Genomic DNA, 144179 nt, shown 5'->3' with positions numbered 1-144179 from the left:
AGGGGTTTCTTGCCATACAGTATGGAAATGGAGAGCAAGCATGAACTTTTGGCACAAGCCAGAAAGGTCAGGAGAAAGTTCAGTCTGCCCAAGTCTTTCACAGAACAGCTATCACTTTTGATAAATTCTTTTATTGGAGAAAATATGGCACATTTATTATACTTCTGGGGTTTATGATACTGTATTATTTTATTGTTTTATATTAGTACTTTATACTGTAATGTTTTGACATATTGAAACAAATTATTATTTTCTTGCTGGAGAGAACGACTACTGAAATAATATGTTCTGAGAGCCCAAAAATAATTTTTTATTCAGCTTTGGCATTTCATGGAAAATCTGAGTGCTGCTTTTCAGAAAAAAATATCACATTTCATCTATTGGAATTCCTGACCAGAGCTGCTGTAACATTGTACTACATTAACCCTCAAAGGATTAACAAGCATTTAAATCAAAGCTGACTGACTAAATTGTAATGAATAATTTATTCAATTAATTTCTCTTCTGTTTTCTCTTTACCAGTTTGTCTATTAATACATTGTGGTTAATTTAGTTGTTGTTTGAAATATTTTACTAATAATTTCTGTAAATTATCCGATCAGGGGAAAAATATTAAATTTAATAGAATGTGTTATTATAATGGAGAATTTGAAAGGGAGTTTTATAGTACCATAAGATATAGATATTCTTGCAAAAAAAAGAATATTATCTGCAACTCACAGGTGCTTGAAATAATTTCTATTTTGACATTTGTTGTTTTCATTGCTATTTGTACATATGAGAAAAATAATATGTAAGAGAGTCTCGAGCTATCAGTGGGTGTTCAGAAACAAGTCATAGGATGCATTTGAAATTCAAATTTTCTTGAATTTTATTTGCAATCATAAGATACATAACCTCTGTTTATTCTCTGATTGGATGATCTCAACCTTCCAGATTATTTTCTTATGTGACTATTAAATTACATTTAAAGTCTCAATGTCCAAGAACATCCTAGAATGTTTCAAGGAAAGTTTCTGCCCTAAAGCCACTCACAGGTGTTTTTGCTGTCAGTAAAAATTGATGGAGAAAAGGTGGGGTTTTTTCAACATATCAGGTCTGAGAAGATTTCATATTTCGCTTTTCTAGTTATGATTCCTCAACAAGTCAAAGGTGTTTTTTCTGGAAAGGCACACAGTAGCATTTTTCAATGGTTAAACTGACTTTGCCCAAGCCAGTCTCTGCACATCTGTCCACTAGGCTCTTGGCTATGCTTTGAAGCCTGGGGTGGTTTTTTTTGGAGAGATGTCCCTGCTCCCTTCCTCCTTTGCACTGGAAAACCTCCTTTAAGCTTGTCCCTCACAGCAGGGGAGAAGTCACCCAAGCAGGGTGAGCCCAGATGTGCCACCAGCAATGCTGGTAAGGAGCATTCCCAGTCCTCAGTCTCCAGTCACAGCCCATAGCACTGCTGGGCTATGCTCCACTGAGGAGGGAGTCACATGGTAAAATCATATATATGTACATATACACGTACATATACATATGCATGTGTATCTAAATTATACATATATGTGTATGTGTGTGTGTGTGTGTGTATACATATATACATGTATTTACATATATGTGTATACTCATACACACACACACACACACACACACACACACACATATATATATATATATATATATATATATATATACACATACACAGGAAAAAGAAAGAAAACTTGCTTTCTGTGTGTCTCAGTGGTGAATTGGAGGTGTGGCACTTTTCTTGCTGGGCCTTGTGGAGGGTTAGCAGGCAGTGGGAGGGTGGCAGTGAAGGAAAGTGCTTCCTACATGGTGGTCGTCAGCATCTGACAAATGAACGTGAAGGTTTCTAAGGTTTTGTCTTGTTTCCATTTGGTTGCATGAAATGAGATTGCATTTTTACTATCTACATGAATTTTTGGGTAATTAACAACTCGACATTAGTTTAAAATCTAATTTTAATGGGAACTTTTCTAGAAGCTAAAATAATTTTTCTCCTATTTTTCCCCATCTTTCCATCACTGATGTGAGTAGAAACTCCTCTGTATAATGCTGTGCCCTATTCCCACAGCTGAAAATGGTAGCATGACTCACTGGAGAGCAGGGATAAGCTGCAGTATCCTCCCTGAGAGTCACTCCATTGCTCCTATGCCTGGAATACTTTTGTATCACTTGGTGTCTTGCCTCTGTTGGAGCTTGACTCCAGCCCCTGAAATAGAAATGTTTTCCCTCCTAAGACAACTTGTTCCATTTGAAATCAAAGTTTAACTGCAGCAGTGATGGGATTGTGTCCAGAGAAGACTCCTCCTCTCAGGCAGGTCAGGAGCAAGGGCCAGAGCCAGCACATGGACAGAAAGAAGCCTTCACAGAGTGCTCTAAATACCAAGTGTGAGGTGCTCACCAGAGCAGCTGCTGCAGCAATAACATTTCTTCCTTGGGAATGCTGAGATTTTCAAACATAAGCTAAAACTGGGCGACACAGTGCCTAAGAAGCAGCTTTGCATCTCACCTACAGCACTCAGACCCAGGGGAGATTCAGCTATGTATATATAATATCTTTAAGGGCAAAATATTTGCCTTGGGAAAGGCTCTCTTTTTTCCACCACGTTTGATAGCGGATAAATATAGCTTCCAGCTGTAGCCTTCTTGAGCAAAAGACCATCCTGAGCACACAGATGCCTGTGCAGGTGTTTCAATTGATTTTGAAGGGCCATGGCTTTCCCCCTTTCCCTGTTTAATTTGTCTGGGCAGGACTCCATGCACCCTTGGCACTAATTCAATGAGAAAGAGCAGTGTGCTTTAGTAAAAAGAGACTTTAGGAGGGTTTTGTCAATGCCAATGTAACACGATTTAAGCAATTTTGACTCAAGAAATGGCTAACAACCTTTTCACATACCAGTATGATGGTTTGGGAAAAGTCAGCAGTTTCAGAGTGATTAATAAAAACTCACCTCTGATTTGGATCTTAATTAATTCTTCTGTTACAGGAGCTGCAGCTTTTGCTGTTAACTGAAAGTGGCTTGACCTTCAAATACAATGGCATGCACCTTGGAAGGAGAAATATTCCAGAAACTGTTGGTGTGGTGGCACCATCTCTATGTGCTTTGCGGGTGTTTGCACATTTCTCTACTGCCAGATCTGATCAAGACCTTACTCTGAGCAAAATCTGGTCCTTAACAGCTCTGGGTTATTCAGCAGTTGTGTTCTGTATGAATGATGTAGCCCGTAACAGTGGACATTGACTCTGCTCTGGTCATTTTAAATTACATTTTGTTTGTGAAGAGTTTGGCTTACTCCTGATAATCTTTTCCAGTTTGGGATTGAAAGGCATTTCTTCAAAGATTTTCAGTTCCCTAGAAATCTTTGCTTTATTAATGTAGCATAACAAATAAAGAAATTCAGGACATTCCTTCTAACACCATCAAAGCATTTAATAAGGAATGAAAGAGGATTTCTTTTGTTTCTACAATTATGACTACTGAAGCAAGCTGTGGTACTGAACATTATTTGGTTTTTGATAATTTTGTTACTTGAGAGCAGCTTAGACTACTGTGCATACGGCTACAACCCGTTATCGCAGGAGAACATAAGGCAGCGAATGCCACATGAGCAGCAGTCTCATGCAGGCGGGGAGGAAACTGATTTTTTTGGCTAAAGCATTCAATTAGGACATTAAAAATATCTGGCTTATGTATGCCCCCCAGCTATATGTTTTTTTGGGTCCTTGGAGCTGTTGTGTAGGGGTGAATCTTCAAAGACATTTAGGTATTCAGCTCTCATGTGATTAAAAGGGACATTGCTGACTTGGTGAGCTTTGTCTTTCTGAGGCTGGTTTCCACCAGGTCATGATGCTTCCTTCATATCCTGTGTATTGCAATTGCAGCCTTTGGACAAAAAGCACTTCCTTTCAGTGTGTGCCATTTCATCAATTGCCAAAGTAGAGCCAGGGACCAAATATATGGAGCCTGAGCAAAGATTATACTGTACTGCACAGGTGGGTCTGTGTGTGCAGGTATTCATGTGCACACTGTCTCTCCAGTAACCTTTTCTGTGCCTTTCTAGCTTTGTTAGTTTCAAGGTAAAAATGCTTTTCTATCTTTCCTGTCTTCTTAAATGGCTTTCCTGACTTCCCGTTCTTCATTTTTTATCTGATTTGAATCGAAGCTATGAAGGAAGATGAACATCTGACTTGCTGGAGAACATCACTCCTGTGAATAAGAACTATGTTGAAAGATGTTTCAATTATCCACAGAAACAAGTGCTTTTAAAGCAGTTAGATCTGTTTCCTTCCAGATTTGACTTCTAGTTTTGCATTATATTGCACTGAATAATGTGCAAAACATACAAAGGGCAAATTGGAGTGCTATGAATATGCCTATGACTATGTGCAAGCTACTATATTATACAACATGAAATTTGTTAAAATGTTAAGACAAAAAATTATTTCAAATCAGGATGATGGAAATGTCATATGACTATATGGAAAGGCTATGTCTGCATATTTTAATCACAGCTTTTCCCCAGCTTGCTTTTAAAAGGAAATTCTGGAAAATTTTAGGCAATTCCACACAGCCCTTTGGTTTTGATAGAACCGCGCTAACAGAATCTGGCTCCATAAATCTTTTCTCAATGAAGTCTTTATAAAACCTTAATTAAAACACACTGTCTCTACTAGTGCAACAGGAAATCAGATAACAAAGCAATGGCACCCAATATGCTCCTCTAGATGAAATAATTTCCTATTTCATTTACAGCCTTAACGAATGCTTCACTTTCTCTTCATTAAGTCCACATGCATCTCTTTTTGTCCTGGAGATAATATAACTGCTGGCACCACAGGCTGTGCTTATGCAATTGTTATTTGTAAGACCATAAAGCACATGACACAGTGTTATAGGAGCTGCCGTAATGAAATCAACGGCACTGTCACTGTGCTCACAATCATTTACACCACAGACTGATCCAACTGCCGGCAACAACCAACATCTGCTTTGAAATTCAGAGGCAAGGCCATAAAATTCTTCCAGAATTTCACATCATGAAAGAAGAAGTCAGTAGCCCCAATTACTTTATTTCTCCTGTACGTAATCTCAGTATTTTAATTACCAGTGGAAGGAGAAAGTATGTCTAGCCCACCTAAAGTCTCAGAAGCCACTGTACCATGGGAAAAACAAAATGAAAGAAAATGCAGACAAAGTTCATTAATCTGAAAAATTGTCAGTCTTATTTCTCTTTGTGTCCTGATCCAGTTTACACTCATTGTGTTGACATATGAGTGAAAAGGAGATTTCAGTCAACAGTTTATGCAGCATGTCCAGTTTTCATGCATTCATGTGTGACCTTTTTTACTCTGCAGGTACAATTGGTCTCAGTGACATATACTTTTTTAACTTTTTCGTGCTGAGATTGCAGTGAAGTGATGCTGCTTTTGCCCCCAGGAGCCACATCAGGTGACAGGCTCTCGAACTGCAATTTACAGAAATGGTCTCCTGCAGATGTCCTGAGGAGGATAAGGATCTCTTAGAGAGTGGAGAAACCGTCCCTGCCACTTAGAGAGGTGGTGTCTTATGCTTCATGAGCAATATCAATCTCGTGGGCCCTTTAAAGCAATTTCCATTCTTATACATTCTTCACCATTCTCATCTTTATTGTACTTTTCAGCAGCTCTGCAGGGCTGTGAAGACCCGGGGATTTCTTTCTCAGTAGCAGCCATTTCAGCTTCACTGCTCTTCTGTAAAACTTTGTCTCTCCTCCTGGGAGTCAGCAAAAAGAGCATTTAGCAGCCAGGAAGAGCAGCAGAGAAAATGGAGAGGTGAAGTAAAAGGCAGAATGACCAGCCAAGCCAAGGAGCCAGAGTTTCTGTCCAGGCTGGAGGGAGGGCCAACTCTGAGATGAGTGACAAAGGCAGAGGTTGATCAGCCTACGGTGAAAAAGAACTAAATAGCAGCAACACAATTTTCATTAACTGGGGATCTGCTCAAAAGCCTGCCTAGTTCAGTGGAAAAAGGCTTCCACTGAGATCTGTAGATTTTAGATCTGTCCTGAAAATGTGTTCCATCTTTGGTAATTAAAATATCTTTTGCCGCTTCCTATTCATCTTAGCATCATAGATCCCATGATTCTGTTACAGAAGAAGTGGACTTGGTCATGACTAATAGGTGGAATGGTGACAAGGAAGCTTCTACTCCAGAATCTGGCCTTTAAAACTTCTATTTCTAGTAAAGGTATGAGGGGAAGAAAAAATCCCGAGTGGTTCCAAATCTCTTGGTGAGCTTCCAGAACAGCATGACACAGCAAGTTCCCAGCTTAGTGGCTGCAAAAGAAATGCTGTTCATTTGGAAACACCACGAAACAGGAGCCCAGAGCTTTATCATTGCCACTCTGGAAGACAAAATGATGAAAGGAACTGATGGCTTTCATTGCATTCCTGCAACAGCCTTTGTTAAAGAAATGGAAATTGAGCATCCACGTTCTCTTCTGGCATCTCCTGAAATATTGTGTGCACTAAGAAAAAGGATTGCAGAATTGCAGCTATTCACTGATGTTTCTTCTGTCCTAACATCACTAGGAATATTATTTTCAAGAGGGATAATTTGAGACACAAGGTTTACATCTGACTCTAGGCTTCAGTGAGTAGGACCAAACATCAAAGCCCAGATCTGAGTCTCTCCACTGGCTGTTGCAGCATCCCAGACCGTGCTCACCCAGGGCTGGAGCTGTGCTCTTGAATCTTGCCCACCAACATCCAGCTCATTTTGAATGTTGCTGTGGTTATGAGCACTAACAATGCTCCCAATTACTAACAATAAAAGAAAGGGTCAAGAGTACCTATTTTGGTGCTCTGTCCACATGTTTTAATGTATCCAGAATTATTATGCAGATACTGGCAGAGAGCTGAAGGAAACCCACAGGTCTTTTTCTACAAAGTGAGAAATTACAGAGAATAAGTCTAGGGAGTACATTAAAAGAACACAAAACAGAACAAAACCCTATTACCAACAAAATACTGTGCATCTTTGTCCTGACCATAGAGAAGTGAAGCAGTTCTCTCTCTTTTCTTCCAGCTATAGATGTTTTCATCATGATCAACAGCTAACACTTTACAATGCTCAAAGACATAGCTGGGCATGGAACAGCTGGAGAAACCAAGGGGGAAATAGCTGGAGAAACCAGGACTGTATTGCCATATCCCTGCAGGAGATTCCTATTGCATTAAATATTCCAGTGATCAAGCAGCAATTGCCAACCTGTCGGCCTGAGGGAGAGCTCTGAGAGTGAAAGGCAAGCCCTGCTCTCCTGGAAGCAAAGCTGCAGGTAAATAGGCACTGCTGATCTGCCACCTGTGGCATTGCTGGACTTGGTGTGATGCTGAACACAATGAGGTCATGCTTTTAGCTATTCATGGGCACTTTTACCCATATTTTAACATGTTTTTTCTTCCATTCTCCTACTTGTCTAGCCCTCCCTCACAGTAAACTACTGCTGCTTGGTGTATGCCAGAGGGAGCAGTCTGTTTCAATTACCATGGCAGCACTACACCTCTGCTCATAACAAATAGCCACTGTGCTCCTGGCCCCAGGAAAAGGCACTGTAGGGAATTGTGCCTCTGGTTTGCAGGCAACAGTTCAATTTCCTAATTTACTTTCATTATTTAAAATTTCCTCTATGCCCTCTCAGTTTTCTCTGCCATCTACAGTCTCAAAGAAGAAGGTGTTGATCCTACATTTTTAAGGATCCCAGCTTTTCAGGGGATAAAATGGGGTTCCACATGGTCCAAGATGAATAAGAGCACCAACATTTGGCCCACCTTCATATTAGTCACACATGCTGGCAGTTCACTGGAAGATTGTCTTCAGTGCAAGATGAGTGAAGCCTCACCATAACCTAGGAAGGAGAGAGATCTCCTGACTCCTCTGTAAGAGGTGAGGTGACCTGCCCAGGGCAGCAGGCAGCAGGGCCAGAAATTGAAAGCCATCTCCTGACTGCCAGGCCCACATCTTTCTGCATGTAGGTCTTCCTTCTGTCATCTCAGATTAAATGGTTGAGCACGACAGGTGAGCACGAGCAGAGGTATAAAATAACACAAGCAAATGTCTGTGTTAGGTTTACTGGCTTGTGCTCAAAGTCACAGTTACCAGATACCCTGTGTTAGGATTTCCCTGGATCACTGGCCATAATTTTCCATGTGCCAGCCTGTAATTTCTAAAAACACTACTTTTCCTTCTATTTATAAGTCCTCTCTCCTATCATTTTCTTCATGGTTATCAGGGCTGGGTAGTTCTGTAAGAGCAAAGTCAGAGTGAGAGAAAACAGCAGCATAGGAGAAAAATGGCAGTGATGGCAAACTTCAAAAGGTTTGGAGGCTCAGACAGAGGTTTAAGCTTCTCTGAACCTCTTTGGTGTGGAAATTGATACGGAATTTCATGAAAAAATTCGACTTGCTTGTAAGACATCTGGCAGATCAGAGCTTCAGCTGGGTTTGAAATAACTTGAGAATGACCTTTCCTGCACTGTTTCTACATTTTGTCTTCCTGTCCACAGCAAATGAGAAGTGGCAGAAGCGCATGATGGGTGTTGGTATGTAGGGGCAGGCTCTCAGTCTCCCCATCCTCTGGCCTTTGTCATCATCATGTTTAAGGGCCCAGCCTGCAAACAACAAAACTCCTAGCCAGCCAAAGTTTCCTTTTTAAGCTTTACAAGAATGTGTTTGGAGGTTGGGAGAGGAAGAATGCAAAGGTGAATAGTTATTTTATGTGAGCAGGCTGATTTGGACGGGGGCCACGGGATCTACTGGAAGTCTCACAATGCAGAGGTGATATCAGGATAAAAACTAATGTGAAACTGTGAAGCACAAATTCCCCCCGACATACATCCCTTGCCACTTCAGAGGAATTGATAGCTTGCATGGGTTGTAAAATGAGTACACATTTTGGGGTTTTGTTTTTATGCATGCCTACAAATTCCTGACACCGTGATTGTTGCCCTTGATATGAAAGTTACATGTTATGATTCAGTGGTTTTAGCTCTCCTAGAAAAAGCTCATTAATCACTGATTTTATATGAGTATAATTATTCTGCTGGAAATCTCAATCCATTTCTTTTAATGTGAGAGTCAATAGTTAGAGGGCTGTCAAGTCTATTCATTATAAAACGCTGTTGTCAAGAGTACATAACCAGGCTGAAAACACTTGTTCTAATCTAAAAAATTTGCAGAGTGTGATAAAGGAGGACAATTTCAATAATGGGAAAAAAAGAAGAGAAAAATCCGTATAGTTGTTTTTAGTTACATGTCCCTTACTGAAGGAAGTATGAGGCACCCAGCTCTGAAGGCTCAGGATGAGCACAAAGCCACAGTGCTCCTCTCCTTTCTGCCAGCAGAGGGAAAGAAAAGGCTGCTATTATTCCCTCCTTCTTCAGACACTGCAGATGGTTTTCTGTCCCAGGCAAACAGCAGTGCAGTTCCTGATGCCAAAGTCTGCACTCCAGGCAAAGGTTTCTGTGCCACCAATGCTTATCCAGCTGGTGTCTTTAATCAAATCCAGGTCTCCTCTCTATTTTGTACAAAAGGTGTAATTTTGCTACATGAGAGGTTCCATTAAACAATGTCAGAGTTCCTTCTGCTCTGAAACTTTGCAGTAAGGTAACCCAAACCAAGCCCTGTACTGGGTTCTGGCAGGGAGACAGCTGCAGCAGGGAAAGCCATGAGTCTGTGCCAGAGCTGGCACTGGAGCCTTCCCCGCTGTCACCACCGTTCCTTGTGGATGGTTTGGTTGGAGGAGCCCAGTGTACTTCCCAGATCACTGTCCTCAGCTGTCTGGGGAGGCAGCCTGTGGCTGCATGCACAGATAAAACAGGAGCATGAGCTTGGATGGGGAGAGTGCCTGTTTAAAACATATTGGTATGTGCATGGATCTGCCTACAATCTGGGGGAATTTTTGAAGTCCTCAGGACTGTCTCCACAGCTCTGGGATTTACATTAATTTTCTAGCAGAGGGTTGTGTGTTACTACATGGAGAAACTGTTGCTTGGATGGATAAGGAGGCCAGGATGATAAAATATTTGAGTGCCATCCAGCAGTGGGAATATGGAAGAGCTCAGTCCCTAAGCCCTGAACACCTCCACCTCCACTGCCGTGTATGGCAGAGACTAGTCATGCTGAAAATAACTTTCCCAATTTAGACAGAAAAGTCTCTGGTGTGTCCCCCTTACTTTCAGAAAGTAGGCACAAGAGGAACAAGTCAAGTGAGAGGATAACTCTGGCTTCTCAGCATGCTGTTTCTGACAGGTGTGGGGCTGTGTGTGCCTGCTCAGTAACCACAAAAATGGTTTTGTGCAAATCATTAGACATGTCAATACTGTGTTGAGAAGCAGCTTTTGCAGAACTGCAATTGCATGAGCAGTTAATAATAGTATTCTTAAGTGGGCAATGGTTCCAAGCAGAGCAATAAAGCACATCAACAAATAGTCAGGGAAACAGCTGTATTTGTGAGCCACAGCTGCACATCCCCGTGGCACACTGTGCTCCAGGAGCTGCGCAAATGGAAAGCAGGACAAGGCAGCCTTCAGTAGAAAGACACTGGATTAAAATCTCCCTGAAAGTTTCCTGCTTCTTTCTGTAGATGTTTCTGCTTTATGGAATAGAATGCGAGGACCAAAATAATTCAGAGTCATCCAGGATATCTAAAGGATTGGCTTGAATGCAGTGTCAGTACATTAAGTCATGAACACTATGGGCCATAGTAATGCTCCAGAGCTTGAAGGCATAGTTTCTTGGAACTCCCAGATGTGCAGCAAAAGAGGATGGAGGCCTTCAATGCCTCCCCCCAATCCTTGAGCTCCACCAAGATAATCAGTGTATAAAGTCACCACAGCCTGTGTCCACAATGTGGATCAATTTGTAGAGTTTGTAATGTGCAGTGCCTGGAGAGCTGCAGAACCACACAGTCTGGAGGGAAGGGCTTTAGGGAGATCACACCTGCAAGCAGAGCCTGCTGGAGCCAGAGCTGGCTTCTCTGGGTTTATCCAGTCAGGCACTGGAAACCCTCAAGGATAGAGCCTGCACAACCTTTGGATAATCTGCCCCAAAGTCTGACTTTCTCATTGGGGAAAAGTTTCTCCTTACATCCTGTCTGGGTACACCCTTATTCATTTTATGGCCACAGTCCTGCTCTGTGATCACACATCTCAGTGAAGAGCCTGCTCCCATCTTCTCAATAACCTCTTTGTAAGTACTGGCAGACTGCTGGTAGATTGTTGGGTTTTTTTCCTCTAGCATGACAGAGCCTTGTTTCCTCAGCCTTATAGCACACAGCACAAAGGATCTTGGTGGCCCTCTGCTTAGTTTACTCTGTTGGTCAACTTCCTTGTGTCTGGGGACACAAAGCTGGACAGAATAATTACCGTGTAGCCTGACCAGTGCCAACTAAAGAGGAGTGAAATTGCAATGTTACTCACCATCCTAAATTTAAAGAAAGCCTAGTAGGAAATATTTTTAGTCCTTTGTGATTTAACATTTAGCTCAACCCCAAAATCAGAGCGAAGCCCAAAAGAATCCGTGAACTACTTTTTTTTTTTTCTTTTTTTTTTTTAATGTTCCTCAAAGCGATGCTAACAAAAAATTGCTGAAGATGTAAAAAGGATTCAAAATCCTGGTAGTTCATCGACTGCAATTAAAAAATTCTTATCTTTCACTTCAGCACTGCTGGTTCGTTTGTGCATCAGAGACCGTGGGGCTGAGCAAGCATTGCAGGTAAAGATGTCAGCTCTGAGCTATTTTGGGGAGCAGGCATTCTTGCCTCAGGACGTCTGAGGGAAGGGAGCAGCCAGCTCAGAAAGGCATGAAGAGATAGGATGGCCTAGGGATTTCCAGACTAGGGCTCTGAAGGGGTTCCTGAGTGCTATATTGCTAACAGAATTGTGCCTTTCCAAGGGGGATATTAAACACAGTGCTGCTAGGCTTCTAATTCACCATGATGAGTTGGAAGGCTTCCTTGTGTAGCTGCTGAAGCTTGTCACTGGCACCTGAGACTGCTTCCTCAGGAATGGCTGAGACTGTGGCAGAGTCAGTAATACTTCACAGGCCAGCAGAAATATTAATATATTTTAATACATGGGTATTTGAAAAATGCCACCGGTGAATGTCCAAAGCTGAAAGACTCTGACTTTATTACCTGACTTTCAGTGAGGTTTTTTTCTTTTAATCCTCCAGGCAATAATTCCCCCATTTCTTTGCTCCTAAAATCAGATTTAATTTTAATTTTTTTGAGAATAAATTGCTGTAAATCTTTGGAGAGCCCTCAGAAATGTGATAGCTGCTGTGTCAGGTATTTTGGTTGAAGAAATTCTTCAGATGAGTTGATGGAAAATAACCTATTGCTTGCTTTTATTAACCATTGCCTGATTTTTTTTTTTCCCTAAGAGGCTGGAACTATAACTGGTCACAAGTTAGTGTTTCATCTAGGCAGAGATTAAGCCAAAAAAGTGTCAAAAGTAAATAGGTAACCCCCAGGGATAGTGCTACCTCAATATTGCTGAAGGATTTGAATGTATTATTTTGTGAGATGGCGTTTTTGTATTTCTTCCCATTCTCACTCCTTTGTTTTGAATGCAGATAGGTTATGCCAGCATTTCTGTAACTCACATCAGTTTTCTGAATCTAAAATGAAGCATTTCAAAATTAAAAAAAAAAAGGCAAAGTCAGAAAGACTGAGACAGCAAGCAGCCCTCTCAGAGAATGTTGTTTGGAAGTTGTATTATTAGAGATGCTGGAGCTGAGAGAGGAGAGCGTGTAAAAAATTCCCTGCGTCACTAAATATGACTTTCAAAACCTCATCATGCCTTCTGTAAAAGCTACCATCCTGTCAAACATTTTTGCAGTTGATCTCTTTGTGGCTGAAACTATAAAGAAAGCTCAAATGAAGTCTCAACTATTTTTGCTATAAAAAAAGCCATATTCTTTTTCTTTTGTCTCCTTGTTCTAAACCCCTGGCTGTACAGCATTTGATCAAGCCTTCAAAAAGACAAAACAAAATTTTCCCTCAGGCGTAGAGCAGTCTTGGGAAGTTTTGGCTCAAGATACAGATATTTCTGCAAAAATGAAAATAAGATCTTGGAAACAAAATCCTACAGCATCCATAACTGTGTGTGGCTATGGTGGTTTTAGTTATATCTAGAAAAGCTGGGGGGTTGATAATATTACTGGAAGACTGAAATGGGGCTGGGAGTTGTGATAAAGACAGGGGACCCTAAAGGGGACAGCTGCTTTTCCACCTCCATGTCAGGATACAGCCATGCAGCAGCACACAGGCAAAAGGAGGTGCTTTTGAGTCTTTTGTAGCCTCCCTGGTTAAGCCTCTTGCAAAGGGAAATGCCAGAGAGTGAATGCAGCTAGAGAGCTCTTTCTCAACACCATTCAGGCACAGCTCTCAGTCCTGAATTCTGAGCTGATGTGTAGCCATCAAAAAGATATTTCATACCCATCTTGACCTGTTTAGCAGTAGGCAATCAGGCAGCCCAGGTAATCAGCTGCTCTGGGTGTGCACGTGAGCCCACACCTCTTTTGGACAGTTACCTGCTAACAATCAGACCTGAGCTGACAGCACGAGATCATTAATGGTTATTAAGTTTTTTGTCAACTCTGGCCTGCCTGATTTAAATCAGGGGTTTAGAAATGATAGCTGACCACCTACACGACCTTCTGCCAAGCAGTTATATCAGTATTTAATATATCAGATTTTTTCCAGCCACGTATGTTCCCTCATTTCTGTGTTATTCTGACATTGTTTTCTCACCATTGTCTACCTATAATTTTCTTCAATAAACTGGCAGAATTACTGTTGCTCTTTTTCAAGGCCTGAGTGTGCATTCTTCAAACAGGTATTAAGCTTTAAAAATAGCACGGAGTAATGATAAATAATTGGGATGATCTGAATGAGAGATGGCAAGAAATAAAGGAAATTATATAAGGGGGAAAAAAATCTATTACCATCAGTAAGAAAAAGTAAATTTTGAAAATAATTGCAGAACCTGTGCTTAATATTCTTGAGGGACTCCCATCCTGAACCCTGATACCAGGGATACATCTGATGTGCTGTTAACATCTATCTCATGTAGGTAAGGCTGTAGAGATTATGCAGTCCACAGGGCAATCTCAGAGGTAATTTTGTCTTATGTGTAGAAAATTTTGGAGTCATTAGGGTCTAGAAGCAGGAATACATGCCTCAAATCCGTGTCACTCCCCTTTTCTCTAAGCTATGACATCTGACCTTTGCTTTTGCAAGAAGTATAACAAAATCTCACTCTTTACCTTTCCATTTTGTGTGGAGGTATTTGGGTTGTAGTAAACTCATAATTTTTGTCTTTGTGCCAGAAATGGAGCTACAGACATCAGAAAAAGTGATTGTGTGTGAGCAGCTCTCAGACACCATTCTGCAATTTTCTCTGTATAGGACATGCAGTGGATGGCATGATTGAAGTCTTGTAACACAGCAAAGCTGTATAATGAAACTTTAATGTCATATTCTCTCCCCAAACGCTGTACCTTGACACCTTATTCATTTTTGCCTTTTTTCCTTTGGACCCTCTACAGTTTTTCTAATTAGGTTTTCTGCTACGTAACGAGGGTTCTCTCTGTGAGTTCTCCTTCCCCAGCACGGAGTAGGTGAGAAAGTCCATCACCTCTCTTCATTATGATCCACTGGCTTTATCCATAATTTTAAGCAGTGAACAATTTACTGGCCCATTTTGTTCTTCCTGAGCGCCTGACATTGTTTATTTTGGGTTTCTCCTGCTTGAAGCACCTTGCTTTGTATCGTATTAGCAGGGGTTAGTGCAGGTTTTGTTTTACGTTGGATTTCCTTTTGTTACTTCTCACTTGTAATTCTCTAGATACATATGTATTGCTGTATTTTTGCCCTTTCCCCTCTGTTCCTGAGTGTGCACTTTGCAATATCTTTTGCATTTCTAATGAAGGTATTACTCAGAGTCAGAACTGGAAGGAACCCCGTGAACATCTTGCTCCTGCTACCTCATCAGTCTCTCTGCTGCAGTTCTGTGCAGGGCTCCTTATCACTCTCCCTTCTGCTGTTGCTCTTCCTGTAGGTCTTTATTAAGCAAATTGTTTATGCTCCTTGGTGAACTTTGTGAATGCAAACAAGCCTGTCCTTTCATGACATGCTTGCTCAAAACTGACTTGGAAAGATTTAAGCATGTGCTTAAGTGTTGCTGAAGGGAGGCTTCTGTTCTGATTTAATTACTTTTATCCCTTACCTTTTGATTCTAATCTTCTATGTATAAAACATCGATAACTCCCTCTAGAATGGATTCTTTCTTTATCCCACAGCACTTGTTGCTCATGTTTCCAATGCCCTCTTGAAGTTTTCTAATAGCTCTTTTTGTACTGCTGGGTCGATTATTTTACTGGAGATTGAAGATAAAAGTGCTGGGCAGTAATTGCCAAGATCATTCTTCCTTCTGTGTAAATCAATACTATATTTGCTTTATTTCCAGCCTTTGGGACTTCCATAGTTCTCCATGACTTTCAAAAATAATTGCCAATGGTTCAGTAACTTAATTGGCTAATTCCCTCATCACCTGAGGATGAGTGCAACCAGACCAGTTGATCTGTATGGTGGATATTCAAAATTTCCAACTGTTCCTGCAATCTGCACTACAATAATGGCTGTTTAGATAGGATTTTCATTACTTCCTAATTGTTAGATCCTTTTTTTTTTTTTACTGTTTTATTTGGAAAAAAAAATAGGGGGTGATTTGTTCCCGAAAGAAATACTGGTTTTTTTTTATCTTCCTCTCACTTATAAAGGAAACTGCTTTCTGGCTGGCTTTCCTTTCCCCTACAGGACATTTGTTAAAGCCATTCTTATTCCCCAGTACTGCTTGGGATAGCATAAATTCAGCAAGGTTTCTCCTGTCCTTGTCATTTCTCTTTTCTCCTATTTTCTACAATTTCTTCTCTATTTGCTGCTGCTCATTTCTGGGTTGTGTTACCTCTGAGTGAAGCAGCTGGCACTGCTGTCACTGACCTATTCCTGCAAATAATTGGAAACATAGCTGGGCCAGAAGGATCCAATCCATTACCAAACTCTCCCCCATTTCTCCCTCACTGACCTGGTATCCTCTCTTACCTAGAATTTTTCACTGTCTTTTATTTATCAGCAATGAAAAAGGAATAGCTTTAGGGAGATATTTATGATTGTCTTTCCAAGAGACTTCTCTTCCCAAGAGAGATGTAATAGGCAGGTGTCAAGATTAAGCAAGCCCTGTGTTTCTGGTTCCCCTGAAGTCACAGCAGAGCCCCTCCCTGGAGGTGGCTGGCCATTTTCTCTGTAATTTGTCACTTCACCCTCAGCCAGTGTGTGATGTTGGAGCCCAGAGCGCTTTTGTTGTTGTGTCTCTCTCTCCTGCACTTGTAAGGGCACTGACTTACATGACCTAGCAAGACTTTTCCATCTTTAACTTTTTAAAATGGTTTACCTTTCACAGCAGTGCTCTCTGACTCTTTATTTCTTGGTCTTTTCTTTTCCCACAGGCTCAGTTTTATATCTCCCAGGTCTCAAAATGTCCTCACTGTAATAAATGATGGCAGTTTACAAGCTGTGCTTTGGACACTATTCTTGTGGTGCTTGAAGTATTTCTGAATAGATAATTGTCAAAAACTCTTCCCAGATTTAGGGCAGTTTTTTTTCTCCTGTCATTGTGGTACCAGCTCTCAAACTCATCTCTGCAGCTTTTAGAGTGGGTCATCATGCTGTCCTCAGAGTAATGTAATGTAATGTGGTATGTCAGGCAGCTCACACAACCTGTTTCTCATTTGAAGCTGCTGCTACCCTAAAATTGAACTGATTTTTAGGAGGAAAATTGTTTATTCTCTTCTTTGATGTTGTTTCATGTTCATATGCCTCTATTTTACTCATTTTTCTCATGGTGGACTGACTTTTTTGCTCCATTGACCAGATACTTGCACATGAAAACATGCTACCACCTATTGCCTTAGAGAGAGTGCAGGAAAAAGGTCTGGGGGAGACCACTATTATTTTCTTTCTTAGCTTTTCTACCAGAGGAATTTATTGTCATGTTCCTGGCTTCCCACTGTTTGTCTATGATACAGTCTTCTGAAAACATATGGTTAAGACCTTAGAAACATATTACAGGAAGTATTAAAAATACTATCTTGCTACTAAGTTCATAATTATCCTACTTTTGAGAGTACCTTATAAAGACCAAACATGATACCACAGATGGTGGGGCTGGAAACAAGGTGGTTAATTAAAATTAAAAAAAAAAAAAAAAGGGAAAAAAAGGGGGAAAAAAAAGTGAAAAAGGAAAATAACCCCTCACCATTTAATTTGTACACTGTCTAGATTTTTCTGCATAACCACTATCACCCTGCTGCTCCAGGAGCCTCATGCTTTTCTCACTATATTTTTGCATAATGCAGGTTGTTCATCTTGCTCTGGCAGAAGCTGTTCATGTCCCCAGCTTTTCCATGCTCACTCACAGATGTTTCACTTCAGATTGTTGAAATTCCATCATTACTCGAAAGAGGAAGCTGAGTGTTTCAGGACCCTGGTAAAGAGGTGGCAGTGACTGTCCCTGATCACACTCCCCTCTCTCTGCTCTTCAGCTCTTTTGTGAGCATTCCCATTACATGGGCATTTTTGTTGCCCAGAAAAAAATAGTGGATGAAGTTGACCTCTTCTTCCTTACATGATTGAAAATATTTTTATGTGTGGAGGAAATTCACACTAAACCCTAAAAACATTAATGAAAGTCCATCTTGTTAACACAGTAGGTGACTTGCTGTAGTCAGTGGCAGCATCTTTTTCTTCCAGACAATTTGCTAGCTGTGACTTTGTTCTTTATTCCCTGCTGTCTTTTAGCATATCAAGAACAGAGTCCCAATTAATATTTGCCATGTTGCCTCACACTCAGCCATCAGTTAGGCTTGAAAACTCCCCATTCTTTAGGCACTCCCACTTGAAATGCATAAGATGTTGTGGAGGATGGCCAAGGGAAAGGAAGGTCCTCAAAAGCTAATAGCAAAGAGAGAACAAGCAAACACTGGTTTTGGGTAAACACCTAGGAGGATGCACACCATTGCCATGGAGACTGAGGTTCACCTCCATGTGCAGAGCTGTTGAAGATCCCCTTGCATTTGTCTCTAGCACTGGTGACTTTGATGCTAGGATGATGAAAGGATGATGAAAAGATGCAAAGAAATTTTAAAAACAAGCCAAAAACAAAGGACAATATGAACACAAAGGACATCATCCTTTAGGAGTTCAGTTATCCAAGAGAAGGTTAGGAGGTGGCTTGAACATGTTCCCTCAATAACCATTTGAGGAGAAGGCTGATAGCAGAGGACTCTTAAATTCAGCACACGGTGTGGTTAAGCTGTCCCCTCAGACATGGGAAGTGATGGCTGGAGCCTGTCTCAGTCTTGGCCAGACTGATGGTTCACAGGAGGGCAGGGAAGGCCCCAGGGACTGCTCCTGGTTACACTGCTCCTGACAGGCAGGTGTGCCCCTTCCTGTAGCTCACGGCAGCAGAGGAGGTGGATGTGTTCTGCCAGCCCCAGGCTGGTTATTGGCTCTTTTCCCTTAGATGTTGCCATCCATTTGAAAGTCCCTCCGCAACCAAGCAAGTCTGCAGCTCAGAGGGACACATTCATTCAACATTTACTCACTGGTGCTGGCTCTGTTTGCCTCTCAGTGTATAACACACAGAAGTGTGTCATATTCAATTTTGTCACATTTATGTCCACATCCCCAAATCTTGTAGCTATGGGCTGCCTGAAAGATAACAATTTTACACCAGATGTAGGTGTTTTGCAAAGTTTAATGATGAGACAAAGGGTATAAAATTGAAGAAAAGCAGGCAAGCCCTGTTTGTTCAGACTTTGCTCTAGTACTGTTATTTAATGAGAAGGTTCCTCTTTATCTGCTCAAAAATTAATTTCTGCTGCAACACTGTTCAGAAAATAATTTCTTACACTTTCTCTCTCACAGCAGGTTATATGGCTGCATTTGTTTTCAGTCTCAGTCTGATTGCAAATCTAAAATATGGTTCTTTGTTCTTTTCAGACAAAGAAAATCCCCTCTGAGCAGAATTTGAAGAAAGAGGTCTGTCTTCTTTTAAAGGTACTTTTGAAAGGTTTTTCAGGTTTTGAACTGTATAGGAAATGTTAACTGGAAAGTTCCTTTTGTACTGGCTCTAGAACCTTGGCAGGAGCTTGGGGCTCCCATTAGTCTAGGTAATGAACAGTAATAATAGTGATAATGATACTTTTGGATGTTTAAAATAGATTCTGTGACAATGTGCTGGTCAAATGTGACATAATCAAGTCTAATACAGTCTTAATTTTCAAGCTGTATAAAAATACTTTTTTGAGATGACGTGCCAGCCTGAGATAATCTTCTTGCATAATGAGTTAAGAAATTTAGGCTTTTCTAAATGCCAGTTACTGAATTTATAATTTTATCTTGGAATTTAGACACATCAGAAGAGTAACAAATAAGAGCATGATCCCCCAGAGCATGGGACCTGCTAACATGTAATTTTAGGTGCTTAAAACACCAGACATTAGAGACAGAGCTTGCCATATTTGAAATTTAATATTTTCTATTTTATCAAAAGCAGATGTTTGGGATCCTACCTAAACAACCAGGAGATGTAGACCTCTGCAGAAACTCTGTCTCCCAGGCCTGGGACAAGCTGTGTGTTTTTGTTCAAACAGCATGGCAATTTCTGGCATGCCCTTGACAACAAACCTAATCCACAAAAAGTCCCAGTTATTTTATTTCTTGGCCTAGCAGTTTCATATACACCCAGCAGAGAGCTCTTTGTCTCTAAAACTCTCTATTTCTAAGGAATATGCCCCACAAGACTTTAGCATGAAGAAAGTGTTCATGAGATAGGAAAGGCAAACTGTGATGTAGCAATGTGCCAGCTCTGGCTAAAGCCAGCAAAGAGGGTCTCACTGAGTTAGCATGCTCTCACTCTGATCTAGGCTCCATGCTGTGGCAATCAGAACTTTAGATAGACAGGGGCCACTGAAATCTGGAGTTTCAAGGATAATAAAGGACATTTACTGAAGTCAGCTGAAAGCTGCAACTCTGTCTAATAAATTCTCTATTACTAAATTTTCCTTTTCTTGTTTTTTTCTTTTTTAATATCACCACAGGGCTCATGTCTTGGTAATTTCACATTATATATATATATAATATATTATATATATATATATTATATATATATATATATATTTATTTATTTATTTATTTATTTATTTATTTATTTATTTATTTATTTATTTATATTTATATATTCTAATTTTATTTATGGAACACGTTCTGAGGAACACATTCTGAGGAATATCTTGGAAGTTTGCTGCAGCGATTCCTTCCTGGCTGTCAATACAAAGCTTCAGGTAATGAAAAGTTCCTGGCCAAACTTTCTATAAAAATGAAATGAAAGAAAAATGTTCAAGTTGTGGAACTTTACATTTAAAGTACAACTCTAATCTTAAATATTTCTCCCAATCTCCTCATAATTCCTGGATTTAATTTGCTTAGCTTGCAAAAAAAAAAAGGATTAGATGTTTCCCTGCAAATAAAGATGAATTATTCACTTCTCTTCTTGCTTATAAGTTGTTCACAGACCAATATTTATGAAGTAATTTGTAGTCTCTGGCAATCTCTTTGGTGAGAAGCCCAACCCAATATTACTCAGCAGATTTTCTGCAGACTTCATTGATCCACTCTTCATGCTGAGCAGGCCACAAGTGGTCACCCAAATTTCCATGTGTGATCTCAGATCGCTGAATGGGTAATGGCTGGTTTTGATCGTGTGATAAAAGGAAACTCTTAGGGAAATACATTTCTCATGTGCAAACATTTTGGCTCCTACACAAATGCAGGATTTGTAATAAACAGCTCAAACCTCTCTTAGCATCCATATGCCAAAGCCCAGTCATTCAGGGGCTACTGTAGAGTCGACAGAAAGCTGCAGGTAGTTTATGAATTCCCTGAGTTCACTCCTATTGTCCTCTAGTTCTGTTCTCCATCTCTGGACAAGGAAGAAATCCAGGAGAGAAAATGGAGGCTCAGTCTCTTTCTGCTTGCTTGCTCCAGAGCTTGTTGGGAAGTGGTTCAGCTGAATGCTGCCATGACAATGCTCATTATCAACTTTACACAGTACACTAGCAAGTGAGTTTTCTTATGGAAAACCTTACTTCACCACTTTTTATCCGTCTCACCCACGGTCTCCGCCTGAAGGCTGTGATTCTCTCTGAAACATATCAGTTTGGTTCCCTGGCCAACTGAGAAAGTTAATTAGCTGTTTTCTGCTTTTCTGTGCTTATGTCTTTTTCTGTGGCAGAGTGAACAAATCTGCAGCCAGAATTGGGATGCCTAAAAGATAACATGAGCATCACCGTGCTGCCAGCCATCCCTGTGACAATGCTTCTCCACACAAAAGCAGGTTGGCCACTGAAACTTTGTCTTATTGCCCCCTTGATCCCACCCAAACCTTAAGAGCTGCAAAAGACCCTGGAAAACATCTCTCCACAGTTTGGAGTCATGCAGAGCTCCCTGTGCATATCCCTGGTGGTGATACACTTGCTCTTCCAGCCTGGGCATGCACGGGGTTTGCTCCTTATTCCAGGAATGCTGCAGCCAGGAAGGCTGAGGAGCAGGATAAGCAGAGAGCAGGTGAGAACAGGAAGGGACTACTAGTCTGATGTGAGAGTTCCATAGTCTGCTGAGGAGGAGCATGAGGAACACATATTTTTCCCAGCTGCAGAATTCTGGCAATTTCCAGTGAATTTGTGAAGTTACTAAGAAAAAAACAGTAGTTAGCAAAGAGCTGAATAGTTTTTCAAGCCTCTGAATTTGCTCAGAATCTGAATTTGATCCCTGCTAACAAAGGTAAAATCTACCTGGTTTTAGTGTGGGATACCATTAATATCTGAGGAGAGTTTAATAACACCAGAACATATTCATAAACTGATCCTTAGAGATTTGTGCTGGCATATCTCTATCTGTCTAACATATCCTTCTGCCTTTCCATTCTAGGCAGGCTCTTCCTCTGTGATTTGTGAACACATCTTGCAGGGGGCCAGCAGACCCCTTTTTCAGTGGCACTGAGCAGTCATGGTACCCAGAAGGAAAAACTACACTTGGAAAGGTTCATATTCCAGTTCCCAATTTCACAGATTATTCTGAAAGTTGTATTATCTATTCTGCCTGAGTGGCAGCTGTTTATAAGCCTTGAGGGAGAAATATTAAATACCACTTTCTCTTTCATAAGAAAGATGATCTTACTTATCTGATCTGGATTTTATTCTGTGCTTTTTATGTGTCCTGAAGCACCAAACATAACCAGTGCTCCAGAAGTGTTCTGCCCCTTGCCTTGGAATCAGCCTACCCTGCCAGGCTTGCCACACGTCTGACATTCCAAGAGCATTTTGTTCTTACATGGTAATTGAGATCTCCAAAGTTCCCCAACAGAACATGGCCCACTTTCATCCCCTGTAAAAATTATTGACTTTCCCAGTGATACTCTAGCTGCTCTTCACAACATTCCTGTAGGATATGTTGTATTCCCATGGAGCAGGTCAGAAAACACAAGATTTAAAGCACAAATATCCAAAATGTTTTCATACCAGGCATTCAAGCTGACCTGAATTTTTCAGTTCCAAACTTGTTGCATGTGTTCTCTCCATTTTTCTCAAACACATGATAGAATAGAGAGAATGGTGTCACTAATTTTTTCACAGTCATGAACTTATTTGGTTACAATTTACAGTCAAAACAATCTCCCAGAGAAGAGCATAGGCCATAAGAGAGCTGAAAGTAAAAAAAAAAGGGTTTGATCTATGTTTTAAAGGTGGGCCACTTGTCCTTGGTGTGCAAATACACTTGGTTTATTCTGGCTCCTGGTCCTGCCATCAGCTGAGAGAAGTAAGAGTAAGAGATGTCAGCAAGCCCCAGGCTACCCAGCACATCAATATCTGAGTCCAGATGAGAACACAGCTCTTACCTCCTGGGGCTGTGGCTGGACACAACTGCCTCTTCTGTGTTATCAGATAAGCCCATTAACAGCAACTCCTTATACCAGGACACACAGATTTAATTCCTTCTTTCTTTTAAGTCCTTTCCAGTTCTCTGCCACCAAACATTGATTTAAAAATGGGCATTTATCTTCCTTGGGCAGAACACTCTCAGGTATTTGCAACCCTCTGAACTTGCTCTCTAACACTGGAAAATGATAATGCTGGTGAATTGAAGCCAGTGATAGACTTTTTAATAGGCAAATATTACCACCAGATTTACCTGCTGACAGTGAAGTCGATGTTAATGGCCAGTGGTATGAACTAGGAGAACTTTGGGGTCTTTTAATGCTAAAAGCCTGAAGCATGTAGGTTTTTAATTTACAAGCTCCACTTACCATCTACTTATCAGAAGCCTGAGGCTTGCAAATGGGCAAAAATGGATAAAGCAGTCTAAAGAGGTGCTGAAGTATTATTAGGTGTGAAGCTCTGAGTGCAAATGCTGTGTGCAATTGCTGCACTGGCTGGGCTCAGAGGTGGAGGCAGTCACTGCTAGCTGGTGACAATGTGCTTAGTGGGACACCCACACCTACTTGAGCGTGTGTTATCGGGGAATAGAGGATGGCAGCCTTTGGTTTAGAAGCCGGGAGAACCCAGCAGCAATCAGAAAGCCACTCTTAATAAGATTGGGCTTATGTATATTTTACATTTTGTCACAGGTTCCTCTCAGGAAGGCAAACTCAGAGCAGACACACTAGAAACACTGCTGGGCTGCACGAAATGGCTGAAGCCTTCACCAGTGCTGTGAAAGGAACTGTGCTCCCCTTTTTCTGCCTGCAAACAGCAGGAAAATTCACTGGCTCTCTCTTACTGGGGGTTGGCACCATGTGCAATGAGGGGCAGATCTGTGCTCCAGATAGAACAGGTTTTGTTGTTCTTTGGTTTTGATTTTCCTGAGAGATGTGAAAGAAAAGGGGAGGTGATAGTACTTGTTTAATTTAACAGAAACTATTTGGCTTCTTACATGAAAGACACTGCTGAAAACAGGAACATCAGTGTAAGGTGGGGGGGCAACTTGACAAGAGGGGAGCACTTAAAGTAATGTGATTGCTTCACAGTGAGCAGTGAGGTCAGGGTTATGAAGAAGCCCAAACTGTGTCAGGGCTCCTCATTTCAAACTAATGAACCCCTTGATGGCAGGAGCTGGAGTTCTTTGACAAAGGGGATGGACTGTTTGCAGCAAAGTGATGTCAGTGTCAGTAGTAGCAGCAAGAGGTTAAAGACAGCAATTTAATTCACATGGGCAAGCGTGTGTCACCTTTCTGGTCAGGAGGGTCTACAGAAATTCCTCTTCTAGGTTCAAGTTCAACACTTTATCTTCAAACTATCAAGGCCAAACAGAGTTCAGTTTTACATGCTCACGTAGAAGTTCACCTTTTATTCACCAGAAATACCTTGTTTCATGGCTCATAAATATTAAACTAATATAAATGTAACCTCTGTGGTCTCTGGGCTGATCAAGAGTGAATGAGTTTAAGAACTAACATTTCCAAGCTGCAGTCCCTTTCCCTGTTGTTAGCACTCTGATGGAGGCTGAAGAAAAGCACTGTGGCCAGCTCAAATGCAGAAAGGACTCTCGCCTTCATTCCTACCTCCTCCCACCCTGACTACCCACTCAACAGTCACAAATACTCCAGCCTGACTTTGTGAGCTTTGAAAACAACAGTAAAACCACAAATGTTTCCAATGGGCCATTCACAAATCCGTGTCCCATAGAGTGTGAGGGTATGTGGGTTTCTGTGGCACTGTGGTCATATCAGTGCTGCTGTGTCCTTCTTCTCTTATTTGTTGTTGAGCCAGCACAGCCTAGAAGTCACCAGTAACAGAAATATCCAAGGGATTTTCTGCTGTAACTTCTGAGATTAAAAACTTGGCTGGGAAAAAAACAGAAGTCATAAGTCTATTTGCCTCACCTACTTACTGTGTGATTATCTGGAACAGCTTGTGAAATTATTTGGAACCCTAACATATTTAGCAGGTAGGGACGAAGACTCTCTGTAAGCTCGCCAAAAACAAACTTTAATTCTTGGTTTTGGTATCAGGGGAGAGCTATACTTCAAGTGGTCTGATGTAAGGCTTTTCTGACATTTATATGGTGAAATACAACTCAGTCTCATATTTAAAGGAAGAATAAAACAGTCAGAATAAGAAAATCTCTTAGAAAAGCCTCAAGGCCAATGGCCAAAATTCAAAAGTTACCCTGACCACCATCATTTCTCCTTTGAGTCTCTGAGAAAGGTTCTTGGATTGTGCAAAGAAAAAAAAATATATATATATATAGTTGACTTTGAATCTCAAAAGATCAAATATTTTTGGATGCTTGGATGCTTAATGCCCTCAGCTCCTGCTGTTTCTGTCTGACATTATACAGCACCTAAGATATGGTAGACGTGCCTCTGAGTATTTCTGCCACCACATATTCAGACTAGAATAGCTGTGTTAGCTCTAAGGCTACTCTTACTCCTCTCACTTCCTTCTTTCCTTGCCTCTTGTGCCAAGTCTCTTCCTCAGTCTTGCCTGCTCTTTGCAGAGACAGGACACAGAGCCTGCTTCTGCTTCAGTTTTCAAATAGGATGCTCATCTCATGCCGAGAGAAGGCCAAAAAGATGGTCTGAGTAGATGAGCAGAGTGATACAAAGTGATATTAGCAATAAAAAATGACTAAAAGTCCATTCTGTAAATCTGCAGTGGCACTAAAAAAAAGTCCTGGCAGGGGTTGATGATGTCCTTTGCTGGAAGTGGTGTCTGGGGCATTATTAGGCTCTCACACTGACGATGACAGATGTAGAAACCAGACAGAGATGGGAGTATGAGGCAGCTTTGGTCTGTCCTCCAGCCAAGCCACCAAACCTGTCCAGCTGGAAAAAACCTTGTGCCATAGTTGTGTCTCACAGAGGTTGCTATCTCCTGTCAAAGAAGGTGAGTGAGGTTGAGTATCTTTCTGAAGCAGGTCAGCTGCTGTGGGTGGCACAGAAATGGGGTGAGAAGTAAAAGTGGGTGAGAAGGAAAAGTGGGTGTCCCAGAAAAAGTGTAGGTGAATGTCTTGATACGCCAGTCACAGTCTTCACACAGGGAGTAATCCTGAAGTCTGTGGGAATACTCAGGCTATCAGAAGATTGGAGCCTCTCCCTGTGCTTTCCTGATGGCTTTTAAGCCCTCCTGGATGAGAACCAGAAGTCTGACATGGCTGGAGAGTCTATTTTTCTTGTAAAGCAGAAGGTGGAGTCCTGAGTGCCTGTACTTATTCAAGAGCTGATGGCACTTTCTGCACAGAGAGAGCAAAGGACTTTTGCCCTGAACACATAATGTCCCACTTCAGTTTCCATGGCCCTTTACTGTTCTTGGCCCAAAGAATTGTTCAGTTCTTGTACCGAATAGCAAATGGTTTCAGTTCAGACACGGTGGCATGACAAGGCCTGTGACAAAACGTAGCTTGGTGCTGACTTGACAAAGTGCTTGTGTCTCTGAGGAGCCACCATGGCTGTGGTTTGTGTCCAAAACCTCGCAGCATGCTGAGAAAAGCTCCATCAGGCTAGACCTGAGAAGGTACCAGTATGTCTGGAACTCAGAGGCTGCATCACTTGATGATGAAATGAGCAATCAGAACCTGGAGCCCTGCACTGCACACCCGTGAGCCTGGGCAGTCCCCTGATTCTGACCCGGGCTTCCCAGCCAGCACGCTGAGCATGTGGCCAATGCTAACCAGAGGTGTAACCTGGGCTAGGGATGCGCTTGGGAGGCAGTAGGAGGGTACTTTCATCCTTCAGGAATGACAGAGTTCTTGGGCCAGAATCTGCTTCCCTGTGTTTTCCTTGAAAACGATGAGCAGGGGTCCTGGAAGCAAAGGCTAGAGCTGTTTCCCCAAGAGGCAAGAAGGTAAGATTTCGTTTCCTCATTTGTCTTGAAAGAACCAAACCCACACTAATTAGGAGGTGCAGACTAGAGGTGAGATGTTGTCTGTGTGGGCCTGCCTGTCCCTCAGCTGAGGTTCCCTCCTTCCCAGGGCAGGGCTGAGGGGAAGATGGGCTTTGGCCGCCTGCTGTCCCTGTCTTCCTCTTGTGGCTTGGTTTGAAAAGAGAGTGATGTCTGAGGGTGTGACATGAGTTAAGGGTGTTCTGGAACCACCTCTCAGATCGGTTATTTTGTGGATCACAGCTAAATGTCCAGTTCCCATGAGCCAGCAATGTGCACTTACAGCCAGAAAGCCAATGGAATCCTGGGTTGCATCCAAAGCAGCGTGGCCAGCAGAGGAGGGAGGGGATTCTGCCCCTCTGCTCTGCTCTGGTGAGGCCCCACCTGCAGTGCTGCACCCAGCTCTGGGGTCCCCAGCACAGGAAGGACATGGACCTGATGGAGCAGGTGCAGAGAAGGTCACCAAAATTATTAGAGGGATGAAGCACCTCTCCTATGAGGGAAGGCTGAGAGAATTGTGATTGTTCAGCCAGGAAAAGAGAAGGCTTCAGAGTGACCTAATTCTGGCCTCCCAGTACTTGAAGGGACCCTCCAAGAAAGGGAGAGAGAGACTCTTTGTAAGAGCTTCTAGTGACTGGACAAAGGTGAAAGGACTCAGACTAAAAGAGAGCAAGTTTAGGTTAGACATTAGGGAAAAAATTCTTTACTGTGAGGGTCATGAGGCACTGGAACAGGTTGCCCAGAGACTCTGTGGATGCCTCATCCCTAAAAGTGCTTACAGCCAGGTTGGATGGGGCTTTGAGCACCCTGGTCTAGTGGAAGGTGCCCCTGCTCATGGCAGGGGTTTGGAACTGGATGATCTTTCAGGTCCCTTCCAATTGAAACCATTCCATGATTCTATGATCCCATTTGGACACGGAACAAGAATTAAGCTCAAGGAAGGAGTATTTGCAAAAACTCAGCTCTGGACACCTGAAACATCTGAGTGAGAAAGAAATCATGCCTCGCAAGTCAGCAGTCTGGCAGTGCCCTGCTCAGATGAGGATTTTTCTAATGGCACCTTTAGATGCAATGCCGTGCAGAGAACTCGTGCTTATCCAGACTTTCAGGGTTACTTGCTGTGGAGCTTTCTGATGTCTTTTGAAGCATTTGCCTTTTCTTTATCACAGAAATTGATATTTGATGAAAGTGACAGTCCACATGATCCTTTCGATCAAAGCAGCATGCATTACTGTTTAACGAAGCTTGTGACTTGAGGTTCTATAAAATATGCTAAGAGCCTGCATTACAAGATCCAGTAATAGAGGAATTAGCTTATAGTGTACACAGGAGAAAAGCTTTGCTCTGAGACAATTTACAGAGGTTCTGGGAAAGAATTGGCTATAATTTTGTTCTGAAACAATGCTGCTGCTTTTATAGCAATTTTTATTGGCAAGTTCAACCTCAAATGTGTTGTTTTATCATTACTTTTCTATTATTCACAGTGAAAAAATATCACCATAAAAATATTACTTGCTCCAGTACAAAACTTGGTTACTAAGGTTACTAGATGAGCTCTGTTTGGAATGATTTACAGCTCCTAAACACACTTTCCTCCCCAACGAGCTGACTGAGAAGAAGAATCTGCCCTAATAAATTAACCATGGTAAATGCAGACTGACCTACAAATTAAGAAATACAAGGTTAAATACAAACATCGATCAAAGGCAAGAACTATAAATAGATAATGAACTGAAGAAACAATGCCTGCAAAGCAAAAGGCTCCAGGAGTTTTCACGTTTGCTGGCAAATGCTACTTAAGTACCCTGCTCAGCAGAAGAGGAGGATACTGCTTACATGCATTCAGAGGAAATGTTGTGCAGCAGGAAACCTCGTCACATCTACCTAGAATAATTCAAGAAAAAATAAAAAACATCCCCCGTGAAACTCTGCAGGGAAGTTCTGCATAACTTCTCCAGGGCCAAGGCTGTGTCCTGGCACACAGTATCACTGCCTTTACACAGATGAGAAATTGTTGCTTAGGTTGTGCGTTTTCTATTCCTTGTTTTGCAGCTGGTGAACTCCAAAGCCATATTTTACAGGGGGGGCTACCTTTTGTCTTTCAACTTGTGGGTAGAACTGAAATCTGTGAAAGCAAGTGCAGTCACTAACAATGAGACATGGATCATACAGGCAAACAAGCACAGGTCTATTGCCTTCAGTGCAGTCACACAGACATTCAGTGAGTGAGGACCCAGAGTCACAGGAATGGGGCTCTTCTAGGCACATGTTTGGTTTTTGCACTGTTGGCATCCCTGTTCTGAAAGGCAAGGTCCTAACCAAAAGCTCTCACCTGAAGTGGGAATATTTCTCTGGAGCCCTATAATACACCATCAAAGGTTTTGGGAACACCCTGCTTCATTGAAAACATGATCCTTGCTGGAGGTCCCTGAGCCTTTGGGGTGGTAAATAATGGATAGACAGATGCCCTTAGAGACACAGGACAGGCCCTAGGGAGGTGAGGAGACTAGGAAAAGTTTTCTGCTAATTAAAGTCCTGTTTTCATGTAGCTGCCTCTGGCAACAGGGAATATTGTACATAGCACTGGAAGGGATGTAGGAGCATATTTAGGACTAGAATGGTACTACTCAGATGAGAACATTGTCTTTGAAAACCTGGGAGGAAAAACCAAGATGGAAGGGCTATGGTTTAATTAGGCCACCAGTGTAATAACTCAGCTGGGAGTGCCACTTGGAAGTATGCTGTAGCAAACAAGCACCTTTTTTTACCCTTAAGCCCCTCTTCTTTGGAAGGCTCTGTCAGCTTTCCCACTGTCAAGGCCCTGAGAAAACAGGAGCAGCATGGTTGAGGCTGGAAGAAGCCCCTGGAGATTGTCTAGTCCCCATGCTCAGTGCAGCATGTGCTAGACAGGTTGCTCAGGATCAGGACTGTTAGCAGGCTGCTCAAGACTGTGTCCAGTCAGATTTGAACACCTCCAAGAACACAGACTTCTTCACAGACTTCTTTGGGGAAGTTGTCCCAATGTTTCACCAACTTAACAGTAAAAATTATTTTATTTCTTATGTTTCAATTGATTTTTTTAAAATTTCAGTTAGTCCTCATTGCTTCTTAACTATCACCAGGCACCATTAAGAGCTTGTCTCCATCTTCTTTACTGCCTCCAATCAGGCACTTAAACACAGTGACAAAATCTCCCTGGCCATCTCTTCTCCAAGCTGAACAGTCCCTCCTCTCTCAGCCTCTCCTCAGGCCCCACATGCGCTTGCCACAGATTTTACTTTCAGTTCCTAGCAACTAAATGTATTTATGAAAGAACAGATTTTGCCCTAGAAGTTTCCCACAAGGTGATGCTGCTAGTCAAATCTATTTCTCCTACACCCCACCTCTCAGTCCCAGATCTTAGAGATTTCATTTCCTCACTGTTATCAGCTAAAGGCACATCTGCTTTCCGATTCACTTTGGATGATTTTTAAATCAAGCTGGTGCTGCGCTTGGTATTTTCTAATTGGTACACTCTGACTTATCACCTTGGAGAAGTCCTAGCCATGCCCTAAATCCTGATGATTAAGTCAGCCTTTTAATAATATCCCAAATAATTTCTGTGCCGGTGTACAATAATAATTTTATGAGGCAGTTTCTCAGCTGTAGAAAGGTGTAGGAGAGCCTGTCTCAGAGCATATTGCTCTTTTTGATGCCAGCCAAGAGCCATCTTGTCACTGAGGCATTGCTGTGTGTGGTCTGCCTTCCTATCCCTCCTCTGCCAGCTGCTAATATTTCTTTCTTCTTGTCACTCCATTCCAACCAGTTTAGTGACCTTCCTTGGGAAATCAGCTGTCTGGCTGTGTCCTGGGCACACCATGTTATGGTCGTGTACCTGGGCACTGCTCCCTTGGCTTGTTCACTCCCATCTTGGAGTGGGATTTGGAAAACCACTGAATGTGCCACAGTTCCTGTGTGTGCATAGAGGCAATGGCATCTCACCTTTCCTTGACTTGACACTGTTCTGGATGGCAGAACTGAGAAGGGAGGATTTTTTCCTTTTATCCAGGGAGCAGAGTGAGCTCTCTCTTGTGTGCTGCCACAACAGAGTTCATCTCCGAGATAATGTTCTGACCCGTGAGGAGAAGCTAGTGACCAGGTCAGGCATGAGAAATGTCTCCCTGGGGCATTGTCCATCCAATGCTTCTCTTTTCTGTTATCCATCACCCCAGTGTGGAGCTTTCTATCAGCTGGGGAGGAGCACAGAGGAAGGGGGTGAAGGGACAGGTAAAGATATTCTGACTGCTCTTTGGTCTTCCCTGTTGTGAGTGCTGTGGGCTGAGGTTCCATGTAAATCCCTTCTTGCTGAACCCAACCCTCCCTGCCACTGGTCAACACAAGTGGCAGGTAGGGTTGGGTTCAGCAGGAAGGGATTTGCACAAAGAAACAACAATACACCACGAGCCAGCAGGGAAAACAGTAGTTCTACATACTGGCAACCTAAATGCTGTGAAATGTTCATCCTCTTCTACTCGCAGTCCCAAAATGGCAGTTTGGGGGGAGCAAATTGAAGACTGCACATGATAAATGCCCATACACACACACAGACAGCTGAGCTTGGGGCTGGCTGTCGGGATGTGCTTGTTGCTGGCTTGCAGCCTAGGAAAAGCTGGAGGAAACAGTGACAGCTAACAGGAAGCCGTGCTTTCAGATCAGGCAATTTGGATGCTGCTGTGGTGCCCTCTCACAAAGGCTTTACTTTCTGCTAATGAAAGATATTCTGAAGGGGGTAAATCCCTTTCTTAACCTACTCCCACATGCTCATAAATTCATGACAGCTGATGGGCATAATTTGTTTTAATTACTTTGGTCCTTAGATGACATCTCTACCCACGTGTCCTTTGAATTTAAACTACATTAATCAGCAGTGTTACTTGCCTGCATATCAGTCAGCTATCATGTGTTTTAGCTAAGGAATAGCACAGCTGAGGTCACATATTTGTTGAATGAGTTAGGAAATTTATAAACAGGTGTTCAGATAACCTTAATGAATTGTATTATCACAGCACTAATAATCCAGAGCTTTGACTAAAAGAGACAATTCCTCTAGGCATCGTCAACCTAATTTCTCTTTGGTCATGGGACAGAGTTCAACAGCCTGCTCATGCCTCACCTTGAGGAGGGAAAGGAAACCATGGTTGGACAGGTGCATCACCCTTGTGTGGAAACACATGCCCATATCTCAGTTTGGCTCGGCTGGCAGTGGCTTTCTCATCAGCCTAGGTCTATGTAATGGGTCAGCCAAGGAATTTCTACCTACCTCCACCTCTCTGTTTTACTTAGTAAGTGGGGGTTTTGTGCAGAGTTTCTTTTTTCCTGGTCAACAAACATTCATCAGCAAAGAGAAGGTCATGTACCTCTGACAGTGCAGCCTTGCTTCTGTAGAGCAGAGTCCAGCCTTGTTTCTCTCTAAGGGCAAGGTCAGCACAGTAAGAGTGCAGGCTGTCAGGAGTCCTGGGCTGAGTTCACTTCCACATCTGGTTTCTTTGTCCTGGCTCATCATGACACAAACATGGTCATATCATCTGATCTCTGATAAAAACATTTCAAAATGAGCAGGTGGGAAGATGTCCACCTCTATTTTCAGGGTGAACCTGAAATGCTGAAAGTGTAACAAATACAATGGTGAGGGGATATTTAAAACATGAAAGTTCTGAGGCAACCAGATATAAAGTCTGGGACCTGACCAGATATGATGTAAGCAGCACAGGAAGACTCTGTATTAAAAGCAAACCCTTTTTAGCTGAATGATCAGAGAGTACTCATCTTCTGTAGTCTATAAAAGTAAATTTATATACAGGGAAAGCCTCTGTAAAGTATAAACAAGATCAAAATGCAGCCTCATTACCGGTTACCCTGGTAAGTGCTGTGCTGCACAGAGCTCTACAGGAGAGAGTTTCTGAGGAGAAGAAATGAGCCAGCCAAAATATTATCTTCTAGGCTCATAGCCCACTGCTTCCTGTCAGTCACTAGATAAATTCTTCCTCAGGATGATTTTCTTTGCCAAAGGGAGCACAGCGCTGCTGTCTGTGATACACAGTCTCAAAAACATAGGTTTCTGTTTATCGGCTCAAGCTGTACTTGGGCTTCTGTCCCTTCACTTGGGTTATCATGTCTAGTTGCTGGCTTGCAGCTGCAAATCAGGTGCCAGAGGAGAGTCAAATTCGATTTGATGCTGTAATTAATTCTGTAGGAATAAAAATGCTTGCAGGAATATGACAGCTCCTTCCGTCTGCAAGCAGTGATGTTAGGTTCCAGCCGGGCTAAAAATACATCATATTTACTCAAATGTAAAGCATTGGATTAATTTTCAAGCATATTTGTTAACAGCCAAAAGTCTCTGCCTATCACAGTGGAAAAACACAGCCTATATCTGAATGCCCAGGTCCTGCTGAATTCCTTCAAGCCCTGTGAAGCAGCATCAAAGGAGGAAATTGGCAGCCACTATTTGGGGTTTTGTGTCCTTTCTCCAGCTAATGCAGAGGTTCTTTTATCAATGAGCCTAGAGGAACCCAGCAGGATTTGCATTCTCATGATGTGGTGAAGGACCAAGGCATGATATCAGGGTGCAGTGGACTTGAAAAATGGAAAGCATTGAATGGGAATGTCATAGGAAGGGCTGTGGTTTGGAAATACAGGATGATGTGGAAAGAGGAAAAAGAAGGCATAGAAGTGGCATATAGGCAAATTATAGCTTATTATTGTAGCTCATTAATTTATCTATGTTGGATAATTAGCAAAAATTCCTAACCTTACCCAAATTTTAGGTAAGCTGTCTTTGTATGTACAATATATGTCTCAGAAGAAGAAATTTGTGCTGTTCCCATTCATGGACAGGCTGTGGGATTCTGTTTCTTCAGTTGCTCTTCCAATCATAAGGCAAGGACTAAGGACTGCTTGTCCCTTATACATAAAATGTTGCCATTGGGTCTGCTCTGCTGCTGATTTCACTCTGCTCATATGAGTTAAACAAAGCTGACATGGAGCAGGGCATAGAGAGTTTCTTTGTGGGCCTGCCCTAAATCCTGGATTTCCATGCCCAGTGAAACTGGTCTTGTTCACACACTTGAGAAAAGTTCAGTACCACGGAGAGCCCCTTTTCTCCCAGCCCTCAGCTGCCCATCGTCTGCAGGTCACCCTGCTGAGCCTTGAAAGCAGCAGAGATGCTATGGGCACATTGATGTGGCTGTGATATGTGCCATCCACCGAGGGTGAGGAATACACTGCTCTCCACATGAAGTTTTTAAAGGAAAAATGCTCAGTGTTGATAAGTAAAACAAATAGTAACTGTGTTATCTCAGTCACCCACTGTGTGGAGAATTGCTTGTGATGGTGTCCCATCACTCCACCACTCAGCTTCACCATGCTTTTCAAGATAACCTTGTTTTTTAAAAAACTAAAAATACTTTTCCTTTAATCTAGTTTGTTTTTTCAACAGTGTAATGTAATCCATGGGTCACTGTATTAGCTTTGAAATGAAAAATTCGTGGCTGCTATGCGTTCCTCAAGAAAGAGGATAATGTTCACATTTGTCACTGTGAAGGTACTTACATACTAATGGTTTTGATTTAAAATGGTGATATTTCAAACACCTCATGTGTTTGAAAAAGAGCAGAGAACCAGTGTAGGAAGGAAGCTGCTCTTCATGAAGAATTGGATGTTTGGCAGGAAAAGCTCCTTTGACTTTAGCAATTTCAGTGCTTACAACAGCTAAAATTTAGCCATGTGCAATCTAATTATTTTTCCTGGGGTCTATGGCTTAGTGACATGCTTAAGATTTGAAGAAAGACAGTAGAGGGAAAAAAACACACTTTGTTGAGCCATCCCATGATAAAGATTTGCTAAAAAATTAAGTTTTTTCTCACTTGTTGCATATAGACTTCATTGCCCTTTCAGCTTGGAAAGTGCAGTCATTAAACATCACCTTGTTCCATTTTTCTTCTTCACTTTGTTGTTTCAGTTTGTCTTACCTGTACCTGTTATGTGTTGTTTGTACTGCTTTTCTACTTCCCTGCATCCCTTCTCTTCCTTGGATTTTGTCTCTACTCCTGAAGGGCTCCTCATAAAACTGGAAATTCAGCATGGACTCATTCAGGTCACTCATTGAACTTGTTTTCCTCTGTAACTTCTTGCCCCTTTCCCCTCAGCATGTCCTGATAAAGACAAGAGCTGTGTGACAAAGGCATGCCAGTCTGTTTCATCCTGTTCCAGTCCTGTCCCCCAGCCCTGACCTCCTCTGTGCACCCCTCCTGCTCTGCCCTACCTCAGTGCTCCTTTCCAGGCTGTCTCTCGCTCCCTTGGGGGATCTAGCACCCGCTGATGGCTGCAGCACACCATGCCTTCCCTCTTTGGAAGGCAGTTTTAGAGACCAAAGCCCCTGTAGCTTTTGTGCCCCTGCAGCTCCCCAGTGGCACAGCCAACAGCCCACTGCCAAGGACCTGTGCCAGACAGGACTGGGAGAGGCTGGAGTGGGGGTCCCCTTTTCTTGTCATCTCACCTTTGAAAAGAACTGCCTTTGGTTAAGACTAGACTTTGCCAAGAGAAACAGGGACTGTAAATAACAGCACTCATTGGTGATTTTCCTTGACACGTCCAGGTGCAAGGGCCACCTGGATGACCAATATGGATGCAACTTTATTGGGGCTGTTAGTGCCCAGCAGCAGGGAGGCTCAGGTTTCTCTAGGAAGGTTTCTCCTGTTGTGTTTCAGCAAAGTTGTGTTTGGCACTCATTTTGGGTTTGTTTTTTGGTTTTTTTTTTTCAGGAAAAGTGTAAAAAAAGTACATTGGTGTATTTTCCTGTGAAGTGCATCTATCCAGCACAGAACAGAATGTCTTCCTATCATTAGGATGTGCCTGGTATCCCCTCCTTCTCAGGGGGTTGTAATGTCAGTGTGGAACGGGAGCAAAAGAGCAGTAATGTTTTATTTTAGTCAAAGCACTCTGCAAGCTTCTGCCACTGCAGGGTCTTACCTCCAACCTGCCTCATCCTGAGTGCTCCTGGAGTCACACTCCTTGAGTTGTACCCAGCCCTAGGTCTCTCTGCCCCCTGCATCCTTATTCTTCTTGAACAGAAGTATATTCTGTTCAGGCACCTTGCCTTCCTGTGCTGTCTCACCTCTCTTCTCCTACAATAACTTCAGCTCTTCCCACGCTCTCTTCCTCCTCTGTGCTATTTATCTACATCTGTCGATTCTCATGTGCCCTGCTTCATTCTTCCTCTTTATGTTATAATTAGGATGTCCAGCACAGCTTTAGTTCATTTAACTTAATAATCTTTAATCTTGCTCTTCATTCCTCTTTCTCAGAACCTCACTTCTCGCTGTATTAAGTTAATTCTTCTTGTTGGTTAGTCAACTGTTAGTGAAATGAAATATAATGGCCATCTATCAAGATCCACTCTCCATTTACCCATGAAAGTGTTATGATCACTTTTGTTTGAAATACAGATGGAGCTGAATGGATCTGAGCAAAAACTAAAAAGAAAGAAAACTCACCTCAAGGCTTGTTTAAAACTTCATCTGATTCCAAATCTGTATTTCTGTAACTTCACCCCAGGTCTACATTCTGTGCTGTCTTATAATACATAATTTCTTTGGTGTTAGGAGTTCACAGCTCATTTGTCTTGCATTACCTGTAGTGCTAGCACAGAGCTGAACTATTTAAGCCTCCATTTACCTCCCTAAACCTGAAAACTAGTCACCTGTAAGCAGTCAGTCATGCTGATCACTAAGCCAGCCACATTCTTATTTTACTTGCTCTGTTTAAGGACTGGAAATGGTTGCATCAACTTCATTTCTGCTGCATGTTCCTACTCTCTGTCTCTCTGCCTTTTTTCCTTCTAATTCAAATTTATTTTGAACTGAAAATGAAGCATCACAAATTATCTATAAAATTCAGCCACTAAATATAAGGTACAGACCTTAGGGAAACAACAGCTGGCTGAACACAAACAGTTTCTCCTCTCTGGGTTTCGGTTAGAGTACCCTAACCAAAGAGATTCATTTTAACTCCTGGATTAAAAGGTTTGTATCCTCCTCTTTGTGCTCATTTTCCTTCTGATTATTTTCCCCACCCCAGATGCAACACAATCCATCCATTGCATCCTGGGCATATCATCATCTTTTAAGGATGACTCCTCTACTACACTTAATGACAGGTGGAGTCATTTCCTTACACCTACACATCTGAGAGGTGGAGGAATAAGAGAGATTGGACTGAGGGCTCCAAACTGCAGGAGTTTCTCTTTTATGTCAGATATTGTAGATATGTGCCACACTCACTGACTCCCAACATTTGTGCCAGCATTGATACTCTTTGGAAATTTCATATTAAATTGCTTGTCAAATGTATAATAGAGAGCTGGTAACTTGTTTCTGAAAGGGCAAGGTTTCTTTATACTGCCTGCTCTGCCCTGTAGAATCCATGTAATACCATTACAAATTCCCTTCCTCTAAACTCTGAACAAGAAGAAGCCAGACATATTTAACACATCCTTCCTTCATTGGCTCTCAATTTTCAGAGCAAAAATATATCTTTTGCCTTATTTAAACTGCAGCTGCTAGTGTGTATCAGATCACTGGAACCAAGGGACCCATGATCCCAGTATTCCCATGTCTCCATTTGATTCTGGCTGTCAAAGCTGCTAAGCATGAATGCTATTGAGCTGTCCAGGTTTGCAGGTAAGCTTTGCCTCTGGCTTTCTTCACTTGAGCTTCTGCAAATCCTCTCTGCTTGTAGACCTGTGCCATAAGGAATCTGATTTCTATCATCTGCTCAAAATGAAATTTTTTCTTTTCTTTCCTACATAGCTTTATGTAGAATATCTCCTCAAAAATCACATTCCTCTCTAAGTGTTTTTCCTTGTATTTTACCTAGATATTTATTGATTGTTCCCTAGAAATCAGCTTACTGTGATGACAGAAACACTAGATAATTTGGAGTGTGTCTGCTGAGCACTGGGAATTGTGGCACCTTTTCCGTGTCTGTAGGTTCATGGAGGGTTTCTCCCCAGTTCATCTGGCTGATGATGTTTGTCAGATAACTTGTGGATATACTTGTCAGGTAAAACCTGAGCTCTTAGGTCTGGATGCTGCAATTCATTCCCAAAGATCCTGACTGCTGTAGGCTATAGAGAAACTTTTGTTAGGAGGTGCTGCAGCCTTGAGATATGAGAAAGACTTGGGAACTGTAAAACTGAAGGACTGGATGTCTGAGCTCTGCTCTGATGTTTGTGGCACAAATATGGCCAGACACAGATATGAAGCATGGGTTTCTCTCCAGTAAGAGGGTGTCTGCGTGGAGGGAGGACAGAGAATTGGCTAAGGCTTGCCTCAGGAGCCGTGCTGCCCTTGCCTGCCCCAGCATGTAGGCAGGGTGTGTGCAGGCAGCCCAGCTTCGTCCATGTCAAAGGTCCCTGCCCGGTCTGGCAGCGTGTGGCACCTTCTCCTGGGGGTGTGCTGCAGGGAGCACTGCTGCAGCTGGCCTGGCAGGCAGCCCTCGCCCTGCTCTGCAGGAGCTGGACAGGTTTCCAGCAGCTGGCTGAGCCCACGGCTGTCCCAGCATCCCTCACCATCCTCCTTGTAGTGCAGGGGAGGTCCCAGCTCTGCTGTTGGGGAATGCAATTCCCTGATTCTTTCTGTGCTCATCAGGGCATGGATTATTTCTGCCTGCAGCTTTAATGAAGAAACAGTGTCAAGAGACAGCAGTAGCAAAGCCAAACTAGCAGCATTACCTTGCAGGTAATGGCTAAACCAGCTGTACTGCCACGGAAGCATTTAGCTAAGCAGCGTCCATCCAGAGTGAATGCAGTGTGACTGAGCAGCAAGTTCACCATTTAAAGTGAAAATCAACACTTCCCAGCAGTGAGGCAGATCATTAAACATTTTGTTGCATGAGCCAGCATCACTTTTCTAAAAAAAGTGTCAGGGTGTTCAGCCAAATGAGCAATTCAGTTGGCTTAACTTTCCTGACCGCTTTCTAATTTGGTTTTAATGAAGATATAATTAAGAGGTAATGTCAGCAGAGCTGAACATTGTCACACAATAATGGTCTCCTGCTGCTGCATAAATGGTAAATGCAGTAAATAGAGAAGGGAAGCTGGGATGTTTATTTTCAAAGCAGGAGGCATTGATCCTGGGACACTCTTCTGTTTTGATACCTTTATTTCCATTTTGTTAGAAAAATGAGTGGCAGCAGATTTAATTCCTTTTGGCCTGCAGCCACTTCACAGGAGTAGGAGGACAACTTTCAAGGTGGCTCTGCTGCAGTTGGGACGTGCTGCTGCTGGATGGTGGCTCATGGGTTAGACTAAAAATTCCTCACTTTAACCTGATTGTCCAGTGGTATTCCTGCTGCCAGAGGGAACGCAATTGAGAGCCTCAGTCAGCCAGCACTACAGAATAACTCGGCCATTACAGTGCTGTTTATGAAAGAAAACCACCTTGAGAGACCAGTCCTTTTATTTTTTGACTGGCTGGACTTATGATCTTGGTCCCTTCTGGTGAATAACTTCTGCCTTCCGGCACTGCAATAGCAGAAATAAGGATTTTATGTTCTAGCCCATACCGTTCACCTCCACTGCAATTCAGGCTGCAAAATTATTTCCATTCTGAACTTCAGTTCCCATTTTTCTTTTAAGTTTTTGCAAAACTTCTTTGGGGAGAAATTCTCTTCCAAGGCATTTAAGCCAAGTAATGGCTTTAACAGTTCTTGCATTATGAAGGCTGACAAGATATACTATCTCCTAAAGCTAAGACTGTTTTTTCAAGCAGAAAACCGCATGAAATAACTGCAAATGAGACTTATGCTAAAATATGGATAAGTCTTGGAAGTTAAAACTTCCTGTGAAATTAGTACTTGCTGAAGAGCACTGCCTTTGTTCTGTCTGAAATATTTGGTGTTTTGAATATGCAAACTAATGACAATTTTAGAGCCCATGGAGTAAATCTTAAGTCTTCCAAGGCACTTGAGAAATAATACCTCTTAAATAGTGCTCTTAATCGATAACTCCCAAGGCATTTCATGCTGATCAGAATAAGGGCTAACCAGATATGGGTTCATTTAAAAAAAATCCAGGGTTTTTCCATTCTGAAGTAGAAGCAAATCCAGCCTTTCAAAAATGCTAATAAAAACCAGCACACCATATGTTAAGCACATCCAAGCTGAGGGGGATTTGCCTTCATGCCCAGAGTAGGCCTTGCATTTAAATGTGCCCTAACTACTCTGCTGCTGTGGTGGGAGATGTTCACACTGACAGGGATGAGCCAGGCTCCATGGGTGTGTGACTGAGCAGTTGGCTGGATGATGGAAACAGCCAAACTTCTGAATCCCTGTCTTGGTTCATGCCAGTTTGGTTTGGGTTTGCCACCTTCTGTAAGAGGAAATGCTGCCCCTTCTTCTGTTCCAGTGACATGGTAAAGGGCAGAGGCTCTTCACCTATTTCTCCTTTGTGAGCTGCAACTTGTGCCAGCTCCCTGTTGCCTGAGACGGAGCACTAAGATGCTGTTTTCCATTTACTCCTCCACAGCTGAGGTAGAGCACTCTCTCTGATGAAATGGGACATCTCCCCCTGGACCAAAGGAACTTGCCTGCCACACAGAAATTGTTATGACATATATATTCCTAGGGAAGACTTGTTTTGTCATATCACAGTTTTTCAGACAGAAAAAATTATTTTACCAACCAGCCAACCCCCAAGTCAGCATCGGAGCATCATCTTCTCAGAGAGGAAGGACAATATGTCATAATCATGAAACCTGTGGCAGAGCTGGATGTAAGACATAAGTTTCCAGTGTTTTGCGCGTTCAGCACTTTGCCTTAGACTTGGCTGTGGAGAGCAACTGCAGTATTATCAGCAGCGAGTGTTTTCCCATCCAATGCTGTGAATCTGGATATCTACATGATTTTAAGTGTCAGGGGGCTGCAATTACATCAGGGTAACCCAGTGAAAATTTGGTTAGCATCGTGGGGAGCAATTTTGTGTCTCTGTAGGCTGTGGCCAAATCACATGGAGGAGTTGTGTTTAGATAAAGTAATACTTGTGTAGGCAAAGCAAATATTAGAAAGTGAAAGGGATTCAGTGTAATAGGATCACTTTGCCCTGAGCCTGCTTCTGCTGAGACCTGTGAGACAGTAAGATTCCCCATGCTGAGCTACTCCTACAGCAGCTCAGTTTAAAAGCTCCTGGGGGCAGCAAGAGGCTATTGTCCAGCTGGAAGACTCTAGTGGGCTGCCTATCTTCTTCTAAAAAAATGGCCTTTACAGCTTACCTATGGTGTCAGGAGCTGAAGGAAATAATGTCGGACTTACCTAAGCTTTCATGCCTTGGATGCTGTTTGTACTCTTTGGTGAGGAAGTTGCCGCTCTTCCCAAAATATGTCCTCTGGCAGCAATCCAGAGGGCACCAGGAGCCAGGGCTCTGGGCCACCCTTTCAGAAGGACATGTGCATGCTTGCCCAGCTGAGAGAGGAGGATGGAGGATCCAGCAGGAGAAATCTCTGTCTGAGGCATGGTGCAAGCAGCAGGAGGACATCAGGGGCTGTAACACAAAGGGCACCTGAGACTCCTCTCCCACTTACTCAGGCCCAAGCAGAGAGGTGGCCATGGCATACTGGTGGCAGGGGAGGAGCAGCTGCCATGCCCTGGTGCTGGGTGCACCCCAAGAGATCCAGCAGCTCAGACAGCTGAGGAATTGGCCAGAGTAACTGCCTGGGGTGAACTCAGCCAACCTGGGGGAAAAACTTGAGACTATGGGAGGGACAGAGGAAGCCTGAACACCAAGGGGTAAGATCTCCCTGTCCCTAAACCACTGTGACTTGGGAATGTGCTCTCTGCTTCCCTACACCACCAAAGGGCTGTCACCAAAATGGATGCACTTGGCTGGCTGCTGGAAGTAAATCTGGGGAGGGAAGAGCAAGGAGCACCAATTCCCCCTTGAATAAGAAACTCTCGGGATTTCCCCTCACCCAGTGGGAACATTTCACTTTCCAGTAACCAGCACTATAAATTTCACCTGTTGGTAGAAATAAAGATGTTTTATGGTTGTCCAGACTAAGCTATGATTGACTTAAAGTCTAACAAATCATTCCTTTAAAGTCTAACAAATCAATCTCCTCCCACTATCCCTTTAACCACGCTACACAGAGTGCCAGCTCTTCTTTTAAAGATTACAGGAGAGGGAGGGAACAGCTGTCACCAGCACCTAATGAATGAATGAATGTTGAGTCATCCTATAATTTCCCTCTGCTTGGCTATAAGAACAGGGGGAAAACAAGCAGAGCAGAAATCCTCTGGCAAGAAGAAGTCAGAGCTCCTGAGCATCACATCACACCTGTGCTGTCATCAGCCTGAGCAGTCCTTCTGAAGCTCTGGAGCAGCTGCTGCCTCAGAAAGGTGTCAGGCGCTGAGGCAAGGATGAGGAGTCAGTGGGAGCCACGCCACAAAGGGATTTTTGTTGAAAGGTGCTGCACAACACTGCACATCATGGTGGAGGGGACAAGGTGGAATATTTCCAGTGGGAGATGGTGCATTTGTACAAATCAGAATGCATGCTCTTTCCTCTGTTGGAATATTGTCATTGTCCTTTATTACATTAAAGGGGAACATCTTTATCTCATGGTGATTTGGGTGGGATATGACATTGCCTAATGTAAAGGGGGACTGTAATATCAAGGAGACAACCGTGAAATAACACATTACACACTGAATTGAACAGCAGGCTCATTTACATTCCTTTAATTTGGAAATATGAACATTCAGAAAAGCTCTTCTCCGCTTGCATTCCCTTATTTGGGAAACATGTAAATTACATTTATGATAATTTAGTATTTAACTGGTACAAGCATCGTGAATTCCAGAAGCAAACATTTTAAAAAAGGCAGGAGCTGTGCCAGCCTTCTTTGGAAATGCGTGAGGTAAAAGCCACCTCTGTGGAGGGCTCAGAGCGCAGCAGTTCCAGTTTCTGGACCAGCACTTGCAAGTGCTTGTAAAGCAGATGGGACAGCGATGGTGAGGCTTGCAGGGCTGGGCCTTTTGTCCCAATCACTGTCCAGGCTTATCACATATGGCAGATGGATTTAATTAATGAAGCTCTTCTGTTGTGTGTGGAGTCATTTTTTTGCAGCCTATGAGATCCCAGAATGGCAAATGAAAACAGCAGCAGAGGAGCTTTTAGATCAGCCGTGCTCAGATGATGCTGAGAGGCCTCTTCTATGATAATCCCACTGCTACATTTTCCAGCCTCTCCTTGGAAACCTTCTGCCAATTGTGAGTCATGTTCAGCTGCTCATCACTCAGCTTATTCTATAGCGTGTGTAACAGCCCTTATTATGAAGTCATGTCTCTTGTATCTAAACGGGATTGTTCCACTCTTAATCCAAGACCCTTCTTCCATCTCTGCTGCAGGGAAGGTCCATCCTGCAGCACGCTAATGCAAGTGCTTATCCCAGAGCTAGCTGGGGCTCCCTCCTGCCCTGTGAATTGCTTTCTGCCACTCTCCCTACCACCTGTGGTTCCCTTCACCATTCCTGCTGCCCATCCTCAGGGTTTTTTTTGTGAAAGGACATTTTTCACTGTCCATTCTAGAAAGTGAGGCTTAAAAATATGTGCTGTGCTCCAGCCTTACCCAGACTGCATAATGCTGCACCCATCACTCCCTTTTTGTCACATGGCAGATCTCTCTTTATACCCCCTGGGACAGGCATTGCTTTCCTCACAATGGGAACTCTTTTCATTACCTACTATCACCCCACGGTATTTTCCCATAATAATATTTCCTAAATATTTGTGTTGATTATTGTTATTTCTCTCCAGGTGCAGTACTGTCACATTCATCAGTATTAAGTAAATTTTATTTTGTAAATCTCTCCATGACACAGAACACGCCAGGCAATTCTGCAATTGGGATTTGTTATCCCTTTTCACCTATCGATTTCATATTTTATTGCTTTAAGTGCTAGTAAGTTTAAACAGATCATTGCCTCATATAAATCAAATGACCTGAGTACAGAGGGGAATAAAAATATTTGGAAAAATAATTGGAAGCTGAAATAGAATTTTAAAAAAACAAACCAACAAGAAGAATACCTTTTTTTCTCATGAAATATAAGCATTGGATTTGGAAATTTTCCCCTTGCCCAAGATTGAATAAAAAGATAAAAGATGAAAAAAAATACAAAAAAGAAAAAACTTAATATTTTCTTTAAAAAAAAAGTTGAAAATTTCTTTCCAGACCTAAACTTCTGTGTAACATTTTCATCTGAGTTATGCATCCATTGGGAGCAAAGGTGTTCTGAGTAATTCTGACAGTAGCTGTGAGAAGGCAATGCCTGCTTTTTTTTCTGCCTGTTTCACAGAAGGGACAGTACAGAAATCATTGCTCTGAAAAAGAGTTCATCCCCTTTCAGGAGAGCTCTGAAACATTTGCCTGCAGTTAATCAGGAGCCATGGCTCAATGGGCTTCCACGTGTCTTTGCTGTGCAGAGCAGGGACGGAAGCAAGAGCATGCTGCAAACTTCAGTCACCAGCCATCCCTTGGGCAAAGTTTTATTGAAACAAACAAACCAGATCCCCATTACAAAAAAACAAAACCACACAAAATATATCTGAAAACCAGAAATGCTTGAATACTCATTTCTTGACATTGTGTATAGCCTTTTATATATTCATAAGCTACTTCTTGCACAAACTTGTACAGATGGAGGAAAAAGGACAAGCTGGAGGGAATCCCATCTATAATAAGAAAGGCACAGCTAAACAGAGGTCTAGCTGATGAAAAAAGACATTTCTTCTCAGAGACCCAAGTCCATGGACTGAGCTCAGAGGAGGAAATGAGTGCCTCGTGCTCATTCCTCAGCAGTATGCACTTTACAAATTAGCTCTCATGCACTGAGCACTGAACCCCTGCCAGAAGCGGTACCTGCTATTGCACGAAGGTGTAAGAAGTTCTGGGTACGGGTTGTCCACAAGGGGCTGCTGGTACTTCTGAAAATGGGATCAGGTTATGTCTGCTGCTTGGCACTAAAACCTGATTCTTTCAATGGCAATACAAATACAGCACCATTTGACATGCCCCGTGAATAGCTGACTCCCAGATGACATTATCAGCTTGTGGCCAATGTTTTAAAGTTTCAACCTTCTTAGCAAGTCTACCTTTTACCTGTGTTGCTTATTCCCATCAGGTTTGAGGAACATTGGTTTAGGTTATCCCTAAAGCAAAGAAGGGTACAGGAGGGGAGCCCAATCAGGATCCCTTGATTACCTGAGATTTGCTCTGACAGATTCATTTTCAGTAATTGTGCCTGCACACCTGATTTAGGGCTCCTCAGCAGACAGCAGTGGAAGCTGATTTCTTTGAAAGTAAGTACCCAGCAGCCAAGACTATAACAGATGTTATGGATAGGACCAGTAATTCACTTAACTCTGTCTCAAACCCCCTCTTTTCTATACATTTCACCTCAGTATTCTCCTGGGCAATCACTAGCCCTGCTAAATTTGTGGTTCTCATTTAATTCCCTGACATGTTCTTTTTAAGGCTTTATTTTCAGCTATTGAAGTACAAGAAGTTGCCTGGAGCCTTGCTTCCCAGAAAGGCAACAAGAGACTTCACCCTTGGTAACTAAAAGGGAATGCTTTCCATTTCAGCATGAGCATCTCAGAGGGCCTTTCTGATCCCACTTGCACTTTTCCACAATGTCCTGTGTTTCCAATGGATGCAAGTCTTTTCCTGCTCTGACAGTGGAGGGCACAGCACTCAAACCAAGCCCTGTCAATAAAGTAGCTTACTCTGTCTTGGATTAGGGATAGTGAACACATCCCTCTGCCCGAGGGTTTCTTAATTTATCTTCCATCAGGGGCTCCCCTGGGCAGGGGCATCAAGCTGCAGGGAGCCAGGGTCAGGGACAGCCCTAGCAGGAGTCACACAGGGGACACCAGTGCATCCCCTGTGGAAACAGGCCCATGGTCACACAGCCCAAGGTCACACAGCCCAAGGTCACACAGTCTGTGACATCACCCAGGTTAAGATGCAAGTGCTGCCGATGGCACCTCCCTGAGGCAGGCTGTAAATGCACGTAAAGGTACCATAAACAGGTGATCATTCATTTCATGGCATTGCATCAGAAATGTTACTGAAATCACTGCAAATTATGTCTGCTGTATAATCTTTTTTCCTTTACCTAGTCTATAATTACAGCAGCTCCAAATAAAAAAAATCAACAACCAAAAAACCGAACAGTATTGGATTTTTCTGTCATGATCCGTGTTTAGGTTTTGGCAGGATTCAATTTTAATTTCAGCTTCAATGATAACACTTCATTACCTGTGTTCTTTATTTATAGTTACACACTGCTCATTTAAACTGATGTAAATATTTTTCAACTTGCATCCAGGAAAGTGCTACTATGGTTGGTTGAAAGAAAAGCATCTTCTCTCTTTTGAATAGCTGCTGTGATTTCAAAAACATGGGGTCTACAAATTCATCTACCATCAAAATATTTAGCCCTTAATCTCTACAGAAAAGAAATGACAAATACATTACAAAACCCTTCCTGACAGAGCCTGTCCATGCTGTTTTCTAAGAATATTGCACAAGGTGATAACATGAATCACAAATAGCATTCAGCATGAGATTGAGCAAGCTTAAAAATGCTCTTTTTTTTTTTCTCCTTTGGGGGAGGGAGAAATAAATTTTGTTGTTAAAAACAGAGATGAGCTGAGAAAAAAAAATATTGTTTTAAGTATTTTGTGCATTTAGATAACCCAAGAAGATCCCATATGGAATATGAGCAAGTGTTAACAGAAAGATCATTAATCAAGAAATACGCCTACTGGAGACAAATCCCACAACAGCTTAGGAAAACAACAGACAAAAAGTTATCCCGTGGTTAGATAAGTAAATGGATGTCAGTGTGGGAGCATTATGGCAGAGAGGAAGCAGCATGAGACTGTGAGCAGCTAAGGGTTAGGCATTTCATCATCTGACTCTCCAGTGCCCCAGGAGTCCTGTACCAATCAGCTGGTATCCAGCCAGTGGAAAAAGCTTCCTCAGTCGAGGCTTGCTAGAGAGCATGACAGTGCCCACCAGGAGGAAATCTTTGCTTTATCCAGGAGAAGTGATCCCCAGGACTGCAGTGTGACCTGTATGGGCACAGACACGAGGTTTCCTCTGACTCCAGTCAGGCTGAAGGAAAGCTGTGGGATGGTGGGCATGTCACCTGTGTTGTCCCACCCAGAGCTGTCACCTCCCATCCAAGGTTTCCAGTAGGAAGCTCCTTCCCCCCATGAGCAGGGCAGTCCAAAGCAGTGTTGCTGGGAGAACCAGTTGTTGTTCAGTTATGCTGAAAGCTGCAAAATATTATGCCAAAATTTTCTTGCACAAAAAAAAAGGCCTAATTTTGAAAGAATTTATAATAGCATGGAATAATTGGTCCCTACACACAGGAAAGATGGGAGTTATTAGTTCAGGGCTGCAGAGTGGGGAAATGGAAAATGACTGCTACTGTCTTGATGGGTTTCTTTAGTTTTTTGTTTTGTGGGGTTTTTTTGGTGGGTTTTTTTTGTGTGTTTTTGTTTGTTTGTTTGTTTGTTTGTTTGGGGTTGGTTTTTTTTTCTCTCTGAGTGGTTAGGCAGAGCAAGCCAAAAAAAGGCAAGGCTATAACTGTTTTCTCTCATAACCCTAATAATCCTTAGTGCTCTGAGGAAATTACCACCACAGAGCATTTTGCACAAAGTATTTGTGGAACAGACCTTAAGAATTATTGTCAGTAAGAAAACAACAGATATTAATGAGCATCTTCCCCAGCTAGTGTACCAGTGGAGAACTTACAAGTCCTAATGTGCACTAAATTTAAAAAGCACTATTTTAATTACATCCTGAAGAGTATTTAGATCTGAAAGAAAATTCCCAGCTAACTAACTAGGCGATCTGAAGAGCTATTGTCAGAGCTGAAATGTCCTTACTTCCCCCCACAAAAGCAACCAAGTCCATCAGTCTCAAAGCTTTTATTCAATACTCCATTGCCAGGAAATGTTTTTTAATTCACATGAAGGGAACAAAACTAATATCAATCCTAAATATATCATTAAAAGCTTTATGCAGCAAACAAGAGAAACTCTGAGGACATTAGAGTCACCAGGACCTTAGAGTCCTTGATTTATGCCAGGGGTGCAGCCACACAGCAGTACCAGAGAGATTCACAGAATTCACAGAATCACTAGGCTGGAAGAAACCTTCAAGATCATAGAGTCCAACCCATGCCCTAACATCTCAACTAAACCATGGCACCCAGTGCCATGATGAGTGAGATGAGTGAGATGAGTGCCCCAGGACTTGTGTAACAAGATATTGTATTTTTCCACATGCAATGAACAGCTCTATACAAAGTCAGAGGAGAAAGCAATCCTCCAAAACCTCCTGACTTTACAGGTTGGGCAGAGATGTTTCTGTGATGAAGCTCAGTTCTTGGATAGATCCAAGTTAATAGCATTTTGGGTCTACCCTGAAATTCGATGCATTTCACAGAGGGAGGGAGGCTGAGGTTCTGGACTGAGGGAAGCAGACAGGATGCACCAGTTTGCAGAGATGGTTCTCCCAATAACAGGTGCTCCTCTAGTTATGTGTGCATGTGTGAATAAGTAGAGATGTGTGTGAAGATTGGGGGAAGCAAACCGCGGCTTCTGAACAAGCTCAGTCTCTCAGCACATGCTCTGCTGTGTCTTGACACCAGCTCACCTTTGATGGCACAATATTGGCAGCAAACCTCAGGAAGCATCTGTTTGCCTTGGTAGGTAAATGAGCAGCAGCTGGGAATAAATAGAGTTCGTGTGGGGACAGAGGCATTGAAGGGCTTTCTGAGCTATTGATTTTTGCATGTTCTCAAGGGAGCACAGTGGGGAAACAGATTTAGTGTCAGCCCTGGTTACCCAGAAATTTCTATATGATGCCATCCAGCCCAATTTATAGATTGACTGAACCTGCTTAACACCACTTAATAGCCATCACAAATGGTTGAAGCAAATTAATAAATATTTTAGAAAAATCTGTTCCAAATCCTTGCTGAAGGGTTTGTGTATCTTAGGCTGCTACACAAAACATTTTGTGTGAATCATAGAATATCTCTATTTGGAAAGACACTTAACTGGACAAGAATCATTGAAGTCTAACGCCTGACTTTGCACAGGACACCCCAAGAATTACACCATGTGCCTTAGAGCAGTGAGCAAACACTTCTTGAACTTTATCTGGCTTGGTGCTGTAATCACTCCCCTGGGGAGCCTGTTCCAGTGTCCAGTCACCCTCTGGGTGAAGAACCTTTTTCTAACATCCAACCTAAACCTCCCAGACACAACTTCAGGCCATTCCCTTGGGTCCTGTCACTGGTCACCACGGAGAAGACATCAGTGTCTGCCCCTCCTCTTCCCCTCATAAGGAAGTTGCAGACTGCATTGAGGTCTCCCTTCAGTCTCCTCCAGGCTGAACAGACCAAGTGACCTCAGCTGCTTCTCACACAGCTTTCCCCCAAGGCCCTTCACCATCCTTGTTGCTTTCCTTTGGATACCCTCCAGTAGTTGAATGTCTTTCTTATATTGTGGCACCCAAAATCACCGCTAGCACTGGAGGTGAGGCCACCCCAGTGCAGAGCAGAGTGGAACAATCCCTCCCTTCCCTGGTGATGCTGTGCCTGATGCCCTCCAGGACCAGGTTGGCCCTCCTGGCTGTCAGGGCACTGCTGACTCATGGCCAACTTTGATCAGGACCCCCAGGTCCCTCTCCATGGCACTGCTTCCCAGCATCTCCTTCCCCAGTCTGTCCATGCATCCAGGGTTGCTCCATCCCAGGTGCAGAATCCAGCACTTGCCTTTGTTAAACTTCATACAGTTGGTGATTGCTCAGCTCTCTGATGTGTCAAGGTCTCCCTGCAGGGTCTCTCTGCCTCTGAGGGAATCAACAGCTTCTCCCAATTTACTTTCATCAGCAAACATACTTGTTATACCTCCAAGTCCTGTGTCCAAGTTTATGGAGATGTTGAAGAGACAACATGTGGAAGAGAATACTGAGCTCTGGCACAGGAGCAAACCAGTGGTGACCATCAGCTGGGATGGCAATTGCCCACTTACATGGCCCAGATATCCCTTCCTACAGGTGGGTGCTGTTTATCCACAGGGTGCAGGGGTTGTTCTTGTCCAGTTTCCCACTCTGCCCTACACACAGCCAGACCTCAGGTACCCTGAGCCTTTCAGCTGCCGGGTGGACAGAGGACACAGATCACTGCATCTCCTTCCCCCATAACCCACATGTTTTTTGCTCCTGTCCAAACTCATCCTGCACATAAAGGCACTGCAGTTACTATAATTTTGCAAGAACTCCCATGATGCAGTTCCAAAGCCCTGTATTCCTTGCATTCCTTACATCCTTCCTTGCAAGCACAGGAGGCAGTGCACAGGCTGCACTTGCCTTAGGACTGTAACTGCTTCTGCACCTGGTGCTGTGCTCACTCCCCTGCTGACACTTCTGAACCAAAGGTCCCCTCAAAATACTTCAAACGGAGGCGGGGTGTGGAGGATGGCAGCTAATAGCCATTTTCACACAACTCTTTGAGAAATATCTGCACCCAGGGCCAACTCAAAGCACAGCTCTGCCTTTCAATGCATCTCTCTCTGCATCCCTCTCTAGCACAGCTCTGCCTTTCAATGCATCTCTCTCTGTATCCCTCTCTCTCTGCTGCTCACTCAGCTCTAATCATTAGGACCCGATCACTTCAGCAACCATGAATGTGCTCATGGGGTCTTTTGTGCATCCTGTTGTTCATGAATCATTGTTCCTGCCACACAATAACTGTAATTACTGCTTTTCTAGACCTTTGGCTGATTGTCTTAGCAGAAGAAAAAAACAGAACCAGCAGAAAAGGGAGGGTGAGAAATCAGACATCTTGGAAATAAAAATAACCTCTTGCCTCTTGCTATGAAAGTTGCTGCCTTTAGGACAGAGCCCATCTGCACACACATGTGCACACATTACATCCACAGTGCCTGGGGTAGCTGGGTAGTTTGTCTAGTTTTAAATGGGCCAAAGTAGATGAAGGGTGGCAGAGGTTATTTTCAATCTGTTCATGTGTTATAGGAGACTTGCAGCAAGGAAGCGTAGAAGATGGGGGAAGGCAGAGGGAAAATGTGAAACAAGTTTGTTTGAACTGAGGGAGCACACGATTTTCAAAGCTCCTTGTACCAGACTTTTATAGTAGCAAATAAAAAGAACTTCCCCCACAGCCCCCCCTCACCTTTTTCTTATTCCTTGTGAGAGGACATGTCCTTATGTAGAACACCGGAGTCTTGGCTTGACTGAGTCTGTGGTAAAGGGATAAGGAACCACCTCACAACTGGACTTTTCCAGAAGGCTTCTGGCTGGTTATATAGCTCAGCATAACAAGAAGTGTCACCACTAATACACCCAGGAGCTATGGATTTTGTATCACACTGTTAGCCTGCCTGACCCTGGGAGATGGTGGGACCTGACCAGACAGGCAATCAGAGGACATCCTCTTCCCGGGGCAGCTGTCAGGTCCCTGCTATTCCCACTCCTTCCCCTATGAAATATCAATTTATTCCTGCTTCTCATGCTTATTCTGTCTTTTTCTCATTTTTTTTTTCTCTCTACTTTATATGAGAGAATTCTTAGCAATTTCAGACAGGTCCAGCTGTGGTTAATTTGTCATGGAGAAAATAATATCAAACGGAGCAGTGCTGGGGAAACAAACAGCCCAGTGCAAAGCCTGCCCCTAATTGATTGATGAAAAGAAAATTAGGGTTGCCTCCAGAAACAATTTCCATAGCAATGGGAATAGAAAGGAAGCTGTGCTGCAGATTGTGGGCGACCCACTGCAGCTCTTTGGCCCCCGAATCGCAGCGGCAGCACGGGGCTGGCCAGCGTGTTTGGGGCTCCACCCTCAGCCGTTGTGGATGCACCAGGATGGACTTTGGCTTCCTCCTCCCACTCTGCTCCCCCTCAAAAGAAACAGATGCCATGTTTTGTGGGATTTTCTCTTCCTTTTGGAGTTTTTTCAGGAAAAAAAAAAAAAAAAAAAGATTCTGCCTCAGCTAGAGTACTGATTGCTACCACTTTAAACGGACTGACTTTCTTTTATTTTCTCTGTAACAAAGTCATCCAGGAGACTTCCCAGCAGGTGATTTTCCTCTTCAGGAAAAGTTCTGCAGGTGCCCATGGCAATTGAGGCACAGTGGCAATTATTGGGACCATGTTCTTCATTTTTGATGGTTAAGATGGTGTATGTTAAAATTGACTAATGATATGGGGAAAACCTTTTGTTTGCTTCACTGGAGGTATCTTAAGGAAGGCCTGATTTCAGGGAAGGAAGTTCACTGCAGGAGTCTCAGGGTGGGGAAACACAGGTGCCCACAATGCCAGCTGCTTTTGAAAACCTTGGTCATGCAAATTTGTGTGTGCTTTTTGTTTGTCAGGCAGGCCACAAAAAGCAAAATCAAGTTCCTGGCAGCTAAATCATGAACAAATGTTACTCTTAATTTGCTGTAGTACAAAATTAACAGTTTACAAACTTTAATAGACCTTAGAGAAAAAACAGCTCAAAGAGGAAATAAAAGCTGGACTTGGAGCTTTAAAAAGCAAACAAATCCATTTTCATAGTTGTCCATTGGGCACACCTTTCCCAAGTCTTACATTTGCCAGAGCTTAGTTCCTGCTCTGTAATGGCTCAATCCTGATGGGAATTCGGCCCCTGGATGGGAGGAGCCATTTCTCCCAGCCCAGGTGCCGTCACTGGCTTCACCTCTATGTTTTAAAGCCGTGCCCTTTTCAGAGCCAGAATGCACATTCTGCGTTTGGCAACGTTTTGATTGCTGGTTATGACCATGGCAGCATCAGAAGAAAAGAAAGACAAGGCTGATGTGATTTTCTCTGTGCTGCCTTTGTCTGGCTCACCTTTTCTCCACAGCCATTTGGGAAGTAAATGGAAAGGCCGTCACTAAACAGCCTCTCTCCTAATGAGAGGCCTCTTTGTGATTGTCATCAGCACCTGCAGTCTGGAGAACACGTAGAAGAAACTGGCAGAAAGGAAACAGCCTGAAGATAGAGAGAGAAACAAAGGTTTTTTTCCAACCTAAATGATTCTACAGTTCTATGATTCTATGACATGTAATGCACCAGTTGACCTGAAGATGGATTTCTCTCAAAGCAACATGGGATATTTTTATTTGCCTGCATTTATAGAAATAAATTTGAGAGCACTGCTTTTTGGGCAGACAAAAATTAGCAGGCTCTGAGGAGCATCCATATTTCAGTAATTTGTAAAAGTTTTAAAAGTCAGTGTAGCAAAGACATGCTTAAGGGACAGTTGGAGGGATAAGAAGTGGAAACAGACCAGTGATGAAAATTAAGTTGGGCATTGGCAAAAATTTCTACTATTTTGCTAAATACCCTTTCAACAGCATCAGCTTTCTGGGGAAAACCAGCGTTTTCTACTGAGAAGCTATTGAAGTAATGTTATGTTTGGAGCATTTTCTGATACTCAGCTTTCTATCTAGTAATTAAAATTTGCCACAGAGGGAGAACATGCTCTGTTGTTGTTGCTGTTGTCAATTTTTAGTAAGAAATCTCTCCTTCCCTACCTTCACTGGGGAATGAAAAGTTTGCACTTGATGCAGAGCTAGAGCAAAAGACAAACAAGGAGAATGACAAAATTAGACAAGTCAAAGCACCATGATTTTTTTATCTACTCTTTGGTACTTTCTCTTAGCTTCTTCTCACATTTTGCTACTTTTCAGGGCTCCTCTTTTAGACTACCAGCTTTTTGCACAGGGATTGCTATTGAGTTTTCACACAGGTTAGCATGTTGCGGTCTTGATTGGCAGAGGGTTAAGGGTTACAGCACATGCCAGTCACTGCGGAAAGACAGCTGGAAGGAAAGGTCATCTGGACAGCCCTTTGCTATAGTAAACAGTAGAGGAACCCAAACAAGAAGATTGAAATATTCCAGGCAAAAAAATAAAACAAACAAAAATACCCAAAACAGAGTGATTAGAGCATTTCTTCTGAAAGAGACTTAGGCAAACAACCAGCTGAAAACCATCACAACCAGCACTCCTGCTGTTTGACCATTTGTCAGGCCCTGGAAAGTGTTGTTGCTGAAGGCTGGTAGTTTTGCCGCTGTATTTAACTCCAGGCTGGTAGTTTTGCTGCGTGTTGTATTTAACTCCAGCTTACAGTCTTACATGCCATCAGCCCCAAGGCAAGCCTACACATTTGCTAGCTGTTCTTGAGCAGTCCTCCTTAGCTTGAGCTCAAGCACTTGCTTTATGACCTTACTAGGTCTGGGTTGGCAAGGTCCTGGTGCTTGTTCCTGTGCATTTGTAAGGTAGGTTGATGCTCAGAATGAAGTGGCATTTTTTCTAGAGAAAACAATAGGGACTAATTGAATAAGGACAGATCAGACATGACACTGTAAGCAAGAGACAGGAGCTGATACCACTAGGGTGACATTTTAAATATATTCTTACATGGTTTATTTGCAAAGAATGAAGATAATGCTCCAAGAGATGAGAACTCCACCTGCTTTAGAGATGTAGCTATAGCAACATCCACATGATTACATTGCTAATCTGCAGGTGTTGAAGAGGCATAGATAGATGCTGTTGAGTAATTCAGCTTCAAATAGATACTTTGATCTGCACAACAGCTTGCATTCATGTCCCAAATATGGATCATTTCCAGTTCTGAAATTCTTCCTTATAAAAGCAACATTTCTATCTTTTATTTTATTGGAGTCTTAAACCTTTCCACTCTTATCTAACAAGGTAATCAGCTCCTTTACTCTTGGGTGAGGCAGGAGCAGGAGGAAATAAACCTTTTCACTACCTAAAATGCCCAACTTATTTATTGCATGTTTTGTCCGAGGGACTCCTCAATGGGAACAAAACCAAACAGAAGAGAAAACTTGTTCCACTTTCCTGTATACATGATGTACTGATTACTTACTTGCATCTTCACATTAAAGACAGTCTATTCCACTGCAGACTTTGGCAGCAGTACCAGATCAGGTCATGCTTCATTAGCAGCCACAACACTGTTAAGAACATCAAGCTAAAGTCTGTCCTGCTTTACTCTCCGCAAGATGCCATTGAACTTGGTGGGTTGCCTGGGATGGAAGTCAAGGCAGAATATGGCTCACCATCAAACAGCTCCAAAGGAACCTGGACCTTTGATAAGAAAAACCTGCAATTCACTGATTCAATAAAAGAAAGGAATTAAAGAGCTCCAAGAGAAAAATGACCTTTCATTTTATTCCCCTCCAATCTGCTGGAGCACTCCTGTGAAAGGGTAGTTCAGCCACACACTCATCATTTCATGAAAGATGGTTAAGGGTATTTGATGAGGCCTCTAAAGTCTATATGACATGCCCCTTTCCTGCTTTTCCTTTTTCATTCTTTTGACAACTGAACATCCCACAGCCCAGTTGCTCCTCTCACTCCCTGAAGCACCTACACTGCCCTGCTTCCTGCCCCCATTCCATTTTTGACTTCACAAATTTCTGCACAACCACCTTATTTATTTACCTGAATGACTCTTCTGTGTTAAAGAACAACAAACTAAAACAGAAAAGCCGTTTGAGATTTGCCGGTTGTGGCATTCACGTTCTCTGAAAAAATTCCTTCTCCCAGGATTTTTCTCCTGGGAAGCTGAGAAGCCTCAGAGAAAAATGAAAACAACAATTATCCCATTTGCTTTTCCTCTGTTTTGCTCGTGTAGAATGTGTTTGGAGATTGTTTACCCACAGGTGGTTATTTCATTGGATTCTGGTGTGAGTTGTTTTGACTCATTGGCCAATCAATGCCAAACTGTATCAAGACTCTGGAAAGAGTCATGACTTTTCATTATTATCTTTTTAGCCTTCTGAAAGTATCTTTTCTGTATTGGTATAGTTTAGTATAGTATTCTTTAATATAATTTAGTATCATAAAATAATAAATTAGCCTTCTGAGAACATGGAGTCAGATTCATCATTCCTGCCTTTGTCGGGGCATTCCCTGCAAATAGAGTAGCTGGTCAATGTTGAAAGCTTGTCTTTCTTATGAAGACCATGCATGTGACATGTGACAGTGAAGGCACTGGACCTGATGGCTCTGTCCATGGGAGCCTGTCTCATCTCTTGCCCAGGACACAGCCCTTTCCGAAAATGCTTTCTTTTTGACGAATTCAGACTTTCTTCATTCCTCCCCACAGCTCCCACTACCTTTCTGCTGCCTTTACTTCTGCCTCAATTGACCCCCTGTCCCTGTCTCAGTGTCCTGCTCTTTGTCACAGCCCCAGCCCTCTTGCATCCACTGCCCTGGCCTCTGGGCTACCCCTGCCACCAGGAGCCACCAGGCTCCTCCACCTTCCACTCTGGAAGTCATTTCAGACTCTGTCCCTGGCTCCTGTGGCTTTTCCTTAGTGCCATCGACCACTGTGTGACACCCTGTGAGGGGTTAATCAGCCCTTGCAGGGCTGGGGTACAGCTGGAGAGGGGAATCACAGAATCTGTCTTGGATGAAGGGAAGCAGCACATTGGATTTTGTTGTGCTGGTCCTGGGTCTGCTGCATGCCTGAGCCTTTTGCACGGAACAGATTGGTCCTGCCTGGTCACCCTCTAGTAACCATGCTTCCCACCTCAGGTGATCAGGCTGAAACCACAAACTCCTTCTCAGTATGGCCATGTTAATTATATGCCTCTCTTATCACTCCTTATTAATTAAATTTTCCATTAATACTCTGCCTGATATTGATATCAAGTAAACTGGACTATATTTACCTGCATGTTTTCATTTACGGCTGAATTTTTGCACAGTATTGACACTGAACTATGAGAATGTCCCCATTATTCAAAATATTAATAATAATATTAAGAATTTACATACACAAGCTAAAAATATCCTGCATTGACTCATGTGGGCCATTTTTGTGGACCTTACAACTTAAAAAATGGGTTAACACTAGCAAAAATTGTTCAATATCTTTCCTAATTAGTAATGTGTCAGAAAATGCATTATTCCAAATAGAGAGCGGAAATAATTGTTGAACTGTTTGGGGTTTTCTTCATTGTTATTAATGACTGGGCCATCTTTAGCTAGTAATGATTCTATGGCATTGATAGTTTTCCTGCTAATATTTATATGTTTTCAAGAAAACCCTTCTTCTTAAACAAAGTCTGGCCAGCCATGAAGTTTCTTCTGATGTCTTTAGTATCCTTTATCAATTTTCTACACCTCATAAACTCTTATTTATATAGATTTTTATTACTTCCCCCTTTTTTCCATATGTTGCATATTGCTTTTTAATTCATTATTCCTGCCTTCACTCTTCCACTGAAAGAGAATGTACTTTTCACCAATTTTATTCAGCTCCTTGACTGTGAAGTAATGGCTTTTTGGCCATTTAATATGAGCTTCTGCCTAACAATTTTTTACACTCAGTTTCACTTGCAACTTTTTTCCAGTTTGGGAAACTAGTATCTTTAACTATTGAGTGTATGTGGCACTTGGAGTTACACAGCTTGTCAGGGCAGTGATGGCAGCTATCCATAGGCAGCCTGTTCTTCCTGTTTCAGCAGGAACTTTTTCTTGCTGAAGGAGGACCCCAATCTGCACCAGGACTGGGGCTGCAAAGGGTCTCTTCTCCCTGCAGGACACTGTTTTGGTTTCATAGGAGTGTGCAGTTTATGAAGCCATTCCCTGACACAGAGGCAGAGCAGTTTTGCAGTCCTTGATGTGCCGTGCCTGCCATCCCCAAGCCAGCAATAGTGGGGAAAGTGTCACCTTCCCCCTCACAGCCTCTGCCCTCCCCAGGCAGGTTTTACCCAGCACTTTTAGCACCACCATCATACAGAGCCTCCCAGATGTTTCAGCAGGCCACTTAAATTGGATTTCTTCCCATCAGGAATTACTTTCATTTTCTCCTGCTTGTTTCCCAAATTCCTCTTAGCTGTCTATAAATGCATGGAAAACAAGGACTCTGATGACACAGAAGCTGGGGAGGGTCTCTGGTCAAACAGAAACCCCTGACCCACAGAGACTCATGGGAATGGGAAGTTTGGAGGGAAAAAGAGGCTGGCTCAAAGGTCAGGTCAGGGTTGAACTGAACTCTCCTTTTTAATCCTCCACCTTGACTGCAAGACTTATCCTTCCTCCAGAATTGCTTTTGAGCTGTATTGCTCCCAGATGTGCAGAAGTGTTTTTAGTGAGCCCAAATAGCCTCTCAGTTATCTAGCTGAGAGGGAAATGTCATATATTGCTGTAGGAAAATCTTAACTTTCTCTCTCTATGTGCATGCTAGTCCATAGCAGAAATAGTTCCATCCACAAAAACATTATTTTGGGAATCAAAATCAGCACTTTTTCTTGTTTGAATGTGCTATTTTTCACTTTGCTTGGCACTTGAAGTGCAAGGTCATGTGGTAAATCATTACACAAGCAATGTTTATCTCTGTTTGAAGAAGTCTGTCAAGAATTGATTTGGAAAAGGTTTCAGTAGTGCCTTTTTTTTTACTTGTCAACAGTTCCATTATTCAAAGATTATTTATGCAAAATCATTTGTTCTACAGGTATTTCCATTTTAATTGTAGAAAGAAGCCTTGGGGATGGAGAAAAAGAAAAATGAATATTTTTGAAACAGGAATAATAGTTTTTAAAAATGTAATGCTAAATTGTGTCACATCCATGTCCATGGATTCTATTGGAAATTCAGGGAAATGTTGTTTAGGGATCCCCTGGGGATCACTTGGGCAAGCCTTGGTGTTGAAGCTGGGACAGCATCAACCTGTGTCAGTCCAGTCTGAGCACTCTCACACACCACAAACACACACACACACGCTTCTGTCTCTGTGTGCATGTACATACACACCAAATGACAACTTATATTGGCCTTCACTATTTTTAGTAGTCTTTAAAGCCTTGCACAGGTTGCTGTATCTTAGAAATACAGCTTTTAACACCAGCTGGTTTGAGTCTGCTGAGTGTTTTATCTAGCAGATTAGATTACACACCCCAGGGAAGAGAGTGACTTAACCACATTGTACAGCAGGTAAAGTGCTTCGGGGTCTGTGTTGTGTCATTAAGACCAATATGAGGAAGCAGCAAGACTTATCTTAATCTTGCTGATTGCCTCAATTAACACAGTCCCTGTAGTGTCCTCCTTGATATCTAATCCCTGCAGTTTCTTGTTCTGTATTTTGCTCTGACAATGTTATCAGATCATTGCTAAGGGTATAAAAGTACATATTAAGTAAGTGAGGATGTGGTAGTTATTTAGAGAAGACACACGCTTAATTAGCATGTAAATCAAGCAAAGGACTATGAAGATTTTTGTGTAAGGCAAGAAATGTACTAGATTCTGGGCCTAAAAATAAAAAAAATTAAAAAATAAAATAAAAGGAAGGGAAAAAATGTACAGTAATGAAGGGTAATTATAAGCAGAAGTCAAAAGCTGTGCCATTCACAACAACCTGTCTACTCCTGGCAAACACTTTCATCATTTGGAAATAACTCACACAGCAATATAAGCAAGGAGCAAAAAAAAGAGGGGTTGTCCTCCCACATCTCACACATCCAAGATGTAGTGAAATTATCTCTTACATTCATGGGACTTTTCCTTATTCCTGAGGGCAGCCTGTACTCCCAGAGCAGCCCTGAGTGCATTCCTCAGTCATGCAAAGACAAATAAACATGAAGATTCAGATCTAGGGAACTTGACGGAATGATAATCTATATCTTTCCAGCCAATTCTGCAAGTGATGCCTAGCATAAAGATTGCTATGTTAAGGGAAAAAAAACCAACAACCACCCTAGCTGAGAATAAAAGTCAGTTTAGGAGGCTTCAACCTTGAACTGGCAATGAGTGCTGCTACCAGAAGCAATTCTGTGGCTGAAATTGCTTTCTGTCTCTGATGTGCCATCTGATGCTCTGGATGGCTTTCAAGCGGTGTCCCAGGGCCAGGATGCTGCGGTGAGTGAACACGACCATCACAGCAAGAGCACCTGCAGGCCCTTCCCTGGGGCTGCAGGGAGGCAGGCAGCACTCCTTCTCCCTGCAGGTACTCTGCATTGAAACCTCATCTTGAGGATTACATCCCCATCAACACAAACACTTTTCCTCTCTGAAGGCTCAAAATGAGAGCATCCAATGAAGAGATTTTCCTTATTTTTCCTTTTTTCCCCCATGCCATCTTACCCACAGAGTGCAATATGGGGTCATGTTTTGGGGAAGAACGGTGGAGAGTGAAATGTTCATTTCAAACCCTGCATATTTAATCATGTCAATGCCTAAATATTTAATCTGGATCAATCTTTTATATCAGTTCATCACTCACTGGCTTGCTGGGCAACTGCCACGAAAGAGCGCAGCAGAGGCTCTGATGGCGAACAACTGCTGCAAAGACTTTTTCCTCCCTTCTTTCCTCTGCCAAAATTTTAAGCAATGTACACCTGTTTCTGAGCCAGGAAACCCACTCTGTCTTTTGTATTGCCTTTCCTAACTGAATACCTGACTGTATGTTCCAGTGAGATGCCAGGGCAGCGACAAAAAGAAATATTTCTGGAAGAGACACAGATCTCCACTAGTGTAGAAATATCCCATCCTTGCTGCTCACAATGCAAACAACACCTCATTTGCATGTCTGCAGTTTAAATGTAAATGGTCTAAGATAAGTCATTGTCAGACCCCTGTAAATATTGATGACTGCTCCAGGACTTAGTTTGTACTTATTTCTTTCTCTTCTGTCACCATCTTAGGGTGACATATTAGCAGAGATGTAGATGGAGCTTCTAGGAGGGAAAAGAATAGCTTTGCTTAGTGGGTGACAGCAAAAGAAAAGAAGGAAGTTAGGGAGTAAAATTTCCAGATGAATAATGAATTGAGCCAGGTTGGAGACCGGTGAATCTTAATTAGAAATGCGACATATCATCGGCCTCCCGCCTTTGTGCTCGCTGCACTCAAAGGGATGCTCAGTAGCAGCTGCACGTCCCTGTGTTCCCCACCTCCTGGTGACTGCAGTGCCACTGAGGGAGCCTGTTGTGAGACCAGGTGAGATGCATTCACCCAGGCTGGGGACAGCACTACTGCTTCTCTCAGACAGATGAGAGGACAGAGAATGTGCCAGCAAAAATGATGGGAAAAGGTGACTCAGTGGCCATCCCACCTCCCTCCTGAGATTATCAGCAGGTCTGGTGAATTGTATTCAACTTGTCTATTGTGAATACATCCTGACATTTCTTCTTTCTGCTTTTATTTTTTTTTCCTGATGACAGTTTCAATACTCCTATCTAAGATGTCTCGGTGAAGTGCCCGAAGTTACAAAGGAGGGAGAGAGAACATCAATCTGCATCTGCTCTCTCCTGCAGAGAGTTGTCATCAGTCATCTTGTCTGGACTAGCAGGTGAGGGACATTATGACCCAAAGAGCAGCTCCAGAACAAGGAGACAGGTGAGGTTCTCCCAGACTGTGCTATGAGAAGGTCACGTCCTTGGGCCTCAGTTTCTCCAACTCTAAAATGAGAAAAACACTTATTGTTCCAATTTATTTCATGTCTTAGAGGAAAAGTACTCACTAAGTGCTACGGTTTATTATTCTAATGTGACTGTAAAATCATGATGTCTTTATTGCAAAATGATCTTTAAAACATGAAGCATTAGGATGGTGACTGAAATCATTACTATCAAATTGTTCTGCTTTTGCCCTGTCACATTGATACTTCAAAGTAAAATTGTCCTGTGGGCGTTTGTAAGATTTTATGAGGACAACTTGTCTTTTCAAACCTTATTCAGGAGGCCAAAAAAGCCTCCAGATGTTTTCTTAATGAAAAAGGGCTAAGGTTTCTGCCTGCCTAATTCTGAAGCTGCCCTTTAATATTTAAATTCCAAACCCACTAACAATCAATGTGATGAGCAATCAACAAAATGAATCTCCAATTGTTCAGAAGTGGTGCAGGCAACACTTCTTGTCACACAACACCTTGGTCCCACCCAAGGCTGCTGCTCTCTCTGAGATATTGAAGGGGGATGTGGTGCCCCATCCCTCCCTCTGCCTGCAGGAAGGGGGTGAAGGTGGCTCTGCTCTCTGGTGTGAGTGTCTGCTGGCAGGGGCCACGCTTCTCTGCTGCCTTGGGGTGTCTGACACCTAGCACAGAGAAGCCACACTCATGCCACAGCTCTCTTGGGTACAACCACAGCAGAAATACAGCACAAACAAGGTGACAACATGCACTGCAGCTGCTGGGCTTGTGAAGTGTCTGGTTCTCCAGAACTGCCCCATCTTCCCTGTCCCACAGGCTATACTATCACCAGGTTAACAAGGCTCCTGTCCCTCCATCCTCTTTCAGACTGGGCTGCATTACAAAAATCATGTTTCCTCTTCTGACAGAAAGTCCAAAGGTGTTTCAGCAGTCTTGGTGAGTGCACTCTGTTTTGTGGAGACACACCAGGAGCAGCCTTCCTTCATCAACAGCACCACTGGAGCAACTTTCTCACTCTCCTTCAACTTGTCACTCCCAGATCTTTCATTTCCTTGCATACACATTTTGTGGATCGTGAACATGCTTGTGGATATCTGTGGTTGCCCTGTTTTGACCTAATCCACAAGTACCAGGAGGGAAGCTTTCTTCACCTTTTTTTTTTCCCAGCCTAGCTATTTAGCAAAAACTGCTACTGGCAAATGTGTTTATTTGCTTTTTCACTCTCTCTTTTTCTCCTTGCCCGTTCTCCCAAATGACCTTGGGATTTGCTAGGCAGTTTCCAAACACTTTTGATCAAATGAAAGTGGCTTCAAATGCTACAAATACAACAATGAATTAAATATGTCTGGAGTTGTTTCACTGGCACAGAACAGTTCTTTCTTGCCCACGTGATTCAACAACTTTTTCCCAACACTGTGTATTTGGAATGGTCCTGAGTTTGAGTTCTATATCCAGGAATTGCTGTGCCTGGTCAGCACAGGCCAAAATGGGGTAAGGGGCCATCTTGTGCTTGTGTACACTTGACAGTGTGTCCATGGCCACATCTTGTTTTCTCAGATGGATGTATCCAATGGATATTGATACATTGGAAAATTGAACAGAGATGAAAGCCAGACAGCAGAGAGCCAGGAACCTACACCAAGCAATCTGCTGACATTGGAGAGCCTGAACACAGGAGACAGCCTCACAACAAACTTGATTGCATCAGCTCAGAAATGAGTTGGTAGTGACTGTGGATGGGGATGCTCCAGGTCTGTGTGGCTGGCCTGACCCTGGGCCATTTGCTTGTACAGCCCTGCCCATGACCCCTTCAGAAAATGTGTGGGAATCTGCTGTTCCCAGGCCCTCACATCAGAAGTTTAACAAGGTCACTGGTGGTGCCCTGGGCAAAGGAGCCACCTCACCGTCCTCTCTGTCACACGGTCTGGGACCCAGCCCTAGACGGTGTGATAGAGGTCAGAGCAATGATGCAGTTGGTCCTGATTTAAATGGAAAGAGCCTCTAATGGGCTCTTTCCCCACCACCATCCAGAGTGGGAAGTGCCTGTGGTCCCCAAAAGCGCAGCCCAAAGGAACTTCACAAAGCTGGCAGAGGGATCCAGTTCTGAAGTGTCTGAACTACAGAGGACATCCCACATTCCAAGCTGGGGACCACCAGCAGGTCACCAAGTACAGGGCAGGAAAAGACGAGTGTTTCTGCCATTAACTCTTCCTCAGGATTCCACAAGTTCATGTCTGGCTCTCCAGTCAGATTTTCAGAGTCCACATGAGCAATTTCAGGTTTTGAGAAGTTGCTTTCTGCAGGGTTTCAGGAAATCACCCCTTCCCTCCCTCCCTCACCCCTGCCCCCCTGCCCCCCCCCCCCCCGTTTTGCATAGGTCTATGATACACAGCAACATCTCTAAATTTAAAGACACAAGTGAAGTCCAGTGAAGGGAAGACCCATACTATGGCTCTATTGAAGCAGCTATTGAGTGTGACTACTGCCTAGTTTTATGGCAAACAAGTCCATTAGCATTTAAATTGATTCTTAAATATTTTCGTAGAAATTCACAGCAATGTAAGCCTTAAATCCAGGACTGGTAATATTGTGAGTTTTATGTCTAATTTCAGATTTAGTTTTCAGTCCAATAGATTGTAATTATAAGGTCATGAAATTTCAGAGAGCTGCTTAAAAATGCACATATTTGTGTTTCGCCTTTAATGAGTAAAAGAAAAAAAGGAAAAAAAAGGAAGTAAGCATTATCCCTGTGCAAAACTGTTGCCAAATCTTGATATTTTTGGACATAACTCATACAGTCTTATTACAGGGCTTACAAATTAAAAACTTAGACAAAAGGCGTTTTTTAATCTGTGTAAAGGATACAAAATATAAATCCCTAGCACCGGGGCAATCCTGTAAACTGAATGGCACAGATGTCTGCAAGTGAATACCTATATTCATAAAATCATTAGGGTTGGAAATAACCTCCAAGATCATCAAGTCCAACATTTGGCTGAACACCACCGTATCAATTAAACCACATTGTTCCAAACTTGGTATAAAATACAGGTGAAAAAGCTTGAATGGCCTCCATCCAGCCTCTGAACACATCCAATAGGGCTCAGCCTCCATGATGCTCTCCATTTGGCAGCACCTGCTCCACCAGTACCTCCGGGGGAAACTGAAGATTGCAGGAGGTAAGTCACACTGAAAATATGCTGATATTGATGCTGTGTGGACATAAGCAATAGTCTTTGCCTGTTTCAGCAGTGTACTTCAGGCCATTAGCTGCTCTGATGAATTTCTCCACCCATTCTGGAGGCATTAAAAAATGTTTCATATGGGTACAAAAAGGCAAAACTCAGCATAAGCCAAACCTGAGTGGCTTTTCAGTGACCTTTGTGATTGGGAGTATGTTTTCAGTACATTTATTTGATCCTGGTAGTTAATGTCACCCCATGTAAATCCTTGAGAGCCCTGTGATTTTGCAAGGTGGGATTTCTCCAGATGTGGTTTCCATGGCTGAGAACTCTGCTGCCACTTAGGCCGGTCACGACTGAAATGTGAGATTCTTCAGAGACCAACAAGTTAACAAAAGGACACTTAGCAATATTGCTCCTCTGCTTGAATCTGAATTTAATTAGCTTGAGGAAGATATAAAGGCTGCTTTTTCAGGTGTGAGCTGCTACAAGACCCTGGGGGAAGAGAAAGAAACTATTTAAGGGAAGGAAGTGCTTGTGCTATTACAGCCACAGAAAGCTGAGTTCACTCACTCCTGCACTGTTGACAAGTGCTGATAATGTCATACATGAAACACCCCTTCTCAGGCTTTTTTGGGAGCTCTAACATGGAAACAATTTTAGGTGATGAAGTACCACAACACTGACAATCCCACATCTTCAGTATTGCATTAAAAAAAAAATTTAAAATAATAATTAAAAAAAAAAAGGTTGAAAAATATCCTGATTGAGTATTACTGAAGACATCTGGTTTGGGTGTGAAAAAGGTTAAGTCAAGCTCTACATGTTCCTTATCCATGTAACAAGCATTGCTGCAAGGAACGTAAGGATAGAGAGAAATTTCTGTCACTAGTTTTTATTTTACTGAGCTAAATCTTCAAAGGGTGTGTTTCTCTTCTCTAAGAAAAATTTGACTGTTAACTGAATGTCAACAGTTCAGCAGTGCTAAAATCACCTCCTTGCCAAGGACATGTATCTTTTGATTAAAACATCAGGCTACTTACACTGTGTTTGATACTGCATCACATGGGACACTGCACATTTCCCCTCCCACAATTCTTCTACAAAACACACTGAACTTGCAAAAATCACAGTTAAACACCTCAGAAAGTTATGTGAAGAAACAAGTTTAAATCAAGAACTTACAATCAAATCATCTTGATGTGATTTAAACTCAAGGTTCCACCCAGGTGTTCCAGGCCATTCAATGCAATCCATGACTCTGAACCTTTGGAAAGGAGCTGATCCAAATGGGCCTGTGAACCTTGCATCTTTGACTATCTGTATAGTTTATTATAAGATATCATTCATTTATTTCCGTGAACCTAATCCAAACTTCAGTATAGTCAACAGAAACCTCAGCACAGACCTCAAAACCAAAATCCATCATGTTACCCCCCCCCAAAAAAAAAAAAAAAGACAAAACAAAACAAAACAAAACAAAACAAAACAAAACAAAACAAAACAAAACAAAACAAAACAAAACAAAACAAAACAAAACAAATGCATGATGGATTGTTCTGTCTCCACAGAGCACAAAGTGGCTTCAGTTTTAATGCTCATGCTTCTAACTCCCAAACCTGTCTGTTTTGTGCTTGTTGTGGAATGTCATATTTATTAAACCATTTTTCATAGGTGTGCCAGGGCAATAATGTAAAAAAACCACCAAGTTTAGGTTTATACAAAACTGACACCACAATTGTGGTTGTATGCTCAGGGCTTCATGCAGATTGGTGCAGGGACCAAGAAGAGCATTCCTTCCATGGTTTTAACCAGGGTCAAATTATGTCCTTCACTTTGAGAAGTCCTTTCTCAAATAGTTCCTACAATCTGACAGCTGAGGTCTTTCAGCGTGATGGCATTCACAGGGGTCTTAGGATGAGGGAAGAGACAAGAAAGTTGACTCCATGTTTCAGAAGATTTGATTTATTATTTTATGATATATATTATATTAAAACTGTACTAAAAAAATAGAAGAAAGGTTTTCATCAGAAGGCTTAGCTAAGAATAGAAAAAGAATGATAACAAAGGTTTGTCTCTGACTGAGACAGTCTGGACAGCTGGACTGTGATTGGCCATTAATTAGAAACAACCAGATGAGACCAATTACAGATCCGCCTGGTGCATTCCACAGCAGCAGCTAATCAATGTTTACATTTGTTCCAGAGGCCTCTCAGCTTCTCAGGAGGAAAAATCCTAAGGAAAGGATTTTTCATAAAACATGTCGGTGACATTTCAGCGCTAACTTTTTTCTCATCCAGAGATGTTTGACCCTGGTTGAACAACACTTCCTTCTCTCACAGCCCCATGAGAGGGCTGGGAAACAATTAAATGTGTCAGAAGGAAAACTTGTGGAGGTGCTTGCACACCCCAAACTAAGATGAAGTGGTCCCCTTCCTACATGTAGCCAGAATGATTTGACCATAAAAGAGCTACTACTATCTACCTAAATGATCTTGCTAATATCTCTTTTTTTCAATGACTACATCCTTTTATATCTTATATAGCTGGTGAACCAAACACATAAACCTTTTCTCCTGATAGCCCATTAGGTATGCTTTTGAGGTACATCCTCGGTAATTACTTCCTTCCAATGTAATTGTATTTTAATTACACATTTAAGGCCAAATTCTTTCCTCATCTATCCCAACTAAAACTCTCTGAAACCTTATTAATTTTAATTAAGTTGGAGTTGACGCAAAATTTCTAAGTGCTCAATTTTGCATTAAAAGTTTCAAATTCATTTAAACATGGATTTAATTTCCACAAGCATTTCAATTGGAAATGTGCTCCTGCGTTTAGTCTTTCAGAGCAGTAACATGAAATATATGAAACATAAAGTCCTTTCCAACAGATGATATTAGGACATAGCTCACCTTTAAATATTTCCTCATTTGCTGCAGCTACCTGAGGGATGTTTGCTACACACTCTAAGAGGACTTCTCTCTTATTAACATTAGTAGCAGTGCTAGTCCAAAGGGCTGAACTGCAGCTGGAGATAAACTGTCCCTTTCTGAGAGGTGGGACAGAGTTTACGTCATCAGCCAGAGCAGCAGACACAGAAGGACAGCCTGGGAATGAAGCAGGCAAACTTCCAGAAGGGACTTGGGTCACTGAGAGCTCAAAAAACCAGTTTGAAGTGTTCACATGAGCAGGGAATTGATACATGGAGTTGGCTATGAAAGAGTGAGAAAAGATGGAAGTAAAACTTTTCACTGTCTCACTGAACACGAAGGACAAGAAGTGACTTGAGAGAGTCACTTATTATTTTCAAAATAATACTTGGAGCAATTGAACCATCAAGAAAGATATTTGAAGACTTGACCTGGACAGAATAAGACTGTAGAGGGATTCAGTAATTGTGCTCAAAACTGAAAATAAAAATATGAGGCAATTGAGCCTTATGTTTCAGATGTAAGATCTCTGACACTACACACGTCTTTGGAGACATCATGGAGCCCCTAATTAAAAACAAGAACTGCTTGTGGGATTCCAGAGTGCAAGTGAAATTATTGAGAGAAACAGATCCAGCCCTGGAGAGATCAGCCAGCATCACAAAAAGGTCACTGCTGAGCTCTCAGACAAGTATAACACATGTCTCTGGGCCTCCAAAGCTCTCAGGTGAGGCAAGGGCAGTGCCCAGCAATGTCTCTGGAATACAGCAAGCTGGATAAGCTGCACAGAGTAGCACACAGAAGGGCTGTTTGCAGAACCTTTACAGCCCAGAAGGGATGCTCTGGCAATCACTACAGCCTACAGCCCACAGTGGGCACTGCAGGATGTGCCTGTGCTGAGTCCCAGTATTTCTCTTAAGGAGCCACCCAGTAGCTCCAGCAAAGGTCTGACATTCTTTCCACCACATACGCTGAACATGTGGGAGACAGGCTTGCCTGAGCAGAGCCATGGAGCATATCCTCTGGCCAAGCACGACTGCCCACAGCAAACACTGCCAGAGAGGGAAAACAGTGAACTGGCAGGGAGATAGCCCAGCCAAATCCCTGGGGGTGGTGAATGAAACAGCATGGACAGGTCTGTTTGCTTTCAATAACAGGAAGGTGTACAGCCACCCCAGCTCATTGCCCCAGCTCCACAGAGACCAGCTTCCTCAGAAGCTTTCTAGGCTTTTGGGAGCCCTCAGTGCAAAGGGGGTGAGGCTACAGGCTTTGAAGTGGAACAAAACAGTGGTGAAAAGTGATTTGAGTCTGAATAATGGAAGAAAAGTCTGCCTAAGAGAAATTCCTAGGAGAGAAGTTAAAAAAAGCAGGCGACAGAGCTGGATGTGAGTAAGACAGAAGACATTACAGTCATGTCAGACATGACATGCTGCATAAAATAGTGTGTGACAACAGGTCAGAAGCTTCGTGTGAGTCTCAGGGCTACATCTGTAATTGCCAATTGTGCACAAAGTCCCATGACACAGAGGAAAGCAGGGTTATATGGATGTCTGTCTGACCCTTCTGCACCCTCTCCACTTTCAGTTCAAATGCAGAGAGAATGTGACACTCCCAGGCCCAGAGGGTCAGGGCAGCCTCTTACCAGCCTCTGCACCAGCTTCACATGAATCCTCCATGTCAAAATCACTAGGATTGTCATTTCAAAAACATTATAGACAGATACGGGGTACAGGAAGCCTGAGAGATTAGAGGCTGAAGTCAGAGAAAGCCCTGGAGATGTTTGTTGTGCGTGGTGTCATTGATTGTTATAACCCATGGCATCAGCCAGATGTCACAAGCCCTGCAGTGTGAAACAGCCCCAGCACCTGATGCTGCCCTCAAGCCCAGGAGGAAGTTACAAAGGCATTCAGCTTGTAAGCTCTTGAACAGACAGGAAACTCTACTGGTCAAGACCTCCTATCTGAGACTGTCTAGCACCTGCCACACCAGATCACCTCAGCCTCAAAAAATCATCTCTTTTCCTCAGGAAGGGGCAGCCAGGAGCAGTCACACCAGGAGAGAACTGCACCACGTGCTACTGGCAGGGCAAAGACAAAACTGAAAGATCTCCCACCATGAAACAGCAGAGCTGCAGATGAGTCAGGAAAGAACAGGAGTCAGGAGGTCCAAACAGCGCAGGGTGACCCAGGGGCTCTCCTGACTTAGCAGACTGTGAACAATTAAATAGGTATATTTCACCATTGCTTGTTTCATGCAAATGTTTGCTGTTAGTGTGTGTTGTTTTTGCAATGGAGGTATAAAGAAAGGTAGGATGCTCTGGCACAGGACAACTGGACCTATCCTTGTTATACACCTTACCTACTGACACTGCTGAAAGCTGGTCCCTGGTAGGCTCTCTGCCTGATGGCTGAGAAGAGTGGCTACAGCATCATCCACAGCTGTAATGCCTCTGAAAAGAGCTGTTTTCCAATAAGGACCTTGTTTCATTTTTACAAGCAATGAAGGGCTTTTTGGCTCTTGCTCAGCATGTGTTACCTGACATGCCAGGCATTCCCAGAAGCCATGGGGAGAGTCAGGCAGTGAGGAACTGCTCTGTGTACCGAGCTGAACTTGCTTTCTCGTTTTTCCAAGTCTTGGCAGACAGGTAAATTTTTTAAAGGTACTTGTTTCTAAATACAACATGTAACTCGTTTTGCTGCAGTCTATCCATCTAGTGTTCTGTGCTTGTGGGTACAAAGTTACCAGTGCCAGTTAACGTGACTGAGATTAAAAAGGAAATACGTGTTTTTCTATCAGAGACAGAATGTTTGAAGTTAAAAGATTTCAAGGTATCCTGCAGTTTTGAAGCTCACTGTTCCTTGCCTGCTTAAATAAAGGGAAGTGGAGCTAAATGATACATTTCTGCATAATTGAAAATGCACAAACACAGGGAGAGAGACAAAAAGAGAGAAAACTAACTGGAAGCAGTTTCCCAAGCAAGTTACTTGATCTTGGCCAACAGAACCTGCAGTTTCAAGCCATTTAGGCACTCTGGAAAATTTGCTCTGGATATGAAACACATTTACTCAGCGCCCATCAATTCTGTGCTGCAGCCAGCCCCGGGGAAAGAGAGGTCTCTCGGCGGCTGCAGCCAGCACTCTGGGCAGCTTCCAGTCCTCCTCTCCTGCCAACAGTAAATAAAAGCATAATGAAATAAGAACAGCTAATGCTAACGCCCTAGAGCTGGTGTTGGAACGAGGAGCGTGAGACCGGAGAATCACAAGCAGCCTCTGCTCTCTACTGCAAAGCACTTGCAGCCCGGACACATCCCGAGCCAGGCTGATTTTCTGTGTGTTCAGTAGCTCTGAGAGGGTTCTCTCTTCCATTAATTCACTCAGTCTTCTCTCAGGCTGCACTACTGATCGATGTTTTCTACACAGGCAGCCACACCAAGGAAAAAGAGAGCCAATATTCACTTTGGTCATGGCCTCTCCAGTCCTCAGCCATTCCCACATGTGTCCCTGTGCTAACAACCCCATGTAAGGGATAGGAATGAGATCAGCAGCTGCCAGCAGGGCCCTGTGCCACAGAAATTTCCAAACAATGTTCTTTCTCTGTCTCTTGCGAGCACATAATGCAACTGATACTCCTGCCCTTTTGTTACACCTTTTTCTGTGCATGCAACTCATCTGCCAAGTATATATTGAAGTAAATGTTAGAAAAAAAATTAAAATTAAAACCTTTCAAATGAGCCCAAAAAACCAAATCAGTGTGAAAACTCGTTTGCTGAAGTTTTGTTCCATGCACATGGTGTATGTTAGTATTTAGTAACATGCAGAAATTACAGATGTGACTTAAACCTTCTAAGACTTTATATTAGTTTTTCCCTCTGCAAAATTAAAGTCTCTGTGGAGGAAGCATGGCATAAAAGAACTAAGAATTGTGATGACAAGATGGTCAGTATTATTGGCATTTTTCCTTCCATATCTTAATTGACAGAACTAGGTAAACACCTTTCCTAAAAGAATGAACCCAAATTGAATTCAGTAGAGTTACTGAGCAAAAGAATGAATTCTTTTCTTAATTTCCCTTAGGAAAGAAAAGTCTCTGCATTACTCGTACATGCCATCAAATTAAAGTGGTGTGAAGAAGTACAAGTTACTCAGCAATGAAATGTTGTGGAGTAAATGAAAGGCAAATGTTAAAAATCCTCCTCTAAGCAGCCAAGAAGAAAATTCCTTCATGATACATGTAGGTGACATAATCTTGGGACAGCCTTTCTGTAGGTGTGGGCCTTCTTTGCATGCTCCCCAGGAGAAATCTGCACATCATTTGTCAAAATGGCTGTAGATTTATGTCTTTGTTTTCTTAGAAACATTAATCTTTGTATATTCATTGATTTTCATTATGGAATTAAACTTTATAATTGTGTTGTACATCAGTCCTTATAGGCTTGCCACAGACTTTCAAGCTCCTTCCTTAAGTTCCTGTTTTCTAGCTGAATTGAAGCATGTCTTCTGCAGTTAAAAAAAAAAAAAAAGCAAAAATGAAGCATTGATTTAAAGATATCAGGTGTTAGAAAACTGTCAGACAGAATCTCATTCCTGGTCTAAGTTGTCTCATGGTTTTCCTCATGTGGTTCATTGGTCCCTGGGCATCGGTGAACTCTTTCTAATGCAATCATGAAATGTGATGGAGGAAATGAAGTTCTTGGTCTCTACATAGCAACTGACTGGTGTAAAATATCCTTGAAAACTCATATTTCCATTGAAAGAAGTTGGAGAATCTATAAATTTTAAAGATTACTTACCTAGTATCTAAAAGTGCCCAGACTAGACCCTTCAGAGAAAGATGCAAGCAGTTTCACATTCCACAGTTATAAAGTGACGTGTCAGAAAGGGATATTGCTCCTATCCCCACCTCTCATGAAGCTTGTTTATGCCTTGAAGTACAAGTTCATTTCACTTACTTTTGGAGACAACTTTTATTCTGTTCTCTAAATCAGGGTGACTTATTGGAAAACACTAGATTAGCAGTCAGTTTTCTAAACCCCAGCACTGACAGTATCTGACATCACTTTCTTCAGCATCATCCTTCAAAAAACTACTCATTCCAGCCCATAATCATGTGTAAGCTGAACATTCCATAAATATATTGCCTCATAGGTACAACAAAGTTTCTGTGTGCCAAAAGAAGTCAATATTTGCCCAATTTTTATACTGATATCCCAGCCTTACCTGGTGAGTCAAAGATGTGATGTGTCATGCTGGAAGCTGCCTCCACGGGCACTGGGGAGAAGAGGCTGAGCTGTGACACAGTTTCAAATGCACCTTGGTGGAATTGTAATCGGACATCTGTGTGGGGACCTCAACAACTTCCCTTCTTCTCCTTTGTCTGAGGTCCAGTCAATTTTGGTTTGTACTGGCATGTGTCACTGCTGGGTACAGGACACCTCATCCTCCTCATGTTCTTAGTCCTGATGACATTATTAGGCATGCTGGTAAAGCCCAGGCCCAAGCCCAGCCTCTGGGAGGGAAACAAAAATTAGAAGTATAATAGATTTTTAAGTAGGAAGCACTTTTCCCGTGTTGAAGAGTACCAACAGTTCCAAAATAAGAAGGCATATTTTTAGTGATTAGCTGCAGTTAATCCTAAGCATGCTTTAGGCTTTGTATTAAGTCAAACACAATATCCTCTCCTCCATGGAGAAGCGAGACGTGGGGTTTCAGAGTGGGAGAACAAAAGGATTACAAATGAGGTATTTGCAATAATTCCTCCACAGCGGCTATACACGCTACATAATATTTCCCCCTAAACCAGAAATCTGCCTTGAATAAAAGGAAGCAAATGACATTAGGAGAAAGAAGTCATATCTACAAACTGCAGGTAAATCAGAAGTTCATTAGGGGAGTATGCAGAGAAGCTTTTGGAATGTAATTTTGCTACCAACTTGTTTTCACAAGAGTGAAGCAAGGCTTTCAAAAGCATCATTGCTCTAAGTAATTCAAATTACCTACTCTACCTGATACTATCTCTTCCCACAGAGATTACAAAGCACTTAAATTTTTACCCACTTTGTTACAGAAATCCCCGAGGAAGATTTCAATCCATTTGCAAACACTGCTGTGAGAAGAAAAGATATCAGAAGTTTTCAAAACGACCTCCAGCACACCTAGAGTTAAAAGCTTCTTACAAGTATTGTCTCTGTATCATGAAGTTCTTTGTTCAGAAATTTACCACTGTGTCACACAAAAACACCCCACTCTGGACCAAAACTCAGTCTACAGGAGTTCAGCTAAGAAACAATAATTCCTGGTGCTTTGTCCCCTTCTTTTTTCTAACACTGAAATAAAAAAGATCCTATGTGTTCTACTCTTTCCAAGAATGAGTGTACTCCTATTCAGAATATTACTTTATTTTAAAACAGAAAGGTGTGGGCTTATCGATGAGATTGCTGATGATGTTCAAAGCATCAGGTGATCTCTGCCGCGTGGGTGGCCATAGATGGCTCATCTCTCATTCAGAGTCATGTACCCTCTCCTAGGACATCTCCTGTTTTGTAGCAGTCCAAAGCCTTGCTTTTACTTAGGCTGGGCTTGCTCTGGGATCTACAGGGGTGCGTTAGAGCACGGGTCCTTAGGGAAGGTATCGCTCGGTTTCTGTCCCTCCCCATAGAGAGCAAGACCCACACTCTGCAGGGTGCAAATGTACTCTGTACTGACACAAAAGTGCTGGGATATCTTATCCCTCTCACAGCCCAGAGGGGAATTTAGGAGTGTGGCTGGTTTTATTCTGGCTTGCCACGGAGCTGCACCAGTCTCAGTGGCTTGCAGAGTTTTCCACCAGGGGCACTGAAAGAGTGTTTGATTGGGGCAGGTGAGAGCTGGCCTGGCTTCCATCAAAACCATTTCCAGCAAGGGTTTTGTACAGACATACAAGGGGCTCACTGCGCCCAGGTTTGTATGCTGAAGTTTGAGCAACTCTAAACTAAAAAAAAATTTAAAAAGTAGATGCAGAGGAGGAAGACCGTGTGGAATAAAAACGCCCAAAGAATGAAACTTCCCATAAGTGCTACTGCCTGCTGTGCTTCGAAACCCACAGGTGAAAATCCAAGATTCTTTGAACCAGGAGAGCTTTGCCTTCAGCTTTGGTGTACCTAGGCTTCCAGGTGAGGTCACTGCTTTGCTGTCTTTACAGGTCCTCTTGCGCGGCATGCTTGCAAATTTCCTACAGGTCACAGCAGCTGCATGAGGAACCCATGCCATCCTGAAGAGAGCAGGAGGGAAAGGGCAGCAGGGAAGTTGCCAGAAAATGGTCTTTTGGAAGGTGTCCCACCCGTGGAACCAGATGATGTCCCTGGGTGTTGGAATTGGATAGTCTTTAAGGTTTCTCCCAACCCAAGCCATTCTACCACTCTATAAAAAGACACCATCGTGGTAAAGTGGGCAAATGTTGTATTACTGTGTCTGGCTGCTTCCTGTCCTAGCTGCACCTTGCTGCCTGCACGAATCCACATCTAAATCAAAGCTAACTATGCAACTGACCTGCAGCAGACCAGCAGAAAAGGTGACAAAACTGGGGTCTCCTGGAGGCTGACATCTGAGAGAGCAACTTGCTCACCAGCTTCTCTGGGGCTGGCACATGACGGAGTCTCTAAACCCAAACCAAGGCCTTTAGAAAGACCTGGAGCTTCTGAAAATGGCTGTGTTGTATCAATAACTGAGGGAATCACAGAGCTAGAAGGGCAAATACACAAATGCCTTAAAATACAGCATCCATTAAAAAAAAAAAAAAAGAAAAGAAAGAAAGTAAGAAAGCAAAAAAAATGTTAGTGTTCTTCCAGCAGTGCCTCTTGCATTTACTCCAGCACACTATATTTGGTACGGCTGTTTCTGTAGGAGAGCTACTCTCTGACAAGTCCTCACGTAGAAGCAGCAAACCTCCAGGGAGTTTAAGGCAGCTTTTATTTAGACCCACGCTTTGTTATGATACCAAGTTTAGCCTCAGTCATGCTGCTTACTGATATTCCAGTGTCTGTGGATGCTCACAAGCTCAGGGTCCACATGTCTTAGGTTTCATTGATTTCACAGCATCACTGCCCATGCAAAACTCTGCTCCTGTTAATCCAAATCTTTCACTGTAGCTCAGATGTCTGGCAGTGGAGAGAGGGTGGTGGCAATGACAGCATGCAATGTACACTGATGGGGACAGGAACATTGTGTAGCTGTCAGCACAAAGAAAGGGAGGCTCATCTTGCTGCAGCAATATTTGGGACAGAAGGCTGGGAGATCAATTTAACTCCTTTGATGTGTCATATCTTGCTAGTAAAGGTTTAAATGCTATTTCTGTCTGCCACATTGATTTTCATTATCATGGATCCTCTTCCTGAGGTAAAGAATTTCTCTTACAGAAATTTCCTAAACCTGATTTGCTTGTGGTGATGTTATGTTTTAAATTACAACACAAATATGTGCATGTGTATAGGCACTAGCTCTTATTATTCATAAGAAATCTGTGTATGGCACAGTGTACTTTTAGTATTCCATGACAGCAGCATTTAAATTATGTTTTTTCTTAAAAAAAAAAAAAAAAAAAGAAAAAAGAAAACAAATCATAACTCATCCAGCTTGCAAGTAAAACACCATGTCCTGCTGCCTCTCTTCCATTAATCTGGAGACTGGGAGGCATTAAGTGACGCAAGACCTTTGAATCTGCCCCCTCAGAAACTCTGACAGCTCAAAAGACTGAGCGTTCTCCACTATTGTTCCAAAATATCACTTGCACACTCCAAAACTATTTAAGAAATACTGATTTAATCATATACTCCCCCACATATTTGCAACTACCATCACTACTGTGGGTGTTAATATGCTGAGTGGGACAATTGTGGTGTTTTGCTGCTCTAAAGTAATTTTTTTTCCTCATAAATTCCAGGAATGGGTTCTTTCTGCTGTTTTAGCTATTTCATGTAACAAATAATCTTTGCAATAGGAGAATTTGGCTCATCATGCAGATTTGTGTTCTTTATAAGTGGAAAATAATAGCAGACAGTGTTCCTCCCGCATCACTGCTTTTATTCCAGTCAAGGTTGATAAAATATTTCTTGGAGAGAAATGCACAAATCAGCCTGCATGGGAAACATGATGATGATGATGATGATGATGATGATGATGATGATGATGATAACTGCAAGTCTGGGGGTGACATTCTGGTGTAGTGCAGTTCCTCCTCTGTGGCACTTGGGATTTGGCAGATGAGGCTTGATGGGAGACTGATGAAAGTCCTTAAGGCCAAGACGAAAACCATGCATGGTGTTACTGCTGGAAGAGCTGTTTGGAGGAGCCTGAGTGTTCCCAGAATAGTACAGTTCCTCTAACATAGCTACAAGCAACAAATCAAGCTCCAAAGAGATTCTTTTTTTAGGCTTAGATCTAAGGAGGTGGGTGGGGCGACAAACAGTAGAAGAATGACAATGACAAGCAGGCATTCATTTGAAGGAAAGTAATACATCTACTAAACTCTTAAAGACTAACAGCATAAAGCCTTGGCAATCCCATCACTTTCCCCAAATATAATAATATCAGGATTTTGGTGTTCTTAGAAAAAAAAAGAGCACAATGTTTAAGACTACAACATAGCATTTTGCAGCCTTATAGTAATAAAAAATACAATGCAATCTGGAAATATGTAAAATAAGAGCACTTTTTTTGCCTTTTTGTCTGGGCTGAGGTGTTGCAGTTGTTCCTGCACAGTCATATACATCAGCCATGTGGTAGCACAGGGAGGCCCTGGCAATGTAAAAAAGCTAGTGGATTTTGCAATAACTTCACTGTAACTTCATGAAATGTCCTGTACAATTAGCATCCCACAGCATACTTATTGTTTTGTATAGTCACATGATTTAATGCCCCTGGGTTGCATTTTTGAAGAGGTTATTTGGGTGTTTATGTTTTTCACTGGTCCTTGAAGAGTTCACCTTCCTGAGCAGTCTGGCAAATGCAGTTCAGCATGTCTCAGCCCCTCCATGGAAAGAAAGGAAAGATCTTGTGGGTAGACCCAGACATTTCGTTTTCTTAGGCATCAGGTACTTACTCTCGAGACAGCTTAGTTCTCTGGCTTACAGCTGTGGGTTTCCCTGCTGTCTTGGTCGTGTGCAGAAAATACAATCCAATTACTTCTTCCATGTGGAGAAGATGCAGAGAGTCAGCAGTGATAGATAGATCCCTGCAGGGCAGAAAGACCCATCCTCTGAAAAATAATGAACCCTGTAGCAAAGGAAAAGAAAAAGAAAAAAAACAAAGCTTGGAAAAACACAGCTTACAAGTGAAGACCCCACGGCCCTGAGTGAACTGAAGTTGAAAGTTCGTCTAGTTTTGAATCATTGCTCGAGGCTCTCTTCAGAGTCAAAGGGATCTCAGTTCATACACTGGTGACACATTTAATCCTGCTTCAGCTGCTGCAATCAAGCCCAAAGTTTTTAGTGTTTGGGAGGGTTTTGAGTGAAAGCTGATACTGTGTGTGGCGAGAGAGAGCTTTCTTCAATTCCACAGACCTGAAATAATCAGTACCACAGTGTGAGCTCCACTTCATTCAGATGCAGTGTAGGCCGAAACCTCTTTCCTAGTCCTGGATATTCTTCACAGAGGTGCGAGCCTGAACATTCCTGAAGAAAACACTGGCATTATCAATCACAGCAGCACCTGAACAAGTGATCTGATTTTAAAAGTGATGAAATGGAAACTGTTGGTGGTTTTTCACCTCAGAACATCAGACAGTATGTTCACAGCTTTCTCTGGATGGAGGCTTTTGATATTAGCCACTGTTTTGAAATTTTCCCTCTCTTCTATTACGAATGTGGGTGCAAAAACCAGGGTACCACTATTGTTTGCAATAAGAAGCAGTACATACCCATTCATCACTGCTACACTAAGATCACATTAATTATAAACACAGGTAATTGGCTGTCTTTGATGTCATTGCATTCATTATTAGGATTTCTTTACCTACAGCAGAAATCAGTATATTTTGGAATCTTCTTAATGGAAGCTGTTCATTTGGATATGTAAAAAATTGGTGACCTTGCAAAACAACGTCTGACTATATATTTCTAAACTTCTCCCTCCTTCTCAAACCAAATTTTGCCAGTTATGTTTGTGGGAAAAAAAAAATCGTTCATTGTGTGGCAGAGCACAGCTTGGAAAACCTTCCCAATGCTCTTTGCCCAGCTTGTAGATATGGTGATGTTCACTTTCTCGGCTTATCCAGAAGCCTGAACAGACACTATAAATTCAAGGACCCTCTCCACAGTGCATGTGCACTGGTGTAAATCGCAAGCAGCAGCACATACTGTGCCCTCAGCAAAGCCTGGGCTGGGTGATGGCAGCTTTGCCCCCACAGAGGAGCAACTGCATCTGCAGATGGTTTCGGAGAAATCAGAAGGTGGCAGAAGAATAAGGCTCTGTGACTGCAGTCACCTCTGCCCAGGTGTCCTGTACATCAGTTTTGGGTTTTATTCCTGGAGAAGCTGGCAAATACATTTGAAACACACAGGGATATTTTTCAGCCAGTTTAGGCCATGGAGGAGAAGTTTTGTGGGCTCCAGAATAGGTGAGTGCAGTTTCAAAAACCTTTACCCTCTTTTTGTAGTCTGACGCCTAATGATGGTAATTTTTTTAGCCTTTCCATAAGGCTAACAAACATAAGCTTATTAGGCATAAGCATCTGTTTCCATCCATGATGGACCAACTGAATTGCCTCCAAGACTGCTGACATTCTCCTTTTAAAAGTCATTGGCAGCAGCTGAGCAGAATCAAACTATGTTGTGGGGTTTGTGGAAAAAGCAACCCACCACATACACATCCTTGCCCAGACAAGTTGCACTGCATAGATCTCATTTCTCTAGGAATTCAGACTCTAAAAATACTTTATTTTTGCCCTCTTTTTCTATGCATTTCATTCAGCTGTGCTGCAATCACTCTCTGCCAGCCTTTTTGCTCTTGTGAGGCTGGAGAAGTCATAAATATGGCAGGTCCCTTTGAGCGTTAATGCTGGATGCTGTCCATGACTGCTGAGCTGCAGTATGTGAGCCAGCAATACCACAAAGACAGAGTTTATATTCCTTCCCTATTACATATTTGTGGTGTGTAAATCTGCAGAGCAGAAGAAATTTATAGCAAAATGAGTGGTCATGGGGAAAGTAATCTCCATATAAAGCAGTGCCAGATACCTCTCTGTTTGGGACTCCTTCTAGTGGGAAGTTTCCCACCAGGCTGAACAAAACCTTCAGCCACTGCTGTTCATTTTTTTGTGCCTCAGTTTTGTGCCTCACTGACAGGGGGGTCACTGACATTGTTTATCCATTATTCATTTAGCAATGCCTCTGGGAAGCAACTTAATGTCATGTATTTTTCACTTATATGAATTGCAATAAACTGGTTTCTTCTTCAAGCTTGCCTGCACTGGGAAAATTTTCTAAGTTCTTTTACAGCCAGCATAGCTTAAACTGTTTGGAGGCTGCAGCAAGGAGCTGGTAATAGACAGCATGAGGTAAGTGATTGTTTTTTACCAATGTGGCTTCAGACTGTAGCACTGGCTACACTTACTAAAACATGAACTATTAAGACCACATAAACCAGAAATATTTTGGCTTTGTTGAAATACACAGTATCTGTCTCCCTTGGACTGAAAATGCTTCTATTACACAAACTGCTCATTCTCCCTTGAAAGGCCTGGCTTGCAGTGGAAGATTTGAGATTTTCCTTGCTTTGCTTTCCTAGCCTTCTTTAAAGCAGGTTAAGTCAATATATCACTAACAAGCCCAGATGAGATTTCAGTGCAGCCTTTACTGTCAGAATCAAAATTACATGAAGTACTGAATCTTGAGGCAGGGCTATGTGGACAGTCAAGAGGAGGTAGACTCTGATCTGGCGGGTGAAATGCTCCCAATTAAATCCCATCACGTCCGAGCCTCTGTTGGCACAACCAACACATTTGTGCACTAAAAAACTGAGGGGCTGGAAAGGAAAAAAAATTCTCTCTTGGTCTAATAGGAGGGATGTGAATAAATCATAGCTGAAAACATGAAGCAGAAAAGTTTGGTGGATACCCAGGAGACGGAGATGGTAGATCCTTTGTTGAAAGAAGGAAGCTGAGGAGAAAGAGGAGGTGCTACACAGAAGGGAACACTCATGTCTGTCCTCAAGACCTCCTGACATGAGCAGCAGGTCATTGGATGTGGTGGATTAAAATTAATCCTGTAGTTGCAAAGATACATTTTCTGAAGAAGTGAAATCTGCTGAATTTCAGCTGGAGTCAGATGCACACGCTTCACTCTTTTAGACAGTCTCCAAAAATAGGAGAAGCAAGGTGGGTTGTTACAGCATGAGTCCAAGTCCTTGTGTGAAAACACCTCCCTTGGCATGGGAAGCATTTCTACCTCAGGATAGGCATGGCCAGGTTAGGGTAGCAGAGGCCATGCCCACAGAGCCACAATGAGTCAGAAGAGCTCAGCCTGTCCTGGGAGCAGCAGAAAACCCTGCTTTTCCTACAGCTGCTGTATCCCCTCCAAACTGGGCTTCTGGCATGAGGATACAGGGGCTGTGCTTTGCCATGTGCCAGGAATGAGGACACAGGGAAGAGGAGAAGGCAGGAAAATATAGTTCTCTCTCAGCTTTTACCAAGCCATTTTCCTCCAGGGCTCCCCATGAAATCAGGAAGCATGTGGCCATACAAAGAGGCACTAGGACCATCCCAAAGGAGGGAGAGAGCCTCTTCTGAAGCAGAAATCATCTGTATTTCCCTTTGGTGCTCCCATACCTTCTCAGATGGGCTGTGCTCTCATCTCAGGCTACCCCTGGAGTAGGTTTGGCTTCCAGGGTTCCCACAGCTTGGGAAGACAGTAAAAGGTAATTGCAATTGTTCACTGACCTCTGCAAAGAGGCTGGTTGCTCACTTTTCCCTCCCCCTTTTCTTTCCAGGAGATTCAGTAGTCTGCTGGCGAGGGTGCAAAGCCAGGTTTAAATTAGCTCATGAGGACCTCTGTGTGCACTGAGATGAACCAGCTTGTCCTCTTCCTGACCAGGAGAATGCCTGATTCCCCAGCTGGAATTTCTGCCTGGCCAAGTGTCCCAACACAGGACCGTGACCTGTCTGCTGTGGAATGCCCCTGGAAGGAAGTGCCTGCCTCTCTTCTCTGCTCCCCTGTCCCACAGCCAAAGCAGCCTTACACCTCAGGCTCAAAGCGTGGTGCCCAGAGTTAGGGTGCCATGCCCAGGTCTCCCTTGAGCTCTGCACTGAGTGCAAAGGATGCCTGAGGGCACACAGCACCTTTCCATCATCCCAGAATTAGTTCCTCCACAAAACAGTTTTGTACTTGCAGACACTTGAGGGTGTCATGTCCCTCCTTCTTCTTGACTCCCAGAAGCTGAGATTCTCATATAAAATTCAGATGAAGATGGGTTTGGTGGGATACTCAGTAAAAAAAGCATGTTGAATGGTGAGACAACAAATTCTTTCTGTCTCTGAGAAACGACTGTATGTGGTCCTTAGTGCTAGACTGCCCAGATTGCCTGCTATCTAATGAACCCTTATCTTGCCTCTACCAAACATTTGATGTAATCAAGGCTTTACATATTTGCTTTAGTCTATTCTTACTTCAGCTGACAGGGTGGTGAGAACTGCCTCACTAGTTCTCTTGAGGCATTCCTGGTGGCTCTCCAGGTTGCTAAATCATCATCCATGCAGATCCTCTCTGAACTGGTGGCTTAAACACAACTTCCATGCCCTCCCTCAGGTGGATTACAGGATGGGGAGCCAAGGAGTTACTCTGACCACCATGATAAAGGCAGCAGGCCCCTCTCACCCTTACACAGCCACTGCCCAAGCTCAGGTTTGCAGTGGCTTCAGTTCTCCCTATGCAGTCATGATGCTTATGGGCAGCACAACATGGATCATGAACTGTCAGAAAACTTCCCTACATTTTCTCCATGGCAGACAGATGTGTAGGTGGGTTTTGTTTTTCTTTTTTCTTTTTTTTTTTTGTCTCAGAAGCCTGCAGCTTGATGATTCACCAGCACACGCTTTGATGACTCTTACCCTCCAGTGCTGTTTCCTGCTCTGCAGTTACACTGGCTGCCCAGCTGGCAAGCTGAGGGGAAACCTGCAAAGAGAGGGGGTGTGTGCCAAAGGAGCCTTGCAGTGAACAGAGCAGGCTGTGACCGGTGTGCCATCCACTTTTAACATGATCAGGTGTCCCCTTGGAGAGTGTGTCTCCCATGTATACTGCATGCTAGGCAGTACAGTCCTGTGGCACACAGAAATATGGGAGAGCAAAACCCTTTTGAGCCTTTTTTGGAAGCTGCTTGTCAGTGTGTTTCCATCCTGGCCACAGGGGCTGTAGTCCCAGGTGGAATCAAAGATCAAGGTATTTCCCAGCACGTGGACTGTGCTACCCCAGCTTCCTGCTGTGTCCTAACTGGAGGTACAGCTCCAGCCATGGCCCTGTGAGAGGGGGTAGAGGTGATCCTGCTCTGACACAACAGGCATCATCCAGACAGAGCAGGGAATGGCAGCAGCACACCCCTGGAGAAAGAGAGGTCCTACCCAGAGGGAAGGCAGGCTGCAAAGTGCTCTATGTGGGAATTTGAAGCACCTGTATTATATCCACAAAATATCCAGACAATAATTATGGATAACATAATATCAGCTATGGACTACTGAGGAGAGAACAGCAACATTCCTTCTCACAAATGCAAGGTTGATATTTTTTATCCAATTTATTTGCTATGCTTAATTTACAGTCTTTTTCATGTGGCTGTGAAAATACTCAAGTAAGTGTGAATTTCCAACTCCATTTAAATACCTGTACTTATTTTCATCCTTCCCCTTTCAGTAAAATTTTTGGCGGCAGACAAGCTTCTGATGGAAAATTTTCACGCACATCTCCGGGTTTTATTTTATCTGTTATAAATTATTTCATAGCCAAGATATTGCCTTAATTGTTTACATACTAACTGGGGACAGATAATGTGTAGCCTAGGCTTTATTTAGCAACTTAAACTAAAATGTTACTGAGTGGTTGGTAGACAAAACATTACATTGTAAAGGTTTGTTGTTTTGGTTTTTTTCCCTTCTCCTATATTTTACTTTGATTAAAGCTGTACTGAGGTAAAAATGCACATCTTACGCAAAAAGCAATTTACCTCAGCTCTTATTGAAGTTAACCCTACTTATTTGTCCTAGCATAATGTATTTTTTTAGCTGCATTCTAACTGCAGTGCTTTATCATGTGAACCAAGCTAGATTTAATCAAATTCAGTTTGTGTTTTGAATTTTAAGACATTTGTTCAATTAGTTGGAATAAAAGCAAAACATTTGGAAGAAAGATTAAAGCTGAAAAATGCTGTTGCTAAGCTGGGCATCCAATGCTCCTTCTGCACCTTTCTCATCCCAAGATACTTCCCATGCTTGAAAAGGCTCCCCACTCATTTTTTTTTTCTTTCTGTTCCTCAGATTGGTGGTGATGCTCATGGGATGGGGAAGATTAGAGTTATTTTATCAGGTTTCAACAACCAAGGCTAAGACCTGGCAGTTATTCCTCCTGTTGTGTCTGTCATGAGCTTTTTCTGGGCTCTGATGGATGGGATCACATTCAAGCTGGGAACTCTCTTAATGTATTGGAGTCTGTTGGGAAGGCACAGTGCTGCTACCCAGCTCCTCTCTAGACTTTCCAATGCTTTCCTATTACTGCCCTTGTTGCCACCTGGTGGAAAAGTTGCCATTATTCACTCATGTTGGCCCTTGAGACCTGGGTGTGCAGCTCAGTGAGACCAGCACAGGAGCTGAGGGACATTGGGGAAAAAGGTCAGACCCTAACACACATTTCCAGCAGGCAAATTACTTGGTCCTCTCACCTCTCTATTGCTTCCCCTTGTTTTCACCCAGACAAGGTATTTTGGGCTATCAGAATGTTTTTGCTGTGTTGTCCTGCCAATGAAGTACAACATCCATTAATTATTATTTGTATTACTTATATCAAGAAAATTTTATGCTTGTTGTTACTATGTCTTATTTTCCTCATCTGGGAATTCTTACCTAATTTAGCTTAGGCTCTCCAGTTTGAGTGATTTGAAAAGGCCATGGTAAAATAATGGCAAGAAATAAAAATGTGTTAGTGACGTCAGAGTCCACTCTCTCAACTGAGAAGTGCAGTGTTTTCATATTTTGAGACGGTTTCTCATTGAGCTAGACAAGGTGACATTAAACAAATCACACTAATTACAACACAATTTATGTAGAGAGATTTTACTGGCCTGCTAAGGCTTGGCAGGAGCTGTCAAGTACTAATATTTCAAAAAACAGCATTTCCAGCATTCACTTTTTTTGGTCCTTAGGGGAATGGTGCAGCCTGTTGAGTTCTCTTGTTTGTGCCAAGGGAAGCAGAGCCCAGTCCAGGTGCAGAGGAAGGGAGGGCTCAGAGACCACATGGCTTTCAGACAGAGTGACACAGACTGTGCCGTGGCCCCAGGCAGATCATTCCTGAATGCACCCCATGCCAAACAAAATCAGCAGGAATTTCTGTGATCCCTGAAAGCTTTGCACCTCTCTGGCTTCACAGGACCCTGCCATTCTGGGCTGGAGACACTTTACATGGCTGATGCCACATTATATGACTGAGGAAAACATTGTGCATTACCTGCCTTATTAACAGACCAAGGATTAAACACTGAGCTATAAAACCTGCCAACAGCACCATGAAATTTGTTTCTCAGGAGCCTGTAAAGAGCTTCAAGCTTAAACCTGAGAGATATGTAGGGCTTTACTTCCAATTCACTTAGTTTAAGATTGTGTTCCTGTAAGATGGTATCTCCCCTCATCCAGCTGGTGGTTACCTTCACCTTCACAGAGACAACACAAGGGTATGGGGCACCCCCTCCCTGCCCATGCTGGTGCTTGCACCAAAGCTTAAACACTACAGTTTACAAGAAGCCACCCTGGCCTGAGAAGTGCTCAGATGCATCATGCTGATTTTGCTGCAGGGACAGCAGCAGCCTGGTTACAGCAAAAGGTTTGGGAGCAGGGCCAGGAGGAGAAAGCAGGAGGGGGAGAAGGCTGGTATTGGCCTCTCACTGTGAGGGTTTTCTGAATGAGTCTCTGCCATCCCTGTCTGGAAAGGCCTCCACTCCAGGGCCACTGATCACACAAAGACATGGGAATCATGAGAATATTCTGAGTTGGAAGGGACTCAAAAGGACCATTGAGTCCAACTTCTACATGAACGGCCAGTGCATGGAAAGCAAAGCTCTGGGTTAGACCTCTGACTCAGGGAAGAGAGAGGTGCCACAGGGAAGGGTCCTTGAAACCCTGCTGCTTAGAGCTAAATGAGCCCAGACCCTCCCTCTGCTTTTTGGGACAGCTGGAAATAGAAGCCAATTAGATAACTGTCTCACTCTATGGAAAAGCAGAAATGCTCTGGCAAGCTTTTCCTCATGTGCTCAAAGGAAGATGGTGTGAATCAGTGTGAGCTGGACATTCTCAAACAGGCTGGGGGTGAGATGTCTTGCTCTGGAGGTGGGTTCAGGTCCTTCTCCAAAGCTGACTGAACTCAGCTCTGTGAATTGGTAGCTGAATGCAGGGGTCTCCACACTCAGCCAAGTTACTCTCATTCTCCCACAGACATTCATGTAGCCTGTGCCTGGTTTTGGTATCATTTGGAAATGTCTGTAAGCATGGGGATACCTCTGCAGAGCTGGGGCATCTTCTTTCTGGGCTTCTTATACTTTGCTCTGAGCTAGATTTGCAAGCAACTCTGCATCTGTGCTTCCAAAGCTTCATGCTGCCCATGGGGATTTATCCCTGGTGAGTCCTGGATACTTGTGGAAGTTGCTCAGGAGGTAAGCTGTATTTTTGGGAGGGTCATAAGAACTCTAAATGATGTATTTGTCATCAGCTGGAGACAGGAAAACCTTAAGGGGCCTTGGTGGAGGTGGCACTTTTTGCATGCATCAAGGAAATGCAAACTCCTGCCAACCATAATAGCACCATTAAGTCCTGCAGGACTTGTACATCAGCAAGCATCCACAAGAGTTACAAAGAAGAGATTTGAGGGGAAAGGGCAGGGTACTACAAAAGGCAAAGCCTCCATGGGGAATGAATCCTCCTGGTCTCACCGGGAAAAAGAATTCCTGGGAACTGAAAATGATCAGCCCCTTGTCTCAGCAACCTCTGGGGTTTACACCTGACTACCATCAGACACTCTCCTGTAGCAGCCATTCAGAGAGCTCATTTTCCTGTACAGCTGTACCTGGTGACACATGTGATTGTCACTTGCTGAGTATGGGCACCTTTTCACACTTGACTCACAGTTAGTGCAGTGCTACAAGCCAACACAGCCCACAGTTACACAAAAATTCAGCAGGACTGAGAATGCGTATAGCAGGGGAAAATGGGTCAGAAGAGTTATTTCAAGCAGATGTCGGTGATAGATGTTGGTAGCAACACTAAGTTATCAAAAGGAAACACATATATATATCTTTTCAGAATAAAAAACGAGCATCTGCACTTCAACAGGGTTTAGTGATTGCTAAATGGCTCCATTGTCAAGTGAGAAGCTTTATGAACAGAAGGGTTTACATGAAGCAGTTGTTGTTTACACCTGAAACTAGTGTACAAATAAAGCCATCATTCTTTGCTGCCAATTCTCCTCTGCTCTGAGCCAGAGCAGCCTGTGGAGCCACATGACAGCCCTCCCTGCAATTGTTCCTCGCAGGTGTAGCTTTTATATGTGTTTGCTAATGGTTGTCCAGGTCAACTCACACGCCGAGTCCCATTTAATTCAACAAAGCACTGTGCTAAGAAAAGCAGGGAAGGCATTTTCAGAAAAGGGAACTTTGGCCTTGGACAGCAAAAGGAGAGCGTGGAGTTAATTTTCTGCTTTGGATTGCCCTGCAGAGGAGTTTAGCTTTTTCCAGTGAGTGTCAGGGGAGACCAGGGACAGAGGACACCACAGACAGAAGTTTCCATGTGCACCTGCCTCCCTTGCCTTGCCTTCCACAGACAGTAAAATCACAGCCCCACAGACTAAATTTCAACTGGATAAAAACAAAGCCTAAATTGTAAACCACTAAAACATTAGTCTGAAATCCAATCTTCTTCTCCCTTCCCATTTCTGTACCTTTTATACAACTACCACCATCATCTCTTTCTCTTGTCTCTTTCTCCTTGCTAAGGAAGGACACGTGAGGTTCCTTCACCTTGAGAAGATCAGTCCTGGGAGTTGTGACCCTCTGGTACCTCTGGCTGCAGCTGCACACCTCCTATGGTGGCAAACCTCAGCTGCTATGGCAGTGCTGGGGAGCCCTAGGGATCTCAGCACCAAAATAAGCCTGGGGTGAAAAAGTGTCACTGATGGAAGGGATGAGAATGGAACCAAGGCACTAAAACCCTTCTGATGCTCACTGGGTGCTTGCATGAGGAGAAGGAGCACAAGGAGGTGGTGGGAAGGGAGGAAAGTCTGAGAAAGGCAATAAAGAGGGGAGATGGGGGCTGGAGAAACCCCAGGAAGAAGGAAATGGAGAAGCAGAAAGAATTAGCAAAGCAAAGAGGTATTGATGGCAGTAGGAAGCACCATTATACTGTGCCGCATAATTGTAACGAAGTGCTGTCACAGCTACACCCACAAGCTGGATCATAGAAAAACTTCAAATGTGCTGCTTAAACCAACAAGTTTGGCCCTTTTTCTTTTCACTTCTCATTGAGAAAGGAGGACTTTGGTCATGTCTTCAAGGCCTTTTTTTCTAGAAGTTAACATTTAGGAAAACAATTCTCACCAAGCTGTGTGACTCAAAGAACTGGGGCACTGGGGGAAACATCAGCTATCACAAACCTTACCACTGAGTGGCAAGCACTAACGAGTGGGGGATTAGGTTTTCCCTAGACCTGCCCCTTTAAGTTTCTGGTAGCTTTAATCTAGTAGCAGAGAATTGACGTGGGAGGACAGATCACATATTCCCTCCTGGATACTTTCCTTTTGTAGTTGCATGTGATGCTGTCATTTAATCTTGACTAGAAATGGGAACTGATAGTTTCTCTTTTTGTGGGGAGCATGGATAGGTCCCATCCAGGCATTCTCAGCCATCCACAGATTTGAAGAGGCAGTGGGAAACTGGGTCCAGCCCCCAGCTATCGTGGCTTCAGGAGCCAGTTTCCAAGCAGATGTTATGCTGGGGCTCACTGCAGCCTAGGCACACATGCAGCAAAAAGCCAAGACACAGACCCATAGCCCACCTGTGGAACACCACAAGGTACAGTGTTGCCCCCCTGGCAAGCTTTGTTTAGCACTCAGAAACTCCTGACAAACCATAAAAATCTTCAAACCGTGTCTGGGAAAAGTTTCCAAATGGAGAAAGAGCATCTATCTTAGAGAAATGCAGGCTCTATCCAAAGCCAAAAAAATCCAGTTTCCCATTCAGACACCAGGTGAGAGTCAGCCCCAACCTTCAGTTTCATAAAGGCAAATCCAGAGCTCTGCATCCCTTTAGACAATGTGAAAAGTAATTTGGTCATTTAAAGATAATCCAGATAAAATGAAGCTCATCCTAATCTTTCATCCAATGAGACATTTGATGTATTTGAAAGTTTATATCATCTTTTAAAATCACTGTGGCTCACTTGTAAAGTCTGAAATCAGCACACACAGAACAAATCCCTTCATGGAGGTTCAGTTTCTTGGAATGAAATTAGACTAGGAGGTATCTGTAGAGACAGATACACAAAATAAAACAGGCAGGGTGGCTTACAGTGATGTATACTGTCTGTAAGGGAATACATCAGTGGTTCCCCATATAAAAAACACCTTTCTATAACTATGGCATGCATTAAATGACACTTTTTAATGCATTTCTTTCTTCTCCAGTAAGAAAAAGTGATTTCCCTGGATATCATACTTTCCTGAGCCAAAGCCCATGGGTGGCATTGTCATCTGTGCCGCTGTAAATATTTCTGTTAGATCTCTTTCTGAGCATTCTTCCTCCAAGTTGACATGATCAAAAGCAGCAAATACAATATGTCTTCAGTCTACTTCCTTGCTTACAGGTGCTCTGTCTCCTGAAACATATCTTACAATCATGATGAGTATGGGCTGGAAGACATCATCTTTAAATTCATTAATAAATGTATTTTTATTATAAATTAGTCCTATGCTAGATTAGACTACAGATCTTTCCATTAAAGGTAAACCATTCACTTTTCCATTTTACTTTATACAATACTGAATATTTTCTGAGATTTGATAGATCAACCAAAGCCACAGATACATCAACTCTCAAACAAGTCTTCATCATTCCTTAGAATTCTTTCTCCCTAGAAAAAAGCCAAACTAATAATTCTTGCCTACTGTGTTCAACTACATTTAAACTGTTGACTACCCAAAAGGTTTACGCAGCAAGACTCTGCTAGATCTGAAGCAGCTCCTGATGACACCAGGTACCACTCTAGAGTCATGACAGCTCTGCTCACCTTTTTCACCCCAGGAAGACAAAATAACCCCCTCCAAGAGACAGTGCTACTCAGTTGGAAAGATTTTCCATCAGACACAGCAGAGATTTGGCAGAGGCCCTTGTTGGTATAGTCCCCTCTTCAGGAGTTCTCATGGGCTTGTGTTGAGGCCCTTCTGGGCTCTCCATCACACCCCCATCTCTGAGGGCTCCAGGTCCACTGGGTGACACTATTTATCCTCTGTGTTCTTCCACCCAGGTTTGTATCCAGCATCTGAGAACATTCTGCTGACTGAGTTTCATCTGCACATCTACAGAGGATTTACAGCTGCTTCTGCATGGCTTCCTGGCTGTACCAGCTCTGGTTTCCCACTCAGCATCCCCTTTCTGCTTGACCGTGGATGGCAAGAGAAGCCAGTCAGCAAGCCCTTTCCTTTTTCAGCTGTTTCCCAGCAAAAGAAACATTAGCATGTCAGACTGCCAGACAACACACCACAGAGATTCTCCCACATATTGCTTCTTTCTTCCTTTTTTCGCATCAAGAGCTAAAGAGGTGGGTGACAGATTTCCAATGGAGGAGGGGGGAAATTATGCTGAGCACTGCTATTGTGACCTCTCTGTCTTTTACACTTGAGCAGAAAGGGGCCCTGCAGTGAGGCACTAAAACCAACAGCCTATTCAAAAAGCCCCTAGGTAATTAGTCATTAAAAAATAAAATTAAAAAAAAGAAAACTAATTGCAATCTGCCAAGAGAGTAGAGAGGGCTTTAAAAGGGTATACCTTTATAGCCATAAATCACTAAAGAAGAAGAATTACAGGGTAATGTACAAAAGGTCAATGGAATAAAAGCAGTGAAAGAGACACCTGAGCTTCCTTGAAGTCACCAGGGAAGCACCTGTGCTCGGTGTGCTCGCTGCATATACATGCAGCTGGATAATTGCTTGGTTAGGAACTGAAATAGCAGCATGTGAGCATCATCCAAAGGAGCAAGTAGACACACAGGAAAAAAAAAATCACCAGTCCAGCCTTGGGCAAAATTTCGCTGCATGCAGAGTAGATCAACAATTTATTTCTGAAATTTACACTTTGTAAAGCATAAATAAGCAGGGAGGATCAGTGTGCACTCCAGCAATGCACATCCCCTCTGACAGACACTGTGTTTGGCTCACTCTAATGAGGGCAGCCCCAGAAACAAGACTACAGTACCTGCAGGAGCTGTGTGCTCTCACACTGCTTCTTTTTTTTAACACACAGCTCGATTAATCTGAAGGTTAACTTAATTAAGTAAAGCTCACCTCCTTATCAGGCTCCTCTAGGCTTTAACAGCACACCAGGTACTGTGAGGCCATTCATTAGGCCTTACAATGTGCCTCTCAGCCAGGTAAATATGTGCTAATTGCATTTCACTGAAGGGTCCAGAAAAAGGCAGAACAGTTAAGGCCAAAGTTTTGAATGTCTGGCCTTGGAAGTTGTGTAGTAACCCCAAGGAAAATCTGGGTGAGGGAATGAATTCCACAGCACCTGTGGGACCATGGGAGTCGGACAAAGGAGGAGGAGGTGACCAGAAATGAATCCTTGCACAAAACACCAATTTGTGTGCTGCACCAAGCTCTTGGGGCTGAGGCTGACTGCAGAAAAAGCACAGCCATGCTGCCCTGCAGCTGGGAGGCCCCAGGGAGCCAAGGGCTCTGGGATGCTGTGATAATACAATACATATTGTTTCTGATCATTTTCAGGTCCTGCTTTCCTCTTAGAAAAAACTAAGGAGAGCTCACACCCAGCTTGTGTCACCCCTGGCAGGGTGGTCACAGTGCAAAGCCCCATGGAAACCCTATGTGCCAACACACCCCCTGTCACCTGCATGCAGGGAGGAAACCAAGTGACCACAGGCCTGTGCCTCTCTTGCATGCCAATGTGTTGGGGACAGTGCAGCATGGAGCCCAGGGACACATGCATGTGAACACTGGAGACTGGGGGGAACCGTCTCTTGTTCCTACATGACAAAGAGAGTTTGTCCTGCTGTCCTACAGTCATATATACTGCAGCAAAAGAAACCTTAAAGAATGGACAAGGTCACCAAAAGAGAAAAACAAATCTGAAAGAGGGTTTTCAAGGCGTCCTGCCTTGAATCCATGGCCCAGTTACAGTCTTCCTGACTGTCTGCACATTCCTTTCCTCCATTTTTCTTTTCCTGTAAAAGACAAATGTAATGCTTATTGTTGCAAGGAGTGCAATGCTATAATCAGGTTAAGAAAACAATTGACTGAATGCTGACATATATTCCTAAAAACTTAATTCTGAAAAGCTTCAGTTGCTCATTAGGGACACTTGTCTTGTTTACAATGTCACTTCTGTTACAAGTGTTTTTAAGAACAAATACTTCTGGGAATGAGAGAAACCTGACAGTCTTATGAATTTGGCATGCAAATTGGCCAGGCAGATTCAGCCTTTGTTCCCTTCCCTATGGGTGCTAGTAAAAGGAATGTGCATTGGCCTTGTTTGAAGAAAGAGAAAGAAATGAGAAAGAAACATGGAGAGAGGAGCAGGGAGGAGGAAAACATGGACCTAGAGCAGTATGAGGAGTTAGCAGCAGAGGTGGGAAGAGCTGTTTGTACATCACTAGTACGCTGCCTCTGTTAGCATAATGCCAGTTCTGCACTTGCCTTGAAAATACATTCCTTGGTGCTGCTTAATTACTGCAGTTGCTGAAGTTCCAGAGACAAAAACGTCTCGTAACAACCCTGCTTTCATCTTCTCTTCAGCATTTTCAAGAATGCACCACCTCCCACCCCAGCCAAACCAGTCATATTAACCTTTTCCAGCTTACTTCAGAGCCTCCTCAGGAATTTTTATACTGATTTACATGAATCAAAGTGGTTGCTTTGAAAGCTGATTTTCCCCATATGGTGCTGCTTTGGAGGTAACCTCAGGAGCTGGTTAAGATTTTCACTTTCACATACTAGAACTGAATCCATGTTTTAAGGAAACCTTTCTCTCACTGTCATGCTCATATTTACCTAATTTTTAAGCAAGAAAATATTTCTTTTGAAAAAATGAAACTTGTTGTAGTCCCAATCTCTCCAAATTTGTCCTAGAGGAACAGCTACACGCACCTTGACACAGGAGATCAGCAGCCAATAATTGTGGAGTGAAAGTGTCTCTTCACTGCCTCATCTTGAGAGGTCCAGGGAACACATGGATTTGCAACTTTAAGGAGTCTCTCCAATCTTAGCCATTTATTAGGGACTTTAGGTATCTCCATTTCAGTACCTCTGCCCTCAAATTAAATCATGTGTATTGAGCAGCCTAACCAAAGTAGCAGAGCTCTGCATGGTGTGCTGACTCTTTTTCTAAACCAGAGCCTTTGGCATGTGAGGTCTCATTCAGCCAACAACACAGCAGAGGTCAATGATTCAAAAGTGTCCTCTCTAAAACAAGAAGGACCCATTTTACTGGCAAATCACCAGCAGCAAGAGATTAAGCTAATACTGCAAATAATGAAAGCATGACAAAAGCATAGGTTTTCTCCCCTTGATCCCATTATTATATTTCCTGGTATAAAAACTATAACCTGCCTCCTTCCAGCATTATCCTTATTTTTAGAAGAGCTAGGGTTCTGCCCTGAATTTTGAGGGGATGACTTTGCAGTAAAGAGCCAAGGGGTTTATGCAGACCTCTTGTGGCTCACTGGAAAGGTCAGGAGGAGAGGTCTGCGTAAGCCCATGAAGCTCAGGGTGGTATGCCAGCAAGATGGAGCTGAGAAGTACATGCTGAGGTAATCCTGTAAACATAACCGTAAAGCAAAACAAAACAGGAGCAGAGGGAGAGTCACTTTGTTGATAGAAGTGTAAGTGAAAATATTTTGCCAAACTGTGTGGGACTGCCAAACCCACAAATGATTTGACAGTCCCTCCCACTGCAGGGCTTGGAAAATATATTCTCAGTTAAGAGCTACATGTGCTCCTAGAAACCTATAGTTTAGCCTAAAAGTCAGTCTGATAAATTCACACACAGGCTAGGTGGGAGCAACAGAATAGAGATGGGGAAAAAAAGAAACTAATTAAGGCAAAATACACTTGGGACTTCTGTGGTGGTAGAGATACTGGGCGCTATTAACAGTCAGCAAGATTGATACTGGGGGCGCCTTTAGAAAAGTCAGCAGATAATAAGAAACAGCATTAAGAACAAATTGAGGTGGATAAAATTTACTGCTGTCTCCACTGAGACTGCAAATGGAAAACTTGGAGAGAGCTGGTGAAAATGCTAAAAGAGGCCAAACAAACAAATTCCACTAGCACCAGCAGAGTGGTTTTAAATCATGTCCTTTAATAATCTACCATTCGCATTACTGTAACATGTCATTGCATTATTCTGGTCTGCAAACAATTGTTGAGTTCCCAACTTCTGCTGCTGGAAAAAATGATGACCTGGGGGAAGGAATTTTTGTAGTAAATACCTCAGCATGAATAATAAGATGAGGTTATTTAAGCGACTGTTCCTTGAAAAATTAGCCTAACTTCCTAATAACTGTACTACATAGCTTAAAGAAATCTAATTTTATCTCTGCTTCCCACACAGTAAATCTCCCTATCACATTCTTTCCTTGCTTCATTGCTATTTCTTTGCTTAATAATCACCTACTTAAAAGACTGGGGATAATATTAATAATGGGCAAATTAGATACACAGAAAAACAATGTTTTCTGTACTTTCAGAGATACCCAGCATGACAACCAAAACCAAGGCTTGAGGAGGGAGCACTGAATCGTAGGCAGGCAGCAGGGGAACAGGGCAAGGATTCTGGCTAACTTAGTGTTGAGCAGACAACATTAGTCAGCGTTGCAATGCTGAAATATTTAACAACGGGAGCGGCACTCCCCTTCAGCATTTTTCTCCCATACACTAATTAGGCTATAATATTATGAGCACTTCCTTTGAGGCTAGGCTTTCCTCTTAGCATGACTCTTGGTAGGCTGGGCAAAGCTAGGTTATCACTGTGATGAAAAAACTGGCACTACATTTTGCCTCAGTCTCCTTTATTATTTTTTTCAAAGTTCTATACAAAGCCACTCACATGCCCAATGGCTCAATCTCACTTCCAATTAAGTCAATGATAAAACTCACATTGACTTAAATGGAAGCAAGTTTGCATCCCAGTCAAGGCTTTTAACAGTCAGACTACTAATGGGGAAAGTAGAAAGAGTTAGAAAATGTCATCATCTCTTTTCTTAGGAGCAGTAATTCAAAGTGAATAGAGTAGGCATGTTCGATTCGAAATTATTTTCAGGGAGAAAAAATACGTGGTGAGTCTATTTATAATGCAGTGATTCAGCTCTTCTTATAATACTTGGGGATGGTTCTGTGGCAGAGAAGAAGGCAGAACATAAGAATTATTGACTCTCCCTTGAAATAGTTTGCAAGGACTTTCTTAGCCCTTACTATATTCAGCCCTTACTATATCACCTAGCCTGTGCACTGCTAATAAATGGTTTTGGCCAATTAACTTGGTTATATTGGAGTTCACTGCTGAAAAAAGAGCAAAAGACCTGGAGCGCCTCAAATGCTTCCTCAGCACTGGCTTCTGCTAAGGACAGAGAACATATGAGGCCAGGGAAAAAGACAATTTTGTTTTTCTTTTTATAACATTGGCAAAACTAAGCAAAAGGAAGATATTAGATTACCAATGGCTGCATTAATGTCAATTTTCTTGCTTGAACAAACATACTTTTGGAGCAGGAAAGGTAATCCATAAATAAAAAAGCCTTTGAAGACAGCCAGGCAGAGACACCCAGCATTTAAATTTCCCATGAACCTTTCAAAGGCAGATAATTCCATTCAACCTCCCCAGCCTCAGTGTGATTCCCACTCCTTACAGAGGGCATAGGCACCCACACAGAATTGTGGGTGGTAATACCAATTTCTCATGCCTTCTCCCTTCCCCCTATCCTACGGAGGATGAGGGATGCAGGGGTCAGAGTGACTAAGCCGCAGTCCCCAGCACACAGGGGCTTCTGCTGGCAGGGAGTGACAAGGGAGGACATTGTCACCAGGTCAGTGTGCTGCAGAGAGTCAGTCCCCAATGGAGACTCAGCTCAATTCCAGCATGCATGGAGCTGGACAGCTGCCACAGGAACCATGCAGCTCCCTGCCTGGCACTGCCCCAGTACACACAATGGAGGCATTCTGGGGAGGATGACACCATGGAAAGTTTGGAACCTTCTGCCAGCTGGATTTGGTGTTTCTTTAGGACACCCACGACAGCCAGTTGTATCTGCACTCTGTGTGTTAGAACAGGGAAGCCTGGCCTGGCCTGCCCTGCCACAGTGTTGAAAGTATTTTCTCATTATTCTGGGTATTGTTTGTTTGTCAGCTGGTGGATGCTTTCCACCTGTAGTTATGTCTTTCATCTCAGTGCCTCTTCTACTCCTTGCTTTTCCCCTGCTAGCAGAGTAGAAGGAAATGTGTTTGCCTTTTGCAATGTTTATTATCAAATTCAAACAGAAAACACTGAACTGTAGCACTGCCTGAATAACCTGGTGTGATACACCCACACAGGGGGGAGAGGTAAAGAGAACAGTGTTTGTGAATGACATTCAGGTTCAGCTTGCAGGTTTGCAACTCTTCTGAAAAACTGAAATGACTCCTGCAGCAAAGACAGTGAGCAAAGTTTCATGACCCATTCCTTTACAGGGAAGCCAGGTGGCTCAGCAGAATTTGATGGAGTTGCTCAGGAGGAACACAAGGGAAACAGGCGTCTCTGACATCGGCTCCCAAACATTTGCATCTCTTCTCTCCTCAGCCCAAGATTTGGGGAGTACACCTGCACACACCCACACATACTCTGTTTTTGTCTCCTTTTCTGCACCACTCTCCATTTCAAAACTTTTTTTATTATCATGGCTTCAAAATTCAAAATAGTCCCAGCCTCCTTCTGCAAATAAAGCAGAGATTGTGTCTTTGCATTTCTGCCAAATGCTGAGGGCCAATGGCATTCCAAACATCCATAAAGTTGAAATAGTAGGTCAGTACAAGTACACACTGCAAAATCTGGGAGAGGAGGCAGTGCAGTCTTGCAGGATGAGGGTTTGGATCTCCTCCTCTTCCTCTGTGCCTCCCTCAGCCCCTGACTCTTCCTCGTTCCCTCCCAGGCCCCTTAGAGCAGAATGACTGACATGGTGGCCTTTGCCCACTCACATGCTGCCTAATAGGATACCCTAATCCCAGCCTGATTCCATTCTGCTCCAGCTACACCACACAACCTACAGACCCCCTCTGGGTCCATACAGCTCAGAGCTCTTCCCAGCACAGTGATGGTGAGGAAAATGTACCAATGGCATTGTGCAGAAAATCCCAATTCTCTCTTCTACTGCTGGCTCCACCAGCAGTTTCTTTCTCTTTGGAGAGCAGAATCAAGGGAGAAAAGCATCAAAAGTGCAGTGAGGCCAGACAGGAGTCTGTGCTTGAGGTGAGAGCACCCAGCAATTGGCACAGCCTGGGACTAAGTGCATGAAGATCAGCAATGCTGCCACAGTGTCACCGTGTCAGCCAGGAGGAGGATGCATGAGGATTCAGGACGTGGCTTGTACTGCCACGAAAGCCACTCTGCCTTTAAAAAGGTAGGTAACTTGGAATAATGTCCTCTCAGAGCTAACTGGCTTTGCAGGCCAGTGTGAAGAGGGAAAAAATATCCCTCCTCATTTTCCTCCTGCCACAGGCACCAGTCACTCACCTCATCACTCCCACTGGGAGTCTGTCAGCCCTCTGTTGGATTTACAGGTTTTCTCTGGCAGATCTTGCCTTGCCTCCTTCCTTTGCCTGCAGCGAGGAGGCACCTACCCACAAGTGGTCTGCCTTGCCTGGCCTGGTCCCATTCAAGGAGCACCACATGATTGCCAGGCCTTTTTGGCAAGGCTTAATTTACAGGGACAATCTCTTTTCTGACTACTGCAAGTTCACCCAAGGCTCTTAATGGATGTTTCCCCTGAATCATGACTACTGGTAAACATTCTTCATTAAAGTACAAAATTAATCTCTGCTGAATACATGCGATGCAGCCTGAAGCCCACCTCAATCTCCATTAGCTGCGTCGTTCTTGCAGCCAAGAGAAATAAGATTTATTTTAGTCAGTAAAGTGAACAAACACCACCTGTGAACCACTCAGGAAGCTGACCTGAGCTAGAAGGTGACATTTTTACTGTTCCTTTTTGACTATAACGAAGGCTAATGGTGCATGGATTATTATTTTTCCAGCAAAGCCGCCTTTTTCAGTTGAAAATGAGGTTTTTGTCAATTAAATTCTCAGTGCATCAAAGACACATAGACCATACATATGATAATTCAATTGAAAAACACTGAAAGGAGCTTTAAAGAATGGCACTGTAAATTACAGAAAAGATTTTTCTGTGGTTTGAGTAATTGCCACTTTTGTTCTCATGCTCTGTGTAGTGATCACAGACTGATTCAGGCTGCAAATATAAACAGGTCCCTTTGCTTTCCAGGAAAGTCACTGGTCGAAGTAACTTATACAGTGCCACTTCTTTACAGATAAACAGGCTAAGTCGGCTCCTTATCCTGTCAGTATGGAGCTCTGACAATCACTAAGTTCCATGTTTTGAAGACAGATGGAAAAACTCTTTCAGTGAATTGCATGGGACTTACAGAGCTTAAGTAGAGCTCAAATGAAGACAAGGGTGGCTCTTTATTGCATGTCTTTTTCACGGTAAATGCAACTCCTTCAAAGTCCAGAGCCTGTAAGAGCGCAGGCCTTTTCCATGTTTGTTGCCAAACAGGTTTCTGCCAGCAAAGTCAAACACGTATGTGCCAAGGAGACAATTCCTTCCCACTTTGTCCTTCAGGATACACTGTGCTGGATTTCCTGCACACAGATGACAGTTAAAAATATAGTCAAGAATTATGTACTAGAGCTTGCATTCTGCTCTGCCCTCAATCCTGGGACTGTCTGAGGGTGTCGGAGCCTTAACAGAGCCTCATGACTTCAGCACTCATTAAATCGGAATATTCTGAGAGTATTCAGAAGGAGGAAGAGGAGAACAGGAAGCAGAGAACAGATGAAATCACAAAAGGTTGAGGAGAGGAGAGGAGAGGAGAGGAGAGGAGAGGAGAGGACTGAGAGCTCGAGAGGACGAGCGAGATTGGAGCAGGAGAGGTCGATTCGCAGGACTGAGCGAGGCGACGCGTAGAGGCTCGAGCGAGCTCGAGCGCAGCTCTAGGTGAGGTCACGGCTAGGACGACCGGATACGAGTAGGCAGGCAGAGGAGTTGAAGGCCGAGGATGAGGACGATGTCGAGAGGTAGCGGAGATCTTCTCCCGGATTGCAGGAGGCCGTCGAGATGTGTAGAGCGATGTAGACTGTGGACGATCGGAGATGCGAGAGGACGATTCGCTAGGGTGAGAGTTTGTGAGGAGAGGATGAGGAGAGGAGAGGCAGAGGTAGAGTGGCGATCTGAGAGGAGAGGAACGAGGAGAGGAGAGGAGAGGAGAGGAGAGGATGAGGAGAGCGAGAGGGAGGAGAGGAGAGGAGAGGCGAGAGGCGAGGAGAGGAGAGGAGAGGAGAGGAGAGGAGAGGAGCGGAGAGGAGAGGAGAGGAGAGGAGAGGAGAGGAGAGGAGAGGAGAGGAGAGGAGAGGAGAGGCTTTTAAAAGAGGTACTTTAGGTCTGTGCAGGACTAACAAATCTTGTGAAGCAGATAAATTATAGACAGTAAGATTAATGCTGTAGTGATTATTGCTGTCAAAGGCACCTAACTCCTTCAGATTCCCTGGAAAATCCCTGCACTGCTGCATGTTTCACTGATGGAACTGAATATGGGCTCTGACTAGTACAGGAAGAAATAGCTCCCAACATTTTCATGCTTTATCCATGGTTTCCATAGCAGATTTGGCAACACCTCAAAGCTTCCTCAGCCCTATACCTATTATCAGTTACGTTATGTTACAGTGCTGCATTTTAATTGCTGTTTTTTCTGAGACAGAGGGAGCTGAATCTAAATATATCTCAAGCGCCAGCAGTGATATTTAGCGCAGCTACTGTAATCAAGCATTCAGCCACCGCCAACAAATAAGACTTCTCACTTGAGCAAATAGGTTCTCTGAAAAACACCTGAATGTTAGACAAAATTTCTTTTTCTGTTATTTTAATATCATTAGGAGGCTTCAGTTTTCTTGACTGGCAGGGTGTGCATGTAAACTGCCAAGAAATAACCCATTTTTGATCACAGCTCTTTTCCTTTTCTGAATGCAGACACTGACAGCTCTAACAAAGATGCTCAGCTAGGAAGCTTTTTCTGCAGTAAGAGAAATGAAATATTGCTGAGTTAAACCCACTAATTACATTTTATAATAACAATACTTCCTGGGGGAAAAAAATTAAACTATACTTAACTGCTGGGTTTTTTCTTTAAACTAGGGGTTTGGCTACAATCTGATGGCTAACTACTTGTAAAACTCTACTCAGCTGGTACAGTCTAGCTGGCAGACTCCAGAGCAAAAAACTACACCTCTCCCACAGTATAGGCATATTTTTCTGTCAAACCATTTGCTTTGTAATTCAAGTGCAAAACATAATGTATGCAATAGGAAGCAATGTATTTGAATAAAAATCACCGAAAAAACCCTGAAGTACATCCTTCATTTTGAGTATTTTAAGAAGCTCTTGGAATTTCTGCAAGCCCATATGGGATATTTTAGAAAAGGAAAAAAACATTAGAACATTAGGTAAAGTGCTTAGGCTGTAGTAAACTTTGCAATTGCAGAAATTTACACCCAGAGTTCTGTTCTTCTATTCCAGTGCATGAGTTCCTGTTCTCTCCTGAAGTGTTGACACCTCCAAGGCCTTCCACGGGGACAGGAAAGTTATGCTCACCCCTTTTACCCTCAGAAGTTGTTCAAACAGGACTTGAATTTGAGAATACTGAAAGATGGAGCTCCTCTACCAAAATTTTTCAATTTTATCAGGTTTTATCCTTCAGGACTGAAAGAAGTGCTGGAGACAGAGACACACACACACCGAGATGCATCAACTGGGCTTTTCAATGCAGTGGGAATCAGTGGGATAATAGATGGCATTGGAATATTGGTCTCCTGTGGGCTATTTTGCTAATTCATTCTGCTGACTTGCACCAAAGCTCAGGAGATCATATAGAAAAGTAGAAATGGCATGGAAAAGTCAGCCAGTGACTCAGGAGGCTACTTTCTTAACGAAAGCACTGTCTCTCATTTAAATCATAACAACACAAACTGTGCAGGAAACACTGAGCCTGATCAGAGACATGTAGATGACAATAATTATTTACACTTCTTAAAAGTACCTTTTTTTTCCCCCTGGGAAATAGTAATCCAAAATGGAGTACAAATATAGACTGCCTGCTAAGGCAGTCTTCAAAAGCTCTGTCTTGTGATGACCCAAGATTTACCTCCTGCTATCCTTAACTCCTTGATCAGAGCTTTGTTTTGTGTGTCTTGCCACTAAAATCAGTCAACAGAGAATGGGGCAAAGTCTGAGTGATCAGAGACAGTCTGGAAACATATTCTAAATTATTCAGCTTCTACACCAAAATCTAAATGTGTCTATTGACACATGAGGAGATATGTCTTTGCAGCTTCCTAAAAGATGTTAAAATGGAAGGACTGGAACACGAATATTTTTAATCACCCTTATTATGTTATTTTAATAACTCAAAATACAAATCCATAATCTTCTTCTGAGTATTTCATTATTTCAATATATTTTTAATCCATATATTTAAAACATTATATCCCAGTGTGTCCAAGAAAATACAGCATTAAAAAGGAAGATTTCAGTTAAGTACACTTTATTGCATGGGACAAAAGGGCATGCAATGTTTTAAACAAGTGGCAAAGGTAAGCCAAGACAAAGAAATTGTGTTGCAGCTCCTACCCAAAATGAGGCACACTCTGAAGTCAGCTGCTGAAAAAAGTGAAAAATTTGTCCCAAAGTTCAGTGCTAATCATAGGCATGCACTCTGCTTAAAGTATGTGAGGATACTTATTCTAGCTCTACTTCTACAGAAAGCTCATACCTACAACAGCTGAAGTACAGATGCAAAACAGCTGAGTTTCAAAAGGCCATATCATGAGATAATTGCAAACTGTTTAGTGTTAGTCAAATTTGCAGCAAAAGCCTCCCAAAAAATAGCAATGTCAGTGGCATTGCAAGTACAGTAACTTTTACTACCTGATTCAGAACTTTCAATCTGCATTCAAGATCAGATAGAAATCTGACATCTCCTCTGGATCTAGGAGAAAGCTTCAGAGGTTAATGCCAAGGATAACATTCCTGTGTCTGCTTCTTTAGATGTTCAGTGAAGTCCCACGCCTGTACTCGTCTCTCACTTTCTCTTTACATCTCTTTCACGTTGGTTTCTTCTCCTTATCTCAGACTCTGCTGAAAAGATGTGCCCCTCTGGCTGCAACACAAGACACGAGGGTTCAGAAAAGCTCCCATGTCCTGTGTTGTAGCCGGAGGTCTCACAATAGTTTAGAGCAAACCCTCTGGTGTGCAGGTTCCTTTCGCAGCCAAAGCTCTTTTCCTGCACTTTTGAATTCAACCTATGTGTCAATCTGTGAAAGAAAAGTGGAGAAGAATGGAAATCAGGTGCACAGATAACACCGTGGGCTGTTGGTACTGTTAACAAATGGAAAAGCACCTGAGTAGCTGCCAACCTGAGGTAGAAAAGCAAAGTTCTGACCTGGAATCTAAAGCTGCCATTCAGTTGACCTCAGCAAAGACACACCAACTCACAGCAGTTGGAAACAGCCCTAATGACTTTGCAGCACGATCTTCAGATCTTGATGGTTGAAAGTATTTCTGTGGCAACTTTGCCAGCACCTGTTCTTTCAATAGTAGATAAAGCTAAGCAAATAATTAGCAACTAATCATGTAGAAACAAATGCTGCCTTTTGTTTCTTGTTTGCAAATTGCCCTTACACGGATCACAACATTTCCAAATTTGTTATGCAGAATTATTTATGAATGCCTTCATAATTAATAATTTCAGGTCTGCAGATCACTCATAAGGAGTTGTGAACATTTGTAAATCACACTGCATTTCTAAATTATATAAGCCATGTAAACCTTATTCCTGATGAGGTTAGTTGTCTAATTAACTAACTGACATTGTGGATTTGCAGCTCAAGAAACCCTTTTGTTGAATATTCAAACTTATGAATTTAAAGGGTAGGCATTTCTGAAAGCAGTTTCTGCTAATAAAGTTCAGTACCAAATATCCAGAGAAAACAGCCCCTTGAAAGGGTTCAAAGAGTTAAATTGAAATTCACTTGTGAATCCAAGTGGATATTCACAGGACAGCATCTTTTTTTACTGTTTGCTCAACTCAAGTCATAAATTAATGCTAACAAAAATATTCAGAGTTGTTGTTGAATTTCTTATGAGCACAGTATTTACTTCTTTCTGTTCTTTTCCCTGTGGACTTACATTTTGTTCCCAACTGAAATGGTTTGAAAAGCAGAGCTTGAAAATCCCTTCATATACTTATGAATATATCTATATCTATATCTTTATCTATCTATCTATCTATATATCCATATATATAGTGTCAATCCAGTACAACATATTGCTATGCATTCTAATAAAGATCAGCACTTTGAAGCCAGGTGCACAAGACAACATTATTGCTATCTCAGTTCAAAAAATCTTTGGCAGATTTATTGCTTTTTTGTGTCTGACTCTCCACATATTACTTTTATGCTGTTGCTACTTTAATTGGTACTTTTGCTTCTCCAGACAAACTCGAAGAAGCGGGCGAGGAAATTAAGTGTACTTGGCTGCTATTTTTATGAAGATGACCGACTGAATGCCTGTTCAGGCACTCTGTTGATAAGTACTCACATTAACAGAATTAAGCAAATTACATAAGCTGTTTGCTCTAAAATGTCAAACTTCTGTTCAAAAGATTTTATTTTTTTTAAGCTTTCCTATCTACTTCAAATAAAAGTATAAAAGTCACAGCTATCAGTTTGTTCATTCCCAGATTTATCTGGCATGGAATAAAGTACAGTTCAACTGGTCAGACCTCAGATTAGGCAAAGGACAAAGATATGAATTAAAAGGTCTTTCCCTAGGAGGGCATCAAAAGGAATGCCATCAGTATTTTTGACAGTAACATGACTCTTAATGATGCCTAATGATGAGTGCAACAGTTTTTAGCTATTAGTCTGCAACTTGAAGAATCCCCAAATCTTTTCATGCATGTATTCTAAGATTTTTGCTACAAATGATATAGTTTATCTAGAAATTAGTTATTTCCAGCCATTTGCCTTTCATATCTCAGCTGCATAGTAAAAAAATACCCAACCGCTTTTACATTCAGTGTGAAAAAAAAATCATGTTAACCAAGCTCCATCTGTCTTACCAATTCCCTAAACTGTGCCTATATAGGCACTAAAAGGAAATCAAAACACAGAGTACTAGAAACTTGGGACCCAGAATTAATCTGCTTTTTACAGAAAAAGTATGTTCAGATAAAACTAAATGATTCACACTATTCCATTTCTACAGCAAGGAAATTCAAGGTTAGAGCTGAAATTGCATCCTTAAAGATTTGCTGATGCCCTGTGGAAAAAGCCTGAAAATACTCTGAGTTAGAGAAGATTCCGCTTAATTATTCTGCACTTCCTCCTTTTGTGTTTCCTTGCTTTTGTTCACTGAAGGCATTTCTGAGAGAAGTTAGTCTGAGCCCACGAGGCTCTGTGGAAGGGTCTCATTGTCTGCTTCGTGTGACACCTCAGACAGGAAGCAGGATGTATTAGCAAGCAACCTGCTGTACACAGAGCATCCTATTACCTGTTTTATACCACCAACAAGAATAAGTTGATTTATGGATAAATGGGAAACCTGCTCATTCCTCAGGGTTCATTTCCCTAGTCTGACAGGGCAATCATCTTTCACTCCAGGGCCATAAACTTTGAGTCATGATGAATACTGAAGGAATGGAGGCAGAGATTTGCAAATCACCTCTTGCCTGGTGTTTCACTCCCCTCTTCCCCAGTGTGAGAGGAAGTTGGAAGCTGCAGTGAATGATCATTGAAATCTGGCCTCTCAGCTAAGCTGGCCAGTGTAATCCTCACAGTGAGTCATTCAAGATCCATTGCTGGCAGATGTCATCAGCCCGACAGTCATTACTTCAGTGGTTTGCATAAGGAGCAAGAACATAATGTGTTCATATGACCTCAGAGGTGTCCAAGGGGTTCTTTCCCCAGGATGAGGAGATGCCATTCCATACCTGGTCATCAAATCAAACCCCTAAACTGGAGGTCTGAGAGGAATTCTGACTTCCACCACCATGTCCACACATAAAATTCGGTGGTGTGGCTGGATCCAAAGTGAGAAGAGAATTATTTTCCATTTTCAGAAACACATTCCAGGAATACTGAAGCCACGGAATATGAATTTGAACTCAAGCCAGGGTGATTTTTCTTCATCTTCAAGCCATTAAATATAATCCAGCACTTTCCTTTGGATCTGATACTTTCTTCTCTGCCCATTTCTATCATTACTTAAAAGAGAAATTTCTTGCCACTGTTGGAGTAAAATTTTTTTCCCAGCCTCCATGCTTTGTAACAATTTTTGAGTTTGTGACAAATACCCTTTAGATCTAATTAAATTTCACATCTCTTTCACACCAATTCACACTTTTCTTTGGAGAGGACATTTTTGCTGGGGCACACTAAAAATTTTGGTAATTTTATAGAAAAACAGATGTGAGTATGTGTTACAATATATCTAACCACTGTGAATTAATTTGCTGTTTAAAGTGACACTGTGCTAATTACATATCAGCACATTAATGTAGCTGCAGGCTGTAATCATTTCCCTTTGAATGAACAGTACATGCTTCCAGCAAAGTCCTCAAGAACTGTTTTGGAATTCAAGAAAGCAATAAGCAATTCTCTTATGCTGCTTCTTCAGTATAAAGCAAAGAACTGGCTAACTTTATTTTTAAGTAGATCAATCTCTATTTATTAGCAGTAAAACGATTTGGACAAGCTCTGCCCTTTCATGAACACAAACCCTTGTGCTACTCAATTGGTACACGTCACCTCAGGCAGAATTTGGCCCTCAGTGATCTTAAGTGCTCCATTAGCCTCATCTTCTTTTGATCTGTATCCATAGGGGGTTTCCCCTCATTCCAGACTCCAAAGTCTATAAGCGTGCAGCTTGGGACAAGGCCTCAGTGGGTCATGCAGCAGTTCTGAGTTGACATCATCATACAGAAGCATTTATCAGTGATCACGGTTAAACTTTAACTAGCATAATTTGAGAGAGCAAAAGAAAGGAATTTTCTTTTAAATGTGGAAAGCTTTATATGATATTTTCTGAATTAAAGACCACAATTTAAAATAATCCTGTAAACTGAAAATCCATATCTGATGTGGCTGAAGAGGGACTTCTAAACCTAACTGTCTTAAATATAGATTTTAAATCAATATGAGTAGTTTTGGAGCATTATTGTTCAAGGATTTTGTGCCACTGCTGTTAAAGTATTATTAATTCATGCTCTTATCTTTTTCATTTCATAAAGTGTATGAGGGGTTTTTTTCCTGCAAGTCTATTAATGTAGGAACTATAATCCATCTTTTTCTATTTTGCCTTGGTATTGTCTCCCCAGATCAAAGTTAGATTATAACACAGAGTGAATTCCATAAATTATTTTGAATTATTTTAGAGAAAAAGAATGAAAGGGGAAAAAAAAAAGCAGGTTAAAGTCAGAAACACATCACATATAACACAATTTACCAAGAAGCAGTCAAGGCTGCTTGAGATAATCTGCTAAAACTCAGCAATAAAAAGTTTGTTTAATTTCTAAAGATGGCAGATGACATAAAAAAATAGGCTGATGCAAAAATAAAGCCTCCAGAGTCTGGCAGCTCTGTTTGGATGTCAATAAAAGATAATGTAACCTGTCAAATTTGGAAGCATGTTTTATCCAATCATCATATTCTACCCTCACCACTCAAGTATTACCTTCCAAGAAACATCCGCATCTGCCTGATTATCCTAAAGTAATTCTGATGAAGAGAGCAGGCTGCAAATTAAAAGTGTCTTCCTCTGACTAGTTTTCTCTATCTCCCCTCTCCCCACTTTTTAATCCTTCATTTTTTACAGTTCAGCTAATTTTTTCTTGAAAGGTTAAGGAGTTAGCAATTATTTCAATGGCTCTTGCAGCTTTAAGCCAAGTGTCTCATCTGGCCTTTATTTTAAGGAGCTTCCCTTCATTCTTCATACTCAATGTCTCTCAGTGAGCGCTGAGATTACTCCAGAGTTATGTAACTTGGAGCTACTCTGCCTGTTCCTAGCAGAGCATGCAAACTGTGGTATGGAGATGGCCTGTTGTGCTTCACACTCCATTGAGCTGGGGTTGCACCACCAGGCAAAATTCGAAGGGCTTGTTCTTGTTTTATGCTGATTTAGACTTATTCTCTCTCGAGATTTTTGGGTTTTTATCCCTATATCCACTATGAACTGTACAAATATTTTAATTTGTCTTCTATAGCCAGCCTTCACTTGCTTTTACCATCAGTTTATACATTGTGACTTTGCAAAGTTTCAGAGTTGCTTAACTTTTTCCACTAGACATGTTCAGTTCTGGAAGAAGGCTGAAAAAAGGCACAATCTCAACAAATCAAGGATTTATTTTGAGGCTTCTGTTACCAGTCCTCATCACTGAACTGACAAAGTTCATATCATATCCCCATCATATCTCCTCATGTTGTTATGCTTGATAGATTCAATCACCCTGACCACAGTGTTTCTGGAGAATCTGTCCAAATTCTGCATCCATCCCCAAAGAAAGCCTAGTCTAAAGCTCTGTTGCTTGTTTTCCAGCTGCACAGCAAACATGCATAAAATGTATGGATCAATTAGGATCACAGCTATTTCAAGAGCTCAGAAGGATGGAGCACTGGGTCAAGGTGAAAATGTTTCACATTGAATCATGTGCCATGATTCTCTGGCATCAGCTCTTAGCAACCCCACCCCTGTGCAAGCATTCCTCCTTAGGCAGAGCTAGTTTATGCTGTGAGAGGGCTGCAGTTCATTCTAGAAGCTTGGGTAGCACAGAGAAAACTCATCTCCACAGACAAAACCAAAACGGAGTCAGGATTAATTCCTAAAGAAAAAGTGTGTTTTTTCCCAAATCAAGGAAGAGAGATTGAAGCTGGCCCAGCACTTCCACTCAGCACAGAAGAAAACCCACTTTCACCCCAGGATTGGCATCAGTTTGGGAGGAAGGCCATTGGCACAAGCTCTGTCTTGTCAGGCAGAGCTGTCCTCCCACAGCCTGCACAGCCATGTTCTCCGTGCACACCCTGCAGCAGGGATGTTGTGGCTTGCACAGTTCAGGTTCCTTTGCCTCCCTGTCCCTGTGGGGTGAGGATGTACAAGGAGACTGTCAGGGTCATTATGACAGGCCATAATTTTTTTTTCCACTTCTTATTCAGCTGTGATTTGAGCTGTCCTTTTCCCTTAGAAATGAGCTTGTGTAACAGCATTTGTGTCTTGCTTGTGAGTACTTAACATCATCTTTTCACTGCTTTTCAGGCACCAATTTACAGAGCAGAGTCAGGCAGCTATTAGAACGGACCTAATTAATTAAACGGAATAGCACCAAGGGAAGGCATGTGGACTGATACAAAAGTTTCATCTAGTGGTACTCTTCACAGATATAGCAACCCTCAGGCCAGTGTCTCCGTGGGCTGGAGACAGTGCCAGTGAATGTTGTCTCCTGGAGAACTGAGCAGCTATTGCAGGTATTTTACATCTGGGAACTTTGCCACTCCCTGGCTTATCTGCAGCTATATGGAAAGTGTGGGCCAGAGTTAACAGTGAAAACAAGATTTTAAAGGTGGAACTGAACAGGCACTTGCTGATATATGTAAAACACCTTGGCAGGTTTAGAGCTGGTGTCCAGAGGGCACCAGAAATGGGGTTGGACACAGTGTGACTGGCGTGTCACACTGACACAGAAACAAGCCTCCCAGACACCATCAGGCACACACAGCACTTGCCACATAGCTCCTCCCAGCCAGCCCATGGAACGCCTGTAACTTCAACTTTGCAGAAACTGATTTCCATATTTACTGTTTAAGCCACCATCAGTGTTGTCTGAGGTATGTAACTAAAACATGCCAGAGAATGGAGCTGATGATGGATTTAGAGATGATCTAAATTTGCCAGTCTGTAGGTGGTTTTGTCCACTGTTACTTCCTTCCAATACTAAGAACTGACTATTGCTTCCAGAATTAAACACTCTATATGAAGAAATTTTTCCCACAGCACAACTGACAGAAATTTGAAATGAAATTATTATAATGTACAGTCCACTTGCTGTCTAATGTGTGTGTGGGATTGAATAGTACTTTGCAATACATTCCCTTCTTACTGAATTACTCTAACTTCATACTGAATTAAAGCACTCAGCTGTCACTTAGTTGTCACTACATCATTGAACTTTGATAGCTGGATGCATTCCAAAAGCTGCGACTGCAGTTGCTTTTCTTGCAGAAATTCATAAATAAGGGGAAAAGAAAAGATTTATTAAAAGAGAAAAAAAAAAAAAAAGCTTATTCCTCTGCTTCATTCACCAGTCTGGAAAGTACAACTAGGATGTGAAGAATGTATCAGGTGGAAACAGCCCACCCAGGTGAGGGTCTACTGTGGATGCATTCCCAGTCTGTTCCCCTGCAGTAGTAGAGCTACAGCTCTGAAGCTGTGTGTTTAGCTGTGCACCAATCAATACACTCAAGAACAACAGCCCCACTTGTAACTTCTGCAAAACCATGTAGATACCTGCTACTGAATTCAGTGCAACAGCTTCTCACACTCTTAGCTCGTGTCCCTGTCCCATTAGTACCAGTTGGGCTGAATGGTGTGGGAACACACCAAACTATGGATTATAAATATTTATACTAAATTATTGCACTATGCAAATATTGCACCTAGAATCCTACTTCCAGGGCACTTGTTAGTACCAGCTTAGCTGCTGCTCAGGCAACATAGGCTGTAGCTGTGCTGGTACTGAGTCACGCACTCAGGCACAGCCTTTTACTAAAGTATCTCCACTCCAGTATTTGCTTTTGAATGGGTCCCACTGTACCAGGTTGGTGAAGGAGCAAACTCAGTAAGAAACTGCACTCACCAGGTCTGGTGCCTGACTGCACAGCACAGACTTCCTGCTCTTGTTGCATTTGCCTGGTAGTGAAAGAGGTAGGCAGACAACTGCCTGATGAAACTAGCTACCGGGGAATCATCCTGGCCATGTTCTCCATGCCTTTGATTACTCTTTAATTCAGGGAAAATTTTGTGCAAAGTCCTCCTGACTCTGAACAAGCATATGTATGTCCATTCCAGTTCTTACAAACATGAAAGACTATAAAAGATTATGTTACCATCCTGTCCACAAATGCCCTTCTGCTACCCAGCCTCCACAGAGAACAAATGCTTTCACTTACGGAAGGAATAACACACAAGGCATTTTTTGAAGTTCAGACTACTGAAGTACAGTTTTTGAGCATTTCATATACTTCAATGACTATTCTTGCAGCTAACTGGAAAAGAAAAAGGACAGACACCCAAAAATAGTAAGTAACTAGTCTGAGGTCAAACACACTGTGACTACAGTGTCTGGCAAGGGTAGGATCAAAGCTTAAATATTCTCCAAACACAACGTGTCCGCTGTACAGGGGTGAGCCTGAAAGCACATCAGCTGCTATGGCTGAGGAACACCCTGCAGAGCATGTGCCCTGGCAAGACCAGCACATCAGTGCTTTCACAGCCTGCTCACACACATCCTCCATTGCCTGCCTCCAGGGCAGCTGCTGCAAGGACGTGAGGCAGGAGGCAAAGCACTTCACCCTTGCACCTGCTCTGGACACAACTCCTTCAAAGGGCTCTACATTTATCCAAGACAATGGACTTGATTATGATTTAATGCTTTCTCTGTTTCCTCAGGGGCAAAGGTGCTTTAGGAAAATCACAAATTTTGGGTGACTTCGGAGCTTCACATTCAACACTGGAAATGAAATGAAGAGATAACAGAAGGTTCCCACAGATAGCTGTGGGGGTGAAAATGGGAGGAGGGAAACAGAAAACAAAAGAACCAACCATTTATACATTTATGACAGGAATCATTTGGTAGTATAGCCTTTGGTTACTCCAGATGCCAATAGCCCTTCTGCAATGTTGTTCATGAAAAGCAGCATACAAAAAGTACTTTGGTTGGATTTTGTATTTAATTAAAATGGCTTAGATTGATCAGTAAAACACATTTACACAGAGTGCACGTGCCATCTGGGCAAAGCGTCTCTAAGTAAATCTAGATTAGAGTTTGTGGTCTGATTTTAATTCAAGGGAATCATCCATAAATTAATTTAAATACAATAAATGGTGACTAAAGCATGCTAAGGATACTTGGTCCAGTGTGAGTTGAGCTTCAGAAAAAATGCTGTCCAGTGATAGCAAACACAGCTGAGGTGAATGCCAAGGGACATCAAGGAAGTTTCTGGTGGGACACGACATAAACTTGGAATGCTGAACAGTTTCTAAGGTCAGTCAGGTGAGAGGAGAGAGCTGGAGAAGGTACAAAGGCACGCACATATGACAGACAGTGAGAGTCACTGGCAGTTTTCAGTGAGATGTTTGCAGCAGTCTGGACTCTCTGCGTGTGGGAAGCAGCACGAGAGGACCAGAGCAGGTCGTGGAAGGTGTGGTACAGGAGGGGAATGTGGTGCTGAGTGCTGATCCTTGTGATGGAGCTGGTGGGGACCAACGTTGCCTTCATTTTTGCCAGCACTCCAGTGCTAAAATCCACTGAGCACCAACCCCCTGCCAGCTTCAGCAAAAGAATAAGTGCTTCAACTGTCTTTGAGGATTTGTGTATCAAATGGTATTACTGCTGTCATCTGTCAATCCACCCAGAGAATTCTTCATCTGCAGCTTGGAAAATGCTGATTAACAGAGGTAGGAGAAGGTGGAGGTCTGGGAAATTTGTAAAAGAATATATTTGTATATGCAAAAGAAAAAAAAAAAAAAGGAATACTAGTATTCAGTAAATTAATTTTCTGAGATTCTTAAGGAGAAGTTTATTTCTCCTTAAGAGGACACAGACAGGTAGAATTATCCCCTGTAGATGTTTTAGTATTCAGACAGACAGATTACCTTTGTAGTCCTGCATTAAAGAATTCAGGTAAAGGAAAAAAATAACTATTGAATAAAAACCTTTTCTGGGGTTCAAATGTTCAAAAATTTCTCCTCTGGTAAACACTGTTTTTGTAGCTCAACTCTAGGTCAAAAAAAAAAAAAAAGAAAGAAAAGCAATCTCTATCACTCCAAATTATGCTCATTTACAAAACATATACAGGGAACATGCTCTACAACAAATCTCTGTGTCTTGTTATAAGCTAGGAGGCATCAAAATCCATAGTAACAGCATTTATAAGAGAAAGATCAATATGGCATCTGGTATTTCAAAGGCAGAAAATGATTCTATTAAATTTCTACTGGTAGAAAATGCACTAACAAAATATCTAAAACCCACGGTGGGTTTTAGCCTCTCACACCTGGATAAATCATAGGGAAACCATCAAAAATTCTTTGTAAAAAATGCAGTAGGACCTGCTTTATCTGCTTCAGATTGAAACAGCAGCTTTCCAAGAGACTATTGTGGCTCAAGACATCACTGACATCCTCCAAAATGCATCTTATCAGAGCATCTCTGTTGTTACTGGGATGTGAGGGTAAAGCTTAAGATTTGGGGGGTTTTGCCTCGGGTGCCACTGTTGTACTATTGTCTCTCTGTGTGTAACTAATTCAGTTGTGCTGCTGGAAAAACAATATAAATAGTAACAAAGAGTGAAATACTCTGATTTTGATTCCCATTTTAGATACACAAAAGCAAAACCTAGGAAAGACTACAGGGGGTTAGACCAAAGGTCTGTCCACTCCAGCAGAGTATCCTGTTTTTACAGAACTGACATTGAGAGATGTGTGAGCACAGTTTTTGCTCCTGGGACTGTTGACAAAGTCTTGTTCTGGTGTTTCAATTAAAAAAAATGCACAAAGTATGGCCATAAGTGGATGGTTATGGAATCATAAGAACAGGACAACCATATGTTAAAACTTCCTAATAATCTCTCTGCCTTTAATGATTTTAGCTCGGGACCTTATTTCTCTGAATGTGGGCTTCAAGTATTTTGCAATGTGGATTTATTTTCATGAGCTCCAGTCACCCCTTGTAAATTTTTAGAATCTACCATGTCCTTTGGTGAGGACTGTCACAAGTGATCTACCTTTCATGGGAAGATGGGAAAGAGAGAGTCCTAGCCAGTGGGAAGTCACAGTGTCAGCCCACTGGCTGTCAGTGCTGTCATGTACTCTGCTGGGGACTCACAAATGGATCTACAGAGCAAAATAGTTCTGAAGTGTGATGATGAAGTAGAGGTTGATGGATATCTGCAGGGGGGGAGTCCCTCAGCATGAGAGACATCAGAGGAGAAAGCATGAGGGAGGCTGCTTGGGTGGCATGTAGGAAGGACCAACCTAACAGGTTTCCTGGAGAGAGATGGTGCTCATGGCAGCCTCAGATTTTGCTGTGAATATAGTACTGAAGAAGAGCTCAGAAGAGCAATACAGAGTCACTCTAGTTAAAATACAACACAAGACAGATACCAATAGGCCGGGAAGAAATCTAGAAAGTTGTATCTTTGCTCCTTAACCTTTATATAAGTGATCAATCATGCAGTTCATTCATTCTCCATGTGGAATGACTGCACTCAGAGAGGAGGTTAGACTAAAGCACCTGCTCCCCTCTTCCCCTTGGAACCTGTGTGATGACCCATTTTGCTGCAATCACTGCCCTTTTTTCAGTCAAACACAAGTGCGACTATTCACGAGACCTGGAAATAGCTTCAGCTTAGAGTAACACTCAGTGCTGAAGACGGTGACAATTAAATCAAGCTAGAGACTGGATTTTTAGATGCATCTGAGATAAAAGCATAGCAACTGGTACAGGGCCTTAGGAATTTTTACATTGGTAGTAATTAATACCAGTCATTAACCTGAGAGCAACAAGGGCTGGTGGTGTCTGAAGGCCTCCAGTGGTGGCTAATAAATCTAGGCTTTTATAAAAGGAACAGAGCAGTTATGGATAAAAGCAGTAGGATGGATGTGACAACCAGCAATTTTAACTTATCACCTTGCAGCTTTATTTTTGAAAGCTTTTACTTCCCACTGATTGCAGGCTTCCAATTTTGTGTTGTCATGTAATAAATTACAAAAATTATCTTTTTTTTTTTTTTGGAATAGTTCTTAATAGACAAAGTGTAGAAAAAGCTTCTTTTTCCAACAAAATGAGTTAAGTATTGCTGCCATGGTGATTATATGAAGAAATCAGCACCAAAAAAGTAGCCGAGAAATCTAGATACAAATTTAAAATTCTTGGAAGCCAGGGTGTTTTGGTTTAGTCTTTTCTAACAGGAAGATTTTGCTGTGTGCATGAGGGGAATGGGGGTCATTTTGAAAGGCAGATCTTTAACCCTTTTCCTGAAAGCAGAGGACTGTCTAACTTAATGATATGTCTGTAGGAGACCTGAAGAATATCATAGCAGGGAAATGAACATCCACCTCTCATCAGGGGTGTGAAGGAGAAGGCATCATCATCCCTGAGGTCGCTGTAAGGGTGGCACCACTGTGCTGATCACTTAAAAGCTGTCCCATTTGTTCAGGAACTGCCTTATTGAGCACTAGGATAGTCTTGACTCTAACATTTATTAACATTCACTGCCACATTTACTGCTCACTGAATTCAAATTCTAAATATGTATTCTAGACCAAAAGGTCTACTTGTGTCCTTTGTTGACAGTTCATACGCTGTGATCATAACCAACACAAAATGTCAGTAATGGATGCAAAGAGAAATTGTGAAGCTAGTAAATATGTTTTCAATATTTAAGTAATTATCTCCTATGCATTAACCACAAGAAGAGGAGAAAGGTGTTGTAGGTTAATTAGAGACCTAAGAGAACAAAGAAAAAAAAATACTTTACTCAAACCTGCCATTTTTGGAGAACAGATGTAAAACCAAAAATGGGCTGTAAGCACCTGACTAAAAGGTAAAGTCTTTGCATCAGAAAAGGGTACTGCAATCAAAGATGCAAAGGTTTTGCTATTGATGTCCCCCTATGGCTGGCCTTGGAAGGGAGTTGAGGGACAGCTCAAAGATCTCTTCCAGGGACACAGAGCTGGTCAATTCCAACTGCTCTGTTCCCTATCAGGTGCGGCATTTGAGATAGGTCACATTTTACAGTCGGTGACATTAAACCATTTCACAGTAATCCATACGCTATAAGTTATATTACTCAGAATATTTTAATCACCTAAAGTTCCAGGACCTCAAAGCACATATTAATTAATGTCTTTTTTAATTAGCTCTGCCTCAGAGAGAGGAAGAAGACAAAACTGTGCAGTCTTATTAGCACTACACTCCAGATCTGTAATTAAATCCAGAGCACACAAAATAATAAGCATAAGGACTTAAAGCAGTGGAATATTGGTCACCACCAATATTCCAGCAGCCTCCCACTGTTATAATTTTTTTTTCCCTAACATTATACTGCTTTCTTCCAGTTTCCACAGGGGAAAAGTCAAAAGAGTTCTGCTCCTCATGGGCCAAACTCAGCTCTGTTCTTGCAGTAACAACATAATCTTTTGTGGAATTATTCTATATTCCATTGCACTCAGAAGAATAAACTATTATTATGAGGAAAAACTTTTTTGGCTACCAGCCCCTGTGTATCTGTCTGCAGGCACAGAAACCTCTGTTTTGCTGCCTTCAAGCATTTTGCCTCTTTCACTGTCCAAGAATTGCTGAAGATGCTTTCTTTTAAATTTCACAGCTGCTGGATTCTGAGAGGAAAAAAAAAAGGTTCCTCTTATTTTCTGTCACTTCAAGATAAATTAACTGTGGGCTGAATGGGCAAGTCAGTGTCCAAAGGTCATCCAGCCAATCAGTGGAAAAGCATCAATACAACACCCAGCACTACCAATCTCTAGCCTCCTAGCCTTGCCAAATGACCAAGCTAGGAAATTCCAATTACTGCTATTCAAGCATCTTCTTATGTGCATTAAAGACACTAAAGACAAATAAAACTCCAATAAACTGACCTTCTAAGTCCCTCAAAGTCAGTAATGGTATTCCTGTTGAATCCAAGTCTTTTAGGATAAGACCTTCAGAGCCTAATTACAATACTGGGGGGGGGGGGAATATCTAGCTCTGTACTGGTACTATCATATAGCATTAGTTTCCAACTTTGTTTTGTTTGCAGCTCCTTAAATTCACCCAATAGGCTTGATTTTGTTAGCAAAGTTCTACAGACACCCTAAGAGTGCTTCTCACACTCTAAGTTAGGTATGGGTCATGCATTGGAAACATCTACTAAGGGGAAGCAAATGACATTCATGTAAAAAAATCCCCAAACCTTACCAGTAACTAAATACAGGGAAGTTTTGTTTTCTTTTTCGTATTTTGTAGTAATTAACAATATTTTTTTACTTTAAATTGCAATAAATCCCTTCAATTTCACTCCTCCTGCTTCATTCCATGGAATTTCTCCAAAGAAATAATGAAGTCGAATAGATATGCTTGCAGAAATTGCTATTACTTTATCAATGCCTGAGCCAACAAAAGAATTTTTCATGCACCTGCACAAAAGAGAAGGAACTGAACAGCTTTCAAGAAATGTGCTATATTTCAATATGTCCTGGTGACAGGCAGAAATATATCTACAATTCTGAAAGGAGTAGAGATGGAAGAATGGTGGAGAGGGAAATTTTTCCATTCATGCTTCTTTGTAATGAATTCACTAATATTAGAACAAATAATGCTGCCTTGCTCCAGGAACAATTCTTGGCCAATAAATTTTGCATCTAATTCTAAAACATAATTTTACTAATTTCTTAAATGCAAACCAATGTTAATGTTTCAGTATATTTTACACTTAAATGTAATATTTCACTTCATTATTTCCTTATTTGCATTTGTTCTTATTTTGATTTACTCTATTCTAATTTATTTTGCAATTTTTGGATATATTTAGTGTTTCATGGATTTAGTTAGTGTTTCATTTAGTGTTTCATGTTGTTTGGTTTCATTTAGTGTTTCAATTCTGATGGTTTTGTTAACTGAACACGACAGCATATTAAGTGGATTGTAGCAGGTTTCCATCTACTCCTCAACATCAAACTGTACAGACATTAATGTATGCCCAAATTAGACCAAAGCAGCAAGTGAGTTTAGACTGGTTTAACCTTCCCCAAAGTTTTAGAGGAGCTCATTAATGTTGCTCTGCACAGCATCTAGAGTGTGATACTGAAGACATGATGCAATATTGCTTTGATACTTTCTCACCAAGCTCCCAACACCTTGCAAGCAATTGACTTTTTATGCCCTGTTATTCTTACAGTTACCAGGTTTTTTCATCACAATTCTTAACTTTGATTCTTCCTGTAAAGGCTCCTGAAGTCCCCTTTATATTTTGCAGGTTTATTAGAAGGACCAAGAAGAAAGGGGAAAACAAAAGGCCACGGTGTCATTACCCTTATTCATCCCTATGAATAATGTTTTCCTCCATAAATAATGCACTGAACTCACAGCATATGGTACAGGTGTTTGTTTGCCAGAGTTTATAATATATTCATAATATATTCATGAATATTTGGGAATTGGGAGAAGACTTGCTTTTCATTTGAAGTTGAAAATAACAAAAGTCAACCAACATTTTATGAAAACTGTTTACAATGAAAAATATGCAGTTACATTAGTGCTTCAGTAGCTGAACTCCAGCCTCAGGACTCAGCTTGAGACAAAATCTCATCTCAGAATGCCTTGAATTTGGACAGATGCAAAACTTAACAGGTTCATGGAGACATCTTTAAATAGAGCATAACAGAGTGTTCAGTTTACTGGGGGCAAATGTTACAGACAAATTTCATTGAAAATCTACTTCATTTTTTTGTCCAGATTCTGCTCTCTTGTTAATGCATATCCATGAATAAATTGTGAAAGCCTAACAAAGATTTTTAAGAGAAAATCAAAGAGAAAACAAAACAAAACAAACAGGTTCAATTCCCTCTGCAGAGCATTTGTAGAAAGACATCAGACTAGATACTTTTCATTTAGAGAAGAGCAGGGGAATGGACACAAAGACTGACTTTTCACAGAAAGCTGACAGTTGTTTAGAAAATACCAAAAAAAAAAAGTAATTATTTTTCCTCTCTGCCTCCAGCTTCTTTCTTCTTTTTATTCCCCAAAGAATTAACTTTTTTTTTAACCATAAACCCAAGTGCATTGGGATATCTTAACTTCAATAAATTAAGCAACAGCTATTCCTTTTAGAATTCCAGTTGTAAAAAATTATTAATTAACTATTAAATATTTCATCAATAAATTTATTTCCTCAATGTGTGCCTGCTGGAATGCAAAATTCTGGACCCACTTTTTTAGTTTTTTACACTCAGATGCTAGAGCCAGAAATGGAAAACAAATGGAACATGGCAGATGGGTAGTCTGCTGCTGCAAAGAAGTCTCTGGAGCTGTAAAAGGTAATTCAGTCCAGCTTCTGTAAACTATACTTCAGTCAAGATGACTAATAGGAAATCAGAAATATAACGGAAAATACAACTTCCTGCAATAAAATGAGGAAGGCATTCAAAGATAGAAGCTGGGAGGTTGACTTTGCAACACCTTGTGGTAATGAGCAGCGATCAGGATTACAAAGAAGAGATTTGTGCCTGAAAGCTGGCCTGCTCCCTTCAAGCATAGCAGCTGATCTAATAAAAGATAGTTATCTCCTCTTAAGCCTTGCCTCTCTTAGATTTTTGATCAATTCTTATTAGAAAAAATAGTGCTATTTCATTTTTCACTGGGGATTTTAAAGAGCTTTACAAAGAGGTTTATGGGTATCACTGGGATTCTTGATGCATGAAGTACAATGGACTACGTCCTCAGAGGCAGTCCTTGGTGCTTTGACACTCCATATCCTGATTTAGACACTGATGTGCCATTAGATGGGGCAGCCAGGTGCCTCAGCATGGAACACCTGGAGGCTGATCTGATGAAACTGGTTGAGTGATGCTGCTGGAGATGGAGGTGCCCTTCTTTCCCCCCCACCCTCCCCAACACAGGTGCTATCCTGAGCTGGGACTTACACAATTCACCATTATGTACCATCTCCTGAAGACGGATACTTGAGCCATCCCTTACTCACAAAATACAGACAACATCCTCTCCAAACATCATGGAGCTCTCACTGGAATAACAAGTTCCAGTTTCAAACACTTTAAACATCTGAAAATGTTTGGCCCCTTCTCCTCTTTCTCTTGGTACAGTTCATTCATTCTCCTCCTGCCATCCCCCAATCCAATGAACATTTAATCACCTGATTGAAATTGGAACAGCTTGAAACAAGGGAAGGACAATCCTGACTCCCTGTCCCATCACCCTTTCTCAAAGCTTACTCTGAGCCTGTTGTTTAAGGTGCTTCCCCAAAGAGGCAGAAAATGCAAATTCATATCTATTTAGGCAGAAGTGGGACTTGAAGTGGGAAGAAGTGGGATCTCCCAACTTGGATGAATGCCACTAGACCAGAACTGAGTGTGCCAGCACCATAACATTGAATCTGGTATGCATTTCTAAGTTTTAAATCCTGACAGGTCTGAGGTACAGGACATGCTGAAGTGCTCAGCAATCTCCAGGCTGGAGACACACTGGGCATGTCAAAGATATAAGACACAACAGGAACATCTTAACATTAGATGTTTACCCGACAGCCAGAGACAAGTGGTTCTGCCCATATGTGGTCCCAAGCCCTCTATATTTTCTTTCCTTGGAAATAAATACCTTTTGCACTTCAGGAACGCCCAAGCACCACCACCTTCCAAACCTAGAACACAGAGCAGCAGACTACGAGCAGAAGAGATATCTACAGTACAATAATTCCAGCTTTTTTAATTAATAGCTGATCTGCTCAATGAGAGCTCGGATACTGTAGAGTGAAACCTGATGATGGCATGAAGGTGTGCTAGGACCGAGAAAATGGACAAAGCGGACAAAGCGGACAAAGTGGACAAAGCTCTGCATACCTGGGGTCAAACTTTCCAAGCTGTCTCAGTTAAACTCTGTTTTTTTCATATGGCAGTTTCACATGTGTACATTATCTGTGCAGCTAAGCACAGCTGGGAATGACTTCATTTGAATCCATTCCCATTCAAACTGCAGGCACAAACCCTGTGAAGACCATGAATTACACCCCGGACTTCGCTCAAATTTCTTTGTGTGAATAATCTTCCATTCATAAAAAAGCAGGCTTTTAATGTCCTTTGCCAGACAGCTACCGAAATTTCAGGGGTGTATGAGATGGACACATTTCGTGACCCTTTTACTAATTATTGTGCTGTTACTACCCTCAGTGCTTTCTCCTTTTGCTGACCTAGACTAAACTTACATCTCTTCACATGATTTCAGACTGAGTATGACTTTCCTCTCATATCCATTTTCATTTAACTCTGATCTGCCCCTTTTATGAAATTCTGAGCTGGTTCTCATAGAAATCTTATCTGAAATCAAAGCTCTGTTTCTATGTAATGCTTTGGGATACAGCCTTATCTCAAGCCATTATTAAAAACAGAAAACTCTTATATTCAGGTATATTTTTGACCTCTGCTCTTCTCTATTTGGAACAAAACCTTCAGCCTTACGGCCAAGAATAGAAGCAGCATCATTCAGTTCCCAGTTCTATACCTTAACTGCTAGATGATGCTTCCTGTGAGTATATAAAATTGCATGTAAATGCAAAATCTCATTATGTTTGCTTACACTAACGATCTGTTAATATTATTTTTTTATATCCTGCCTTTCCTTGACCTCCCTAGTCCTCCAGGGCTTAGCAGATTTTCAAGGTCCATTACAACAGTGGAAGAAGGTTTATGTGACTACTTGTCACTCAGCCTCTACGTTAAAGGTTCCCATAAACCAGCTGGGGACATTTATTACACCATAGTCAGCACTGTTTGAACAAAGCACTCTATGACTCTGTGTGAACAAAATTTCTGACAATGCAGATATTTTAGGAAACAAGTAGAAAAATTTCGAGGATATTTACCACCAGCCAGGCACTTGTATTATCCAAGAGTTCAGCACTTTCAATAAGTGATGAAATATCCAAAAGTACTTTTTTTGCAACCACATGTAGAGAATGAGATGCATTCCAATTAAACAGAGGACACTGTATTTGTATAGAAATAGTGTTAGGACAGCCTCAATCCCAGCCCATCCTAATTACAGTAAAAGAAAAACAACATGTGGTTCTGAAGATAAAGTTACCAGGTAACAGGATAAAGAGGTATTGTTAGTATATAGTGTTCTGCCAAGAAATTATGACTAACAAGAAATTAAGAAACAGGTAGGATTTCATAAAATTTTCAATAAAAGTGGCTATATTGCACATCAATCTATTGCAAAAGCTTTTAATAGTAAAAACTATGACTTTTTTGTGACTCCGGCTTATTATGTAGGTTGTGAGATGTTTTCTACCTTCCTTCTTGCAGAAGGAAGTTAGAAAAAACTTTCTATGCTCTACAAAAGCTTGGGTGCTGTTTAAAATTTTTTTCAACCAGAAATGGAGTATCTGAGAAAGAGCAATTGTACTAAGTCTCATCATCTTCTGAAAAACTGAGGCCTCACAGACAATGTATTTGTCCAACTATATAACCATATGTTCATGTTCTTTTGATCAGCAGTACTATTAGCCAGCTAAGCTCCAAATTTGAACAGCACTTTAGTACCCAGCTTTTCACTGAGTTGGCAAACAGTCACAGTGAATGAAGTACTCACTGCACTGAGAGATGGTCAAAATTGGAATTTCTGTTCTGCAGAAAACTCTGACCCTTCAAAATCTGATGATGCTCTAAATCAGGAAGAATGTCACTACTTCAGAATTTCCCATTAAACAAATGGCTTGAAGAAAAGAGATTCCGGAATCCAAAACAAAAGCATCTTGGTAATGACAAAACAATTTCTTTTGATATGATTAATGGTTTTAATTTGATATGGTAAAAAGCTTTGCATCAATTGTATCTAAATGCTGTCTAAACCATTTGGATTACATTTGACGTCATCAAAGTAACATGGTTAACATTAATACACAGTGTAAAAGGACAAAATAAAAAGCTGAAATTACTAAACAGGGAGATTTTTATGGAACTGAAATAATTATTTCTGACAGTTCTCCATGGATATCTCCACTGTATCTGTTATAAAATCTTAACATATGACTGCCCTTCGTTCACTGTTAATAAACAGAACAATCCTCCCTTTTCTTGCCCCAAAACAGCTCGACTGAAAAATATGATTAGGTATGGCCTTTCTGAAGTGAGTGGGAGTTCTGGCACCGACATCAATTAAGTCAAAACTTTTTTCACTGATTTTAGAAGGACTCCTTGTGTACTTGAAAACATGTGAACATAAATCCTGTATTGATCTGGAACCTTAACAACAAAACTTCAAAGGAAATGATCCCATCTAAATCCCAGCTGAGAGCATAGGGCAAGACTCTTAAATATAGTGCATAGACTCTCAAAAAAGCAAAAGCATTGTCTAGCCAGATTCTGAGACCATTTTCCATTAATTTACATCATCTGGAACAACAGCAAAAATAGATTATTTCAAAATCAGTATGACCAGTCCACCAATTTTAAAGTGTCTTCAACCACAGGAAAAGACTGGCACTATTTTCATCATACACTTAGAAAAAAAAAAAATCATTACTGTTACTGCATTATTAAAATCTGCATACTTATAAATAAGGTAGTGATTTCCAACATGAAGAAGACACTGTTCTCAACAGTCAATAAAATAAAACTAAATCATGTGGTAAGATAAACAAGAGATTTCACCAAATGTGGGCAAATATGCCTCAGGCACCATCTATTATGTGCACATCTGCCCACAGAGCAGATTGCTATCATCTAGCATTATCAAAAGGCTCCATGTATTTCTCAGGAAACAAGCACAAACTCTTTCAATAAATCATGGTGCTAAATACATGTTCCTCCGTCAGTAAGACATTGTCTTCCACCTCGGTTGTGCCTGAGAGAAAATGTTTCTTTTTTTGTGTGTGAATTCAGATAAAAAGAAGAGTGAGTCTTTTCTTCCCTCCTGCCTAATCCCTTGAGCATGTGCTTTACTGCAGACTTGAAAGGCCTTGTGGGGTCCTTTTGTCAGGGTACAGGCAGGACCTCATTGCCAAGCCCATCTACTTTGCCTGCCCCTTTTCTGATGGTACCTAGGAGACAAATTTCTTTGGATGTCCACTGGCCTGGATATAAACATGAAGCAAAGATCCTTACAGATCCTTGTAAAGATCCTTACATAATTTTTGACCTGTATAGGCTAAAGAACATCCCCACCGCTGCAGCTGGTAAAAGACTAACAACCATCTTCATCTATCTCCAAAATCAGCTGGTGCAAAGTAAAAGGTGTCTTAATTTCCAACAATAGGGAAGCATATTTAAGGGAAAGCAGAAAACAATATTTCAAGCACGAATCATGAAACAAAAATGATTGCCAAATGGCATTGAAAATTTCAGAATGATCACTTAAAAGCCTCTTTGTTTTCTTTAAATGAATGTTTATTTTTGGTACACTAACTCAGTATTTTTGGTATCAGTAGGTGGAATGCATACTTTAATTTACACTTCCTGAGAATATTAGCCAGAGCTTTGCAACTGCATTCATCTAAATAGATGACTGTATTTAATACTGCAGTATAACCTCGCTCAAAATAAATATGCAAAGGGAGTGGACTACTCTGAGGATATTCAATGTGATAGGTAGGGGTCTTGATGTCATTATTTGAAACTAACTAAACCAAATTTGTTACATTAAGTAACCTGGGAAACCAAATGGAATTTGAACCCTTCTTCCAGGTACAGCAATATAGTTGGAAACAAAGCTGTGCCACGAAGCAGATTACCCAAAGAAAGTAATTCTGTCAACCTTATTAAAGCTGGCCAGAGTGACTGAACTGTGTTCCCAGACCGAATGCACCACAGAGATGGAAAAAGAGCAGCGGTCTCCCAAGTACCAACATCTTTAGTACAAGTCCCAACCATTACTATGGAAGAACATGCATGGATCCCATTGCAAGCAGTCAGAACTATGGCAGCCAGAAACAAGACAAAACAGAGATGGGGAGCAAGTGGGCATCCACTGAAACGTGAGGCTAAGGACCACCTCTCTGTGTTGACAGATGTGATATGCACCATTTTGACAATGTGATTCCACTGAGGTTCACTAATCCCCATTTAAGTATTTTTGGATATTATTAGCGAGTTTTCCACGTTTCAAATGATCAAGGAATGATCAAGCACCTTGCCCTATCAATGCAAATTTTTACCTATGTTTATTAATTATGTCTATCAACAGCAAAAGCATGTAAGGTGTTTAACAATGAAGAGAATTAATGGCTTGGTAGAATGTGCAAAAGGTTCACTAGAAACCCGTGGCTAATGGCCAGAAGTCAACTTTACCATAAGCATAAAACTAGAGTACTGCAAGAATGATTCCAGGCCAATTAAGGGTCAGTAAACATTCAGCATCTGTGGGTTCCTAATGGATTTTATTAAACCAGAATGAAAGCTGTATGCACATAATTCTGCACCATTTTTTTCCTTTATGCTTAAAAAAAGAAGCTTCTCCCTAAAGGTCTCCCAAGGTCTGAATCTTTCACTAAATTTATAAAATAAGAAGCTTCTCCCTAAAGGTCTCCCAAGGTCTGAATCTTTCACTACATTTAATCACTTTTGTTATCTTTCCCTCTTCTTGGCAGCAGTTTTGCCTTAGTACACCTGGGACTGGTGTTGCATTACAGATTCATCAATGATTTGCTGCTTACTCTACATTATCCCACAAGTGCTGAGGCAAACAGTTCCTTGCCAGGATCAAATGATCCTCTATATTAGCCCGCAGTTTAAAATCTTGTTAATGTTGACACTTCTGACGAAAGCTCCACATTGACACTGGAATGTGTGAAAACCTGCAGGCTTTGGTTACTGCCACATAAACAGGTAGCCAGGGCACAAAGTTTTTTCTAGGTCCTCTATTTGCCCATGGGGACATAATCAACTTGAGCAACATCCTCACCAGAAACAACATCAAATAGAACAGCTAACACAGCCTGTCTGTCTGGAGGTGATGCTGCTGATGGGTGACAGAGAGACTGCTTGCTAAACCAGCGTGTCTGAGGATTTTGCTCTAAAGTCAATTAACTTAAATGGTGAGAGTCCAAATTGCTTCAATGATCTTTGGACCAAGTTCAATAAGAACTAATTAGGTCTCCATTCCAAAGGCTAGCTGTCAGAATTATTAATGGATTTTTGTTTATTTGTTTTTATATTGGACAAGAGGGTCTTTTAAAGTTATCTAGAGGAACTGAAATAATTCAGAAAGTCTTAAATTAAAATACAGTATTGAAAAAATTAATTTCATGTAAACAGACAAGTAAAAAAATTTTACACCCTGCACAAATGTGGCCCACTTCATAGGGACAAAGGAAACACAAACTAAAGTTAGTGACACCTGTAATTTAGTTCTGTGGTATTTACTACACTCCACAGCCTTACCAAACTTTGCATATGTTTAACATGAGTACTGCTAGGTTTACTGTCTATAGCTTCCAGTTCTGACAACAAAGCCTAGGACCAGGGCTGGACTTTTCAGAACTCATCTCACTCCCTCTATGGAAAACTCTTGACACAGGACAAGATTATATGTCTGAAAAACTTACCACAGGAGAGAACATACTTGAAGAAAGACTATGATGAAAGTTCCTCATGTGGGTGACACCACAGCAAATGCCTGTGTAGTCTTGGCACTTTCTATGATTTATTTATTCTGTCAGCAGATCATCACCTGCAAATCAAATTAAGAAATACTCAAAATCTGAAAGTCACAAATTAGACTAAAGTCATTTATGTCATGATTTTCCTCCTACTTTTCCTTCCTTTCTTTTCCTGGAAACTGCAGGAAATACTTGAAGTTCAAAGTACAATAAATATAATTTAATCAAATTGCATTTATAGCACACAAGACAGGAAACAGAGATGTAGTTCCTCACTATGAATTGGTCAGAAAACAAAATGATTTAACTTGAAATGCAGTGCTCAAAAAAAGACCTAAATTCAGTCTTTGGATACAGGAGTCCAATTCTCTCTGGCACTAACAAAATGTCATGTCATTTTCTGGAAGAACAAGGTCTGCACTTTTGCTGCTGAGCTCTGAAAACCTAGTTATAGGAGGAGAGCAGAGTCTGTCTTCATGGTATGGTGGAGGGGATGAGAGAAAAGTCATAGTTCACCCTCTCACATGGTGCATACAAAGGCAGAGACCCAAAATACTCTTCCTGGAGACAGGGACTGCTCTTCACTTTCCCTGATAGGGACTAACCTTCCTGAAATACAAAGGAGTAAAGGAGGAGCGTTGCTCCCCTCTCCTCCATCTCCCATCCACCTTGCAGTCACGAAAAGAATAATTTCAAATGAATTCTGGCACAGAGGTTTTCCACAGGCTTTCCCACCTGCCCCTTTGCCAGAGGCCTTGTCAGCTGAAACGTGTGACTGCTCTGTACCTGCTCCAAGTCAAGGTCACTCACTGTCTTAAAGCAGACGAGACAACAGGATACAATTATGATGTGCTGAAGGTTACTGATGGAATCAGGGTGGGCACAGGAATATGCACACACATCACTTGTTCTGTGCTTGGACACAAACCCTTGGCAACCAGGTTTGGTCTGATGGGATAGGCTGAGGGCTGGGCTGCAGTTCACAGTCTCTTGCAGAGATTTAGGCTGACTGCGTAGTTCTGGTGTTTAGAAGCAGTGACACTTGACTTGAGCTGAAGACAATGAAGATGTGGGCAAACAGCTTTTCTGAAAATCAGTTTCTCAGCAGTCACAGAGTCATAGAACCATAGAATGGTTTGGGTTGGAAAGGACCTTAAAAATCATCAAGTTTCAATCCCTCTGACATGGGCAGAGACATCTTCCAGCAGACCAGGCTTCTCTAAGCTCCCATCTAACCTGGCTTTGAACTTCTTCAGGAACGGGCCATTCAAAACTTCTCTGGGCAAGGTCTTGTAATAGCACAGAGTAACAGTTACTCAGATTTCAAATTACCAGACAGACAATAAAAATATTTTGGATTAATATGAAGAAAAATTGGAAGAGCTTAGATGCACTATATCTCTGTGCCAAGTCCAGACTAAAGTCTCAATTAGGATGTGTAAGCATCTTTGCAACCTGTGTGAAAAATAATAACAAAACTGGCATTAAGCTATGCCCCGTCAATCAGAATGATCCATAATGTGGAAGTTTTTAACAAGCTGCTGCCCAACATTTTTGACATGTTTCAAAACAAGCCATCCTGATCAGCCCTGTAGAGGAGAGTGCTTCTAAACCTAATGATTCTCCAAAGAGGAGAAGGCATAAAGATTTAGCAACTCAGTGGACATGAGCTGCTAAACTCATGTTTAGCAACTCATGTGTACTGCCATGAGCTGCTGCCAGCTTGGAAATGACAAATGATTTGTCAATAGAGGAGCTTTCTTTTTGTGTTATTTTTTGCCAATGAAGTGAAAACAGAGCATTGATTAAGCAATCCAAGCTGAGAAAACACCATCCAAATTGGATGAGAGCTTTCAGACCAGCAGCTTCAGACCAGGCTTCAAGGCTTTGAAATACAACTTCTGCTTGTTGCTTGATGCTTAAAGATACCTATCCTGGAGCCACAGACAGTAATTGATGTCAAGCTGACACTGTAGTTCACAGATGAATTTCAGTTGTATGGGCCATGCCACATGCACAACGCCTGTGAGAAAAAATGCTTTCTGTCTCAAATGCTACGAACTGAGAGAGAGGATTAATAGAGACATCAACAAAAAAGTTTTCTGCACAAATAGAGTATGGCTGAAGAATACCAATAGCCCAGCATGCTCCTGACTCAAAATCACCCTTCTCTTCCACCTGACAGATGAAATCATTTGTACAGAAATTCAGACTGAGCCTTTCACTCACAGTATTAAGTTTCTGCACAGCTAAAAATTCTAGACTTATATCCTGTGGAATAATTTTACCAAAGTCACCATATGTATTCAACAGTAAATAAAAACTAGCTGTCTAGAGGCAATTAAAAATATTTTCAGTTCTTTTCCTCTTGTAGAAAAGAATTCAATTTTCCAGGGGAGCTTTAAATACAAGCTTTGGCACTCACAGATATTAAAGTTTGAGTGACTCGTATTCTCATTCCCTTGGGTAGCTACATTACTAGACTGTATTTCCCTCAATTCATCACAGAATAGGCTATGTCCACAGCCATAAAGCAGAGATAGAGGCATGTCATGGAGCACTATGTCCAAACAGGAAAACAGGCCCCTAAGTAGAACAGGAGCAATAAGCATCTAAATTGTCATACTCAGAAGGCACTATGGAGACTTATTTAAATTAAAATATGTAATAAATGTTTAAGTTGACTGTTTGGTGTCTGGGGAGGAGGAGTTATTAAAATAAACCTAAAAAAAAATGCCTTTTCACTAAAAATATTCTAACAGAGCCATAGAAAACTGCTGCAATGAAAAATTTTCACCTTAATCAGGTCAGTTTGTCTGGACAACTGCTGGGTAAATAGCTATGCCACTCTATTTGTACTGCAGCTCAGGCTCCAGAGCTCGGAAAAATCAACATAGGCATATAAGCCAAGTCAAAAATGTGCTTTATTTTTAACAGACAAGCATTGAAAGAAATGGTATGAGGTTTTTTTCTCAACTAGCTATCTGTATATTTTACACATCCAAAAATTAAACCAGCTATTTTTGTGTCTCTGGATTTTAAATCAACACCCATCATTTTACAGCCTGTTAACAAATAGTTTGTCCCTGATATAGCAGAATTACTTTCCTGAATAGTTCATGCAGGACTACAAATCCTAAGGCTAGGATCCTTTTTTCTGAAAATATTGTTCAGAAAACAAGCACAGATACGGGAAGGAGCAAATTTCCCTTACCATGAATTATCAGCCCTATTTAACCTATTATTTCACATTCTTGATTGAAAAGTTTCCAATTGTTTGAATACCTTCTTCTTCCTCCCTGAAAAACAAAACAAAACAAAACAAAAAACAAACCTCAAAACACTAAGATAAGAGAACAAAGATGTGTTGATGGTTTTAGAAAATAAACTGAGGAAAAAAACATTATCAGTGATAAAATTATTTGTATTTTTTTTTTGTTGCTTTTGAAATGAATTACTGAGCACAATATTTGTTGGGTGAGTAACTGCAACACTGGTGCCAGGAGAGACGTTCTTGTAGGACTCTTTGAAACACTGTGGTGAAACCTGAAATTCTGTTCATAGCCTGAGTATCATCTTGATCAGATTTTCCTTGAAATACCTTAATATAACATTATGCAAGCACTTCTATGGGATTTGTTGTGCTTCTTTTTGTAAATCATAGAATCATAGAATGAATCATAGAATGGTCTGTGTTGGAAGAGATCTTAAAAACCATCTAGTCCCAATCCCCCCTTGCCCTGGACAGGAACACCTCTCACTAGACAAGGCTACTGAAGGCCTTGAGCACTCCCATGTTTGAAGTGCCCTGCCCTGTTCCAGTGTCTCACCACCCTGACAGTAAGGAATTTCTTCATAATTACAGTTACACAAAATAACTATTTCTTTCTAAATAGATTACATTGTTTCACTGCCTGAGAGGGAAGTAATAGCTCTGTATATACATGAAATGACACACTTCAAAACAGAATTCTGCTTCCATTTTTTTCTGTGACCCAGGATCCTGCTTTGATGAGAAGATGATATATCACGTAAGTACTGCAACACATTCAGATTCCTCACTAACCTCTCCTGAATCTTTCTGACACACACTCACAAGGGACATTCCAGCTGACATTCCAGCTGACTTTTATCGGTCAAACTTAGATTCACTGATACTGCTGAAGTAAATGGATGTAGTTACATATGAAAAGGATTTGAAGAAGGATTTTTTTTTAAATTCTCACAGCAAAAAGTTACACTACTCAAAGTATTTGTGCCCATTAAAAAACCCACTTTTTTCATTAACTCATTATTTTAAATATATTTCATAATTTATTTGTTGTGGAAAAAGGATTTATAAGCAGGAACCACAGGAGAGTCATAATTCAGGTCACATTTGTGCAGTTTACCAGCTAATCTGAAAATCTAAATCTACTGAGACTTTCTGATATCTTCTCAGAACTGTGTATCATATTACTTATGAATAGACTCAATTCAAAAGAAAGCTTCTAAAATATCAAAAAATATTTTCTGCATTGTCATCTACTTCTTTGTTCAGCCTGTTCATCTCTTTTGTTCAATATTTGTAAATTAACAGACAAGTTGGGTTTTTGATCCATCCACTATCTCCTCCCTGTAACAGTTTAATGGCTAATGCATAATCCCTCTGGATTGGCTACAAAATGCAATGGCTGCAGCGGAGAACATACCACACTTTCAACTTTTACCAATTGCGTTGTGTATGGCAACAGATTATTAAAGTGAAACAGCAGGATGATAAATGAAATTTTGTCTCCTTTTATTCCCAGTATCCTACTGAAATTTCCTACTCCTCCTAACAGCTGTAGTAGATGAAAATAGGAAAAACCATTCCTGCAGCTGAGAGACTGAGAAATCAAAGGGACTGGGTGCAGCTACTGGTTGTGCCCCAGATGAGTGGCACTGACTTCTTTCCCACCTTTCACAGTAACCATGAAAATGATGCTTGCTTCCTTTGGTGCTGAATGTATTTTACATTTTTCAGTTGCAAGCTCTTTGGAGCACAGTCAGCTGCTAAATATGCTTTTGTACTGTTAGTGCAACAGAGCCATGACACATCTTGAGACCTAAAAAATTCCAAGCAATAAGTAGTTACCAAAGATTTCTTTCATGCAACAATTTACTTCTGTGAAAGACCATTTTCCCAAGCACTCAGAACAGTACTTGCACATTTGCAAATCACCAGCGTGCCAAAAGAAAATCTAATAATACTTAAAAGACAGAAATAGCACATCAGTCAATTGGCAAAAAGGCTATTAGAGAAATACTGGGCACCTGAACAAATCCCTGCATTCTTTAGTTTCCAAGCAGTTTCATCTTCCAAAACATTTTGCATTCCTTTTGATACTGCATGTGTATCTCTTAAACAGCTTTTACAGCACAGCTAAAAAAGCCACCGCTGTGAAAAAATGCTGTACCTGGTGAAAGTACTTCAAGGAATGTAGACCATAATCTGCAACCCTTTTCTCTCACAAATAACATTCATAGCTTTGATTCTGACATGAGTAGGATTATTCATATAAGAGAGAAGAAAGGTAGGCATGGGAACTTAAGAATTGCACTAACATAGTAAAGCATTGTAAGATGACAATAAAAATGGCATTTAAACTCTCTCGAGTTATGCCTATTCTGTAGTACAGAAATAAGACAGCAAATTGAACAAGTAGCTTTTGCAAAACTGCAGCCAGAAACCAAAAAAAAAAAAAATGGAGGTACTGGAAATAAGCAGAGTTCACACAATGCCAAAAGTACTGTCCACAAGCTAGAAACTTCTGAGAAATCAGGAAGTACAAAGATAAAGTCTGAACTTCGTGAACTTAACTGACTTCTGTCCGGCAAAGAATATTAAAGAACACAGTAAAAGGCTCTTTGGTAGTATAAATAGGGTAAAAAAAAAAAAAAAAACCCACAAGGAAAAATGCTGTGCCACTGGGGAGGAAGGATGGAAAAAAGATTAAAGACAACACAAGGAAGGCCTCAACTAAGTATATTCCCCCAGTTTTCAATCAGAAATATTTAAGTTAAATGTACAGACCAAGATAAGGTGAATAATAATAATGTGGATATGCAAATAGAAACTACCACAGCTAGCAAAAAATTCAATTCAAAGAGTTAAATGCTTGAAGTCTGATTAATCACCATCTCACACTTCTAAAAATTCCTCTCACGTGTAATGATGGTCCGGTGACAAATATTTTTAATAGCACCATCTAGTTGGGATTGAAACTGAAAAATAGTAGATATGGTTTCCTTACTTACAAAAAATTCTGTGAAAAAAAAAGAGGAGATGGCAGTTTGGAAATTACAAGCTATTTCATTTGACCTCATTAGTATGAAAGGCTTTAAAATACATTTTGAGCGAGACAATATATAAAGACACGGAGGTAAATGAAAAATGGGATAAAGTGCAACAGCAATTTAGCAAGAGGACACCATACAAATTATCCATATAGTTTTCTTAGATAAGGTAAAAGATTTTGTGAACAAATTAAGTGTAATTGGTCTCATCTTTCAGGATTTTAGTAATGCATTTGACATCATGTTATATGCTATTAAGGTATCTGAGGACTACGACGTTTTGAATACTTAAAAAACAGCTAAAGGAGAAGTAATGGCAAGTAGGAGCCATTAAGAAGGGATGTATTGACTCAATTACGATTAGCAGTGTGTCTTCAGGATCCATTCTGGAGCTACTGTTGTCCTTCCATAGCTCTTGACTACTGTGACCAAGGTAGAAGAGCACCAGCACATTCTAATGCCAGTAGAGCAGTGAAGCGATCCAAGTGGAGTGGCTTGAAGATGTGAGCCAAAGAAACAGGGTAGGCAACAAGGCTCCAGGCAGAAAATTAAAATGTAACCTGGGAGATGACCCAGTAAGGGCACATGAGGACTAGAGTTGTCAATGAGAGAATGAGAGCACAGGTAACCTGATGAAAAAGGCAAGTGAGGCCATAGAAAATGAGAATGGGTATTTCCAGTAGAACCTGGGAGACAAGGAGATTTCCCATCCAAAGACAGTAACAGAGCTGAGCTGTTTAGCACAGCAAGAGAAAAGCTAACCAAGCACATAACTGCTCCCTAGAAATGCCTTGAGGAAGATACCTCCAAGTAGAAGGCAGTATTATCTAATTAAAGGAGCAACAAGAGCAATGCAAGGGAAGGCAGTGTACATGCCACACACTCGTCTAGGCTGTACAGAATGGAAGCAGCTATGAGTTTCTCAAACACTCTTCCAGATAGGAGAGTGGGGGCAAAATTACAGCCTTGGAGTAAGAGGTTAATACACAGCTGGAAGCATCACATGCTGTAACACCCTCTACAACTGCCTGGACCCACTGCTTGCATCCACTGGTCACAGAGTGTCCTTTAGCTCTTCCATCATTAGTGTGGTACTGATATTATCACTGCTTTTATGTTACTGGTTTCATTTTGGGGGACGTATCCAACTCACCATTCTGTTTTTCACATACACTTTTCATTAAAAAAATCCATGTAAAACTAATTAAACAGATAAAGGCTTTTGCAATAATGCAGGCTACTTGCAAGTGAAAATAAATAGAAGAAGGTAGACCCCAAGATTATTTGAATAGCTAGGGCCCACACAAATATGATGTTAATAATAATTAAGTATTTTGTTAAATAATCAATTAATAAGAATTATTTTGTGAAGTAATTCAGGGCAAACTGCAGAATTGTTCTTAAATTATTAGCTGATTAGAAGATGTCAGATGGGTGCTCTAAAGAGAAATTTAACAGAAATTATATTTTTAAAACTTGTGCAGAGATGCATTTCTCCTGAAAAGAGTGAAAATTTGGCACTTCGTATGAGCAGAGATGATCTGGCCCAAACATTCTTGTTTGCAGATGATGACTACTATATTATTCACTTTGTCTTGGCACAGTCAGTCAATAGAGGGAGTACAGCAGAATAAAAAGGCCTTTTCTCTATTTTATGATTACATTTTTAGCACATTCAAGGAGAAATCTGAAGAACCATAGTGATTTCTACACCCTAGAAAATGTGTTGAGCAGAGAGAAAAGGACAGCGAGGACATCAGTAGTTGCAAAATACAAAACAAAACACAGAAAAATGTCTCCAAAAAGGGAATGTGAAGTAATAACCCTTAAAATACATTATAAGAATGTATTTGAAAGAACCTTTCCAGGAAATAGCATCTGTTTATACCCATTAAATTTACACTTACTTGAAAACAAATCAGTGGATACCATACTAGAGATGAATCTAATCCTTGTATCCAAAATAATAAATTCAAGGGATTAGCCAGGACAACAGCATTTTTATCAAACAGAATTCATTTGTATCCATCCTCACATTAAGAAAAGTAGCTCTCTCCTAATTAGCAGATCTTGAACATTAACCTTTTGTCTTGACTGCAATCACTTCGATTAGTGGTAATGTTCAGCCTCCTCAAAACTTCTTCTTTCATAAATTGACTATTCCCATGGTAACAGCTGCTACTTTCATTCTACAAACACCAAGAAAATGTGATTTCCCTTATATCAGTTGGCCAGGCTGGGGGTGCAACTTTGGCCTTTGTCAATGCTTTTTTCAGATAAAACTGTTTATTCCAGAAGAAGAGGAAACAGGTGCAAGCACAATTCAGGAAACCGTTGTTGACTAATCCACGAAGCAGGTTTGGCAATGCTTTGAAAGGAAGCTGTCAGACAGCCTACCTGCAATGCCAATATGTTCTGTGGCTGCATGAGGGAAGGACAAGCACATTCAACAGCAGACACCAAACTTAAATCAATATTTTCCATGGGTTGTTGTTTGGATGGCATTTTTTTTTCCTTTTTGCTTGTTTCTTCGGTGGCTCCACAAACGGTAGCAAGATATCAGCTTAATACCCCCGCATGAATAGTTGAGAAATGTAAATCAAGGGTTTTCATTCAAAGAACATTGAACTTTAGCCAAAAAGAACATCAATTCATTGCTGAGACGCTGACACAGCTTTAATGTTTGGTGTCTTCATCTTTAATGCTCACACAGGTCTATAAACAAAGTCCTAATCTCAGCTGAAGTGAATTCCCAAAGTAGCATCAACATCGGTGGGACCAGCAAACATTCACAATAAAGGTATTTTTTCCCCAGCAAGTAATGTGAAATTTTTCTGAAAGTTTATCAAATCTGAGGCTTTTTCCAGAAAACCCATCTGTTGCATATGAACTCATCTGATACCTTTACCTTCTTTGAAACTGATGGTTTCCAAGTCAATCTGTCAGGGTGAGAATGGATAAAATGAGATTCACATGTACTTCTCCTGCAATTCACTGAAATAATCAAGTTTTCCCTTAGTCACAAATGTAAGATTCTGTCAGAAAATAGAACTGCAATTTTCCAAACTTAGAACTGCATGTTCAGTTTCTTAAATTGGTCTATAAAATGCATTTTTAATTTTTTAATGAAATTTTTAGCAATCACATAAAGGACTGGCAGACAGCAAAGAGACTGAAAAATTAAACACAACTGCAGAAGCCTTTTTTTTTTCCTTCTCCTTGATTCCTCATTAACACTTTCAGCACCAGACCAGGTGATTGCTTTCCTTGCCTTACATACTTTTCATTCCAGGCATATCCAATCCCTGTTGTTAGACACTTTGAAAATCTCAACACCTTTTGGCACCAGGTCTACCTTTTTAGCCAAAACTAGCAAATGTTTGAGGACAGAAAAATCATGGATCTGCTTTTATGAAAGTGAACAATGGCTGAAATTGTGCAACCCACACAAACTCTGCTCATTCCAGCAGGTGTTAAGATTGCTTGGAAATGGACTAATTTCTCACCCTCATGTCTGAGCTTTTATCATGCTTCTACATCTGCAGGTTTTGTTGATGTCAGAAGGTACCAAACCCAATTCCAACGGTAAAGGCCACAGCTTCTCCCACTGTAGCCAAAAAGGAAAATGTCACTAGGAATGAATAGGAGGCTGTAAACATATTACAAGCACTAAGCCACTGTATTTATATTTACATGAGTATCACACCGCATGCCCTTCAGACTAAAAACCTCACTCTGACACAGTATCATAATCTAAAAGGGGCCAAATTAAATCTCTCATTTCTGGGCACACACAGGGGAAGTCTGGGTTTGAGCTGGTACCCAGCATGTCAAGCTCATGTTTATTTTCACTCCAGCTCAAAAAAACATTGGTGAATAATCCAGAGCTGCTCATCCAGAAAAGATTCCAAAGGCTTGCCAAGTTCCAGACTATAGTCCATGGAAAAAAACAAGTGCACAGATTTGTTGGCAACAGATGTCTCTATCCCTGGTCAATTTGCATGTGTTCTAGAGTGGTTCTCAAAAATGGAACAACCTTGGGAAAAGAAGTACGAAGGAATTAATTGAACCTGACCTATGAACGCTACAAATACCCCTCAACTTTAATGCAAAGGAACACCAAAAAAATAACTCAAGGTAAGCAAAGAAACCAGAAATATTTAAAGAAACCAAAAAAGTAACAAAAAAATTACTCCAGATCAACGAGAAGGAGGAAATGGTTGGCAGGAAGGGCTGCCTGTAGGACTGGCAATATCATGATAACAAAATCATTTTAGAGGGCAACTCGTCTTCTGTGCCACAGCCCAGTTCTGAAGTCGTGCTATGGGCACCAGGATTTTTAAGGTATTACACCCACATCCCACAATACTAGTCCACACAATGTTTGGTGCCTTCCTCTGCAGGCTTGCCCATCTTCCTCCAGGGAGAGGGAGGTGACTGTACCTGCATTGGCCCTGGAGTCAGGAGAGGCAGAGGAAGCAAGCAGTGCTCATTTTCCATTTTCCTCAAGGTTTGTTCTTTCTCTGCAGCAAAGCACCAAAGCAGAGCCGCTGGACCTGTATGCTTTACAAGGATTTGTGGATCGTAGGGAGTTCACAGACTGGATAGCCCCAAGCTGGAAAGTCCCAAACTGCAGAATGATAGATAGAGAGGAGGGGATCCCAGCTACAAGGCTTTCCAAATTAAATCCTTAGAGGGTAAGTCCTGGCTTCTCTCCCACCACCCCTGCAACAACATCAGCTCAGATCTCACAGGAAGCAGGCTAGGGAGGCGGCCACTGTCCTGACCCACAAATCCCATAAAACTCACTCACTCTTTGCCTCAGGAATATTAATAAAATTGCCATATTTAGTGTCTTTACTTAAAAAAAATAAATCAGTAATATGAGGGATTCAGTATATTGGTTTGTCTTCCCACTTCTTTTAAGTGTCTCCAGCTCCTGCAAAGCAGTGCATCACAGGCTCTTCTGACCTCATGCCAGGGAAAGATAAAGAGCATCCCTGCATCGCTCTTTGAGTTTTGAGGTTTTTTTGCATGCTTTCACCATCTATTAATGAAACTTGTCCCACACCAATTGGTGAGTTAATTGCTGTCGAAGCAGATGGTAAGATACGCCTGAAAAAAAAATATTTGGCATCTTTATTTCATGTGAGGGGAATGTAAGAGGAAAATTATGTATTTTCCATTTCCCGACAGCTGAAACAAAAGTTAAAGCAAGCTTTTATGATCAGCAGAATTTGAGGAACAATTACCCAGCTCCAGTGGATGCATACCTTGCATCTAGCTCCATCTAATTCCCTCTTCTGTGGTTTATTTGCCTCGTGGGCATGTCACGTGCTGGGGACTCATTGACTGACAACATGATATCGAATCTGCTCCAGGCACCGGTGCTCAGAGAGCAGCACTGTGAAGAAATTCAAGATACCAAAACCAGGAGCAAAGTCATAAGGTACTCATGATAAGGAGGTAACATTTTTTTCTATATTCCCTGCAGTTATCTTGGAGGGATGCTGAGTAACATCCTCAGCGGGAAACTACTCCTCAGTGCTGACTTCCCAGTGTTGGCCACCTTACATATTCAAATAGAGATATAAATAGCACAGCATTATAAAAATTATCAACAGCACCAGAGGTCTGTGTGAGGATCAGACCTCAAAACCTGACACTGCGGAAGAGATGCTGCATTGGAGCTATTCAGGCAGAAGGCTCCGCGCATTTGGAGATGGAAAAAGAGCTTGCCAGTTGGCATTCCAGGAGTTAGTTGCTGGCCAAGATTTTCAAGGTTGAACTTTATACCCGTAGCTTCACAAAGGTCACACTTAGCAAACTGTTGGGGCTTAACAGAGCAAGGATGCTTTTGGCTCTTATTCCAAGGGCCTTTCCTTGATATTAATATTGATGACAGTGGAACAAACATCTCAATTGCTGCACAGAAAGGCCAATGCACAAATGTGCTATACTCAACATATGGAAGAAGTCTGAAGCCTTTCAAACCACTTAATGAGAAAGCTGTGGATATCAACAGCAGAAGGAAAAATCTAAAATGGAAGGAAGAAGCCTGTATCCTACCATGCTAATTTATATTGTTAGAGAGGAAAGAATGTGGCAATATTAACTATGCTGAGGATTTTCAAAAGTTGCATTTATTTTTGGTTTTATTTCAAAAATAGTGTTTCAATGAATATGCATCATGCTGGGTTTGTGGCACTGATGGTGTGTCGATCACCATGGTACCTGAGCACTCAAGCCAATGATTAACCAGCGGACCAAATGAAACAGAAGCTGCGAGCCAAAATGCACAGTGACAAGCTCTTCACAGACCTTATGTATGCCACAGCATCTCTGTCTAGAATTCCTTTACGCTTTCCACTGTCTTCCCGTCTCTTAGGATGACGAGATCTTTTTTCTAAACAGTGCTAAGGGATACAGAGATCTCAGACTGGCTCAGGAGAAAGGAAGAGATCAAAAAACCCAACAAACAAACCAGAAAAACCAATACATAAATATTTTCATCAGGAAAACATTGCTTAAACACACAGTAAGGAAAAAAATAATTTTCACTTCCATAAATTGACTATGAATTGACAAACTTAGTTATGTCTGCCCAGCTATCAACCTAGTCTTTAAAACTACTGTCCTGAAGAAGGAAAACAAGCCTTTGCTCGCTAAGGAAATGACCTTTGAAGGGACCGATGCAGATTATACTTGAACACCACTGTTAGCTTCATCTAATAATAATGAAAAGAATACATAAAAACATATGGCTATGTGCCTTTTTGAAAAAGACCAGAGATTCCATCAGCCCCTCTCCACACCCCAAATAAGCAACAAGTTAACACAACTCTGATGATGTTTAACATATGCGCATACAACTAGTGCGAGCTTTTTATGGCTTGGGATGTTTAAGCAGAGGCCTCTGGATTGAAAAAAAAGAAATCTTCTGCTGAATTACCTACCCCTTGCTGTTTTGTTTTCTGCACAAAGTCTCTGAGGGGCACAGGAAAGCCAAGGGCCCTGCATGCAGGCCAACTTGACAAAGGTTAAATCCTTTCACTACTGCAGAATTGTGCAGCTATAATACAACCCTCACTGAAGAAGTTTCCTGTTTTCCATCACTAATCAAGGCGATGATATTGCATTCTAATTAAATTGATGTCGCGTGGAGTTTTTCCTCTTTACTGTAGCTGCTTCACACTTAGGAGGTAGTTACATCCAGTTTATCCTTTAAAAGAGGAGTAGGTTTTGGGGACAAGGCTCCATTACCAGCAATGAAAACCCAAGTGCTCACTTCCTAATGCAGTTACAATATGTTGTGCCTCAGCAGCAGCAGCAGTTTTGAAGCAGATACGAATGAAGCACTGCACCATCCACCAATATTTGACTGTGAAACTCTGGATTAAAGCTCACTCTAAGCATCAGCCTGATTCTTTTACCTCTCCTGTGTCTAAATCATATCCATCACTGTCATCTCTAAAGATTCAGATCCTCTGTGCACTTCATCAGGCATTATAATCGAAGTTAATGAAAGACGTGTTTGTTTAGCTGTTGTAAATGGCTTTGAAGGTCTTGGTTTCAGCCAGAGTGATGAATTAAGGATGTCAGCTGGGCAAACAGTAGAATTTGGAATGAATTTAGCTAAAATGGATTACTGAAAAAACAATATGGATTTTTAAAATTATTTCACATACTTTAGCAGTAAATATTTCACTCCTTCTTACCATCTGAGTCACCAGGCATAGAACTGGAAGAATCAGCAATGACACCAGCCTCTCAAACACAAGACCAACTTAGGATACTATAAACAGGTGTGAAAAGCCACTTTTCAACTACAGCAGGGAGTACAGCCCTCAGTTTATCCCTCAGCTGACTACACTTCTGCCTAATAGCAATTCTGCAAAGCAGCCTGAACATGGTAATTAAAGCATTTTACGACAAAACTCAGAAAGCAACAACTGCAAAGAACTATTCCATAACACCATTATTTATTAAGAGTACCTGGATTTTATTTTCTCTGGTGCATTTTCAAATGAATAAAAATAATAACTTAAGGGGAAAGAAAATTATCTCTAAATAGCAATGGGGTTTTTTTCCCTCTCCCAGGTAATTTGGAGTCAGAAGGAATCCAAAATAACAGCATGATTGTTGAAAATTACAGGGTAAGGTTGGAAACCTCTAGAGGTCATCTAGTCCAGCCTCATGCTCAAACTAGTGCCACCTTAGAACAGATCATTCAGACTTAGAAGGGAAAGGGAATAATTTAAAGCAAAATGAAAGGAAAAATTAAGTCTTCCTCTACCCCCTTTTGCACCAGAAGGAAAAAAAAATGCAGGGAAATATTTTCTTGAAACATGTAGTTCTTCTGTGTTGTTTGTAAGTATGACCAATCTGGAAAATAGATTAAAGCTGCCACCTTTGGTTGACCTAGTTCCCTTTCAGCCTCGATGCAGGGAACATTTAGCACAACGTGTGGCAAGCTCAGACTCAGTTGCCAGCACTGCTCTGCCACACTGCTGGCCAGAAAAGCCTGGGAACGCTGCATGTTCAGCTCCAATGACAGGGAAAATGCTCCATATCATTCATTAGCAGTCTGCTCCAAGTTAATTAAGGAATGGAGCTGACAGCTGCTGAAGCAGGTTCCACCCCATCTTTTCCTGAGAAAGCAAGGCCTCCAGGGCAGCGCCTGGGCTCCACAGCAAAGAAGAATAGGGTGGGGGAACCTTGCAAGATCTCAGCAAAACCCAGATGACTCATCAGAAAGTAAAACGTTTCTATTTTGGCAAGAGGCTGAAATAGCAGCCCTGGGTTGTGCTGCAGCGCAGCAATAAATGACCCTAAGTGCCGGGGACAAACTCCTGTGCACACTGATATTCCTAACAGCAGGGGCTATTTCACATCTCATTAAGCAAAGGGGTTTACGTGACAATTAACACATTAATTAGCAGCATCTTTTTCACAGGTGAAACTTTGGCTTGAGATTTCAACATTTTTAGACAACTGTTCTGTGAGTGAAAATTAAGGAATGGTTTATTATGACTCAAGGTAACAAGGACTTACAGGCAGAACTGGCATAGGAGTATGTTTGTTTGTGTACTGAAGGACACTGCAACCTGGCAATGGCCTTTCCCATAACCTGCGTGGAAGAAGAGCCTCCTTGTACAATCTGCACCCTGCCACTCAAAGCCTAACCCTTGGCATGGACAAGGTGCCAGGCTGGCTACTTCATGAGCTGACCATAAACAAGCCTAAAGTCACACAGGGAAAAAGCAAGGCCTGGACTTCAGGAGCAGCAGCTCCCATTCCTCAGCCCCAGCCGCTGACCTGTGTGGCTTCCCACCACAAAAATCCCTTTGACTGTATTTGTAGAGACATAACACAACACAGCAACTCTGCTAATTTCACTGAAAATAGGTATCAGTTAAAAGGGAATATTTACTGCCCTACAGCTTCACATCCTAGATACAGAGTTGTTAGTTTCTACCAGAGACCACTTTAAAGAAGAGTTGGCACTATTAAGCTGCATGAATATTTCTCTCTGAGGTTTTTGTTCAATACCATCTTTAATTTCTATTATCTTTTGAGATAATGTATTTACAAGTGTACAAGAAGATGCAGAGTACTGGATATTGAATGAAAGGAAGAAAAAATTGGAAACTGGAACTTGTGGCTTTCAAGCTCAGGTGGATTCTGATAGCCATTCCCTATCAAATGGATGTTGCCAACCCACTGGATATAGTGTCATGCTTTGTATATGTTATCTTTCACCTCCCTCATGTACATACTGCAAGGAAGCTGTGTTCTAAACAATGTATAAACTAATAAAAAACACACTAATCTTTTACATGCTTTGGCACACATAGATAAATCACTGTGTCATAGCCTCACCTATGACACCACCTACAAAATAAATCCAAGCTCAGGAGGAACTTGTCCTTTAATTACCTTTTAAAAGCTGATGGTTTGTTTCAGAATATGATTTATTTATTTTATTTATCAGCCTGCCTCGTTTCAAATGGGTACTGTCTGGCTGACCTCTAGATACCCTTGCATTTGCTCTGTGATATCCCCAGAATGTCAATGCTTTGATTCTTCATCTTTCATTTCCTAAACATTTCTCATTGGTCACTTCTGGTAGTGGTGGCAGCTGAAGTGGAAGTTCATCTTCTGATAATCTGTACTGCTTTAATGGTTCCCGGCATCCTGAGGATATTTTCCAAGTGTTATGGTGACACCAGCTGAGATCTTGGCAATAGAAAAGTGTTTCACATGTTTATTTTCTAACTTAGTCTCTTGTATTTTTTTCTGCTTTCCCAGCCCTCTTCCACCCCCTTGATTTCTATGGCTTAACACCTTTCGTTATTACTGTGTTCTTAGTTATCACTTCTCAATATCTTTCTGATTAAAAAGCCTTTGAGAAACCTGAGGGCATTCCCACTATACATCCAAAAATATTTTAATAAATTTCTCCAAACCTTCAGATCACATTTGTCTAAAAGCTGAGGAAAAAAACCCTCTAAAAGGAGCAACAATAGTCACATTTTAAATATATTTCTCTGTAAACTAGAGTCTAGGAACTATAGCACATAAACCTTGTAAAACGATGAGCATGTTTCAAACAGTTCTTATACAAAATATGACACATAAAACAGGTCACTGGTTTTAGCATGTCTTCAAAATAACATATGCTTGGAAATGCTTATCCTTGTAGCATCACTATTCTCTTTTTTCAGTGAGAAAATGAATCATGCAGAAGCATGCCTGAAAAAAGCAAGATTCTCATATAATATCTATCACTCACTCAGTGTGCTCATGACTTTTATACAGCTGACTGAACATTTATTATCTCACGTGAAGGAGAAGCTGTGAGTTTGCTCACCTTTGTCACCTGCAGGATCTTTGAAATGCCTCCTCTCCTGTTCCTTCCAAAGAGTACGTTTCCGCATCTCCCAGTCCATTCCCGAGTCCACTGAACATGCAGACATCAATAAGTTCTGGCTAAGTTATCCTACGTAACTCTGAAGAAAAAAGGACAGACTTGCAGGTGCTGCAGAAGGTCTTCTCTACTCTCTTTGAAAATTTTGTTTTCTTGGTGGTCTGTCACAGTCAGGTCTCCGGTAGTAAACTGAACAACCTATCCTCCTGGCTCTTCTTTTCTTCTTTTTCTTTTCTGTAAACACATAATCAGGGCTTCAAATCCTTTAGGCATCACAAACTGTATTTCTCTATTGCCCTCTACTGACTGCTGGCTCACGCCGCCTTCCCGGAGAAGCGGCGAGCAACAGATACGCGGTACGCGCTCCCCGCCGCCCTCCCCCGGATCGATAATGATACACGATGACCAAAAGTCAACACAAATCATTCTATTTTTTCCTTTGTTACAATACACCGGGCAAGATTTACAGCCTGTTGGCCAGCCGTGGTAGCTACAAAACGCTAAACAACAGAAGCGGGAAGCGGTTTGTAACATGGCTCTGCTAACGTGGGCTTTTTTTTCCGTGAACAAAAGCCAGGAAAAAGTAGAGACGAACGCGTTCTGCCTTGAAATGCAGATGAATTCATCCCACTGATGCCATAAATACTGTGCCGGGGATATGAGGGCTGTCTGGTTTTAAGGATTTGGTCCTGCCAGCACTGGATGCACAGAAATACTGCCTTTTGATGGGAGTTCTGCAGGAAGGGGCTGGTAGAGAGCCATGAATTTGAGGCCATGGTTTTGGCCATTTCACCTTTGTCTCTCGTGCTTTGTTT

At 41.8% G+C, this 144179-nt stretch overlaps 1 long non-coding RNA gene across 2 annotated transcripts; it reads right to left on the bottom strand.

The window, feature by feature from the left end:
- Positions 1-72898: 72898 nt before the first annotated feature.
- On the bottom strand, positions 72899-143666 carry LOC127059293 (uncharacterized). 2 transcript variants are annotated; one of them, XR_007776956.1, is made up of 5 exons: positions 143308-143666; positions 129331-129415; positions 126063-126187; positions 77776-77948; positions 72899-73209 (listed from the first exon to the last, which is right to left on the bottom strand). It is a non-coding gene; the product is annotated as an uncharacterized LOC127059293 (long non-coding RNA). The 2 variants fall into 2 exon arrangements; XR_007776955.1 differs by lacking the exon at positions 129331-129415.
- Between the last annotated feature and the right edge of the window lie 513 nt (positions 143667-144179).

Source organism: Serinus canaria, chromosome 2, assembly GCF_022539315.1.
Source record: "Serinus canaria isolate serCan28SL12 chromosome 2, serCan2020, whole genome shotgun sequence".
Lineage (NCBI taxonomy): Eukaryota > Metazoa > Chordata > Aves > Passeriformes > Fringillidae > Serinus > Serinus canaria.
Note: the sequence above shows the minus strand (reverse complement) of the source record. Positions and strands in the feature narration are given on the sequence as shown.